The sequence below is a fragment of the Melopsittacus undulatus genome, chromosome 3 (assembly GCF_012275295.1).
Source record: "Melopsittacus undulatus isolate bMelUnd1 chromosome 3, bMelUnd1.mat.Z, whole genome shotgun sequence".
NCBI classification, from domain to species: Eukaryota; Metazoa; Chordata; class Aves; order Psittaciformes; family Psittaculidae; genus Melopsittacus; species Melopsittacus undulatus.
This window is the reverse complement of record NC_047529.1, coordinates 6,260,968-6,405,146: the sequence shown is the minus strand read 5'-3', so window position 1 is coordinate 6,405,146 and position 144,179 is coordinate 6,260,968. Positions and strand designations below refer to the sequence as shown.

The following is a 144,179-nucleotide window of genomic DNA, read 5'->3' as shown; positions in this document are numbered from 1 at the left end:
CTCAGTTTGTCCAGAATTACACCTAAAACAGCACCAAATGTATTTTAGAGGGTGGCTAATTTTGAGAAGCAAAACTACTTTTATGAGACTATGAAGAAACAAAGGGCTCTTCTAGCCTCTTTCTTTGCTGTGAAATGAGGTCATTGAGCTTTATGAATTCTTTATGACTCCAGATTCCACATTTCAACGGATTCTTTTCAGGTAGCTCTTTCCACTGGTTTATCAAAGGCTGATGCAGGAACAGGCCCCACAATTACACAATCCTCTTGATCTGCATTATAGCGGTAAACAAAAGTTTAGTTACTGACTTGAAAATGAGATGGATCAGGTCCCTGAACGAGGAAATTTTCCAGGGGCGCCATTCCAAGCTTACCTTCAGCTATCACAAATCTAAGGAAATCCTGTGGGATTGTTCACAGCCATGATTCAATGAGTCACCGAGCTTTAAAAGGAAATTACAACTTTCCTAACACAAAGAATTGACTTCGTGACACCTGACCCTCGTAAGCCAGGCGCTCCCTCTAAAGGCTGTGATCCTCATCCCACCGAAGTCCTGGGCATTCTCCCAGTGGCTCCAATGAAGCAGGATCCAACTCTAAATTAGGAACTGATTCAGGCTTCAAGCGCTGTCGGTAAGGCCGGACCTTGGCACACTAGATGTTTATAACGGCTTCAAATGTGGATGCAATCTAATTATGTCAGCATAGGAAGATTAGCAGGAAGTAACTTTACGCAATGTAAAAAGCTGAGTGCCAGACACTGAAAAGCTCTTCACTGGCCTCAAAGGAAGATGCATTGGCTCCCCACGTCATGATACATTGAGATGTACAAGCAGAGCACTGCAGCAGGAATTTCACATGTACTGGTTTCAGGCTACTCAAAGTAGCTACAATACAGGCTCCTTATACACCTGCAGCAATTTATTTGTATGTTGCTGTGTATGTAGTGAAAAAGGCATCCTGAAAAGACCCACAGGCTGCGCAATGCACCATGCTCACCATGCTGTGCAATGGGCAAAGATGTGGCCTCAAGAGCTCAATGTACAAAAGCAGGAGACAAGACCTCAAGGATGAAATTCTGGTCTTAATAAATTAAAGGGATTTTACTCTTGACTTTTACTAGGTCAAAATTTCTTTCAGGGCCGTGAGAGAAAGGGTTTGCAATGCGCTTCTGCACATGACTCACGCGCTGCCTTGGTTTACCTATCAGTAACACTTCTCATCTCAAGGCATTGGGAAGCCTAATTCATTGGTGCTTGCAATGCATTTTAAGCTGTTGGACGAGTAATTCTGTTTAAGGGCAGCTACTCTGCTGAGTCACAAGGACTGTGGGAACCAGAGCTCTGGATTTCCTAAGCACTGGAGTCAAACAGGTGGAGTAACCTTTTGCAGGAAGGCCAACTCCAGGCCTGCCCTAAAGGTATGGAGCCTACCAGCAAGCAGCAGGGTATTTAAAGGCCCAGAGGAACACATGTGTGGCACTTGTGAATGAGTAACACGTAAACAGGCTGAGGAAGCTAACCAACACCCACTGGAAAGTAAGAAGAGAGGTTCTTGTATCACCAAACTGCAGCCACTTTGTGGATTAAACACAATGAAGGTTCACCAGCCTAAGAGAAGCTAATGACAACTGATAAGGTTAGAATTGGGCTGAATGAGGCTGGAAGGAGCATTCGGCAGCAGCTCACCTCACTGGTGTGCCAGAATTGCTGCTGTGTAATCTGAGTTTTGAACTCATACATGTGAAGTGATCCACAGGAGTGTGAGCATGGTTTTAGGGTTAGGAGCATGAATACCGCCAGCTTCACAGCCTTATGTACTCCATGACAGGCCAGACGTCATCACAGCCAAGAACTTGCGTGTATTTCTCTTTTGCCATAGGAAATGAAAACAAAGGATATAAAACCAGGTCAGAAATCTTGTTTTCCTCTACACAACTGAGTGTGATGCACAAAACAGGCATTCACACATCTGTTGCGTTAGATCAGAGTGAATTAGGAGACAGGGACACAAGAATAGCTGTTGTGGGTCAGACCAAACGTCATGGGTGCCAGGTTCCTGTCTCCAGTGCCTCAGGAAGAAAGGGGCAGTGATGCACTGGCAGTTCCCAGCACTCACCCGACCTCCACATCAGCGGCTCAGGGACTTCCCGAACCAAAGTTAGGGGTGGGTTTTCTGTTGCTGGGGTCTTTTTCTCTTTCTTCTCTCTTTCCAATGCCCTTTGATGTGTGGCTTTGCGAGCTACTGTGCAAACCCGTGTTTCTCAGCATCCTGCGGCCATAAGCCCCACAGGTAACCACTCGTTCACTCACCCCCAGACCCTGCTCCTCACTAACGCAGCTGACAAACACCAGAGCTCACTGGGCAGCCGGTGGTGCATCTCCAGCACCTCTGGAAACGCTGTCATCCCGGACTAAACAGCCTGGAGCTGTAACTGAGGGATGTGCTCCTTAATCACGGGGGATTCCCGGCTGCACGGCCTCCCGTTAAGAAGGGAATGACCGAGGGCGACTGCCACCTCCGCTTCCCTCAGGGGAGCCGCTGGCAATAGACGGCTCTGTCCGTCTGTCCGTCCTCTCCCCTCAGGGGAACCAGGGACGGCTCTGTCCGTCTGTCCCTCCTCTCCCCTCAGGGAGCGAACACCCGCTCCGGGCACCGCCATCACCTCAGCGGTCCCGCCAAGCGCGCCCCCCCCCCCCCCGCTCTGTAACGGCCGCGCTGCCTCAGGTACCACAGGAGGGACGGGGGCCGCCGGCGGGCGAGGCTTCCCCCGCTGCAGCGAGCCCGAAGGCTCCGCTCCCCTTCACCCACACGAGGAGGAGAGGAAAGGGGAGCTGCGGAAGGGAAGAGCGAGGCTGAGCTCTCTTTGGAGCGGCGAAGCAGAACGAAGGCGTCCGCCCGCTCGCCGGCTCCTCAGCCACCTCAACTCCAGGTAGCACCTGCGGAGCGGGGCTTCATGAAGGAGGCGGAGCGGAGCGGCCGGCTTAGGGACCCGCCGCCCGCGGCTCGGCTCCCGGCCCCTTCTCCGCCTTTCTCCTCCTCCTCCTCTCCTACCGGTACCTGCCATTCCCCTCCTTCCTTCCCTCCTCCTTCCCCCCTCATGCATATGGATAGGCGCATGCGCGGGCGGGCGGCCTCCCCGCCTGCCGCCGTGGGCTAGATGAAGCCGATCGGCGGCGGGGCTCCCAGACGGGCGGCCGGCTCCCGGGCGGTGTGTGTGCTGCATGTGTGTGCGTGTGTGTGTGTGTGGGTCTCGGGGGGGCGGGGGGCTCGCCGCGCCTCCGGCCACCTGAAAGAAATAAAAGGATCGGGATAATAACCGCAATAATAAAAAAGGAGAGGAAAAAAAAAGCCAACTAAAAAAAAACAACAAAACACCGGAGAAAAGAAAAGGGAAAGAAAAGAGGGAGGCGAGAGAATAAGGAGAATAAAAGGAGGCCGGGCTGCTTTGCATTGAAGACCGGGGCGCTATTGAAAGCGCTTGAAAAGCGGCGTTGTTCGGCGCGGGTGCGCGCCGCAGCCGGCGCGGTATATTAGAGCGGGGCGGCGGCGGCGGCGGGCAGCAGCGGCGGCGGCACCTCCTCCTCTTCCTCCTCCTCCTCCTCCCCTCCTGGCCCTCCCCGGCCCAGCCCGGAGCTGAGCGGCGGCGGCCTGCAGGCGGGCGGGCGGGCAGCGCGGCGGCGGCGGCGGCATGCGTGCGCCCCGGCGGGCAGCCGCGGCGGCGTGCTCCATCGTCCTCGTCCTAGCCCTGCTGGGGCTGCGGGCAAAGGTATGTACCTGGGCACTGCGTGTCCTGCGGACGGGCAGGGAGGAGGGGAGAGGGGAGCTCCGGAGAGCCCGAATGGGGTTCCCCGAGCCCGCAGTGCCGCTTGTCCGCGATACGGTGGTTGCGGTGGATGGGGTTGGGGAAACCCGAAGCGCAGGGCGCTCTCTTGCAGGGCTCCTCCAGCCGGAGTGGAGTTACTGCTCCGCTGCGAACTTTGCTGTGCAGCGATAGCAAACGCAGAAGTTCTTGCAGCAAGGCTTGTTTCCTTGGGAATAAAACATGCAATTGCTGCAAAACGCTTTTTTATTTGTTTTTTCCCCTAACTTTTTCCCTTTTCCCCCCCTTTTGTTTTCTTTTTACATCGGGGCTCATTGCAGGTCTCCTAGAGTGACTAACGAGCAGGGTCTAACTCAGCTGGGCAGCCTTGAGCGGGGAGGTGATTTTTCCCCGTCTCAGCTGCACCCCGGCTTAAGCAGAGGGATTGCATTTCCAGGCTCTGCTTTAGCTCCATCGTTCTCTTGGGTTTGCATTTGCTTATGAGCTCTTGGTTCGGTTTAGTTTTATTTCCTAACCATTTACAAGCCTTCCCAGTGTGTTTTTGGAGTTGGCATTTAAGGTTGTTTTATAGCATTAGTGGCATTGTTTGGGATGATACATGAGCTTTTCTCAGGGATGTCTTATAGGGAAAAGGTTGGAGTGGTTGCTGTATATGCATTTTAACACTGTGTGTGTGCTTCTTGAAAGCACGCTTAAAATGACTTTGTCCTGTTTGCAGAGTTGTTGTAGGTTGTGTTTGGGAATAAAGTGAGGTAACCGTCTGTTTCTTGTTTCTTGTTCTTTTTGTTTTCCTTCTCCGGTTCTTTCTTGGGATTAACAGGTGACTTTAGCGTCAGGACAGTTCGAGCTGGAGATCTTATCCATGCAAAATGCCAACGGTGAATTGCAAAATGGAAATTGCTGTGATGGCACCCGAAACCCAGGAGATAAAAAATGCACCAGAGACGAGTGTGATACCTATTTTAAAGTTTGCCTGAAGGAGTATCAATCGCGGGTCACTGCTGGCGGTCCTTGCAGCTTCGGATCCAAATCCACTCCTGTCATCGGAGGAAATACCTTCAATTTAAAGTACAACCGGAATAATGAAAAGAACCGGATTGTTATCCCTTTCAGCTTCGCCTGGCCGGTGAGTTGTGTGGCCTGATCAGGCTCTGCTTCTGTTGGACGGTGCTGTTTGACATGGCCATAGCGAGCAGAGCGCTAACCTCTTGTGCAGGGGGAGAGGGACCAGGACTGGGGAGGGAGCATCTTGGCAAGAGCATCGGGAATCCGCAGCACAGAAATGAGTAAAATGTGGTGGTGTTTTTGTTTTTGTTCCCTGGGGCTCACAATGCGCAGCCTGTTAAATTTGAAAGTCAGATGTGCAGTGAGGGGGATCTAAATGGGTCAGGGAAGCAAACCCAGTATCTCTGCACTTTACGGCATGAATAAGTCCCTTGAGACTTAGAAGGTCAGAAGTTCATTTATTTTTTTCTTTTTTCCTTTTTTTTCCCCCCTCCCTAACCAGTGAAGTCTTGGGTTTAAGCCAGAAGAGCAGTGGGTTAGGGGCTGTAGAGGGATCCCGTGTGAAAAGTGTGTGTCATAGCTGGCCTCCTTCCCTGGAGCGTGTTTGGGAAGGCTTCCTGCTTCTCCCAAGGGGAAATTGCACTGCGCTGCTTGGTGTTGATGGGAGCTGCTGTTGGTGAGCTAGTTGCCAGCTTCCCTGGGAAGCTTGCTGTGTTTTGAGGTACTTGCAAACTCTAGAAGTTAAAGACTGAGAAAAGCTTGGCCTTATCTTTTGGTCCATTTTACCCCCTCCTGACAGCACACCTTTTCCTGGCTGCTTGCCTCTGTGGTCCACAGATCCTGGCTTCCCCAAGCTGTGTGCAAAACTCAAGGAGGTGGGGCTCTTTGCCAGGCACTTTCCCAGTGTTGTCTACTCTAGCAAAACACTGGTCAGCTTTGTAGGGTGGTGAAGTAGAGGACAGGTGACCCCTTCATTAGCTCAAACTGCTTTGTTGTTGGTCACATAAAGAACACCTGCTTCGGCTTCAGTGCTGCTTGTTTCTTCTTGGGGGGTGTTTAGGAAGATTGAAGCTTTGATACCATCAGCTCTGCAGAGCAGTCCTTTCTTCACTGTATGGAAACTGGGGACCATCTTTCCATCACCCAGGACAGACCCACAGATACAGACACAAGGGCCATAGGGTTTATGGACATGGAAGGCTGCCACAGCCTTGGATGGCAGGAGACGCATTGTTCTATGCCCACCAGCGCTGCGTGCAGGCAGGCAGAAACTGAGGATGACTGATCTGGGGGGGCTCTATGCACACATGACAGTTTGTTTTTCGAAGTGACTCCTTGGGATGCTGTGGTTTGACAGCTGAAAACTCCCAAATTTACACTCCTAAAACTTGTATTTAGAGGTCACCTAGGAAACAAAACTGTTTTCTCCCCCTCCCCTTCTCCAAAGGCGCTGAGCAGACAGTTTCCCACCAACTGCCTTGGGATATGTTGATGCTCAGCAGTTTTGAAAATCCAGTCATCCTAACCTAGATGCCTAAGGTCATTTTTGTGAGGGGAGGAGGGCTCTTACGTGCACGCAGGGGAGGGGTGAGTCTTGTTTCCTATCCTGTCACTATCACTGCTGGCAAGGTGGAAGCATGCGTAGACTTTCCGCTCGCTCCAAAGCTTGGCCTTTCCTAGTCAGATAAGGAATGGTTGCTGGCAGTGCCTGGATGGTTTTAGAGGGGGGGAAAGCCCGCCCCATAAGCATTCCTCCTCCAGTTGTAGTGTAGACACCCCCTTCGTAGTCCTGCCGCCAAGTGCTGCAGGCAGCCATGTGTTCTTGAAACGTCCTGTGCTGCCTCCTGCCTGCCTCTGTCAGTTGTGTCTTCTGGAGTATTGGGCTGGAGAGGCGCAAGGGTGAAATCAAGCCTGCGCTTTGAATGAGGTAGTATTACAAAGTACAATAGCAGAGCTAACAAAAGTATTCTCTGTTGGAAATACAAGTCCTTCCTTTCTTTCTTTGTCTTTTTTTCCTCTTCCCCTTACATGAAATGAGATAAAACTGTTATCAAATATGCCATCAAAGGGATAAAGGGCTTTGTAAAAATCTGAGGTATTTGAAGCTCTGCCAATGGCTGCAGTGCTTGTGTTGCAGAATTTGACTTTTTATTTCCAGAAAAGTCAGGTTCATCAAGGGTTTCTTTTCTCCTTTTTTAACTGTCCCCTTACCTGGCTCCAGTAATTGGAGCACCCTGAATCTGAAGATATGTATATAAGAAGATAGCTGAAGATATGTGTATGTCCCTTTTAACAGCCCTTCTCTTCATAGGGTTGGGAAGGGAAATCTGTGTGTAGAGGGTGGGTTTGGGGGGCTGGGGACCCTGGGAGAAGTTTCTTAAGCTTGCATCTTAGTAAAAGAAATGCTTCTATTGTCCTCCTGAATCTAATTGAGCGCTGGAATCCAGGAGCAGCAGCAAAACTCCAGTGCTGCCTTTGAAATGTGTAAAACTCAACAACTTGAGACACTCTGGTTCCCAAGACTGGAATTTTTGGAATAAACTTGCATATTCCTATGCAGACATGCACTTTTTGAGATCGTGATGCTAGTCTGTTTGCAATTACCAAGCCTACCTCCCAGCTCTAACTTCCATGGGACACAGCTTTTATGCTAGCCATTGTGACTTTCAAATGGCACTTGAACAAAAGAATATCTAATGTGGCAAAGCCCTTATTTGTACTAAAATTGTGTACACAAATCCTTTTAGGCATTTTGAAAGTTCCACAAAGTAGTAACATAGCTCAAATCTGATGCTGAAATTTTAGATCTTAAAAGAATTTTAGATGGATGAATACTCTTGACTTTGGTAAAGGCAAAGCCAGTCTCAACTTTATACTAGTGTGGTTTATCATGGGAGCTGGCTTTGAATACATGCAACTGAAAACTGCAGTGAAGGTAATAGAAGCTAGACCGAATGTAAACCACATTGCACTTGAAAATTCATGCTCATCTCTGAATATATAATTGTTTGTGTCCTGCTGTCTGAGGGAATCTTTTCTTGGATGTTCCAGCTTGAGTCAGGGACATTAAGAAGTCTTGTTGCCTTGACTTCTTTTAAAAATACAGCAAAAAACCCTCTTCTGATGTCAACCTGCCCCCTTATGCTGTTCATGAAAAATAGTTATTGCTTTAGATTCCTTTATTCATCATGCAGGAGAGGAAGAGAAAGAGAACGAGAATGGTGTGCTTGAAATGTGTTGTTAGATTTGGCTTGCAGTTGTAATGTGGGTTCGAAGTGTTGGAGTCTTACTAATAACTTGCATGGTTTGCTCTTGTCAGTTTTGATATGTACCCCTGTGAGTAATGGGTGTGGAGGTGGTGGGCCATAAATTAATTGAAGTGATGGGAGGTTTGAGTAAGTTGCTAGGAAACAGGGCAGCAGACCAGCAGAAAGGAACTGGAGTGCATCAGGAAGCTGCCCCTGCAGTAGCTAGCAATTCTTCAGTAACTTGAAACAACAGTGATGATGATTTGAAAGAAGAAATATGCATGAGCTTGCTTCTTGCATTCATTTTGGGACTTCAGTAACTTTCTTGATGGGCAAACTTCCCTTATGGAGCCATAGAAAAGTGTGGAACAAAAGAATTTCCATGTTCCACTTGTCAAAGTCTGTCTCAGCAAGTTTTGTTTCATGGTAGGCACATGCTTTTCTCTGACATAAATCAACTCTTGCCTTTCTTAAAGCATCCCAAGTGTGATGTGTGCTATTCCTTAAGGGAGCTGTGCATGAATTAACTTCAGCAAAGCTTATCACTAAACTTTGCTTTTATATAAAGAAAGATCTTTTGGGGGTTTGGCGAGACTCTGAGTAAGAAGGAGGTCAAACTTGGCAATCCCTTTGGTATGCATAGCTCCAGTTTCAAACAGCTTGTTTATCCTGAAATTATGATCCTTGTAATTATTTAATATTGGGGCCAATTGCCCCAACACACCAGGAAACTACAGAGGTGGAAAAAAGCCCTCAAGCATCTAAATGACTTTAGTGTGAAATACAATTAAAAAGAGGTTTGAACATCTTTAGTTCAGCCTTGCTCTAGAAAATAGAATAGTCAGCCTTTTCCCTCTTTTAATGCCAAATCTTAGTGCTACTGGTTCCTGCAGACGTAAAATGTGTTTTCTGGGTAGGCATTGTTTTTTCTGGCTAGGAAGAGATAATGAAAGAGCTTAGTGTTTTTTAAGCTTTGTGAACTTTTTCACCCTGTTTTGACACAAGAGGTTTCCAAAATACTTATCTACAGCTGACATTAAAGTAACAGCCTTCTGGATCCAAGAGGAAAATGTCACTTCATTCAACTACCTTTAAAAAGAAAACAAAACCCAAACAACCCCCAAATCACAGTCATAAGACTAAAGCTTTTGTTTTGGTTTTTGTTTTTCCCTCCTTCCAGTTAGCATTTGCTTGTACAAGCTTTCAGAAGGTCAGCTATTGTGCAAGCTTTTCTTAAGGAAGCCTGATAAGTCATCTTGAAGCATGGGCAGATCAGAAGAAATTTTTACAATAACAAAACACATATTAACCAAATCCACACTGAGTCAGCTATTGTTGATTAATAACTGAAGAACAAGTCTTCAGCACTCAAAGTGCAATGTTTTTCCTAGGATTACTGTCCAAAATGGAGCTGAGAGTATTAAGTGACATCTGAAGCATAATTAGCATCCACAAGGCTGCTTTTTCCCAGGACTGCAGAGAAGTGATGCATCCATTTGGAGGTTTTGGACTTCTTATATGTTCTTAAGAGTTAGTTATGTTCCAGTGAGTCCAGAACTTCATCTTCCTGGTAAATCCATTTGACTATATTACCCTGCTACATCTAAAAATAAATCCTCATCCTGCCTGCTCCCAGAATTTCTGTTCTTGTTATAATAAAGGGCTGCTCCAGTTTCACGTCAGCGGCAGCTGGATTGGACCTGGCACTGAAGCTTTCTCAGGCTACCTACATCCAGCACTGTCAGCTTGTTTATGCAGCTGGAAGTCTGCATGGCTGAAAATGAATTGCATAAAATTGATGCTTTATGCTTAAAGTTGTAGTGAACTCAAGGAAACTTACCACTTCATTGTGGACTGAAGGCTGCGGTAGAAGTAAACTAGTTCTGAAGCTAGTAAAGTTGGCCCTTAGCTACTTGAGAGAGGTGATGTGCCATGCAAGAGGCTTGCACACTTATACATGACACTTACTCCAACTTTAGTTCTTGTGTCTGGTGCCCTGCAGCACATGCAGAAACCTTAAGCTACAGTTCTTAAAAGTATTTCTGCATAGATAATACTAACAACAGGATTGCTTTTGAAAATTCAAACCAACTTGCCTTTGCGTTTCTGCTGATGAATAGAAGTTTTATATGTTAATTGACTCAGTTCTAATAATTTTAGCTAGTAACCAATATGTCTTAACACGGGGAAAGATGTCAAAACTAGAAGCTGTTGCATTCATTTCTCATTAGTCTGTGGAGCTCATGGTTCTGTGGCCACAATTCTGCAGCGCAAATTACACTCATTATTCTTGTAGTATTCAGGAGAAACTGTAAAATGTGGATAGAAGTGGTTAAAGTGGTTTGTAAATAGTCAAACATCCAGGGTCCTTTACCAGCTCAACCCAGTTCTTATGCACTTAGGTAAATAAGTAGAAAGGCTTCTTGTTCAGGCTTGCTCTATGTGAACCTGACTGTTTTGCTTGGCTGGCTGCTAGGTATTCTCTCTATTAACCTTGCCACCCTTTTGTAACTGGTGCATTTAATTATCAGTGGGATGCTTTAAACAGGTAGGGGGACTGATAAGAGCAGGTAATCTGCTTGTTGGGGAAGGCTGAAAGCAGCCATTGACATTTTGGCCTACCTGCTAGTCTTTGACAAGTAGGGCTCCGTGAGAAAATAACTCTGTAACTAGATAGGGTGCTGATTAAAATGCTGTTGTATGAAGCACCCCGGTAACTGAGATTGCTTGAAATCATTCGTTTCAATAGAAAGAAAAAATGGGGGAGAACTAAAAGATGCTATACTTTATTTTTTCTTTTCCCTTTTTGTTTTAAAGGAGGGGAGGAGGGAGAACCCCAAGTTTTCCCCCTTTACCCCAGTACATTGTTTGGTTAATGCATGCTAGTTTTATGATTGGAACACATTGTAGTCCGGCCACCCAGACAGAGGCATTGACTGCTAATATTAACCAAGAACAATAGTGTGGCCATACTGACTGCAGTGAGGATTACAGAACATAATGGGGCCTATCCAAAAATAATGCTAATACAGGACAAGCAACAGGAAGCAGCAGTAGACTCAGCATTGCTCGGCTCCCAGACAAACCATGGACTTACTTCACACAATGGCAACTTCAGCACATTATGTATTCACAGGATACTCATTATTCCAGCAGGCTTGCCAGATCAGAGATCAGCCTGGTTTGCTGGATGCTTAAGCGTATGCATAGTTTGGATAGCGGTGCGTTTCTGTCCTTCATCATTTGGCAGGAGGGTGGCAGTTGTATTGCAGAGACAGTCTTGTCTTTGGTTACTGGTTTGGCTTGTGCCAAGGCAGCATTAGGGGGAACATCTCTCCTGGAAGCTGCTAATAGAGTGAAGTTTGTTTTCATGTCTTCTCCTTTATGTGGCAGTGAAGCGTTTGCTTCACTAAGAGCAATTGAAGGAACTACTCAAAATGAAGACTAAAGGAACAGTGTGCTCTGTTTTCATGTGGGCATGTTCTGATTGAGGCTCTTGGCTGGGCTGCCTGCTAGAGGCTCAGCCTATCTCTTGGCTGTGAGATTGTTCAGCTTGGATTTGTTTATATATGTGGGGCTGAGCAAGTAGCAGCTGTCACCTTAGGATAAGGTGTTGCCTTATCCTTATGTGGGCTGGCCCAAAGAGGTGTTTCCTGATGATGTTCCATTCCACAAAGTGTTAAGAGAGTCAGGTTGTTTTCCTTCTTTTCCCAAATACGTCTGTATCTCCTGGATGAGGAACCAGTTGTATTCATCTCCTTTAAAGGAACGTTTTGCTGTCAAAGTTGACTGACTGACCATGGCATGACGTTGTGACGCATCTTATAGCATCATCGTAACTTGTCATGGGGTACCCAAGTGAGAGTCCTGCTGACGTTTAGAGGAAGTGGTTTTGTGACTAGCTGTAACTGTGCTCAGAGACACCCTCCTCCCTGGCCCATGGGTGCTTTGAAATATGCCTTAGCTTCCCTCTTCCCTATCTCACCCCCTTCCAGCTGAAAGGAAGAGGGATTGCTGTAGCTCTTGGCAATTTGCTGTGGCCTGCTGTGACAGTGTGCCACTCTCCTAACCTTCTTCGCTAGGACACAAGGCAGGGTGCAAGCACCAGCTGGTCTTCACAGCTATGTATGGCTGGCAGAGTGTGAGGAGAGCAGTGCTGAGCTTAACCTGCTCTCCTTGTTTGGCAGAGGAGGAGCAGCCACAGCATTCCGAATGCAAACTTCGCACTGCATTTGTCTAGTCATGGTTTCACATGCTCAGCAAAGCTCTTGAATGGTTTAACCACAAGGATAGGAGGGAAAGAAGTTGGACTAGTTGCAACCTCTTCCAAAAAGGAGGCAGTCCTTTCCCTAATGAGCCTGTTTTAATCTTCTTCTGTCCCACTGATCCGCAGATTGCCTTTAGAAGCCAGAGTACAAAAACGCCTCTTTTGGGTGGATGTCTGGATGAAGGGAAGAAAGTAAACAACCAGAGAGCTTTAAACACCTTCTGTTGATCTGGAGCTGTTAATATTACATCTAAATAACCAGAAAAGAGGTTGCATTGCCTCTTCAGACCCTTTATAGGGACAGTTTCTGATAGATTTCAGTGATTTCACAATCTGTCTTGACATGTATCAAGACTAAGTCCTGGTGTCTTCTCCTTGAGGAAAACAGTTGTTGCACATTGGTGCTTTATTATTTTGTGGAGTATGAATTTAACCATCTCCATCCTCTCACAGCTCAACTCATAGAAGCTTTGCTTAAGTTTGGCCATGCTGCCTTTCAGTCCTCTGGGCTGATCATACAGTGGATATTCTGAACAGCGTGCTGCCTTGCTGTTATTCTCAAGCTGCCTTTCCTCTCAAGCCAGAATCCCTGCCTTCTGGTCAAGCTCAGGTTTACAGTGGCTAATTGGGTGTGACTCTGGAAAATTCACTGCTGCCTTGTTGCCTAGGACATTGCTTTGATGGAATAAGGTGCATGATGTGGAATTCTTGTGTCTGGATATATATATTTATTCAAAGATGGGCAGAGGTCATCTATGGGCATGGGAAAGCTTAAACCTCCACGCTGTAAGTAGTCATTCCTGAGATATCTGAATTGTTGATCTATAGAGTGGGGATGATATGCACTTAAAAAAAGCCTCAACAGTGCAGTCTTTGTACAGAACTGCTTTTTCCTCGGGGGGGAGGCTGGCTAGAGGTATGTGATGGTTGGATTCTTGAGAGGGACTTGCTACTGTTGTGGGGCTGTGAGTGTCTGTGTGTCTTTTGTTTAGAAGTGTCCTATCTTGAGCACAAAGTCTTGTCCTTTTCTTGCCCCGTGCTGAGAGGGACAGAGCCGTGAGATTAAACTGCCACTCTTTGTCTAATCCCTTTTCAGCACAGGGATTCCTCATTTAAAATATTCAGATGAGGTGAGAGGGTGCACATAGGAAACAGGGGAATTGCTGGGGTAGGTTTGTTCCCCCCGCATTGTGTTGACATCCAGTTAAGCAGAAGTGCCTGTTCTCTTTAAACCAAATCCTGTGTGGTGTTGGAAAGTGGTCACACAAGTATCTAGCAACAGTAGTGCTTAAAGCTAGGATTCAGCCTTCCCTTTCCTTAAGGGCTAGGTGTGTTGGTAAACAGTCCTGAGAACCAACCGGGAGCTGTTGCTATGAGTTTAGACAAAATATCTTCCAGAACAATTATGCAAGGCCCAAAGGAAAACATCCTTAACTTTATTGGAAGTAGTGCTACTTGCCATAATTTATTCTCTGTATCATAATGCGTTTTTCGAGCTTGCAGGAACATGTTGTGTTTGTGCTTCTCAATGTTGGTAATTAAAGCAGTGAGGAAGCACCCGAGATAGAATGATCTGTGTCTGTAATATGACTTGGGAGTTCTATTCTGGTTTGGGTTTGATTTTTTTATCTCTGACTTGTGCAAGGACTTCTTCAATCTGCTTTAGGCAGTGTTAAATGATCAGTAAAATGATAGCTTTTGGTTTGTTTTTAGGGTTTCTTTCAGTTTGAGAGACTTGGTCTAGAATAGTAATAATTAACATGTAACTTCTATGAAATTTTAACCGAAAATGGGCCAATGGAGCCTCTGGATGGGAGTTTGGGTGCATGTCTCAGCTTGCCCAGCTTTGCTTACTTTTGGAAGCATTTTCCCACAGTTATCAGTGAGTGAAATGGAATCCAAGTCTGCTTTGAATATGAAACATATTTAGGCTATATTGCGAGGCGGTGTCCGTCACAAAGTAGGTTTTCATTCAGAGGCTGCATGCTGTGTCCAGTCGTGAGAAAGAGAGCTGCTTCCACTCTCTTTTTTTCCTCTCCTCTTAAGGAATTTGAGGTCTGCTTCCACTTGCGTCTTGTAGTAGCTTCCTCTCGAAGCTCTGTTTTGGTTTCTGTTACAGAAAAGGTGTTAAGCACTGCAGACCACAAATGAGCACACTGTGACTGAAGGCAGATGCAATTAAGAGGAAATAAACCTTACGATACACAGCTTCTATGGCAACGCACCAAACCCTGTCATGAAGAGTTCTTATTTGTTCTATTAGTGTTCTGCACACCAGAAGCATGTTACATTTAGTGCTTCATTTGTAGTTTGCATTCTACTTTTCAAGTCATATTTTTCTTCAGCTTTCTGTAGGAGTGAAGGGGGTTGGTGGTGGTTGGTTTTGGTTTTAAATCATTCCATAAGTTTGGATAGGGTTGGCTAAATAGCAGTTTTGAAAGATAGGGCCTGGATAATAATATCTGAGTGGAGCTGGGGGAGGAGAAGATCTTTTAATGGCTCTTGTTCTCAAGTTAGGATTGAAGATAAAGGTGGCTTAGATGTAATAGCTGGCATCTTCCCAACCCATGGAGTCACTTCAGTTAGTTTATGCTTATGATTATTATTACTGGAGTGCTGGAGAGCTCATTGGCAGCTTAGTGTGTCTGTAAATGTGACATGGGGTGGATAGTGCCTCTTCCCTTTCCCTGCTCTTCCAAATAGCCTGATCTTAGCCTTTGTTTTACAATGCTTCTCTCTCACCCCACCCCCTTCCCATATCCATCAGTTCTTCCCTCAGTTACCTGATACTTGTGGGAGCTGCGATGGCCCTCATGCAGACAAAGCTTTCAAAGGGGGTGCTGAAAAGCAGAGTCCCTAGAGATTGTGCTGTCAAGGCAGAGCCCAGTAATCTTAGCAACACTTCTTGCTTTCAGGATGGCTGGGGGAAGGGACATCAAGATTACTTTTCTGTAACTAGAATTCTTTTGAAGCTGTTTGGGAGGGTGGGGGTTTGTTTTTGGCTTTCTGGGGTTTTTGATGCTGCTTTGCTAGCCTGGTGTTTCCTGTCTTCCATGTGCAATTCTTCCACACATGCTTTATTGTGGCTGCAGCGCGGTGTCAAAGGCTGGGCTTCCTGGTTAAGTACGTAAGATGCATTAATGATGACAAAGATGAGCTACCCAAGGTGAAAGGTCTTCTAAGTCAGACTGGATAAGGTGGCTTATGGGGATTCAAGATCATGTTTGTCTCAAGTATAATCTATTACCTATTTATGTTTTCAAGTATTCTAGTTTGGGGCAGAGACAAGGGTTTTTATTTTTAATTGAAATTTATGTTCTAGGTTTGGTTTTTGTTGCTTTTTTCTCCTTTTTTAATGTATAGCTTTGAAACTAACTCTCATTTCTCTTTTGCAGCGATCCTACACGTTGCTCGTTGAGGCATGGGATTACAATGATAACTCCACTAGTAAGTATTCATTCTGCTGGTTGACTTAGTTCAGGCACCTTGATCTCCTGTCTGTCGAAAGGCCTTTGGTAGTCTAACCAGCTCACTGTGAAGCAGAGCATGAGGAGAGGGAAAAGCTCTCCCCAAGACAATTTAGAGCACCTATCCAGGCTCTGCAGCAGCCTGTCTTCCTCATATTGCTTGTAGAGGGTGAGTAGCTTGCTCACCTAGGCACCAATGGGTTTTATGCCTAAAAATAGTTGCTGTTAATTCCTTCTTTTTCCTTAGATAGAATAAAAGCCAAGGGGTTTCTTTAGGGATTTTTGATTGGATTTTTTAATTAGGAGTGATATTCAGAAGCCTGAGTCTTGCTGACTTGGGACCTCCCTGTAAACTGTGTACTTCTCAACACTGAATGTGCTGCTTTAAAAAGAAAACCATCTCCTCAGACTTGCTGCAGATATCCATCTGATGACTGTAGATGAGAAACAGGAGTGACTACCAGCTCTTCCTTGGGAGCTGGATGTCTAGGAATTTATATTCAGGGGCTGAAGGGTATTTACCAGACACCACCTGGTAGAGCTGGCTGGAAATCAAGGGTGGGAATCTTCTGCCTGGAATGTCTTTGGTTGGTTTCAGAAATGTTCTGCTAAGCTAGAGGAAGTTGTACAGAGTCTCTTGGCATATGAGCCCTTCTGCTTATTGTCTAGTGTTACTGAAGTAGGTGGGCAAAATTAGCTCTATTTCCAACCTAAGGCTTTAATAGTGTGTGGTAAAAGCCACAGGGGAAAGTATGAATCTGAACTCCTAAACCTTTTGTTGACACAACAAGCCTGCTCCTTCAACAGAAAAGCACCAATACTGTGGCCCATCTTACACAAATCTTGTAGCTTCTTGTACCGCACTTTGGAATGCCAGGAGACAGCCTCACAGTAACAACATGGACTTCATGCTTCAGGAAAGAAAGGCCTTATAGAAATGGGCACAGTGCTGTGGTGTTGTGTTTTAATTGATGGAGGGGATATGTAGTGCTTGGGAATGGCGTCTGAGAACCTCTCTGCACAGATCTCTTCATGGGTTTTTAATATACATGGGATGTCCTATCAGTTCCAGACAAGAAGCTGTCTGGTGCAGGTGGTTCATATGACCTGTCAGTGATAGCCAGGGTTTGCTTTACAACAACTGATGTTCAATGCTGTTCAATGTTAAGTTCAATGTGGAACCTGTGATTTTGGGCCCTACCCCAGCTTTAGCCAGCACTGGGAGACTTTCTGGCTCTTGACTATGGGGTGTTTTATGGAGGAGCAGAAAATAGCTTGCTGTATTGAAAATCGAAGATGCCTGAGTTCAAAATGAAGATCTTGTTTGTAGTAGGATCTGAGAGGTTTTTCAGACTGGGTCTCTGTCACTTTTACTATTATTAGAGCTCATCTTTTTTCATGAAACAACTGCATTTCCAAAGCTGCACAATGAACCCTTTCTTTGCTTTCATGTGCTGGAAGTACAATTGTCTTCAGACAAAATTGCCTCATTTCTCAGCAGTGCATTTGACCAAGTGCAGACATGTTCTTACATATGTTCCTGATTTGCATTCCTACTCTGCCTTTGCTGTCACATATCCATCTCTAGGTCACTTCAGTCACAGTATTGCACAAAGCTTTGCCTTTGTACCACATCGCTTTACTTACAGTCAGCTTTCCCGTAGCTGAAGAGTAAGTCTTGAAGAGCTAGTTAAGGAAACCATTAGAACTAGGCATCATATGTAAAGCAATGAGGATTTATTTGATGTCCAGGATTTTCTTTTGCACTAATTGCCACTGCATTGTGAGGAGTCTGAGACAGCTCTCTCAGAAAAGTGGGTTTAGTAGGCTTTGTGTAACTTCTCAATAGCTCTAGCATCCTCCGATCAATGCAGTCCTTAGGAGATCCTAGAGTGGATGCTTCCTTCCCCCCCTCTACATTCCACTCCTCCTACGTTCCCTTTACCACATACTCTCTTGTCTTGCTTCCAAGAGTGGTTTGCAGTTAAATTCTGGCCCTGTTGAACTTGATGAGAATCACGCTTTGTTGGAGCCAAGATTCAACCTAAATGGTTTCCTTACTCTGCTTCTTGTCTAGATGCCATCTTGCTACTGTCGCTTCATACATAAAGCTAATGGGGCTGACATTGCATCTTAAACTGTATCAAAGAGCTATTGTAAATTGCTGGTATCAGTTGCATGTGAATTCCAGTTGGGCATAAGAGACTTCAGCACAATGTAAACTAAGCCATAGCTGGAAGTTGTCTGAAACAAAGACCTTCAAAAATAACTGTGGTGTCCTTGGCCACCCAAACTGCCTTGAGGAGTCTGGGCTTTTCTTGTTGTTGTTTGCTTTCTGATGCTGCATAGTTATAGTTTCCAGGTATTGGAGCACTGCAAAGTGAAGGTGGGCAGTCAGAACAGCTCATTTCCCTGTGCCTACAGCCTTTGATATGGTTGCCCACTGAATAAAGAGATTAATAGCTTTGAAGTGTAGCCATGAGAAGTGAATGAAACCAGCAAACTCTCTGACAGCAAAGTGCAGAGTGGAAGCTAAGGATGTACAGAAAGCCTCTCTCTCCCACTTCATTGATTTCGAATTGGTTAATGCTTCCTCTACCCTTTCTATCAAAGCACGGCTTCTGAGTCAGCTGGTGTCAGAGGGGTTAGGAAGATGGCTTTCTCTCAAGCCTGGTTGACTGCTGCTTGCTATTTACTTCACCAGTCTGCTGCTTTGGGGTTGCTTACTATAAAACTTAAAGCACTGTCAGTGCAGGCTAAGAATGGAAGAGTTGTTGCAACAAAGTCTGGGTCAGCACACTTGTGTAAGTGCATACTCACAGGTAGGAATAGGGAAGGGTGGAGGAATTTTAGTACAAGAAGGAACATGCCAATACTTCATTGTGAAAACTGTGGGTGACGGCTCATGGAAAGGGATCTTAAGCCTGTGAGACCTTACTTGAATTGAAATGTATGGTGGTAGCTTTGTAAGGCGTATCAAATGAAAGGCATTTTAGCCATGATCCAAAGAAAAATAGCAGCTGGTTTTCATCTGGGCCCTTAAAATAATAAAGTCCAGCGGTCTAATAAGGATGTTTCCATTTGAGTTCAGCCTGTGGTTAAGGGCTCAAAAGAGCCGGTGGTTGGAGTGAGATGTTGTAGACATACAGCAAGGACATGCTTCCTAATGAGCTGGCAGATAGGGGAGGAATGATAGAGCACAGGCAGGAGGAAAGATCTCTTTTCCAAGGCGACTGTTTTTCTGGTGCCAAGGACTGAAATAGCTGTCAGTGGTATGTTCCCAATGGGGAACAGGAAAAGGCTGGAAAAGCAAGAGTGAGTGAGTGTGTGTGTGTAGAGGGGGGTGGTTTACAAAACTAAATTGAATGTCATCCCCCTTTTCTTCTCCCACTTGCAGGAGAAAAGGATGGAGTTGTTTTATTACGAGAAACAGGATGTCTTTATGCACAGAGTCGGTATTTGGGGAAATGCATTTGCTTTCCAACTGTGCTGTAGATCAGGGTGTAATCTTGGCAAGTGCAGCAAAGCCATCCCCAGCACGCATGAGTAGAGCTCTAATCGCCTGACTAGCCCTATTCAAGACGAATAGATATGCATCTGCTTAAGCACCTCTGAGAATTAGTCAATAATCTCGTTGATGAGATCTAAGAGCCTTACACCTGCACAGTACAGGACATGATATTGCTCTGGATAGACCAGTATGGAAAAGTCCTTAGGCATCTACATGACTTGTGAATGGGGTTTAACTTAATAAAGGCCTGCACGCATTTGAAAGTCTTGCACATAGATGTGGGGTTGGGGGCTTTGTGCCAAGGAATAATAAAACCTGATTTAAATGGAAAATAGCATAGAACCAGAAATACCAGAAGGTGAATAAGAAGTTGCCCTTAATTTCACACTGTAAACACTTAATGAATGCTCTAGTCCCATGCCAAGGATACCCTAAAAACGGGTAAATGCTTAGTGTGTGTGTATTGACAGCGGTCTGTGGTGGTGCAACGAGTGCTTTGACTGAGCTTTATTTGGAGCTGCAGACAAGCAGGCAGAATGGGGAATTGATGATGGGGATCTGAGGCTTGAGAAGCCTGTTTTGGAAGTTCTTTTTGAAAGCTACAAATCAAAGGTCCTCAGCAAAGACATCTAAAAGTTTTTTAGATGAAGAACTGCCCATGTGGCATCTTAAGGTTTATGTAGGAACTTCATTAGTCTTCGGCTCTGCCTTATGTAAAATCCCCAACCTTTCCTTTGTAATTGTTGGAAGAGCACATTGGACATCAGTACATTTTAATTCTTAATGCTCAAACGTGCCAGTACTTCACACATCGCTTTCTAACGCATCGCTGGCAAACTGCCCTTCTACCTAAGCTGCCTCTGTCACTGGATTATGCTCCCATATACAGAACAGTGCAGCCTGGTACTTACTGTTGTTTTTGTACTATGTCTGCAAGGATATTTTGGCTGTTTTATGATAAACTTTCACTTGACAGTCAAGTGCTTGCTAGCAGCAGGTCGTAAGGCAGCATCAGTTCGTTTAAGTCATAGGACCTGGACTACGAAGTGAAATACCACAGATATATACAATGTTCTGAGCTAAGGTGAAGTATTATTATTTCAAGCCATAATTTAGACAGTTGCAGGGCTCTGAAAGCCAGAAGACTTGTGCTGCAGCTAAATGTCAGGTACAAATCTAAACCCTGAAATGCTCTATAGAGAGTAGCCAGCTCTACAGCACACATAAGCAGTAATTTGAGTGCTCTGCTTCAAGCTGTGGTAGGCCTGAATTTTTAGTGTCAGGTAACATCTGAGGAGAGAACTTCCATGGCATTTCTCAGCCAAAACCTGGTGAGGTCACCGATGTCATCTGAATGCCAGAGTTGCTGGTTCTGGCTTTAGGGTTTACACCGGAGTCCCAGAAGGCTGCAGACCTTTAGCGATGCTTATGTTCACTTTGCAGGCATTGCTTTATTAGGCCATTGTAGCATGATGTTTTCCTAAATATTCCCCTTAAAAACAAAACTAGTACCATTAAAGGAGAAGCAGGGAAAATCATGTTATGTACCCATCTGTTGCAGCTGGAAGTAAAAACAGCTGGATTTTCTTCAGTCATGAACTGTGTAATTCTTCCTGGATGCCCTTATGCTGCAAAAGGGATAAGTGATTGGCAGTAACGTAGCAGTCCCTTTTGATTTCAGGCTTTGCTCAGTTTGATAATGCTGCATATGTGTTCTAGTTAATGGCTTGTAGCTCCAGGGCAGCCTTATCTTGCTCTCTAAAACAGAAAATTAATAAACCCAACTAGGTGCCTTCAAGAGCCTTGCCTGTGAAGCTGGTGAGCTGTGATGTGGGAGGTAATGAAACCTAAACAGACTTTTAACTCTGACATCTCTTGTAACTTCTAGATCCCGATCGCATTATTGAGAAGGCATCCCACTCTGGCATGATCAACCCAAGCCGTCAGTGGCAGACCTTGAAACATAATGCAGGAGCTGCCCACTTCGAGTATCAGATCCGTGTGACCTGTGCAGAGCATTACTATGGCTTTGGCTGCAACAAATTTTGTCGACCGAGAGATGACTTCTTCACTCATCATACCTGTGACCAGAATGGCAACAAAACCTGCTTGGAAGGCTGGACGGGACCAGAGTGCAACAAAGGTTTGTGATGAATGCTTGAGCCCCAAATGATCAGCAGGCTTGGTTAGGATTGGAGTGTGTTGTGTCTGGGTTGCAATTCAGTGGTCAATTTGTGCAGGGATAATGGGACAGGAACTCACTCTTTACACAGAGCAGTAGGGGCAGGACTAGCTTCTGCCGTGTTTTAATATCTTGGAGAGGTCTGACAAGTACTGGGCACTTAGCAGATGTGTTCTTTCTCTGATTATCCGCATCTTTGCCCTTGGGAAGAAAACCCAGCCCATTGACTTCAATGGGAGTTCTGCCGGTGACTTCAAAAAGGATTTCCCCTTTGGTGCAGAACTTCAAGACAAGCAGGAAGGAGAGACTTGTTTTAGAGCTGACCTGGCAAGTGTAAAGCTTTGGTGTCTGAAAAGTCCCAGGCTGTTTGTTCTACTATGTTTGTTCTACATGTTTATTAGGGAATGGCAACTTCCTCACTAATTTCAGAAGGAGAAAGCAGGACTCTGAGCAGGAACAGACTATCAGCATGTCTTGCTGACTGAGTTTACCTGCAATTTGAATTGATGCCCATCTTAATATCTTGTGCAGAGATATGGCTCAAAAGTCATTCTAGAGTAGTTAAAAGTTGCTTTGAATTCAATGTAAAGGCAGGGAGAGTGGTGGGCCAGTCCACATGCAAAAGACAGAGGAAGGAAACCTGTAGACTCAGAGTGACTTGAGCTCTCTAAGGCGAGACACTTTCTCTTGAATAGAAGCAACATTGAACAGCATTAGGTATGATTCCTCTGTGATGCTAGCTGATGGATTTCCCATCACAGGGAGCCACCTACCTTGGTTTGCCTTCCAGTAGGCCTGATACAAGAAACTTATTAAAACCTTGGATTTAGTAGGATTACGGAGCTGGTTAGAGATTAAAACATTCCCACGAGTGGGAAGATGCAGGAAGCAGGCAGTGTGCTGATACTTCTCTTTCTTTGTCTTAACAGCCATTTGTCGTCAGGGATGTAGCCCCAAGCATGGTTCTTGCACAATTCCAGGAGAGTGCAGGTAAATGCCCCCTCTCCCTCCTTGTTTCCCTCCATCCCCCCCAAATAATTAAACAAGTGATGCTAAACGCAATAGGACTGGGGAGGGAATGTGGTTTTGGAGTCATGTTTTTGACCAAGGCACGTTATTCATGCTGACTTGCCCAGAATAAGGGGGGAGCAGGCTTCTAATGCACTGATAATTTTAAGAAGCTTTTGGTTTGTGAAATGGTGGCACTGGGAGAGGAGGGGGGTACGAGATAAATTGTGTGAATGCTGCCTAATGAGCACTAACTAATTGTTTCTGCATACATAGTGCGTATGTTTTGTGGGTACTTCCCCCCCCCCCCAAGCCTGATTAATAGGCTTTTTCAACTACAAGCTTGAAGTACAGGGTGGCTTTTCTCTCCCCTTCTCCCTTTCAGTCTTTCCCCCCCTTCCTCCTTCCCACCCCCTGGTTTCTTCCATCAGTAGGCAAAAGTCAAGCATTCTTTAGAATGGGATTAGTTAAATCTCTCGGTTCCTTTACCATTGTGAGCCAGGCTCCGAGTGCTGAGAGGTTAATAGCTGGGATGAAATCTTGTCAGTAGGCTCTGATGAATGCAGAATTCTGCTCCCATGCTTTGAAGTCCATTCTGTCCTGGCAAGGATACAATGAAAAGCAGAGTTTGTCCATAACCCAGCAATTAGATATTTGGAATACAACATATTTATACAGCACAGGGAAATGTGCCGTTCCCTCCCTTACAAACAGAGGGTTAATGGATATTAAATGTGACAATTCCTCATCAACAAACAGGTTGTAAGTTGCTGTGTGTAGCCTTTTATTGTACCTGTTTACAGGTGATAGGGAAGTGAGGGCTTCTGAGGTTATGAGATATTGATTCTGGGTAGGAAGGGTTAAAAATGAAACTTGGGAGTTCAGGGCTAAGATTCACAAATCCAAAGGAACAGAAATCAGTTTTCCTGCCTAACAAGCATATTGGTGCATTCTCTGTTGCTGGAGACTTTTGCTTGAAGGGGGCTGCTTTTCATTCTAGATAAGCTATAGTTCAAACAAGAGCCCAGTCTGCGGTGTCTGACACACTGTAAGAAATCAGCCTAAATAGACCTAGTGGTTCATTCCTTCTCTGTCCTTGTGTCCTATACTTCAAAACCTGAACACAGAGTCATGCAGGAATGTTCTGAAAGGAAGGTGGGAAGAGATGTTGCAAAGTGAAAGTCAAGCCACAGGATGGATGGGGCCGTTGGAGGTTGTGCAGTGATTTCAGTGTGTAGCAGTGCTGCTATAAGCTGCTTCACCCTCGGAAGGCCAAATCTAAAGCTTTTTTTAATTAGAAAAGGAAAAAAAGCCTCACAAGGAGTAGGAAGTATCGGGGCCAGATGGTGAGAGGATTGTATCAGTCAAGGCTACCAGTGATTTGTGCTTCTGTCATCAGAATAAACATGCCTTGTAGAGGTTGCTGTCTCCTAGTCAGAACAACAGGCTTTGTTTCCAGAGTTTTTTCTTCCCTTTCTCTTTCTAAGTCCCTTGCCTCCCACTCACTGCCCAGACATGCACTAGTGCTCTTATTTACTTAAGGTGCAACTTTCCCACACTTGATTTGCATAGTCTTGAAACAATGCTGTCCTTCTGGTGCTTTCAGATAACTTCTGCTTGCCAAGTTAGACCAATATCTGTAAAGTGAACACAGAAACGAGATTTTATTCTCTTTTAAGTTTTGATGAGTCATATAGCCTCTATGTTATAAATGCAGCAGAGGTTAAAAATAACATCCCAGCAGAAACTGCTCTGGGTTCTGGTACAATAGACAACTTGCAAACATTCCTAAAATATCCTTTTCCCTTTTGGTGCGAGTCACTTTCTTTAATGCAGGCCAGCCGACAAAACCATATTTACTCATGAATCACTACACAAGGAAAGTTAACTTTAAATTTCTCATGAGAAACTGCTGCATACATATTATTAAGTGAGAATTATTACCCTGAATCTTATTTCTGGAATGGATATCTAACTTTTTTTCTAATGCCCATAGCCTTATCCAGCTTTGTTTGTTACACTTTGAAGCTGATGTTTGAAGAAAGTCATATCTTTGGCTCTAAAGCTCATGGCTTTTTTCCTCTGTGTTTTATTTATATATATATAAATATACTTTTTAATTATATATGTAATATATATATATAATTTTTAATTGCTTGTTTCTCTTCACACTTGCTTTAAAGAAAACAAGCATTCCTTTGATTTGGCAGAAAGGAGTAAAAGCCTCAGCCTGGATACCTGTTTTTTGCAGGGGAGGTCCCTTAGTTTTGCTTGCATGCAAGCTCACAAGTGAGTTGCTTTGAATGCAACACAAATTCAAAGGGGATGTTCCTGAATTTTGATCTTTGTGCTTTCTTACTGTATTCCCTACACAGAAGGATTTTCCAAGAGCTACTAGAGGGAGGTTGTTTTGCCTGATCTGGGTTTCTTTCATGTTCTTTGCACACACAGACACATAAGTCAGCCTAGTGCTTCTTTTTAACACATGAGCTAATAAGATTTTCCTATTGAGTTTGAATAGGCTGCTATTGAAATAGCTATTAAAGAAAGCACTTAATTAGGATGCAGTTTGTCACCTGAGGTTTCAGAAGGGAAGTCGGACTTACCACTGGCTGTGTGTGATTACCCATTGGATAGATCCTTCCAGCTTTTTCCCATGAGAAGAAATCAGCAGTGGAATGGTGGGGGGTTTCACAAACAGAAAGCTTAGCTGACTTCTGTGCAGATGAGGTTTGTTTTCATAACTTAGTGACAGCTTAGTGCATAATTGCTGCTGATCAATTACTCTCAGGACCTGTTAATGAAATACAGGACCTCAACAAACCCTGGCTTTTCCCTTTCAGCTTGTTTTCCTTGTTTCTATCTTTAGATTCACTTTAATCTGAAGAATCCTTGGTCTGCTTGGCTTGTGAGAGCTAAATGAAAGCCAAAAAGAGCTCTCCCTTAAGGGGGCTTTACAAGAACATCTTTGTTTTAAGTAGAGAATTCAGGTAGCTCATTGGTAGCAGCAATACATGATTTCAATAATAATAATAATCAGTTCTTCTCCAGACATTATATGAAAAGCTTTTCAGCATTGGATGTGTGTTAGTTATTCCCTGACAAGAGGCCAGCATAAATCAAACTGAAATACACTGACAACTCTGAGTACATGTAAAATCCTGATGGCTGCTGTTCTCTTTCACCTCTTCCCGTGGCCCAGTCTGTATTTGCAGTGTACATCTTCCAGTTCAGAATAAGGTTATCTTCTGATAGAGCAAAGGGCTCCTGGTGCTTTGCTGCTGCCTTGCCAAGGGCTCGGGGTTGGTGTTTATGGTTTTGTTTGTCTTCCTGCAATCCCAGCCCGGCTGAAACGCCTGGAACCTTGTATTCATGGGGACCTCTGCATAACCATTGTTTCCACTGACTTTTTCTTCTCCCCCCCTCAGTTTATAAAGCACCCTGTCAAAGTCCAGAGATTGATTTGTAGTGCACACCCACCCTCTCTGCCACATTTGTATGAGGCTCCAAAGGAGTATTATTGTGCTGAATGGCCTCATGCTGGTTCTCTCAGAACAGTTATTCTTTTGTCAGGAGGCCGGCAAGAGAGACCTTGGCAAAGCTACCATAATGTTTGTTTACAAGAAACCATCAAACAAACCTCGAATGGCTTCTCCCCTCCCTTCCTCCTGCCCTTCTCCCCCACCACCCTGGTCTCTCTCCAAGCTTCGGAGTTTCACACTCACATCTACACAGGGTGATTCTAATGGGGTTTTGGGTTGTTTCCCTCTTCTGACATCCTTTTTCCGCTCTCTTTAAACGAAGGTGTCAGTATGGATGGCAAGGCCAGTACTGCGATAAGTGCATTCCACACCCAGGATGTGTCCATGGCACTTGCATTGAACCATGGCAATGCCTCTGTGAAACCAACTGGGGTGGTCAGCTCTGTGACAAAGGTATGCTAATCTTGCCCATAGCCCCATGTAACGCTTGTGTCTTAACATTGGCAAACTCAGCATGGAGGGAGCGTGCAGAGACTGAGTCCACTGGAACGTGGTGGGAGTTTGTGTCCTTCAGCTGCTCAGCACTGTTTCCTCTGCTGTTTGGCACTGTTAGCATGTGTCCTTAGCTTCTCCCTGTCCTGCCCTGTAGGATGTGTGTAGTTGTATTGTATAAAACATGCATGTGTTGATGTTTCTGTTGCTTTTCAGCCATGGTTTTAATGCTCCTCACCTCTTGCAGATCTGAACTACTGCGGAACCCACCCACCCTGTTTGAATGGGGGTACCTGCAGCAACACTGGCCCCGATAAATACCAATGTTCCTGCCCTGAGGGCTACTCGGGACAGAACTGTGAGATTGGTAAGTGTGTGGCACTGCCATTTGGTAGTTAATCCTCGCCAGCTTTTAGTGGCTGGGTTTGGATGTACTTTATGAAGTTGGGAAAAGCTCCTTTTCCGGTGTTAAGATGCCTGGGCTGGCTGCAAAGAGTCAGACTTGCTTGTTCATGCTTCATCATGAATTGGTATCTCTGAGCATCAGCCTTCTGCTTACCGGAGGGATCACTGCAAGTTCCTTGCCTGGCTCTGACTCAAACAGGTGCAAGTCAGTGTGGTGATGGGTTTAGCATGGAAGATGCTTCCTGCTAGCAAATAGCTTTTGATTTGAGGTTCTGCAGCAGCAATGATGGTGTGTCCAGAGGGAGGGAGCAGGAGGTGCCTTGTGGTCGCTGCTATGGACTCTAAATGCTGTGTTTCTGTCCCGCTGCAGCGGAGCACGCCTGCCTCTCTGACCCTTGTCATAACGGAGGAAGCTGCATAGAGACATCTCTGGGATTTGAATGTGTGTGTGCGCCTGGCTGGGCTGGACCAACTTGCACTGATAGTAAGTGCTTTGAAAATAGCATTAAAAATGTCCTGCTCTGCTGGTTTACACCAGTCCCTCTGATCCCTGATAACCTTTCCCAGCCTTAGCGTTGGTTCTTGGCATCCATTTATACCACTGTGCACTCTCTTCTCCTTTGCTTCTACCGAGGTTTTTGTTAAACACCAGGGGAAAGAATAGTCAGTGGCTTCTTGAAACAAGCAGAACACTGAATTTTTATAGCATTCTTGCAAGCTGCTTAAAATACTGTTTAGAGAGGTTTGCTGCACCAAAATATAACTACCACTTGCCAGAAGGCCACAGGTGTAGGCTTCTGCCCCTGTGCTTTGAATCCCCCTTCACACTGCTGTTAAGTAACAGGAGGCTCTTGCAGAAATCAGAGTAGATGTAGAAATCGGAGCAGACACAGAGTCTCAGCCTGTCTTTACTCTGCTTTACAGATATTGATGATTGTTCTCCAAATCCCTGTGGTCATGGAGGAACTTGCCAGGATCTAGTTGATGGATTTAAGTGTATTTGCCCACCTCAGTGGACTGGCAAAACGTGCCAGCTGGGTGAGAACTGCTCTTCTCTTCATCCAGCATTGCTCTGGGGCGGGTGGGGGGAGATAAATGCAAAAGGGATTATAGTTGGGCAGACAAAGGGTGGCTGTGCCCTTTGCATTAGGCAATGGTTTATGGTTTTGGAGCCTATGGATGTATTCTGGCACATGGAGAATATTGTCACTGTTTGCAGGACTGGAGTCTAGACCACTCTGACTGGTTTCCTTCTGTTGTCATTTTGATGTATGCTGGCAGTCAGAGGAAATGGTTAACTAAGGCAGAGAGGCATACTATAAACCACAAATGAACTGAAGTGGGGAGGGTGCATGTGTATGCCTTCCATTCCCACCCCCACATGGGTTTCTTCCTTTAGCCTGTGAGAAAGTTGCTGTATCTCTTCAGCCATGTCAACTCCTCCAGACCAAGGAGTTCACAGCTGGGTTCCAAAATGTGGATGATCTCATGAAGAATGAGCTGTCTGCATTCTTCACACAGCACACTAATCCCAGTGAGCAGGCTGCAGCACTCCTCCTTCGGAATGCTCGGTTGAGATGTGTGTATGGGGGCAGAAAGTTGCTCTTAATGAGTGGCTGGGTGTAATTATCAAATAATTAGCATAGCTGTATGTTCTAATTGCAGAGAAATTGAAAGAGGCTTCAGAGGCTGATGTATGACTGACTTCTGTTGGTTCAAGTCATGCTAATTCATGCTGTGTGTTAAAAGTCCCCCTTAGATCTGACCAGAGGGCTGATGACTGCTGTGAAAACCAGCTGTAGGTTGTTCTCCCTTCTCCCCTTGCCCTCCAACCCTGCATTTGACCATCCACCTTGTTTTTCCAGATGCGAATGAATGTGAGGGCAAACCCTGTGTCAATGCCAACTCCTGCAGGAACCTGATTGGCAGCTACTATTGCGACTGCATTACTGGCTGGTCTGGCCACAACTGTGATATCAGTAAGTGGCTGTATTCTTGGTTTATTAAAGGCCAGTTGTGTGTGTATGTGTTTAAGCCACTGAGTCCTAAGCTCAGATTTAAGCATCAGGCAGAGCCCCAGTGGTTGATGTTTTCAGAAAGGGAGTAGTTGGTGTGGAATGAAAATACACAACTTTATCAGACTTGTTAGTCCATAACATAGTTATATTCTGATAAAGTGACTAAAACAATGATGTGAAGTTTCACTGCCTTTAGTAGAAGAATCACGAAAGGTTCCCACCCATTATAATAACCTTATCTTGAGGAAGGCATGCAGGAAACTTGACAAAAGCTTTATCTAGCTGCAGTTTTAGAGAGACTTGAACTCTGTATCTAGAGTAAATATATTTTTTGCCTTCTAACCACAGTAGTTTTATTGCAGATATTAACGACTGTCGTGGACAATGTCAGAATGGAGGATCCTGTCGGGTAAAGCCACTTTGCTTTATTTTGCTTTCCCCAGGTCTTGTAGCAGTAACTAAAACATTTGAGACTAAACAGCCATAGTGTGGCAAATAGCAATTAGCTGGGATAAACTCACTTCTTTGAGTTGGGGGGAGGACCTGTGTCATGCTACAGCATGTCAGGGTACTTGCATAGAGCAGCAAGGGCAAAAAAGATATAACTGCAATAAATGACTCATTTTCAGTGCCAGGGTCACCAGTCAATGTGTCGGTTGTTGTGCAGATTACCTGCTGTAAATGTAGATACTCCACATTAAAATGTGGGTTAATTTATCCTGCCTGGAAATTAAGAATGTAAGCCAGTACTGGGGGGAAGCAGGGGGAGTGGGTGAGTATATGTGTGTGTGTGTGTATTATTTCCCACTTAAAGAAACCTCTTGCCTTGTTTGGGCATAGTAAAAGCATATTTGTTGGCTCATTATGGACTGTCAAGGGGGAGTTGTGGTTTGGGGGTTATTGTTTTCTTTAATAAGAATATATCAAGAGGGAGGAAAAAGCCTTAACTCTAAACTTTTGTGTTCCTTCTTCCCAGGACTTGGTTAATGGTTATCGGTGTATCTGTTCACCTGGCTATGCAGGAGATCACTGTGAGAAAGACATCAATGAATGTGCAAGTAACCCTTGCATGAATGGGGGTCACTGCCAGGATGAAATCAATGGATTCCAATGTCTGTGTCCCGCTGGTTTCTCAGGAAACCTCTGTCAGGTAAGAAGCATGGGTGAAAGGCAGGCCCTCCGCCAGCAGCGTTCCTACCGGCACTCTGCGTCTGTACATTGAATGCCTGGCACTCAGTGAACCATGGGATAAAGTTGTACTTGATATCGCTGTCAGTCTGCCAAGAACATGCTTGATTAATATATACTGGGGGGGGAAGAAACCCACAACCCCCCGATGGGTTGCTGAGGATTCCTTTTGAGAAGCAGAGTGCAAGTGTTTGCATGTCAGGTTTTGTTGCACGCTGTTAACTTTTGAGGGGCTGTTTAACATCAGGAGTGCTGCTGTCTGCTGAAATAGTTGCAAGTCAAACTAAACTGTGCATGATGAACAACTCATTGAGGCAGCAGATAAAAAGGTCAGATTCCACAATGTCTGCCTGTCCTAGTGAGGGAAGGCGATGATAAAACTTATTTCTCTCTTCCTTGTCCCCCTTTTTATTTCCCTTTCCTCTCTGTGCACTGCTTACAGCTGGACATAGATTATTGTGAGCCAAATCCTTGCCAGAACGGTGCCCAGTGCTTCAATCTTGCTATGGACTATTTCTGTAACTGCCCTGAAGATTACGAAGGGAAGAACTGCTCCCACCTAAAAGATCACTGCCGCACAACCCCTTGTGAAGGTTTGTGTTGCCTTGCAGGTGAATGGGAATGACTGGCATTAGCTTCCACCCTCCTCTGGCTGGAGCCATAATGAAGCTCCAGTGTGTACTTGCTGGAGTAGCTCTTGCATAAAGAGGCTGAATATTGCCCTGTGCCTTATGCCTCTCTTTGTGTGAGAAGATGAGTAATACTAGCTTTCACATAGCCAGTATGATCAATATGGGCTATTTGAAAGGCAATGTTACATCAGTGTGCACAGAAAACACATGTAGCAGATAGCCTGCTTTGCTGAATTTATTCCAGGCCACAGATGTGGTCCAGTAGTTGTCATATAAGATGCTGTGATTATTTTATGCAGAAACAGTTGGAGTGGTCATTTTAAAGCAGCAGGTGTATTTGGCAGTGTTAGGTTTATAGTTGGACACAGCGATCTTAAAGGTCTTTTCCAACATAAATGATTCCATGATACCAATGTCTCTTAAGCATCCATGAATGATGTTGCTCTGAGCTTAAGCAGTCAGGTAGAGTGGCCAGTCCTCACCCAGCTCTCTGTTTTCTACAGTGATTGACAGCTGCACGGTGGCAGTAGCTTCCAACAGCACACCAGAAGGGGTTCGTTACATCTCTTCAAACGTCTGTGGTCCTCATGGGAAGTGCAAGAGCCAAGCAGGTGGAAAATTCACCTGTGAATGCAACAAAGGATTCACCGGCACCTACTGTCATGAGAGTAAGAGCTGACAAGAGAATATATGTTGTGGGAAAGAGATTCCATCCTTTCCTCCCAGGCTGCTTGATGGTTTCTTGTAGCACCGTGAACCTTGGAACTGCTTTAAGTTTTCACATCCCGCTTGGGCGAGGCAGATTGGAATTTGCTGGGCCTTGGGGAAAGTTCACAGTAATGAACCTCCTGGCCTTGAATTGTGTGTTTTTAAAAGCCTTAGGTATACAAGGGCTGAGGTAGTTAATGGTGGGGTTTAACATCGATGGTGAGGACTCCTGGGTTTGCTTTTGGTTTTAGCAGTAATTATTGAGTGACAGGCTCATCACCTTGTGCAGCTTTTCACCTATTTCTCCCCTTGCTTATCACCCTTCCTCTCAAGGGTCTCATCCACGTAGTCTGCAAGAAGATGACGACTGCTGGTGGCTGCTCTTCTAATCTGATATGTCTTTTCTGTTTTGTTTTCTCCTCCAAACTGTTGCAGATATCAATGACTGCGAGAGCAACCCCTGTAAAAATGGTGGCACTTGTATCGATGGCATCAACTCCTACAAATGTATTTGTAGTGATGGATGGGAAGGAACGTATTGTGAAACAAGTAAGTTACCATTCTTCAGTACACAGAAAGATGTGGAAAAACATCAGGAAGGAACAGCTGGTACTGTCTTTAGGATGACAGTGACCAATACCAATTTGACATGATCTCTGCTTCAGAGGCCACAGAAAACAAGGTGTCCTCTTTTTCCACCAAATTCTAGGCTTCTGTATTGGAACTAAACCTGAGTTCTGGGAGCAGAACCTGTCTCTCTGTTTAATTTGTGTTGCTCTACCCTTTGCATAACTCGAGTAATAAGGGCTTAGCATTAGCACCTGCTGTTTTGGGAATGGTGTATCTGCACATACCATACTTGTACCCTGTCAGTCTCAGGAACAGAAGAGGAGTGAGCTCACAGCTCCTATCCTGTGACTGGTAGGATAGTTTATGTAATTGGCCTTTTCACTTCTCGTTCAGTGAAACAGGATGACAAACAAAATGCAAACAAACTGGAGGGTTGTGGCTGGAATATTCTTCATCTCTGTGACAGCACTTAAAGCTTTTAAAATACAGACTTAAGTGTTTAATCCGTGATTGAAACACAGGCCAACGTTAGGGATGGGGCAAGCATCAAGTGCTTGTCAATTCTGTAAACACGGCTTACCTCGTTTTCTCTTCTTAACATATCTAGATATTAATGACTGCAGTAAAAACCCTTGCCACAATGGAGGAACTTGCCGAGACTTGGTCAACGACTTCTTCTGTGAATGTAAAAATGGGTGGAAAGGAAAAACCTGCCACTCCCGTAAGTTCAGCATTTCCAAAACATAGCATGCGTGCTGTTGAGGCTGCTTCAACTTGTTGCATTGCCTTAAGAAAGCACCGGCATTAAGGGTAGGTCGGGTTCTCTACAGGTGACAGCCAGTGCGATGAGGCAACATGCAACAACGGAGGAACGTGTTACGACGAGGGGGACACCTTCAAGTGCATGTGTCCTGCAGGATGGGAAGGAGCCACTTGTAACATAGGTAAATACCCTGCGTAATCACCAGGAAGCAGATGCAGTGTGAAGTCTGTGACCTCAGTTCTTCCTCTTGGCTCGGTTTTGACGCCTTTCCAACAACTCAGAGGCCAATCTTGTTTCTGTTACAGCGAGGAACAGCAGCTGCCTGCCAAACCCCTGTCATAACGGTGGTACCTGCGTAGTCAGCGGGGATTCTTTCACTTGTGTCTGCAAGGAGGGCTGGGAAGGACCCACGTGTACTCAGAGTAAGTTGTCTCTGCTTGAACTCTTCCAGAGTGTTGTATGATGAGAACATTAGCTCATCCTGTCGCCCTTGGAGTCAAGATTGAAACCAGAAGGGAAAGCTTGTTTGATGTAGGCTTTAGCATCACCTGAATCTTTGTTTTAAATGACTTTATGTGATAGAGCCTTGACCTGGGCATGAGAAAGTTGCAAATGAGCTAAGTGGAGACAGATGTTGTCTTGTTTTCTCCTGCATTCTTCTTCTAAGAGCAGCTCTGTCTGCTTCCACTTTTTTCCTCCCCCTTCCCATTAGATTCTTTACAAGGATCTCTTCCTGTGTACATGTGTTCCACAATGTAGTTAACAAATTTTGTGGTAGAAGCCTGGAATCAATTTAGTAGAGAATTTCAGCATATTTTTGTTAAAGTTGAGCTAAGTGTAACTTGGGTATGAGGGGAAGTTTGATCATTCTTTACAGACAGTATGGTTGTTTTAGCCAAAGTCTGCATAGTTAAGTTGTCTGTCTTTGCTTTGCAGACACAAATGACTGCAGCCCTCACCCTTGGTAAGTTTCCTGTGTTTCTCTTTCATCCTTTGCCTTTATTTTGGTTTTGAATTTTAGGTTCTCTTTACCTGTAGCAGGTTTTTAACTTGCATCCTGGCTTTTCTTTACAGTTATAACAGTGGCACTTGTGTGGATGGAGACAACTGGTACCGCTGTGAATGTGCTCCAGGCTTCGCCGGTCCTGACTGCAGGATCAGTAAGTGTTTCAGTGGCATGCTGCCTTTGGGTTTGTCTCACTTCCATCTTGTTGCGAGACAATCATCTTAATTGAGTTAAGTGGTAGATCAGATTAAGGATAGGTGTCTCTTGCATCCATACCCAGAGCTGCAGCAGATGTGGGGAGGGCAGGAATGGCCCTGAAAATGAAGGATATCATCAAGTCTGTTCAGCTAGAGCTGAAACCCCTTGGTTCAGCTGAGTGGGCAAAATGCCCTTCAGCACACTCTTCCCAGTCAAGAGTGTGTTTGTGTGGTGTAGGTTTCTGCTTGAGGTGAAAGCGTGCCAGCCAAAAACCTTGTCAATTAATAATCCACCTACGAGCCCCGAGGTGATGTGTGCACTTCCCTGTAATTTAATAATAATTACAGGTAGGAGGACACTAACACTTTTCTTTAATAACAGCCATGGAAATGGAAGTTTCGTAGTAAAAATGCAACTGGAAAGGGGTCTGACGCTGTCTTCCCTTGGAGAATGTAGCAGGGGAGCAAAACTGGAGTTTGTCAGAGGAGAGGAAGTGTGTTTGTGTGAGAAGGAATGTGTCCTTGCCCTTGAAAAGCTTAAGTAGACATAGGGGTCAGGTTTTGATCTTTGATAGTCCCACACAGCAGGAACTTCAAAGAAGTTGCTCTGGGCTTATACTGGTGCTGAGAATAAGCATCGATCTCCAAGCAGACCTAGAAAATGAACACAAAGCTCCAGCAGGAAAACCTCTTGTATGGTTTTCTGACAAAATAAAGGGATATTGTAGAGTAACTTTTATTCCTCTCCTTCCTTCTGCAGATATCAATGAATGCCAGTCTTCCCCCTGTGCCTTTGGAGCTACGTGTATAGACGAAATCAATGGCTACCGTTGCATTTGCCCACCAGGTCGTAGCGGTGTGGGATGCCAAGAAGGTACTTGTGGTGTCATGTCTGGTCCTTGTAGTGAGGTCTCTGTAACTGTATGCTAACAGTCTGCGGTTGTATTGGGGGTTGTGAGGGGTGCTCTTTGTTGTTTTCAAGCAAATGTGTGTCTGTACTGAGTAGGTTAACTTAGTGATAAAATTAGATTAATTTAGAAAGGTGTTCTTCCACTTTCTTCCCTATTTTGAGTCTGTAATCCTGTGCCATCTCTCTTCAGTCACAGGAAGGCCTTGTCTTACCAGTGTTCGGGTGATGCCAGATGGGGCCAAATGGGATGATGACTGCAATACCTGTCAGTGTCTGAATGGAAAGGTCACGTGCTCCAAGGTACGTCTGTGCTCTGGTTTGGATTGTGAATCCTCTGAAACAGGATGACAGACACCATAAAGACAAAATTGAGGAATTGTGGTGGGATACTCTTCATGTCTGTCCTGTAACCAGTGATTATTTATCAGTGTTTATTCTCTTCCAGGTTTGGTGTGGTCCTCGACCTTGTGTCCTACACGCCAAAGGCCATAACGAATGCCCAGCTGGACACGCTTGTGTTCCTGTCCGAGAAGACCACTGCTTTACTCACCCCTGTGCTGCGGTGGGTGAATGCTGGCCTTCAAACCAACAACCAGTGAAGACCAAATGCAATTCTGATTCTTACTACCAAGACAACTGTGCCAACATCACCTTCACCTTTAATAAAGAAATGATGGCACCAGTAAGTAGCAGAACATAAAAGAACAGCAAAAGCTGGCTTGGAGGCAATTCTACCTCCTCTTCCCTTAAGAACTCTTACTTCAGGGCAGAAACAGAAATATAAGCCTCCTGTCTGTGTGTTCATGTGCATAAAAACCCCCAACACCTCTTTTGCATCCTCCAGGGACTTACCACAGAGCACATTTGCAGTGAATTGAGGAATCTGAATATTCTGAAGAATGTTTCTGTTGAATATTCCATCTATATTACCTGTGAGCCTTCGCACTTGGCAAATAATGAAATACATGTTGCTATTGTAAGTATTCCTGGAATATCTTTAAATGCCTTAGTATTTAATTGCTTGGCTATGTGTGCAACATGTGGATCTCGTAAAAATCCTAATTCCTGGCGTTGTCAGCACTTCTTGTGGTTTAGTTTCCATCCCAGTCCCCTGTAAGAACAGGGAAGAAATCCTGGTTACATGTGTATACCTGAAAGCTACATCTGGTGGCAACTGTAATAGGGGTAGAAAAACATGTTTCTGTTGCATTCCCTTGAGAGCTGCTTTTGGGAGTTTTTTTGTCCTTTTTTAAGGATGGGGACAGGAATTCTGCATTCTTAGTTCCTGCCCACAGATTTTGGTTTGTTTCTGGTGTGCTTTTGAAGTATTCAAAGTACCAAGAGCCGTAACTGTTTGTGAAAGTTTATAAATAGCAGATTGCCCATGCATCTGATCTGGCATTCGGTATTAATTGAATGGCTTCTTCTGTAGTCTGCAGAAGATATAGGGGAAGATGAAAACCCCATCAAAGACATCACAGATAAGATCATCGACCTTGTCAGTAAGCGCGATGGTAACAACACTCTCATCGCGGCAGTGGCGGAGGTCAGAGTACAGCGGCGACCAGTTAAAAACAAAACAGGTGAGCTTCTCCTCCAAACCCTCTGCATGTTCCACGGAGAGCAGCTTTCCACAGCAGGGGAAGCTTTCCTCACCTTTTGCATTTGTAAGTCTGAGACCCTCAGCCTCTAGCTCTGCTAAGGGGGAGCACAGTAAGGGAGCTTTGTGATAGTCTTACTACTTAAAAAACTAAGCTCTGAAGTTGCTTTAACCCAGTGGCCTGACCTGTAGAAAGGACTGCTACTCCTCTGTGCATGTCAGTAAGGCAGAAAGCAGCAGCTGGCTGGCTCTGGAAGCCCCCGTCACAGTTAGAAACTATTTCTAGCTTCCCACAGAGTGCCAGGCACATAACAGGCATCTTACCAATAGCCACCAGTGAGACAGGAATGGTTGTAGCAGGAGCTGTTCCGTGGATGCCCTGGCAGGCGATGTAGTGATGCCTGTGTTACTCCCACCAGCGATACCTGGCTCTGTGTGTATAAGGAGAACATTTTCCATGAGGGCTACCAGGCAGCACTCTGAGTTCCAGACTTGGTCTAAACACTGTGTGTTCTAAAGGAGATCCTCCTTAGGTCTGGACCCAGTGGAAAAATAAGGCTTAAACCCCAAGATGTGTTTTGTTGGCAGGAAGCCTGTCGGGGAGTGCTTGGTTCATGGTGGGGCTAACACTGTCCTGTCTCTTCCAGATTTCTTGGTGCCGTTGCTGAGCTCGGTGCTGACAGTAGCCTGGATCTGCTGCCTGGTGACTGTTTTCTATTGGTGCATTCGGAAGCGCCGAAAGCAGAGCAGCCACACTCACACGGCGTCTGACGACAACACTACCAACAACGTGAGGGAGCAGCTCAACCAGATCAAGAACCCCATTGAGAAACACGGAGCAAACACTGTCCCCATCAAAGACTACGAAAACAAAAACTCTAAAATCGCCAAAATAAGGACACACAACTCCGAGGTGGAGGAAGACGACATGGACAAACACCAGCAGAAGGCCCGCTTTGCCAAGCAGCCAGCGTACACTTTGGTAGACAGAGATGAAAAGCCCCCCAACAGCACCCCCACCAAACACCCGAACTGGACAAACAAACAGGACAACAGAGACTTGGAAAGTGCACAAAGCCTCAATCGGATGGAGTACATTGTATAGCAGACAGTGGGGTGCTGCCATGCAGGGCCTTTTAAGTATCACTAGAAAGGCACTCAAGAGCTTGTAGTTCTTAAACTGTTGTGTAATATTTGAGTCTGAGGCTATTATTTACTTAGAATCCCTGTGTTAATTTAAGTTTTGACAAGCTGGCTTACACTGGCAATGATAGTTGCTGTGGTTGGCTGGAATACCAAGTGCTGCATTTCACATCTATGCAAAACTAGTCAAAAGTGCCCTCGCGGAAATTCAGCTGCAGCTGATGCATCACGGAAACGTTTCCCAAGGTATCACAGAGCCTTAACTACTCCTCCTTCCTCTTCATTTGTTGTTTTCCTTTTTTTCCTGCCAGATTTATACAGTTCCTTTCGAATGAGAACATTTTATTTATATTTATTGAATTTGAGGTTTTTGTATATTGGTTTTATGGTTGACGTACAACTAGTTCTGTATTTGAAAGTGCCTTTGCAGCTCGGAACCACAGCAACTATCACAAATAAGTTTATTATTTATTTTTTTATTGTATTTTTGTTGGGGGCGGGGTGGGGGGAACTTGTCAGCAGTTGCTGGTAAATGAAGAATTTAAAGAGGAAAATGTGTCAAAAATAGAAGTTTGTATAGATCTGTAAATAATTCTTTTTTTATTAATCACTGTGTATATTTGATTTATTAACTTAATAATCAAGAGCCTTAAAATATCATTCCTTTTTATTTATATGTACGTGTTTAGAGTTGAAGGTTTTTGATAGCATTGTAAGCTTGTGGCTTCTCTATTTCGAATTTATTTCCTTGTTACATGTTGCCTATATGCCAAAACTGAGGTGTTCGAAAATAGGTTATTTTTAATAGAACGGGCTCCCAGGCCTTGACGCTGGTTTTTGTACAATGTCCAACGTTTGAAACACCTTCCATAGTATCACTTTAAGACTATTTGTAAGTACTGACTGAGGCAGTTTAGAGAATTAGACTAGAACATTCTTTCTTTTTGTTTTGCTGCTTTAGACTTGAAACCCGAGTGACAGGCAGATCATCTGCTAAGAAGCAGTTTAAGGGAACAAAACTGAGCTATTACTTTATGTAGAGGAAACGTGAGTGGTTGCATGTACTGAAAGTATCCGATTAGCGTGTGAAGTTGGGAACACAGCAATCTTCTTTTGTAAATTCTAATTCTTTGTTTTTTCTCACCATGAATATGTAATACTGAACCACTTGTAGATTTGACTTTTTTTGTAATCTACTGCATTTAGGGAGTATTCTAATAAGCTAGTTGTTGAATACTTGAACAGTAGAATGTCCAGTAAGATCACTGTGTAGGTTTGCCATAGATTACACTGCCCGCCTTAACAAGTGAGGAAATCAAAGTGCTATTACGATGTTTAAGATCAAAAGGCTTATAAACATAGTCATCTCAGTGGTTAACCATTGAGATCATGAAGATACCTTGTATTGTGATATTAGTGTTATATGAAAATGCATCTTTGATGTGTTGTTCCTGGCAATAAATCTTGAAAAGTAATATTTATTAAATTTTTTGTATGAAAACATAAAAGAGCGTGGAGATTATTGAGCAGGGAGGCGCTCCTGCCACACTGCTGAGGCAGGGGCAGCTTTGTGCTTCCAGGACCTGCCACCCGTTTCCATGCAATAGGGTTTTGTTAGCTGATTGTATGTTCCCTCTGGTTCCCAGTCAGATCAAATGGGTTGGAAAGCAGCATCTCCCTTGTTCTCCATGTCTTTTGGCTAGTGGCCCTCTGTGTACTTCTAAGAAGAAGAGGAGGAGGAGGATGTGACTGGAGTTGTGCAATCAGTTTACTTTGCATGAGCCAATGAGCTCCCAGCAGATAGTAACCAAATGTACATAGCTAGGCAGGATCCAAACTGCTGACCTGGATGGGAAAGGATCCACAGATGATACCGATTTCTAATGGGCAAGAAGTGCTTGTAAAGCATAAAATAAACTTTTAAACTATTCAACACAATGGCTTTTAGTGCTGAACCAGCGCTGCCCCTCCCACCTCAGAGGGGCCCTGTGTGCTGGTTTGGGTTTGCCCTCTGATGGTCTACTCCTATTTTAGCATATTCTCTTGATAAGGCTGCAGCCGTGTTTTACAGGAAGGTGCTAGTACAGAGCTGGAGGAACAATTTGCTGTGGGTAAGAAACTCAGGTGAAACCCAAGTAGGGTTGGGTTGCTGTCTGTACTTGAGTTTAAACCAGCCACTGCAAGGTTATGCTGCTTCATATGTATCTAGTAACATATCTCTGTTTATGTACTGCACTAGGTATACAATGAACACTAAACAAGATGACAGCAAGGCATCTCTGCCTTGTAGTTTCTTTACAGCTGCCTTAAAACATCTGTTAAAATCTCTAGTGTTACTTCTTATTTCACACTCACTTTAACAGGAGATGTCAAACGCGCCACTATGCTGCCGTGACAGGGGACAGCTCTCTCCTCACAGTCACATGCCTCAGAACTGAAGTACTGGAGAATCATCAGTTGGCTGCCTGCTGAATGGGAAGTCAACATTAGCTTCATCTGACCACTTCCATAATTCCTCGAACAAATCCCAGGAGTATTTGTTTTCCTCTTTTTCCTTGACATGTTGTGTCCAAAAATGTAATTTAAAAGATAATAGAACCTTCCACCTGCCTCGGAAGTACAGAGTGAATTGATTAACTAGATGCTTTCCTGTACTCAGTGTTGAATTACCCATCCTTCTGATGTCTACTGTGCACGTAGGTTCACAATGATGCAGAAACCAACTACCTCTTCTAAATGACAGAAACATTTATACCTGAATTTATAGGATAAATCTAAGTCTGTCTTCTATAAGGCTAATTGAAAAGAATAGGGCTTTTGCTAGTTCTGGGAGCTGGGTTTGACAGGCTACAGTGGAAACCTATGGAGGTGAATTCTAAAAACAGACTTCATCATTTAACATAGTGCTAAATCTGTTTAGGTCTCTGGAGGCTCCATGTAGAGCAAAACCTGGGCTCCTGCAGACTTGTCAAACCCTCAGTGCAGGATTCATGTATGTATTTCCAGCCTTTCCTGTGCTGTAAAGCACTGCACTGACTGTGCAGAGGTTTTGTTAAGAGTTTCTCCATACAACTCATTTCCATTGCCACCTCCCAGTGTTATAAACCCACAACCACACAAGGGAAGGGAAGAGATTGCTGTGAAATTGCTGTAATATCTTTAAATTACATCCTCATATGTCAGTGGTAACTTCAAATTTTACACTGGTGAATGAATGTAACCCCAAACCAGGCTTCCAAAACCTGGAACCACCACCAAGCTGGGCACTGGTGTATGAACTGTTTTCCACTATCATGGAAATAGACACATGAAGCTGAAGGCCTTCCTGTTACAATACTAACTTTGTGGAACTTAAACTTTGCCAGTTCACATCTTACTGCTCTGGGAAGATACATTCTGTTTAGTCAGGAGAAGTTTCCTGCTGTTAGTGTGTATTCCTTGGATACTTATTCATCTAAGAACTGGGAAAATGTGTGCTTCCTGAGCTGCCATTTAAACATGGGAGCTTTACAAAACAGGAATGATGAAATTGCTCCCCTGAGCACCCTCAGCTTTGCTGTAGCTACAGCTAATGGCGCCTGTTGAATCTGGGTTTGGTTCAACTGGAGCTGAACACAGCCACATCAAAGCCTCTGCACCCCCGCACCGAGAGGGCCCATCTTAAGCACAGGTAACTTGCAAAAGGTGCTGATGGTGCACCTTACATCAGCCTTGATGCCAATACACCCTTGTCACTCAGGGAAGAGCCTTGGGAACAGCTATTTCTGCATTGCTAATAGGAGCAAAGGACAGCCAGCAAGTGCTTGTGCACCTGAAGCCTAGCAAGTGAGAAACATAAACCAGTTAAGAGCCTAAACACAAGACTAGATTCTTCAAGCAGTTCTGCTGCTGAAGCTATTTGCCTTTTCACTGAAGACACACTTACAGCAGCAAACACACCTGCATAGTAATGATTATTATCAATCAGCCCTTCACCAAGCCCATGAATGCAGGTCACACTCTCTGTATGCTATCTGGCTAAGGGGGCTCAGATCTCCAGGGGCATCCACCACCACCCCTGCCCTTGGCAGAGACCCTCTGGAACAAGTCACAGGGCAGAGGCTCAACGCTTTTATTAGTGTATGCAAAGATGAGAAGTTCTGACAAGGGAAGTACCAGATTCAGCCTTTTCCTCCCCAGAAGATGGAAGTGATTGCATAAGCTCTCCCTCCCCTTTGAAATGGAGCAAGAATAGTTAAAGACAAGATTTTTTCAGCTTCCTCTTTTTCAGTATTGACACCAGTGGCTAATTCCAACTTCTGGGGGTGAGGAGGAAGGCACTGAAGGTTCTGTCTGTCCTGTTGGGCCCTGGCTGGAGGTTCAGGTTAGCATTGGAGCAATGTGGTATCAAGACAGGGCATCAGACCCAAGCTCCAGCTCCAGCCCAGCTCTTCCAGCAAGCACCTTCTCTGTGATGTGCAAATTGTCCCTACTGGCTTCTCTAAAGGGTGGAGAAATACATCTCTACTTGTTTCATTCTAGCCCCATGAAATCATATTAATATTAAAAAGGGGAATGCCCATCTCTAGAATTACAGCTCAAGACACTTTTCTTTAAAGATCTGATGCACAAATTAAAAAGATAATTATTGTGGCAGCAAATGAAGCAGTTATGGAGCTGCATTAGCCATTCCTGCTGCTGGGGTTCTCTGTCTCCGCTACACTAAAGGATTTAACTGACAGAATGGGAGCAAATCAGTGAAATTCTCATTCAAAAAAGGTGCAGCACCAGCTCTCACAGGAACCAATTCCCAGCTCTGGAATTATTTATGTGGGCAGTAAAGGAGATGGGATGGTGGAGAGTAATTCCCTGGGTAATTTCCAGGTTTTATCTGGAATGCCCCATGACACTACATCATCTTCACATCTCTTCTATCATTTCTCAGCACCAGCCAACACCAAACAAACAAGAAGTCCCCATCTAAAAATGTCACATTATGGCTACCGTGGAAAGGGCAAGGTCATGTGCTGACAGATTCCATTTTAATTATATGGGAAAAAAAAGGGGAACAAGATGGGAGAACCATGTTCAAAAACACTCGAGTGAGTTGATGAAAGATTTGCAGCACAAGTTCCTTACCCAGCTTACCTGGAAGGAATTGCTTACCCTCAGTGCTGCACAACTGTCAAAATAAGCATATTCATATCCCTCCCAGGTTCAGCTGCAGAATGCTTTGATATCCTTTTGATGAAAGGCTCCATGTGCTGCTGTTTCCCCAGCCAGCATCTTCTTCACATCGGGGTTGGGATGCTATTTAATGCTTATTAGAGGAGAAAAAAGCAGAAAGCAAAGAAGCGAGGAGTGCCTTTTATGAAAGCTAATTTCTGAGGCCAACCCACATGTCCCACTGCTGGCTAAAAGCCTCTTGATACTAATAACTCTGTCTGCTCAAGCTTGCAATAGAGAGTTTTAATACAGCATGAAACCTTCTATTCGATACTGGTAGAGGCAAGGAGATAACTACTCCTAACATGCAATCTGGGACAGTCTAACTATGTTTTACATCCTTCAAATTCCAAATGCAAACAAGCCATCTTTTTCCTTTGAAAGTATGCATTTTCCAGTCAAAAGCCAATGAGATGGTAATATAAAAAGTCAGACCCAGGCAATGTGGCCCACATGCAGAATAGTGGGAAGGAAGGAAGTTCACACTGACAAACACCTTCAGAAGACCTCACTCATCACAACTTTGGGTTCTGAATGTTCTCCTTTTTGATTAGAGACAGGTGCTTGTGAAGTCCTTCAAGTCAAGTATAACCCAGAAATGGTGCTGTGCAATTGTACTAACACGCTAACAGACACTTTGGACCCTGGTGAGCAGAACTGATAACATCAGAGAGAGAGCAAAGCTTTTTACTCACAATTAACTCCTGTGACAGTTAAAACCTTCTGACCGATCAACACTGTCCAAGGGAGATTTTACATCGGCCTGCCTCCTCTTTAGAAATAAATAGGTAAAGGCTGGTGCAGCTTTTGATGTGTGTTTGAAGACAGAATTCCTCTGCACAAGTATTTTAACTACTCAGATGTACAGAATAATGGGTAGTCTGCACATATTAGAAAGTGTCTCGCTAGGAAAGGACTGCTGTACTATCAGCAAACAGCACAGACCAAATTAACCAGATGATTCATTAAAAACTCCAAACCAACAACAAAGCTGGCTTGGAATAGACAGTTACTTCTCTTCAAGACAAACGTGTTTTTCAATGGTAGCTTCAGCCAGTGTCAGATCTTCACATATTGCAGAGCAAAAAGAAGCTCTGAAATGAAAAAACACAGCATTTTGAACACAAGATTAAAAAAAAAAGAACCAAATAAATGGTTTCTGTGATTCAGTATCAGTTTCAGAACAGAACAGAGCCTTAAATATCTTCTACTTTTAAGAGAAAGGTACATGAATGCTTCTCAGAAGCAAACTGGTAATAGAAAGCCACAGCCAAGACCTGCAAACTAATTTCACTCCTGATCAGTTTCCAGTTTCCTTCCTCCTCCTCTCTCAGCCTGACACCAGAACACCAGGTTTGTGGTTCAAAAGCACGAGACCACGCTCTGTCAGTCACCTGAGTGCAAGTGAACTGTGGACAATGTAAAGGGTGAGAAGACAACCTCAGGCTTCAAGTACAGAGAGAACACAGATATATGGTAACAACCCAGCCTGGATGTCACACATCATATAAAGCACCCATAAGGATTGCAAACAGGAAACTTTTATAGTCCTGCTGCAGAGACAAAAGAACAGTTTCGAGCAGTGACACCATATAAAATCCAGAAATGATCATGAATTCACAGCTTTTTCCCTGAGTAATAGCATTACTGAGGACTCAAGAGGCAACCTTAACCATATAACTAAGCTCTAAATACACAAAGAGCCTAGGAACCTAACAGGTCAGTAATTACAGCAAGAATGGGGCAACTATGAACCTCTTGAGAAGTCCCCTTGTATTTGTTCTGACTCTCTAGGCTCTTAACACCTTTAATACATCTAGCCTAATGTTTCTAACTGTTGCACCACAACTTGGACCCTTCATAAGGGACTGTAGCAATAGGTAATCGGTTCAAACTTAAACAGGGGAAGTTTAGGTTAGATATAAGGAGGAAATTCTTTACTGTAAGGGTGGTGAGACACTGGAATGGGTTGCCCAAGGAAGCTGTGAATGCACCATCCCTGGTGGTGTTCAAGGCCAGGTTGGACAGAGCCTTGGGTGCCATGGTTTAGTGTGAGGTGTCCCTGCTCATGGCACTGGGGTTGGAACTGGATGACCTTAAGGTCCTTTCCAACTCAAACCATTCTACGATTAAAAGGAGGATGGTAAAAGGAGGATGGTCCCACACTATCAGCAAGTTGATTAAGTATCTAGTAACAGTATGTGATGGCACCAAACTCTATGGGGTTGCCCTTTGGTTTCTAATACTTGACTTAAATGGACTAGGAGGAGAGGAAGAAGAAAGGAAGCATCAGAATCCCAAACTCTTTGCAATAATTTGGGGTGTACTTGCTCAAGACCATCTACAGTGTTCACAGATACAATCAGTGCATTCATCAGCTTGCAAAATCAAGCGTAAGGTCTTCTTAACCACAACAAAATAAAAAGAAGTAACTGAAGTGATTTTACAAACTCAACTTGTGTCTGTTACTGCATAATCATTGAAACCTCTCCTGTAGGTATCTGTTACAACCAAGAGTATCCAAGTAAAAGCAAAGAAGTAATGGTAATTTAAAATTGCAGTCTGGAATATGTGCTTGTAGCAGTTTTTATCAGTTACTTTACTGTAAGAACTTAAAGAAGGCCCCCAGAAAAATCTATGCTAAGACTTTATTAGTGTATGCAAAGATGAGAATCAAGTTATTCTATTTTAAACAGAATCATAGAATGGTTAAGCTTACTCTTATTTTTCTGAATTCTTAATTAAATGTCCTTATATCTCAAAATTTTAAGTCCATCAAAAAGGTGCTTTTTACTCTCTTCCTGGCCCAGGATCTGAAGCCCCTGGAAGAGATGACAGTAAACATACCTCAGACTATACTTCCTCCAAACTCAGGTTCATTTGCAGCCTTGGTTTTGCTGTTACTAAGAAAGCCCTTTCTGCAGAGCCTGAAGACTAGTAAGCAGGAGCAAGCTGACTGCAAAGCCCTGTGAGACAAATCATGCAAACAGGCTGAAATAAAAAAGAAAATGTCTTTTGGAAGGTATGCAGAACCTTTTTTCACTTACAGCAAAAGAAGAAAGTATTTACAGCAGAGAGATGCTGTTCCATTAGCAGTGTCTTGCTGTCAACTGCCAAGCTGCTAACTCTCTTAAGGACATGCATTGCAGTATCAACTTGAATGCCTGTGGATGTGAATATCCTTCTGAAACTAAATGAGGATATGTCAGTAGGATTGTTCAAAATTGCTTCACATAAAGTATCTGTGGTCACAATGATTTGAAGAAAACTGCTTATAATTTTATTCTAAGCATATAAAAAGATAAGCATGAAATAAAAAGTTACATTTCCTTAGGTAATTCACATGTTACAAAAGCAGTATGAATTGCACTGTGCAATTAAAAATTACCTCTATCTTAAAATAACAAGTAAATCTGTTCTCATATAAAGATCTCTTCCCAACAGCAAGGTCTGCACATCCAGGTGACTGCAGATATAAAACAATGTTCATTTCTCCAAAGGCTGAATGCACCATCACTTGTCTCCACAGGCTGGGCTAGGAATAAACGTTCACATCAAAACTGCACAAGCAGAAACTGCAGTTAATTAACAACAGAAAATTACCAGCAACATTAAATCCTGGTTACAAGTTTTATCTGAAATGAGCTCAGTTTGTCTTACTTGTAAAGATCATGTGAATAAACCACAACCTAATGCAGAGAGAAAGGAAGAATTAATTTTTACTAAAACAGTGTCCTGAAAGAAGCAAAACACTGAATCACTGCAGCTGCTAAGAGATCACAGAAGTGGGTTTAGCTTTGGCTGTCATCAGCTGATACGACTTTTTAACAGTACTGAAACATACATCTAAAATTTTGCTTGGTAAATATTACTGTGAAAGAGATTTTTCTTTCTATAAATACTACCCTCGTTCGTACAATATTAATGTCTAATCCCTGAAGAATTACCTTCATTAGAATTATGACTAAGATATTCAGTTACTTAAATTTACTTTAACAGTTTTATCTCATTTTTACTGTGTATTTTGATTATTTTTGTTTTGAATTGCTTCCTACTTTTTGCATATCCTTTCCAAACACAAGTTTGGCTGTCCACCCACGTTGTCAAGGTAGTATTTCAGACTTTAGACCTTTTAAGCCGTCGGAGTTTTAACTTCCTGAGACCATTTTCAACTTCTTTTTTCCTTTTCTGGCTAAGTTTCTCTGAAGGCACAGGCTGCAGCTCTATACATGATGGTGGCATCACATCTTCAGGGGTTGTGCTTGGCTCATTTTGGCTTGTCTGTGCTATACTGTTCCTCACAGAAAGAGGCTGGGAGAGGTTTTTCTTTAGTGACTCCTCATCAGATGTAGCCTTTGTCATATCTTGCTTAGAAAACAACCCAGAATTAAGTGGGGTCTCCTCCTCCAAGAATGGACCTAAACAACCATCATCACACTTACTCATCTCTGTATTGCTAGGAATTAAAAGAGTCCCTTCAGAGGATAAGTTTTCAAAATGCTCTACCTTTTCTTCTGGAGCACAGGTCTTTTGTTGAGCCTGTGTTTTGGTCACTTTTTGACTTCGCTTTGGACCTAGCAGTGCTGATTCAGAGCTACAAGGAGAGTTCTCACTCAGAAGACTTGACTTCAACCATTCCACAGAGCGAGGTTTTTGCTGGCTGCTAACACCATCTGGCTGTCTCTGATTATTTTCCAGCTCTAAAACAGGAAGCTCCAAGTTGCTCTCAATTGTATTTGTGCAGTCCTTTAGCAGTCCTGGACTCCTCCTGCACGTCACTTCAGATTGAGGGCTGAGAGAAGTCTGAAGGTCGTTCTCTCTGTTCCCTGTCTGCGAGTCCACTGAGCCAAGGGACACCTTCTTGGAGTCCTTGCTGATCTGAGGTTTGCTTGTGTTACTTTTCTTTAGTTTCGTCCTTTTCACACTGCAATAAAAAGGAATTTTGTTCTTAAATTAATTTTCAGTCTTCCCTTCTTACAGCCTCTGAAGCACCGCTAGGCCAATCCTCTTTCCAAATATGGAAAAATCTCCTGTATATCACCTTGACAAGCAGTAATGTTTGTCTAGTGTGGATAATATCAAGTGTTATCCATCTGATTTTCCACTGCACTAGGGGAATCCTATTTATCAATGACTAAGATATGAAGGAGTTCGCATTCTATTCCAAGAGGCAGAACTAGATTCATTACAGATGTTAAAGGTCAACACAGCATAAGTATATTGAATTCCTTCCCAAACTGGCTAGATAAAATAGCATTTCATAAGTGCCTGAATGATTTCAAACCATTCCCATATATTCAGATGCATAATGTGTATCTAAAGAATACAGGGGGGCAGGCAGGGAGAGGCAGCATGTGCCTCTCTCTGTGAGAGTTTCTAATCCCTATTTTAGAATGCTCCTCCGGAATTTTTCCCAGGCTATTTCAAAGCATTACTTTAAAGTTAACCACTACTCATCTAGTATCAAGCCCATTCATCTGCAAGGACTTAGGTAATGCAAGTAGATGATATTCTAAAAGGAATTATATAGGAAAATGGGATTACAAGGGACCTGATGGAGTGTGAGCACATAAACACTCCTCAGCAGCGTGTTACCTGTGTATCTACATTTCACATAGGCTGTAAGATTAATTTTATACACAAGTCCTGAAGCTGTATTTTCAGTCTACAGGTATTACTGCAGATTATCCCAGGCTGCTATCCCACTCTCTGCTGCTCTGATGCTGAACAGCATATCTAACTCTTCAGAAAGAGGGCTCTTGTGAACCAGGCAGAGCTGGCATATCTCCAAATCTAATCTCATTTCTAAAGACAACACAGATGAGACAACATGGGTAAAAAGAAAAGCTACCAGGGTTCACAGCAAATCCCTGATTCTGTAGTTGATTTGGGGCTACTGGCAACTTGCACAAAAACAGCATCCTGGTACAGCAGAGGACCAGTGTAATGTTCAGCTGATCAATTAACCCTCCCCATCCACTACACCAGGGACACCCTTTAACTGTGAGCAAAGATCCAGACTAGTATCATGGTACAGTGCAGACTCTCACAATGAGCAAAAAAGTGTATCTGCAGTGTTTTCCATCAGATTCAAACATCACATATTTATTTTGGCTCAGGGCTTCATTCAAGGAAAAAAACACCCTGTTTTGATTCTGCCTAGCACTATGTGAGATATCTACGTGGGTTGTAATAGCTTTTTTCATGCCATACAAAACAACAATGATCATTTTATGTGCTCATCCACACTGGAGTAAGTAGTCTGCTAGTAATCTGAAATAATATTTTGTAAAGGAGATCGTATTATCTGAAATTTTATTACATGGGCTAGATCCTATTTATCCAGATTTCACCAGACTATAAATTTAACACCTTAAAAGAAGAGTGACATACATTTCTTTCAAGATGCCTTGCTTTATTTGTTCATTCAGACTAATCTCCACCTTCTTGTTCTCAGCAGATTCAGTAAAATATTCAGACGTCCTATTGGAAAGTTCTTCTTTCTGCTCCAAAAGAAAACACAGGTTTAAAACATGACACACCAAGCTATGATTATTCAACATAAAGCTCCATTTCTAATACTAAGACTTACAGATGTTCTTTATTATTTTGATCTGAGCAGTCTAAGAGAAAGAGAATTATTTTTCATCTTTTAATATTGGGGCGTCTAGGAAAAGTTCCCTCCCCTGTCAGACTCCCAACAAACGTATTTCATATGCTAAATTATCCCGCAAACAAACAAGACTGTAATGTAAAGGATGTAGCTTTCCAAACCCTCTGAGGAAACTGTTGGCAAATATTTGACATCTTTGTGGCTCAAACTGTGACAAATGCCAGGAATCTCTCTTGCAGACAGGAGCATGTTTGTCAGCTTTTTTTCTGAAGAGACTGACTGGCGCAGTGGTCATACACTTATTCTCAGAAGAATTCCCATGATTTTCCATACTTACAAAACATAGACGGAGTTTATTTACACATTTCAGGAGGCAAGGGTTAAAACTTTTAATACTAACTTTCAAACGCTCACAGCTTGGAGTGGTTGGCTACTACAGGACAACAAGGGAATTCTTTCTGGTCTCAGCTAACAGCAGCACCATGGTTTTATATAATATGAGATCGGGGCAAGAGGGAGGGAAGGAAAATGCTCTTTTTCTTCAAGCTGTGAGCGTTTCCTTTCACGATGAAACAATCTCAGTCAGAGCAGGGCCAGTTTCTGACTTCACTATTAAAAACTATATACTCAAAAAAAAGTACTACTTCAGAGGCTATGGAGAGAAAAAATGTGGCAACATTAGAGAAGGGGCTTTGTGCATCTCCTTTTCTTGATATCGCTTTTCTCCATCAGCCTGCATGATGCAACTTCTGACTGGAGCTCATCAAATGGAGGCAGTGCTTATTTATACCCTTGCTCCACACTGTGAAGCTGGCACATGAACCAGATGGCACAAAAGAAGCGAAGGAAGTAGAGAAAGACTGCGGAGGCGCAAGACCAAAGCATGTACACGACCACTGCCTGACACAGCTCTAAACCTGTCACTTAAAGGCACTGAAGCCCTGCCCATTTGTGTCTGTATTTCTGTTTAAAAGGAGAGGGGATAAACCTCACTGCTCTTTCCAGAAGACTAAGCCAGTCAAAACAACTTCCTGTTTTCTAAGCAGAAAAAGGGTAGTCAGGCAATGAAATCAAGCTATTTTGACAGTTTCAGAAAGACTTTACAGCTGTTCTGAGCCATCCTTTCAGAGGCAAATTATGCAAACTTCTTTGTGTATACTGATAGATGCAAGTTCTGTCCACTAATGGTGCAACGTGCATTTACAGCAGGCAGAAAACACATGGGACATACATGCAGTGTGATTTCAACCTCAGAAATCAAGCCTAACTAGTTTATTCTGAGGGATTAATTGCTGCTTCTATTCTAGTTAGAGGTATGGGCTCCCCTAATTTGACTAAACACGTTTTCATCATATTTTGTAAACTATTCAAGAAGGGAGCATCATTAAGTACTTGAGAGCTCTGCCAATTTTCAGAGAAGACACTCTTAACCGTAACAAGTATAGAAACTATTTGAATTTCCAGTAACATTCGCACAACTCAGCCTGAAGGATCTTGCACAATCCCTCTGCTGCAAAGCAGCTGGAGAGCACTCTTACTTAGCCAGAGAACAGGAGAAGCATTTGAGTTTCTGCTTTATGGTAACTGTAAGGATAATTCTATTCAATCTTCTTCAAGTCTCCACACAGTGCATCAAGATAGGATTGCCACTCCATTAAAGCAACTCTGGTATATGTGGTAAGCAATGTGATGTACAGAATCCAGAGGGCTGGGGACAGTTCCTGTCCACAAGTACTCACTACTGCAGATAAAGAAGAAACCTCAGTTCTGACTTGCATCTGATTATGACTGTTGCCTGGAGTGTACCATCACAGCAGGGTGTCAAGGACAGACCCTGGAGAGAGGCAAAGATGACGAAGCTCTGTCACTTGTGAGTTGAGTCAGACTGGAGTTAATGGTCCAGAGTTGTAGGGTAACACATTCCCTCACTACGCCATCATCAACCTTTTATTTTGGTTTCAAGTAACTTATCACATAAAGCAGTGACAGAAAAGGGTTAAGGCATTAAAAAAATTAAAAATCAAAATGATTTATATGTGAAACACTTCTGAACATGCCCTCTAAGTACAGTAGATTTTCCCCTCGGAACCACACCCTGTAAGTGCTGTATTTTGAGAGCTGAACAATTAACATAAGGCATATGAGTCAGTCTTTGAAAGACTCTGTGGGAACCAGAGAGCCTTTTGCTATTAGGAGTGATGTAAACTCCCTAAGGCTGGAATAAGTCCACAATAGAAGGCAGAGAGAGTCATAAATAACAACAATGGGCACCCCATATACTACTAAGACACTCAGCCATTATTGGTGATACTTCCTTTATTTTCTTTATTAGACTTAATAATTTTAGTTAATTAAAAAAAATAAAACAACACTGCCTGTTTTGGGAATACTATTTATTTCCTATGGGAACTTTGGGACTTGTCAAAGAAAGAAAAAAAGCTAATCTGCTCTCATCCTGTCTAGTAATCCCAAATTCCTTTTAGGCAGTGAAATAATTAAAGAAAAATATTCCAGGCATAAAAAGGAGGACAGCAGAAGCAGACATCACATAAACAATGACACCATGACAGAGAAAAACGTCAAAGCCCCGCCAGGCTTGTGACTTGACTCTGAAAGAGCTGCGGGGAGGTGGGATCGCTGCTAACAAATTAAAACCACATTTCTTGGCAAATTGTTAAAGACAGACATATTTACATTTGTATAGAGACTGGGTGGGCACAAAAGATTAAAATGCTTCTTTAGCCCTTGAACTGCCAAGTTCTATTAGAAATATGTGCTCTTAAAATCCTAGGGTAAGCTCACTCCTTTTTGTCACACAAACTCAGCAAAGAAGCGTCTCCAGAAACTGAGCTTGTTACAAAATCTGACTGCTCTACCTGCTCATAACACTGGCCTCTCAAAACCTGCTTTTAAGATCCTTAGTACTTATCCAAAGAGTTGTCTGGGAGAAAAGTAAAAACCTTTATTACGACCTAGAGAAAAACTTTAATCTTTTACGATCTTACTCAATTTACTACCTCATTCAAAATGAAGAAGAAACCCTCAAAACATTAAAAGCAGTGACTGCCATCTGCAGCTCTCTCCAAGACAGCTGAATTCAGCAATACAGCATTAAATATCTGGAAAAGAATTACTCATGGATGTGGCAATTGGGAAGAATCCTTACAACTCCTTATCATGAAGGATCATAGAATGGTGAGGAGAGGGAAGGAGTTGGCTTTACACTAATACTCATGAGATATTGGTTTCAATGTCTTTTTCAGTCTGATGTTTGGGATGCTGGGTTGAAAGAAAACTTTCCAAAGTGACTAATGCTGCCACCTTTAACACCTTCCATTAAATTCCACACTTTCTAGCTGTCTCTTGCTCTTCTCAGGGTAACAGTTGCACATGCTTCTGTACCAATAAAGTAACACTAAGGGATAATTAAATCTCGTGTCTGGTTAACACAAAAAAACCCAACAAAACACAATAAAACACACATTGTTTCTGAATTGCATTTACCAATGTGGCCCAACTTGCTCATCAAAAACACTTAATAGGAAACATCAGTGGGTCCAATAAATCAAATATAGTGTTGGAGTGGCATGTGGGAGGGAACTCTGAATATAATACTGTAGACAAAGCAAAGAAATAAATTATTATCTCAGCACACACAAGTGAATAAAATTAGCACAATGAATCAGAGAGAAACACTTATTTAGAGGAACTTTATGTAAGCTTATAATTGCATGGTTTCTTTTAACGTCACTGAGCAGTACCATGAGCTCTCCCATCTAAGATAGTCTTTAGGTTTCAGAATAGCTCTAAGAGATGACTGGCAGATCAGAGAGGTCAGACAGGACTCTTTCCAATCTGATAAACAGAAAACAGCTCCTAAAGCAAGTGAGCTTGGCAGGGAAGGACAAATCAGATACCATAAATCCAACTGATACAAAATTGACAGAGGCAGGACTTTGGGTTTAGTCTTCTGCCCTCTCCCATCCCACATGAAGGAAAAGCTTCATGATGCAAATTTTTCTGTGTTTCCAGTGTAGTGATGCATCTGTCCTAGCAATTCTACTTATGAACTGCTACCACATCATAAAACCTTCATAGATGTTTTCCAAGAACAAAAATACTGGATACTATTCTCACTCTGAAACACAGTTCTTTGATTGGACTTGCAGAATATTGCTCTACAGTTTAAAGTGGACTGTTTTGCTCTGTATATCAGTAAGTTCCAGTAAAAAGCATTAAGGATCATTCCATGTTACACATGGGAGTACTGATTTTTCATTTGAAATAGGTAATTTCAAGAAATGCTGGTTGTTTAAAAATACCTTTCTTTTCAAGACTGAAATTTACGAAATAACCAGAGAAAAATGCATATTTCTGGCATGGGGCAAAACTGTACAACCTACCCATGGCCTAGCACAGAAAGGAAAATCTCCTGGATCTTCATTATCTAGTACCAAAATTCATTTTGATTTAACACCATGGATCTTAACTATTAAGTTTTTGCTTGTCAAGAGTCTCTATGATGTGTACTATTTAGTCCAAGAGCTGGCCCAATCTGTTCAAGCCTCTGAAATACACATTCCACTTTCTCCTTTCTCAAACTACGAGGTGTGAACCCGGGTTTCTCACTCAATACGTAAGTCTTGGCAATTCCAAACATTCCAAAGGTCCCTCAAGCATCATCAAATTAGCTTAAAGCATCTGACTTCCATGAAGAAAATGCTTGCTTTAGAAGTGTTTTGTTTGGAATTTAATTGGGAAATTCAAGTTTTCTGGGTTTGCCTGCATTTGAACACTTGATAGAGGACAGAAAATGGGAAAATAAGCTGTAAATGGCATAAACCAAACAAACTGTGGTACTGCACAGAAAAACTAAAGTTTCAGGAAGACCATTGTAAATATTGATACACATCTGAAACACAGATAGCAAGAACATCCATAACACTTTCTATAGCCACAGAAGGTGCTTCTGAAACAAATTACTATTTACATACTGAGAAGCACGTGATACATGCTCTGTGTATGTGCTTGAAGGCAAAAAGCCTTAAAATTAATGTTAAGTAATTAAGCTATTAATCATTCTGATTTTATATGCTGATCCTACAAGACTCAGATTCTATCTTCAGAGAAAGTGTCCACTGATAAGAAACAGAAGCAGAAGCAATAGCTTTGCAACCAAAATGACTTCTCTCAATGACACTGAAGAAAAACGTAAAGCATATTAATGATGAATCTTTAGGTTTTTAAGAAAAACAAGGTCTAGCCTTTTCCATCAATTTTAAGGTTCCATTTCTAGCAGTTATAAAAGAGGACATGTGAGATACTCATGTGTCATAGTTTAAAAGACTACTTTATAAAATAAGAACATAGCAATTTTATGTGGAGCTCAATCCCTTTATCTGACTTACAAACAATGAAGGAAGGAATCTACTACTTGGTTGTCCCAAGTAGCCAAAAAAACAAGGCACTCCTGTACCCTGTACTACAGCTCTTAACAGTCTGACATGAGGATTCTCTATCTACCTACCAAATCTAAAGGGTATCAGAGCCAACCAGCAGAGATATCAAAATACCTATCAGTAACAGTGGAATACAATTTGTATTTATCCTTCCAGATGGATTATACAACATACCAGAATACTACTTAGAGTACATAATGCATACAACCAACATGATTCATATACTTAAAATTCAACTGTTACAGAGAAATGTGAAAAAAGAGCACATCAATTTTAAAACCAACTGTTCTCTTTATACAATCACAGTAGTGTTTCACATCTGTAGGAGATCTTGGAAAGAATAACTAATACTCTTGATCATGTTGGGTATACGGAAGCAAAATACATAAAATAGGCAGAACAGCACAGCCCAGGAGACAATCACTGTTCAACAATTTAGTCAATGTTTTAGCTTTGTTTCCAAACCAAACACCACCACCCTAAAAATCCCCAACATTTTTGGGCTCACACTGGGGATCTGTCCCTCCAAATAATTTCAGATCATGACAAATTGTTCAGAAATTCTTCTGGTGAACTTTATCATCCCATATTTCAGCTTACTGTCCAGTCAAGTTATGAAATTCCTATTAGTTGTAACAGATTTCTGTAGTAGGTTAAAGTAGAGATTGCTCTTTCAAGCAATTAAAAACATCCCTCAAATACTCTTTCCCAACACGAACATAGAGAATTATTAATCAAAAAATGAAGCAATGGATATGTTTTAGGTCCCAGAGTCATCAAAATCTCACAGATGCACAGCAGCTAAATCAAACCTTTAGCTTGCTGCAGGGCAAACCATTATTGCTGCCAGCTTTCTACCATGCCTCTTTGCTGGAAGTGCTCGTCCTCTCAGAGTCTGCAGTAAGAACATCATTCAGTGCAAAGTCTGGAATCTCAGCTCACATCCGCATTAACCACCAGCATAAAATGTGACAGCAAGAGAGTGAGAGAGAAGAAAATAAGGAGGTGAAAGGATGATGACAGATGATAATATCTTAAATTACCACAAGCCTTTGACAAATGAGATCTTGTGAATGCTGCTAAGTAGTTACATTTAAATCAACTGAAGCACTCCTATAAGAAGCAACTACCAAAATCAGTAAAAGACTACCCAATTTGTCCTTACTTTTTGAAGATTGCTTCATATGGAAATAATTTTACGTGCTTAATCATTTATAGTGCAGTTCCAGGACTTTCTGTATTTCTGCTATCCTTCATCTAGATTTTGCACAATGAAAGGTATATAATCTTCTATTGAAGAGGTATTCAACTTACTTACTGGCTAAGACAATTTAGGTATTACTTTAAATTTCATTCTCTATATACTCTAATATTCTGTCTGCTTTTCAGATAAACAATGCTATGGAGCACAGATTTCTCAAAGCACTCATAGCAATATCTTGGCCTTTTCCCAGAGAGCACACAGTTAATGCACTCAGTGCTGTGCATGAGCACTGGAATTGCTCTTTTCAGTAAAAATACTGTGCATTTCTCAACAGATTATTTTCATTTACAGTCCTAATGCCACTATACCCAGCTCTGTGAGGTTTCTCTGAAATTCTCCATAGCTTTCTTCAGTCTTGACTAATTGAGGTAATTATGTCAGATTTCATTTCATCATTTGTCCACCTCTCGGGATCATTAATGTAACAAACAGCAGACAGCTATTAGACTTTTGCCATGCAGAAAATAAATCAGTCAGTTTGCAGGCTATAAGAAGAAACTAAGGCAAGTTCAGACAAATTTCACTGAGGCAATTCACAGCATTACTGCTCTCAGGTATCCTCCCTCTCCTTTCGCGGGAGGTTCCTACCCCCACTGCTGTTGGCAGAAGGGAGCACACACACACCCCAGCTGCTCCCACCTGCAATTCAATGCACCAGCTTAAAACCCAGGGAAGTTTGGTTTGCATGAATCCACAAGACTCTGATATGCAGCAAGATGAGATGCAGGCACGCAGCCCTTTTGGCAAACTGCTATAGGAGGGGTAATCTCCAAGGAGAAGAGGCAGACAGCTGGGACAAGAGGCAATACTGTAAAACTGCCATAGCTTTCTTCTTTATGACCAAGTCAAAGATGTTAGTATCATTAATTTGTGATGTAGTTTCTCAGCGAGTGCAGGCTCATGATTCAACCTAATCGAAAGCTAGCCTAACATTGAAAGGGAAGTCTCAGCCTTACCCAACACATAGTCCTACCAAGCCTCTGTAGCAACACTAGCAGCCGCACAGTGAGAGCCTGACCAAAGTGATCCACCTGAAAGCTAACCATGAAAAACAACAAAGTAACCCCAAACAACAAAAAACCTCACCTTGTTTTCAGAGGGGTCAAGGAATTAACCCAGCTCCCCACACATGCCAGCACTGACAGACACAAGAATGCTTGGGTAAGAGAAGGCAGGAGGGCCTGCATGTTTCAGCATCATGAGTCTTGCAACAGCTTGACCAGAAACATGAAAGATGAATGGAAAAACATGACAGAAGCATGTCAAAAGTGAAAACTCACCAAAGAGAAAAGCAGTTCTTTACCTGTTTCACTATGTGGTATTTAAATAGAGCTCCCAACTACCTCTTTTCCAGGAAGCAGTGAACCCTGTTCTTAGAGTTAACAAACTACAGCTTAATATTGTCTTCTTTAGCTAAGCTTCCTATAAAGATGGAGAAGAATTAAGCATGAATTATCTGAAAACACATGAACACATGATTAAATGAAATTTAGAAGGATCGTGAAAACAAAACCATCAGCAGGACAAGAACTACAACAAATGTTAACATTAATGTGTGTTTTGGATGTGACTTCCAAACCAGGGTAACTATCAGCTGCTAACTAAAGGGGTGGCTCCTGCTCTCTTCATTCAAGTCCTGGCTATGTGCTCCTGCAACATTTTTTGTGTCACACTTGGCAACTGTGCGGGTACAGGATGAGTTGGTTCAGTGAACTGACATGCCGGAAAACTAATCCTCCAGTGAAAAACAGAGAAACCTCACAAATAAATGGTTTTCTGCTGGATCAAGTCAATGAACTAATTCATTCTTCACTGAAGAATCACTTGGCCCATTGTAACTAGAAAGGAAAGGAATATGTAGCTGGAACTAGAGGGGATGCAGACTGACCTTTTCAGTAGTAGCCTACCATTACAGCAGTTTAACTGTGTTATTATATATGTATATACACACAGAGAGTTCCATGCCAAGATTAGCACTTACATAGTGTGAATTGTGCAATTGTATTTCCCAGCATTTCCTTCTTCCCCTACCCAATCTGATATTACTTAACAATAAAATAGTCTTTAAAGTATTTCAGATAACTAAGTTCCACATAAAGTCTTCTACTAATCTTTACAAATTGCTGCTAACCGAAAAAAGCTTTCATTCTGCCTTCTCAGACAGACACTATTCCAGCAGCACATACTCTAATGTTAAAGTCTCTTCTTAATTACAGCTAAATATATGTTTCAATCAAAAAAACAAAAACTCTTCCCAGCATAAGCAAAATCCAATCAAATCATGCCATTTATGCTCTTAGAAGTTTTAGGGAAGAGAATTCTCTAATGTATTGAAGTATGCTACAATGACACAGATTATGAAGTCAGACACTTACGAAGATGAAATAGTCTGCTTTTATTTCTCTGTTGGGGATTTAAACAGCACTGGGCATAATGCTAGCACTTTTTTCCTTGTGCAACTATGTGGGGTTTTTTGTTTGGTTGCTTTTTTAAGAATAACATTCTGTTTGGAAAATAATCTTTATTTTTTGTATAGTATTTTGCATAATAGCAAGGCTCAGTGGAAACCCTGAGATCTTTTTAATCAAGACAGGAGCTCCTACTCCCCACTCTTTTTCCTGATCTCACATGAACAGTAATTTCAAATTTTCACTTTAATACCATCATTAGCTTAACCTCCTTCGTGCTTTCCCTACAACTGCTTCCTCTCATAAATTCCTGCATAAAGCGATGTGGTTATCAATGAATACTCCATTGTTAGCACATTTTCAAATGCTCACAAGCCTCCAATAAGCCTTCCACCCATTTCCATTTCCACTGTTTCTTCAGATAACCCATTTCCAATTTTCCATTTTAGCTCTTTACATAATGATCTTCAAGAAAATGTCGTCATTGACAAAGATGACTAATCTCTCCAGAGCTCTTATATATTTCCCTGGGTTTCCTCTTTTGCCATGTTCCCAAAACGGTCTTCTTTTTCAAGATAAAACTATTCAAGATTACAAACAGAGCTTGGCAAAACAGGAAACAATGGGTTTATGTTCAAACTTGTCATTAATCAGCCAGGCTATTCTTCCATCTTTTCCTTGAGACTTACAATTTGCCTATGTATTTTCAATACACTGCTGTATTGTTTTTTTTAAGGGAGATTTCCCTTCCTTCAAAATTACTGCCTGCAGGAATATTATTACAACCCAATTTTTAGATATGACCATAGAAACAACCTAATCTATTTCTAAATAGATTCTAGAAAGTAGAAAACTACAAATTGATATTTTCTTCTATTTTATTTCAGCTCTACTCCCTAGAATTTATTAGTTCATGCTTAATGCTAGTTTGACAGCCTGCCTAATCTTACCTTTTCTGTGGTCTTACAAGATGCATCACACAAGGCTTCAAATTGTTTCAGCAATTGATGCTAAGAGCTGTGCTTGTGAATATCTCAAAAGCAATCTCATTATGACCTTTGCTAAGATGCAGGGCATAAGAATTTCATTTACTATCTGGTTAGATCCCTTGAAACTCTTGGTTTAAGCAGAGTCTATTTCAGAGATACAGAGAACAGCCTAAAAGGCACTGAAACTGCAAAGAATAAAGTGCTGAAGATAAGTGAAGGAAGAGAGTTTCAGTGAGTGAAAGAAATATGTATCAGGCTGACATAAAACTGATTCCAAGTAATGGGAAAGCATGGCATTGAGCCTGACTCGTCTTGACAGAGCTCAGGAATGAAAGCTTGACCCAAACCATAAACCAGCATAAAAGCAGCTTAAAAAAAAGGGGGGAAAAAAGATTGTTAAGTCTTGACCAAGTCAATCACAGTGACATTCAGCAACACTGAAAACTGGCTAAGTCTCCATTAACACATATAGTCAACTACTTTTATAAAACACAGGCCCTCAAAACCAAGGGTGTGAGCTGATTAAACGCTTAAAAGAGCTTGCATGTAACATTAAGAAATTATTCAAACCCAAACAACATACAGAGGAAAACAAAACATATGCCTCATTTTTAGCCCATGACAGAATACACTGGAGTATATCAACAGAAAGGTCTTCTGGGTGGTCTTTTGTGGTCTAGTTTAGAGTTCAAGCATACTCACTGCTAAACTGCACAGAGAAAAGTCCACACGCAAAGTGCAGGCCCTTAGCCTTTGCTTGTGGAGCGCCAAAAACTTGAAATGACCTCTCAGTAGCAATTAAACACTCCCCCAGTTTGGCAAGGTACTCAACTGGAGTATATGACAAATCCAGTACTAATGTGCCGTAGAAATACTGGATCAACAAAACAGTCCGAAGTGAGCCCTCTAAGTTGGAGTAGTAGGAATTAAAAAGATACTCCAAAACATTTGTGGAGGGGCCATTCACATCTCCTTATCCTTCACATAAGAGAAGATGGCTCAGGGATAACTTTATCTTATTTTCTCCTACCAGTTACTATACCAACTGTTCCAGCAGTTCTATGCGCACATATTGCACTTGTAAGTAAAACAAATTCCCAAGATTTCATTGTTGTTGAAGTTACAATCCCACTAATATTTTTTTCTTAACATAAGAGTGTTTAAAGTCCCTTTTTAAACAACAGGGGGTTCCCATAGATCAAGCTCATTTTTTGAAATAGCCAAGCTAAAGTTTATAACATTGTCTTTTTCATTTACCTTCTCTTTACTGTCTTAGCATCATGTGAAAGAAGCTAAAGAAAACATCACCTCTTTTATTTGATGGAAAGATTAAAACCACCAAATGGGGAAACCGGATATCTCATAAGAGATATTAGGCAAGAAAATATAAGATAATTATTTCTCAGTCAAAAAGCAGAAGCAGGATTTTCTACTTAAAGCATCTAAGTAGTTTTCAAGACAATACTGAGAGAGTAATAACTTCCAAAATGGCAAAGTACTTCTAAAGCAGATAGATATGTTCTGAGAGAGAAAAAACATTTGCTGGGTCCTCTGACATTTAAGGATACTTACTAATCTAGGAATCAAGATCATAAAATCTGCATTTAGTATAACAAATAAAACCACCCTGCTTGATATTAAAAAATACTAAGTTGAAGGGCAGAGGAAAAACTTTTATTTTCAAGGGTCAAATATATTTTAATACATTTAAGATAAACTATTAAAATACACATAGCCTTCAGCATGTAATTCTGACTCTTGCTGTGAGCACAGCAGAGACTGCCTGCCCTACAGCCGGCCACCTGGGTCAGTGTGAGCACTCCTGAGACAATCAACAGTTAACTGCTGCATAAAAATCATAAGCCTTTGACCTTGATCAAGCCTTCAGGATGAAATATTCAAGTAGAATTATTTATGGTATTTAAGTACACACCAGTGCCTTTTTCTCAATAAACGTTTAGGGATTTTTCTTCCCCAGCCAGGCTAGCTTTAATCAGTTTGAGTTGTTTTGCAGAACAAGTGCTAAGAGAACACGTAATAGACCCCTGATCATTAAAATCTGCCCCATTATAATTTTGGAAAGCAAAAAATCACAAGAACAAAATACAAAGATAAAACAGAGTCTTAAATCAAGGAGCTAAAACCATACCTAGCTTTCTAAATACATGGTCTTTTTCTCTGAGCCTTATCTGGCTCAGAAAGTGCTGAACTTCCAAAAAATTCCCATTTTTATCTGCTTCAAGCTCACTTCAGGATGTCCTGTGAATACTTCAGCCTAACTGCTAATGTGACTCTCTGGTTCCAAGATGACAGTTACAAATATATGAGTACCAACATCTATCTATAAAAGTTCATCTTACTACTATAAACCAGAAAAGTTATAGAAGAGATTTGTACATACCAATACATCATTGTCACATGTCCAATCACTTGGATCAAAGTCAAGTTTAGTGACACACACTATAAATCTGTCTGGAAACACACGCAGGTCTATACAAAAAGAATTGAAAAGAAGATTACAGAAGTTATAGCTATATTCAAAACCATACATAACATCAACATATACCTATTTTAGCGAACAGAATAATTGAGGTTTTAAAGTGCACACTAACCCACTTTATGCACTCTAGTAGTTTCTTACCTATTCTCTTCAGCATCTCATCCCTCCTTTTGTTTTTTTAAACCATTACAAATGAAATATAGAAATCAGTAAGTCAGAGTAAGTTTAGTTCCCAAGAGGACAGTCATGGCTGCAAATTACTCCACCTGCACCCCTGGACAAATACACCAGACAGAACCAACAGACAAAGCACTTAACGGTGATTTCTTTTGTGCTCTTCTGATGAGTGTTTCATCACAAAAGCTGTAAATTATGTTTGGTTACAGCACAACATATCCAGCCAGGATCTGGCATAAAACCTCAGTGTAAGGCTAAGTGCTTCAAACTCTGACTCCAGTGAGTTTTGAGCTCATTAAACAAATTGGTTAACTGCTACTGAATTATGGATTTTACTCAAGATCACATGGTTTGTTTTGAACACAACAAAGGTTCCAGTTACAAAGGATCGAAAATTGAAAGGTTCTCAGAACAGACCAGACAAAACTTTATTCAGTATCTAGCAATGCTATGAAGAGAGCATAGCTGGGTATTTTATTTTACAATTTAGATTATTTCCAGATTAATATCTTCATATTTTCAGCTCTTTTTTTTGCTGTTGGCTCTTGGTTTGATTTTACAAAAAGAGAGCTAATAGTTTTTGAAGTTTGTTGTATTTCAAAACCAAGCCATAACACCCTATTTTCTGGGACAAGAAAGAGATGAGGCATACAGAAAAAAACCTAAGGTTGACCTAATTTTTTGATGGAATACCTCCTCACAATGAATTGAGTATAGGCTTGATGTGCCAGTGATGATCACGTCATCCATACAGGTGCCTGCCTCTCTGCAAGGTACTGCTTCTCCACCAACAGCCTATCTCAATTAGTATCTGACAAACCCTTCTGAGTGTGTACTAGCAGTAACTTTCCTTGAGTCATTACAATGAAAGATGGGGATGCTGAAACAGATTTGCCACTGACTGAAAAAGCTTACACAGAGACCTGAGATGCATCTGTATGGCACAACAGCTTGTTAAGCTACTATAACTCGATGATGAACATGAGCCTTTCGTAATCCTTTCAGGAATATCAACTCTGTTAGCAAAACTGTGTCCAAGACTACTGTATCTCTGCTTGTATCCTCAAGACCTGAAAAGCCACCTGAAGAGGTCTAGTACAATGGCTTTCAAACTGCAAGTATTCTAGGGACACCCTCCAAATGGGCTACAAAAGAAAAGCTGGAAACTGTTGCAAGGACTGAACCTATTACATGTGATTCCACTAACAGCCCCATAGGTAAGTTAAGTTTACTTTAGATACTGAGTGAGCATCACCAATTAAAGTATGCAGGATTCTTCCACTGGGCTCAACATCTGGGTTTTGTTTGTGAAGGAGTAGGTGTTATCTTACAGAAAGGAAACACTGGTGCCAATTTATTTATTTATAGGATAAGTGCTTATTTTTCTATGTACTGGGAGTGAAACCCAGCACAACAAAGTTCTTTTCCTGTTAGGAACTTCATATGGAAGCAAAGTTTTGATTGCAGCATCAGAGCGTCCCTTTTTGGCAGCACTTGTAGGGCAAGCTCATTCCTGTTTGGCATTTTTATTGTTACATTTTATAACAATTTCACTTGCTGGCTAAGAAAATGCAGTGTCTTTGGGCATGCATTAGATTTGATTCACAGGTTTGGAGAAGAAATTTGAGGAAATACTTTAAAACCAAATTCCAATCACTTCAGTCAATAGGACTTAGAAAACAACTTGTTGGCAACTGAAGAGAGTTTTGAACATTTATGAATATAATGAGCTCCTACCTAGATAAATCAGAAATTCTTTTAAAATATCTATTCAAGTATTCATTATTTTTAAGGGCACCTGATTTATTTTGCTTTTTTTTAATCAAAAGGTCAGCACACAGGGCAGTGATTGTTACAGGTCCTTTTTATTGCTGGTGGCGGGACAGGATATCACTTCCTTAAGGAGCATCCTGGCTTGAGAAAACATGAAGGAAAGGCCTGGTCCAATGACATCACCTGTGTAAAGGTTTTATAGCACTGAGGTGAATGAAAGCCTTTTCTTGCATACACTTGTATGGTACAGTTGATGTCACAAGACACTCGAGCAATAATGAAGTGATTCATACTGCAACCTCTGGTTGATTCACCCTGCAGAGACTCAGTAAAGTGCTGAGTCTCTTCATACTTACAGAATTTGGTGTGGCTTAGCTGATCACCCTGGGGCAAGGCATACACAAATTTAAAATTAAGCTTAAAAAAAAAAAGAAAGCTATCATATGTTAAAAAACTTCTTTTTTTTTGTAGGAAACATCCCCTGAAAAAAGCCCAATCAAAACCAAGCTCTGAAACATATTTTGATTCAGAAGACCAAATTCTGACAAAGTATTAGTTATGTTCCTTTTTTCTCTCAGAAATGCAGAATTCTAAGTAGCACTATAAGAAACTGATTTCTTACCACGATAACGTTTCCCTACAGCACAACGGAGATTAACCCATCTCTTCATAAAGTAGGCAGTAATGTGCAAACTGTTGGCTGCAACATAAAACACAGGGATAATAATAAGTGTAAGGGCATCTTGGGCATTCTGGTCTCAAAGTGTTGCACATCTGCAAAGGGAGGATTGAGAGAAAGCAGCAGCTCAAGGATACAAAAGTCAATGTAAGTTTAAAAGATAATTTTTAAAAGAAACTGCTCATCCTGAAGTATCAAGAAATTAGTATCTGAAACAAGGGAAACACTTAAAAACATTACTAACCACCAAGGTTCTGGTATCCAACCACAGAAATAAATTATCATCAATTAATTGATCAGTGTAGCCATCTCCTTAACAGACTCATGTCATGGTCACTAGTCCAATAGAGTCCTATTCACTATGAGGTTTTCATACATATTCTACACGAACACTATAGATGATTATTTACTAACTGCCTTCTAGAGAATGGTGACATATTCAAACCTGATAGACAAAGTCCCCCCAAAATATGAAATATCTTAATTATATACAATTCCACTGAATTGAGAGATGCATACATTTAAACTCCTCAGTATCTAGAACTAGACAGAGCTAGCCTGGCTGATGCAGCAGAGACCTGAAACATAGAGGCTTCTTCAGTTTCTGTTCCTGAGAACGATATGTGTACCATAAGAAAAGATCAGAAAGGGTTATATTACAGCAAAGAGACTATTAGGCTACGGCTAAAGGAAATCAGGTTTTACTTTTGTTCTACTTAAATTCCCAAATGATCCTAAGTAAATCAGTTAGGACTTAATTCATAAAGGTATTTAGCAACCTAACTCCCACTGAAACTCAAAGAAGTCAGCATCTCTGACTCCTCCTCCACAATCTTTCTGGATGCCTCACTAAAAAGAATGTGCAGAAGAGGGTTAGTGGTATTTTCCCTAACTCTGATAGGTTTTGCAAGACTTAAATTATTTCTGCTTCCAAGACAATCAGATTGCAATTGTGTGCAATTACCACAGAAAAGTTAGAAAATTAAGTGCTACTGCTGTTCTTCTGATTTGACCATTTAAAAAGAAGCCTGTTTGTCCCAGACTCAATTTCTACTTAGCTAGTGCCAATGCATGCCTTATTTCTAAGTATAAGCCCCAAAATTCATGTCCTCTACTGCACAGGCTACAACACTCCTATAAAACCTCCTGGAGCTCACCATCAAGTGCTGTTCAGCATCACCCCTCATTAAGAACTACAGTTATTGATCACAAGAATCCCTTTGAAATTTATCAGGCATCTTTTTTCTTTCCCCTCAGGAAGACAGCTAAACTTTGACTTCCCTTTTGAGATCAAGTCAAGATGTGACAAGTTGAACCATCCTTTAAAAATGATGAGCACTGGAGAAAAATTTGGATGTAATCCACAAGCTTTATTAACTGTATATTTACGAGCACAATTAAAGAAAATGACTTTTAGCTATTTCCTGTTTGGCATCCACGATTCTTTAACATTGTGAGTAGGGTGAGCCAAAGCAAAGAATACATAAATAAATTATTAGTGTGATAATAGCATCTTCCACCGTGACCCTCAGCAATGCTGAAAAAGTAACATTGCTAAAAGTACAACTTTGCAAACAAATCTTCAAACATTATATATAAAGAGTAAATAGTTGAAGTCTTTCAGCCTCCATTTGTCTAGGATATTCTAAATGTTTTTTCCTTGCAAGGAACTTAAAATGAAAAAGTGAATCTTTTGCTTTTCAAGGAGAAAGCATCATAATTCATTCCTGAAATTCTTGTGTGAATCGGTGACAGGTATATCTATTTATTTTTCTTGCTACCTTGGTATTCTGAGAGGTTGAGTGTTTAATCATATCTGATTGACTAACAACCTGAACAAAGTTTCAGATTCCTCTTAAAGCCCTTGACTCAGCTGGCTACTGTTCTCTGGAAAAGAACATCAACCTCAAATCTAACCAAATTCCTACTTATGTAAGAGATTGAGACACCTCTACATTGGTTTTGCAGCGTCAGCTCAAGTCTGAAGTCTTACAAAGCCTTCCCAGGGAGCTGCACCTGAGCCAATAAGCTTGGCCCAGAGGGACCAACACTAGAAAATTATTTTAGTTTCCATGGCTATTTATTACTTGACTTAGCTGGAAAAGCCTGAACAGATGATGTGCTGTTACTTACTGCTGTGAGAAAGTTTTAAGATGCATTCAAGATACCAGTATCTTGAAAGTATCACACAGCTATGTTCATTGAATGTTATGAAAGCCTCTTGTATGTGACATCTGATCTAATCCATAGTCAGCTGGAGCTTGCAGAACTTCCCTAGTTTAAAAACTGCCAGAGTTACTGCAGAACTATAAAAACCATGATATCCTCTTTCTGCTTCCTTCAAGAGAAATATATGATCTGATTAACCATTCTGCTTCATGAAATAAGAAACCCCACGAGAAAAGCTTCTTATCTGACAACCTCATGCAACTTGCAGCTTTTTGAACTTTCTACACAGTTACTCAGCATGAGTCTAAGTCTGTTCTCAGTTCCAGACTTGTCCACCATCAATGCTGTTTATATACCAGCATGTACTAATGTTGGCTTTGGGCAAGCTGTGGATTATGTTCCAGGGAAGACAGGCACTGTATACTCAGCAAGGAGCAAAAGCTTCTGTTCACGATACCTGGAAGAAGAGACCAGCTGATACGCACTAAATGATCCATCACTAACTCCTTTTAAGCACAACATAGAATTTTTAACCTTAAGCTACATACAGTGTTTTGCAGTCAGTAATGTAGTAAGAAAGTTCACAGATCACAGGCTCAGCAAACCCAGATAGCCCAATCTTCAGTTTTCATCATTCAATGTAGATTGCCAATACAGAAACAGAAATGAAAGTGGTGTTAGTGATTTGGAGTTCTGTTTTTCTTACTTCAAAACTGCGCACCTAGATCACCAGATCCAGGTGCAAAAAAACAAATAAAACAGAACACCAACACAACAAAAAAAACCTCCAAACCCAACAAAATAGTACTCGAAACCAAGTATGTGACTGACTAAATGTGGTTCTAGAAAAGCCAGATTTCAGTTTCCATGAGTGATGCCTTTTAAGGGAATGGTAATTTGCCCTGCCTGTTATATTTCATAGTCCCACGACACCGAGAGGAAGTATCAGACACTGACTCTTTACTGTAAGACTATCCAGCAACACTTGTTTTCCAAAGCAGTCACAAGCCAAGCTGACTTGTGCTTCCAGAAGGCTGCCAAGAAGAGGCTGTGGTACAGTGTGGAGCAATGGGAAGCCCTCTCCCACGGCTATTAGGGACCATTCATCTGGGAGCCTGGGAAAATGCCTCTGAGGTGCTGAGTTATCTGGAGCAGCCTGGCAGGTGTTCCCTTCCCAGCACAATCTGGCACCTGCGTGGCTCTGCAACTGAATTCAGGCTTCTCCAAAGCCACAGTATGAGCTTAAGAAGACCGACTGTCCCACAGACATTTCCATATCTGACAGGTACCTATTTCTCATCACTCAGTATTTTTAGATGATCTTTTAAAAAACACCTATTTTTTCCCTCCCAGCCCAGACATTTCACATTTAGGACAGGTTGTTCTGGATTAGGCCTGTCTGTATGCTTGGAAACTAACAACAAAGTAAATCATTACAACATACAGATATTAAAAAAATATAGGAGGATGAATTCCTTAGGTTACAATGTGAAACTAAATATATAGGTGCATTAGACTTCTGAAACACTGGATTGTACATTAAAAAAAATCTACATTTTAGTTATGCTAGATTAATTATTCCACACAGATTAAGCTGCACTAGTAATAATGTTTACAGTATATAGAGCTTTTCATCTTCAAAGTGCTCTACAGACATATTATTACACTGCTTTTTACCAGTCATATTTCTCCACTTAGAATTATTCACACTAAATCCAAATTCCTAATCATTTGTAAACAAGACTCAAAAGGAACATTTTATTCCAAACCTCCTGCTAGTGGTGCAGCTTTCCTTTCCCAAAACAAATGTTCATGTGCTCCAGAGTAGGCTGCCATTGCTAACATAGGGGAGATTCAATCCAAATGCTGACATGAAAGTTTAAGTCCAAGTCTAGGACACACCAGCAGGGACAGCAGGTACAAAAAGTTGTCAATACTCCCTGAGCTTTTTCAGTGTTCAGAATGGGTATTGAATTTCTGTGTCAACTCAGAATATCCCTCCCCCCCTGAAAGTAAACTTTGTGGTTAATGGTAACAAGAATCTTCATCCAGTACAATTGTTATACCCCAAAGAGTGGGATTTGGAACAACTTCACCAGCTCAGGATGACATCCATTCTTTTCCATTCTTTCCATCCCTTCTGCCTTCAGTTCAAAGAACTGTTAAATTATTTTTTAACATTTTCATTATTTCAAGTGCTAATCACAAGTACACAGGAAAACATAAAATAAAGCCTATAAAAAAACAACAACAAAAGTTTAATAACTAAGATAAACAGTCAGACCACTAAATTTATATACATCAAGTACGGACTGAACAAGAAAAGGGTCTAGTATTGAGTGAGTGAGTATTGCTGCAGGGGCTGATCTTGCAAACTCTTATACCTGCAATAAATTCAGTGATGTAATTTGCCTCTGTCTTTTTCCAGGTGCCTTTCAGTCAGCTTAAACCAAGTGTAGACAAAACAGATTACCAACTTTTTTCACCACCTTCTTTCACAATTTTATTAGTACTAGTGCTATTTTTCTACCTGCTAAATGTTCTGAACACAGAACAGTTGCCAACACAAATAGGTGAGAGATCTGTCCCATCAAGGACCTGGGGACAAGATTTAGTTCCTCTCAGGAAGCAGGGGCTCTGACTGGAAAAAAAACATTACCCTTTTAATGAATCTGATCAAGACAAGGATGAGATACACCTAGCAGAATCCTCTATGCTATGAGAAACCTAATAATTACTGGCTGTTGCACACTGTCTAAACCCTTTACAATACAAGCTGTTAACAGTGAAACTGAACTGAGCCATTCTATGAAATCCAAGAGTAGGGTTGTAAGGGCTCTCCTCTAGCAGGAGAGGTGCAGACTTCAATCTGAAATCAGACCTATACTGGTCAAACTGGATCTAGTATAAGACTCTTCTTAGCCTGTTTGCCATGTGTATTTTGGAGGAAAGAACAGAGAAGTAAAAGCATGTACAAGACCATCTAGCTGCAAGAGGGTAAGAAGACAGGCTGAGAAAGTTTGGGCTGTTCAGCCTGGAGAAGAGAAGGCTGCGTGGAAACCTCATAGCAGTTTCCAGTATCTAAAGAGGGCCTACAAGGATGCTGGAGAAGGACTCTTCACCAGGGACTGTAGCAACAGGACAAGGGGCAATGTGTTTAAACTTAAACAGGGGAGATTTAGTTTGGATATAAGGAAGAAATTCTTTACTGTGAGGGTGGTGAGGCACTGGAACAGATTGCCCAAGGAATTCGTGACTGCCCCATCCCTGGCAGTGTTCAAGGCCAGGTTAGACAGGGCCTTGGGCTACATGGTCTAGTGTGAGGTGTCCCCCCTGCCCATTGCAGGGGGGGGGAGGTTTGAACTAGATGATCTTTAAGGTCTTTTCCAACCCAAACCATTCTATGATAAATGCATCTGATGGTCCTGAGAACACACCAGCTCTAAAAGAGAAAGACCATCTTCCCCTCACTAATACTTGAGACGGAAAGGTAGGCTGATCCAGGCCTGAAAAACAGCTCTTAAGTTACAGTCTCTCAATACTCATTCATAATGAATAAGCAGTAATAGCTAACAACACCTGCTAATGCTAGAGCTAGAGCAATATACTTGATGGTCATTAGTATACCATTATTACAGACAACTGTTTTCTAACAGGAGACAAGATTTGATTTCATTCTTTTGCTCATCTCAGACTCAGTGACCATATTATTAATTGCACATGATGTGCTTTAACAAATGAACTGAAAGCTATTTATACAGCCCCACTGGTTTGAACACCTAAACTGTGTTCCAGACAAAGCCATGTGCCTGGACTTCTTTAACCACTGGAACGAGCACAACAACTGAGAAAGGCATCTGCTGCTACCAGCCAAAAAGCAGAGAGAACTGGGAAACAAACCCTGTGGTAAATGCTGACAAATGAGCAGCAGAGAAGAATCTGAAGTCTCTTCAAAGTGCCTGCATCGCCATGAAGGAGCAGCTTAGTTAAAAACTGTCTGCTGCTACATTTGCATACTGAGCTTGGCATCTCCTCCAAAGTGGCCAGACACAGCTGTATCCAAATGGAGCAATTTCACTTACATCACTGAATCTGCTGCAGTGACAAAAGTAAGGTAGATTCTAGCTGAAATAAAACACAGACACTGTGATGGTGACAAGTTTGATTTCCAGGGCACCAGCGAATGCACGGTCACTTTTAAAGCACATGCCTCTTTCAAAATATGTCCTTTCAGCCTGTCTTTGGGTTTTTTATTCCTTGAGGATATCCATGAGCTTCATAAACTTTTTAATGCCAAGAAATACTTGAAAGGGAGGATTTTGAATTTTACAATACAAAGCAATCTCTTTCAGCACAAAAACCTAATCAAAATGTGGAAATGAGCTTTTAGAATGGAACAGACATGACTGGTTCCTCTCACTGTTCATTAGAACAACGTAATTGTGGGTGCCAATACTATGATGCTGAAAGATTTTAAAATAAAGTCAAATCCTTCACAGGTCTCCAGGCTCTACTTTTTTTTCCCCTGGCAATAGGAAATAACTTCTGCAGAACTTCTTCCCTGAGAGGAAATGGTTTTAACCCTATAGCTCCTACAGCTGACAAGACTTTAATCTTCGACCGAGACCAAGGTCTCTAGGCAAGGGTAGCTTAAAAAAGCCAGGACTCTATTGCATCACATGGCTACAAATCATCTTGGTTTGGTAAAAAAAGCCCAGCAGTCTGTCACTAGAGACATGATGTGAGACAATGAGAGGGGTAAAATAAGCTCATAGAAGCAGGTATCTTCATCAGAACTTCAGCTGGCATGAACATGAAAAGGTTAGATGTTCCTGTCCAAGGCAAGGAGGCTGGAACTAGAGTCTGTTTCAACAGCAACTATTCCATGAGTTTATGATTCAAAGCTGATCTTGACATATGGCACCAACAGATGTTGTCTCCTGCTAGGATAGCCTGGTGCAGCCAAGAGGTGGATGTTCATGGCCATGAGTCTTCTTTTCTTCTACCCTATCATCTAGAGGACACTTCAAAAGAAAGTGAGTTCTAGGAGACACGTGTGGACTTGAACCAGCATGTGTTTCTCACTGAACAAAGCAAGCTGTGCCAGAGGTTCACAGATTTTTGTCTTTTCACACAACAGACTCTTGTTAGGTTTTGTAACAGCTCAGAATATAAGGAAATGCTGGAGAATAACAAATAGGTGGAAAGTCACCACAATGGAGTCTTCTGTATTTTCTCTTTTTAAATGCTGGCAAATAGCCTGTAATTAAGTCAGTTGCTGAAAGGCTCTATTGCCAAATAAGTCTCAATCTCCTTCTGCTCTCATAAGCTCTGATGCAAAGAGGACACCAAAAAGACAAAGAACAACCCATGACTGTCATCAGATCAGCTCTAACAATAAAGCAGGTGCCAGATGGTGCAAAGAGCTAGAGACTGACCGCAAAATCATACATCACAGAATGATTTGGGTTTGAAGGGATCTTAAAGATCATCTAGTACCAACCTCCTTGATACGGGCTGCTACAAATCACTTGTAACTACTCATTTTAGCTTACTCAAGAGTGCAGTACTATAACGGACCACCAGCATTATGCAGCTCAGTATCTTGCAGTTTCTGGCATCACTGTGACAGATCCTAAGTCCAAAAAAGTACACAGAACATCCTCTTTCTCAATATTAAATAACAAATTTGAGGTCTTTTATATAAAAGGCCAAAACCCATGAGTCTGTCTTCTGTCACGGGAAGACAACTGAAAAGAGCAGACAGGCTCTGCCCATATCCTGTGATCCACACGCATGCAAAAACAAGAGAGAAAACTGCTCTCCCTGAACTACTTACACAGGGAAAGTAATTCCTCAAGAATTGGCCTCCATCTCTCTCTAGACAGATTTCTGTAAAGCCTTATACAAATTTTCCAAATATAAATAAACCCACAAAAATGTTTGTCATTTAAAAAGTGAATTTTCTCTCTACCTTTGTCATATGATAATGAAACTCCAGAACAAAAGAACAAAGGAAAGCATTATTGTGTAATATGGTAAGATGGAAAGTTTAAAAGACATTCCTATTCATATTTAACCGTGAAATTACACTCACAATTGCTTCCAGTTAAAAAGAAAACAGAACTTCAGTGTTCAACACGTATCTACTATGATTTTGTTCTTCCTTAAGTCATAATGACAATTCTTGTTTTTCTTGGACTGCTGGGGACTTTAACACTGAGACTTTCAGGGAAGGCAAGGGTTAAAGATGTGCAAAGCAGATTTTCTCACAGTTTAAAGAGAGCAAAACAACACATTTAGGAAACCAGACAGCTAAAAGGTCAAAACGTTACACTTCCAGGTCACACTTCTGGTTGCAATTAAGTAAATTCCTTTAAGCATTTCTAGGGAAATCATATTTCTTTCAGGTTTTCTTTCAAATCCCTATTCTTTCTTGCTTAGGTTGTAACCAAAACAATATTGCTCTCTTTAGAAACATTTAATATAGAGTACTTGCTTTTCTTTTACAAGAATTTGATCTTTTAGCTCAAAATAAAATTCAAATTCCTATCTTTTCCATTTTATTTACTATACAGTTGAGCTAATTAAACAGGCAAAAGGAGCTATCAAACCTGGTTAATTTTAAATATATAGTCTTTCTTTTCCCCCAGGGAAATAATATTTCCCTTTCCATCCATGTTCATGATCTGTATTTAATAGGGTTTTGTTCGGATTTTCTGGGATTTTTTTTTTATTAAATCAAGCTATTTTTCCCCTCCCATGCACTTATATGAAAATGCCCCAAACCTATGATGCTGACAATAGTCCTGATGCAAAACGCTTACATGCCGGCTAAAACATACCATAGAATCATAGAATGGTTTGGGTTGGAAAGGACCTTAAGATCATCCAGTTCCAGCCCCTCTGCTATGGGCAGGGACACCTCACACTAGCTCATGTTCCCGAAGGCTCTGTCCAACCTGACCTGAACACTGCCAGGCATGGAGCATTTACCATGTCTTTGGACAACCTGTTACAGTGCCTCACCACCCTCATGACTCCTATCATTGCCCAGCAAGACCACTCAACTCTAAAAACACAGAATTTCTGTCCCAGATTTTCAGAGATCTTTCTTCAGAAGTCCCAAACACAGAGGCACCACAGCTGCACACAAACACAGCATGTTCTGCACATGGACAATAAGCACTACAGGAGTGCAGTGTGTGTGTTTTGTAATGTACAACCCGGTATGCATCTGAACAAGCACAACCCACTATGTATGTCAGCAAGTAAGGTATGCAATCATAGGTACCCCAGCTGAAAAAATTGAATCTTAAAGGTATACCATACCTTATAAAAGATATAACTAAACCCAAAAAAATACAACCAGATTCAGACACTATTTGCAAACACTTTACTTCAGCAGAATGCATGAATTATGTTAAGCTACTGTCCTGGGTTCAGCAGTAGCAGTCATTTTTCTCCTTCTTAGCAGCTGGTGCAGCACTGTGTTTTTGACTTTCGGCCTGGGAACAGTGCTGCTAACACCGATGTTTTTAGTTGCTGCCCAGTAATGCTTACTTTGACCAAGGATTTTCTGAGTCTCATGCTCTGCCAGGGAGGAGGGGAAGCCAGGAGAAAGCATAAACAGGACACCTGATCCAAACTGACCAAAGAGGTATCCCATACCACAGCACATCATGCCCACTACATAAACCGGGGGCAGTTACTCAGAAGGGCTAGATCACTGCTCGGGTTGGGCTGGGTATCGGTTGGTGGGTGGTGAGTGGTTGTATTCTCCTCTCTTGTTATTTCCCTTATCATTATTATTATTGGTGGTAGCAGCAGTGGTTTGTGTTATACCTTAGTTACTGGACTGTTCTTACCTCAACCCATGGGAGTTACATTCTTTTCGATTCCCCTCCCCATCCCTCCAGGAGCGGGGGGAGGAAGGTGGGGGCAGAGTGAGAGAGCGGCTGCATGGTTCTGAGTTACCGGCTGGGCTTAAACCACAACAGCTGCCCTCACTATCCTGGTCTAGAGGAACTGTCCCTGCCCATGGCAGAGGGGTTGGAACTAGATGATCTTTAGGGTCCCTTCCAAGCCAAAACCATCTACTATCTGTAGCACACTTCAGGCAGCACAGCCTTTGAGTTATCCCACACATGCATTTGTAAAGGTCAGACTGCTAAGGCAAGTCAGGTTCATCATACTGACCGAATAATTTCTTCTCTGGTATTTTAGACTTTCCAGCACAAGGAATCTGAGCATTAAACAGACCACAGAATCTATAAAATGCTTCTGGTAGAAATGATATTTGCCATGTTTACAAAGGATGGGAGAAGATAGTTCAAAGTCAAGCTTACCCTTCAGAAGATCTCAACTGAAACAGTGAGCACACAATCCCCCCCTCTAAATCTATCTGCTACCTATTCTAGCTGTGCCTAGTGCTACTGGTCCATAGAAGCTGTACACTGACACTCTGTCCTTTGCATTCCTGCTTCCAAGAGACTACGGAAGCTTTACAAAGCTCTGTAGAGCACACAATAAAGCGTTCTTCAAGAGGAACACATGTTACAAAGAAGAATCAGACAGTCAAATAAGAATGGTAAGTGCTTAGGTACAAATTTTCAAAATCACTCCATGTGGATTCCAAAAATGCTGAATTTCCAGTTGGGACAAACAGATGCTCAGGGCTCTTTGGCTCTTTCAAAAGGTAGCTGTGTTTCACTGGCCTAGATGAGAGTCACTTTGATATTCTCAAGTGAGTATCAAGTCAGAAATGAAAGGTGGGGTTCATCTTGCCTAACTTGCATCAAATTAATATCCCAAACCTCATTTTTACCTGCTGGAGGTTACTTGACTCTTAGCTTCTAGCCAGCTTTGATAAACTGAAAGATGAGGCATAATTCCACTCTGTAAATACACACAATTAATGGATACTGACTTTTTTGCCTAACTATATAATGAAAAGTCCAAAGATCATAGAATCATAGAATAGTTAGGATTGGAAAGGACCTCAAGATCATCTAGTTCCAACCCCAAGATAAATTTTAAATATGCCTAACAAAAAAATTACTATGTAAAAGCACCTGGATGCTATAGGACCTTTATAGCTTATATAGGTGTGTAAGACAGTAGCCATCAACCTTTGTGCATGTGTAAAAGAACATCTTTTTTGTACATACACACACTTAAAGAGTAATTTTCATAGTGGGTTTTTTTTTCTATTCATCAAATAAAATATGGAAACAAGAGACAAATGATGGAAACAAGATGGAAGCAAGAGAAAGAACCAGAATGAATGAAGGCAGGTGATAATTAAGGGTTAAGAGGTCAAGGCCTTTCAAAACCAACACCAAATTCTTTCTTCTCACAAAAATACACCATGTTAAACAACTCTCTTATGGCTTTAAATAAATGATACTTCTTTCCAAAACAATACTAACTATCAAATCACTTTATTAAGTGCATCTTTAATATAAATACACTATTTCATTTCCTATCCAAGAGAATAAATAACTTCACATGGGAGCTGCAGCTAGGAAATAAGTGAAGTGAGGAGAATGCATTTGACCCACCTGGTGCTGCAGCTGCAAAAGGCTCATCTAAGATAGGGGTAGCAATTGCTAAAGTCTCTGCAAATATTAGTGTAATAACAGGAAAAGTAGATCCTTCAACCTAGAAAGCGCAGAACTTCCTCTGACAATGTGTAAAACACACCAACTCTCTCTGACATACGGAGTTTTCCATTTATAGTGCAGGTTTTCTTCCACAAAAGCACAATGACAAGCAAGGCCATACTGGGTAAAATTAAAGGCCCATACAGCAAAAGGCCTTGCATTTAAAAGTCACTATAAATGGCTACAAGGGAGACTAAATACAAAGCACATGTGTTTATTTCCCCAGTATTCTCCCAGACTCCAAGCACTCTCAACTCAGGCCTTTTTTGAACCAAAGGAGATTTGTGAATCCTGTACCCTCCTTGGATTACTCTCCCATGTTTCTCATGGACTCGGTGTAAGTTTTTAGCATACCCATTATTTTTTGGCAAAGAGTTCCACAGTTTTGCTAACTACCACGGTGCTTCCAGTACATTCACCTGATGCCCTCTCGCTCTCAAACTGGAAGAGAGAATAAGTTATTTCATAGATCTCTGCTGCTTTCCCCTCAATTCACCTATTTTCCAGGCTAAGAATCCTAGCACACTTAACTGTTTCCCTGTATTTCATAAGTTCCCTGTATTGCACTTCCTCATGTTGCATCATCTTTGCTTCCCTTCTTGGGAACTTTTCCCAATACTATAGTATTGTAATCTAAGGTACGAAAAAAAATCACTAAAAAAACTTTCCCAAACTGTGCATAATTAGGTGGGATTTTGCTTTTGTCAAATATCCTCTACCCTGAGAAAAGGACAACCAACCAAACAAAAATTCAGATACAAAACCTGGAATTTCTGGAAGAAAATGCTTTGGTGAAAAAAGAGATGCTTTTATTCCCCACTAGCTGGCTTTAAAAAAATGGGGGGGGGAGAAAAGTAATCTAAAGCAAATATGGAAAATATTAAGTACAAGACACTAATAAAAATGTTTTTCATAACTTATTGCATAAGTTACTGCATACTTCAGGGAGCTGTGAGACTCTGTTTGTCACTGACAGATGAATGCAAGTTGAAAGTTCACAAAGATCTGCAGGACTTGGCCACAAATCCAAAGTCAGCCCATTGTAAAGAAGGTGCATTGTAATTCTTCTGAGAGACAGAAATTACAGTGTGTAACTACAAACATCAAAGTTCATTTAAAAGACTTCTGTCCTCCTCAGTCCCCTCTGGTAGCTAATGTGCCATAGTTTACTTCTCCCTCCAGTTTGCTCTTTAAACAATGTAAGTGAAATTATCCTAGTTAAAGAAAACTTGGTTTCACAGTAGAGAAGAAAGAGTTAACAGCTGAGAGGGTGGGAATAAATCAGTTTTGCTGCTACAGGATTGTAACATGGAATATACCCCACAAACATTTTACACAATTCTCCTTCTACGGTAATAGTGAACACTCCCTAAAGCAAACTAGGGCAGTCTGAAAAGGGTGTTCTCCTTAAAAACATCATAATGTTCAAATTAGAATGCAAGGCCAAAACAGTTTGGAATATTTACCATCATGATTTATGGTATGGTTTTTGTGTGCTTACAGGAGCCAAGCACAGTTTCATAAGCAAGAGAAATTATTTTCTTATGAAATTATATGTTACACATTTACGCATGAACTTTAACTCCAGATCTTTGTAAGGCTGAACTGTTCATAACAGTACTTACACTTCTTCCAGTTTCTCATTTTAGGTAGCTTATCAGAAGTTAATGTCTGAAAATGTAGTGACTTAAGAGTTCTACCTGTTAATAAAGTTCAATCATTTTATCAGAAAGCAGCTGGGGAAAAAGATGGACAAACACACACACACAGAGGGAAAACATGATCACAGTAAGCCCCATTTCCTTAGAAAACTTGGTTAAAAGTATAAAAACAATATACATAATCCCAGAGACAGGAGATAACATCAAGCTGGGAGCTCACTGTGCCATGTGACAGCATGCTCTCCATTATTTTCACTGTAGAAGAGACTGTACAATAAAAATATCTGAAATGAGAGCAAAAATGTTCTACCTTCAAGCCAAGAAAAACAACATGGATGCTAGGGAAGGCATAAGAAAAGATCTGAAAATTACTCGTAGGATGAACAGTTAACTTCTTTCTCTCTCAAGAGGAGGAAGAAGTGTGTTTACAAGATACCTCCTTCTTTCCTTCCTTCAGTTTCTAATGTGGACATTTCTCCCAGCCATATTTTCTCTCTGTGTCCATGTTAATTTTCTACAGTCCTCCCTTTGTCATTCTCCTGTACTTAGTACCTCAACTCAGTCCTCAAGCCTCTTGTTATTTAATTCTCATTGTTCTTAATCAAAACCAACCACCTTCTGCAGAACATTAAAGAAATAGGCTCTGCTTTTAGCTAAAGTCTACAGTAGGTGATCATTATGACATGCTAACATGCTTAACATCATCACTTAAAACCAGTATCTGTTACTGAGTAGCACAAGTGATGCCAAGTGAAAATGCACGGCACATATATGTTAGAAATATTTAAAGATTATGTATTTGTAGAGTGAAGCAGTGGGGTTTTTAAATGCAAGAAATTCACTAATATGTGGGGGTTGGTTTTGGATGGCTTACATTGAACTTCAAATAATGCAAGTGAACCATACCTGATCGATGCCTTTCTTGCATGATTTTGGCCTTGCAAGTTGGATGCAGGCAAAATGAAATCTTAAAAAATCTACCCCATTTTACTTTTCTCTTAAAAAAATAAAACAAATCAAAATCAAACACGTTTGGACATTAATTAAACACAGGAAACAGAGAGTTTATACCAAAGCCTATGTCCAAAGACTAAATTAAAGCTTACTTTGGCAAATTGTTCATACTGGCCATTTGGGAGGGGTGGGGAAATTGTTCAGACAGAAGGAAGAATAGGAAGAACTTGCTTGTCTTGGCTACTTTCTCTCATTTTTCCATTCTTTCTTTCTTTCTTTCTTCTCCTGTGTGTAACACCCACAGATTTCCTAATGAGATGGTATGCGACCCACCACACACTGCTCTGTGGGTGTAACTTAAATGAAAAAGAAATGTAAATTGACACCTAACTTGCAAGGTTATTTATATTATGTGCCACAAAACTGAAAGGTGCTATTAAATAATATTGATATTAAACATAAAGTTAATACTAAAAAGAAATTGATAGGTGGAAATTTTCTCTTCAAAATAGGTATGGTAGAAAGCCAGCTTGACAACAGTCTTCTCTGCTCAGCAGATCTAGACAGCAGGATGAGATCTGCTCATCAAAGTAAAGTAGCTTGGCTTCTACTTCTGAATAAAATCCTAACACATCATGTTTTGATATTGGAGGGAATCTAAAATCTTACTAATACTGGTCTAATGATTCTGATTCTAATAAATTTTGAATACATCCTGCAATGTGGAAAGCAAACTAATGATAACTGACCTGATACAAGTTCAAATAGGGGTGGAATGCTGACCTAGGATACTTTAAGTAGTAAATAACCAGCTAATAAGCATCTTAATGTTCCTTCTGTAGATACACTCTTCCTTACAATAGTGGGGGTTTTACAGCAGTGAAACTCTACATACAGACTTGCATAACTCTGAGCAAAAGAAACCACAGTCAGGTTGAAGAGCTCAAAAACTTTCAATAACCTTCAAATGCAACAATAGCTGCAAGCTTACACATTTCACCAGCAGCACCTACAATATGTGCACAGAGTTAGCCACATATCAAGCTTGGGCATTTCTTTGTATACTACAAAACAGTGTCAGCCAAACGCCGGCCAGCTATCTTGCACTTCATCTGTTTGTCAGAAAACACAAAAGCATCTCATCATACTCCACAAACAGACCCTGTTATTCTAGTGAGGAAGGCAAAACACAAGAGGTTTTGGAGCCATGTTTGAATGGCTTCAAAAACAATTCATTTGACTGATTATAACTACTAGAGATTGTTGGGCTCGTGGCTCACCTGAAAGGGTCAGTCGCTTAGAGGTAGGTCCCAGTTGCTCCAGTGAACACCTACCTATTCTGTTATTTCCTTCTCAGGTAAGAACAGACTTGAATGTAACTTGAATAAACTTGATTCTTGGACACGAACAAAGCACTCCTTTCTTATAAATTACAGCCCTGAGCAAAACAGGCTGAGAGAAGAGGAAAGACTTGGATTTGGAAGTTAAGTTCAACATGAATGTTCGTTATCGCAGTTTTCCTCCTTTATTTCTTTAGTGTTAATTAATGACGGTGGGATTAACTGCAGGTAACTGATGGAACAGGAATTCTGCCTCATCCAAAGTAAATATTCTTTAATCTAAAACTGTCACAGATATTACTGTTGATCTCCTCGAGTGCTTAATGTTGATCTCTCATGTCCTTAAGTTTTTCATTTTCAGGAAACAAGGGGGAAGAGCCAAGCAGAAGATCAGTTCACAACCTTGGGACAGACTACCAGTGCTTTTACTGAAAACATCATGCTACAAAGAGAATCTGAGGCCCTCCCAAATTACTGTTTTATCTGTCTGCATATATAAAAAGAATTATTATGTCTGTCAGTTTTATCAAACAAAATCATTGTTTTTGCTTTTATTGAGGTAGAAAAAGAAAATGCAGAAAAACCTCATCAAATCACAGAAATTCTGATTCTACCTTGTGTAATGTTCCTCTGCTTTCACCGTAAGAAAGTTCAAACTCTTCACTCAAAATCAGAAAAGTACAGGGATCTGAAATCTCATGCATTTTATAAACATTAATAATGCTTTAAAGGGATAAAATGTAGTTACAACTTGCACGAAAAAAAAGGGCTTGGAAAGCCTTTAGTGTCCTGAAGCACTTTTTGCTTATGCGGCATTGTGCTCCTGTGGGTGGGAAAAAACCCTCCTGTCATGCCATAACAATCTGGCTCCTGTCTATGCCTCAAATTTTGCAATAAGCAGCCAAGCATACAGTATTTAACCTGTGTTTATTAAAAACATTAATTAGTATCAATGCTAGTATTTAAAGCTTCAACCATCAACTAGAATTCTATAGGAATATACCTTCTCAATAACCAAAAACCTTAAGAGGCAAAGAATTTTTCAGAATTTAATATAATATTCACTGAATTCAAAACTTTCTATCAGTATTGTACACTGTAAGTATGTAACTGCTTTCACTGTGGAATTCATATTTCAGTAGAGATCTATTTCTGTATATTTAAGGAAACATTAGAAACCGTAGCCAACACAGGGCTTTACTATCGCAGCCCTCCTTTTCTGTGATAAGTTTATAACATGCTCCAGGCTGGTAATAAAAGAAAGAAAAGCCATTATTTCCTAAGAACTATTTAAAAATCAATTGCTTGAGTGATAGAACACCAACAGATAAGCCTATCAAAGTATAAAACTTACCATGATCAGCCCCAAAGTTGATCTAACATTACAGCAAAAGCTACACTTATTATCTTTAGTTTAAAACATGCATGTACTGAAATTGCACCTATTAGTCTCACCACCTTCACATACAAACAACATCAAAAAAATTAGGTAAATGCTCTTACTACTGTTCTCCTTTGCACAGTGACTACTCCAAGGTCAGCAATGTTACTGCCAAGCCTGCAGCAACACCAGCAAAATGACAAATGCTGTTTGTCACATCTTAGCATCTTATTAAGAGATTGTTAGAAGAGGGAGAAGTAAAGATATTATTTCTCAATTAAGAACTTCTAAATGTTCAAGTGAAAAGAAGAATTAATAAGCCAGCAAGATTTCCATGTATTTTGGAGGAGATAGGATTATACCATTTATTCTTTTTAATTCCAATGATAGGCTCTTATACTACAGCCTTAAATTCATTTTTCAGTAACACAGAAAACTGAAACCCACTTGGTTTTTTCAGCAACATATCTGAAGTAACTTCAGACCCAAACACCAGCTATTTCAGGCTTCTTGGCTTTTATGATGCCAAATTCCTCACAGAAAAAAAATAAAGAAGAACAGTTTCCACCTATACTGTATGTTATTTTACTTCACAATAATTTAAGTAATTTATTTTACCAGTAAGAAACAGAGGACCAGATGGTGCATGTTCCATTGACTTCCACTGACCACGTTGTTTAGGTGCCTCCAAGTACTGTTTGACCCTTGAAGCAACCACTTCCTCTAGCAGCATGCAGACGTTCTGAAAGAGTAACCATCGGCCTATTTAGATCTATATATACATATGCCCACAGACACACAGCAGAAATCAATACAAAATCACTCTCACATACAAAGGAAAAACAACTTCTGCAATTAAGTACTAAGGTATTACACAAAAGTGAGAAACACAATTTAGGAAATCTATCATGACATCAGGTATTTAAGCAAAGCATTAGTAAAAATCCTTGTAGAAACTGTCAACACGCTATTTGTCTGCAAGAATCCTTATAAACCACAGCAGATGCCTTGTTTCAGTTCAGGGTAATTCTAGGGCAAAGACTTGGAGCTGATTAGATCACTGCAACTTAATTTCTCTAGTTCCTTTTGATTTTTCTGCTCCTAAATATAACTGTTCATATCTTTTTATACTTCCTTCAGCAAAGCATAAGGAAAACCACATAAGAACAAACCCTTCAGTCAGAATAACCATAGAAAAAATAAAAACTTGGAGGAAACACAAAAAATTAATCTCTTGAATACCAGAGTAAATTTTCGAATTAATACATCCACACATATTTGAGATTTTTCCCTCAGTATTCTCATTTTTCACTGTGCACAATAACGTGATCACAAAAATGATAATTTGTGGCACACAAAAATACCATTTTACCTTTTTACAGTGTTTGAACAAGAGACAAAACTGTTTTAGTAAAATCTGAACTAAAATATCTTGGCTTAGAAAGTATGTAGAGCAACAAATCTTTAACATATTGCTCTGAATGAAAACAATGCACATACACTGGTCAATCACAAACAGTATTTTCTCTCCTTACACTTAAGAAATACATTTTCCTTTCTGCTTGAAAAGTAGAATTACAAAACACTATATTTACTTATTCTTCTGTTTAACTCATTAAAGTGATCTCATTACACATTCCTTTACAGGATTATACGTTCAAGTTAGAATGAAAAGCGTTAGAGAGCAATGGAAATACAACGCACATTTAATTCCTTCTGCAACAATAAGGATGAGCATGCCCTTCCTTAATTTAGGCGTAAAAGAATTTACTTGTTATGATTATGAAAGTATTATTTAAAGTCAAGAGCTATACTTAAGAAATATAAACAAGAGCAGGCTTTGAGATAATAGTCTATACATTCTTTCAATCACCAAAAGAATTTTTAGGTGAGAGCTTCTACATAGATGGAGAGGGATCATAGCAGTGACATGAAACTGAAATCAGTTCTTGAAATACAAAGATAAAACCTTGACTTCATTATTTCAGGGGAAAAGAGACAAACACCATGGCCAGGAAAATCTGAAGGGCAGAGAGAGGGGAAAGTTCCCAATGTCTCAACCTGCACCTCCCAGCAACCCTGAGATGGATCTATGTACAACACATGTGACACCAGTGTGCAAACCATGGTTGTTACAACACCCAGTTAGACACTGTGAACTCTTTATTTCCTCACACCAGCCTCCTGCTTATGGGCACTCATTTAGTTCCCAGACTGCTCTATGTGCCCCATGTTCCAAGCAGGAACTGGCTGCTCCCTGTTGCTGCCTGGGACCGCAGTGTTTGCTATGTAGGGCCTCTGACTTTCCTCCCGGGTGAGCAGGCAACCAGCAGAAATTGTGTTTGTGTTACAGGAGAGGTAAGAGGCATCTGCTTTTCCCCAGAGACAAGCAAGAGAGCTGCACCACCATTGTTATTTTCCAGAAACTGGAAAAAAAGCCCCAAAAATGTAGCAAACTGCTTGTGATGAGTATGTATTAGCTCCCCTAAAAAACACGTAGGCATAATCTGCCTCTAAGACCTTTTTCTTCCCACTTTAACAAAGATTCTGCATAGGACTTTCAGGAAGAGAATTATAAAGCTATTGGAATCACACTTCTGGGTTGTTGAAAATATGCAACCTTTGTACTTCACTCAAGATCTGCGGTCACAGAAATGCAATGAATGCTGCCCTGTCATGCCTCTTTATTAAGTCAATCATGAGCTAATTTCCTGAAATTCATATCTTTTGTTTTGGCAGTCTTACAAAATACATTTGGAAAACATTTAAAAGTCAGATAACCAGGACAGTAAACCCGGTTATAAATAGAAAGGGGTAAGGAGTATTCATTTAGTAAAAAAAAAAAGAAGTTGAAAAGATTTCCCCTATTTTCCTCCTTCTCAGCTTAATAAAGCACAAATTGGATGAACCACACACTTAAATATTCAGCTTTCTCTCCCTCAGGATATTCATTTACTGTTTCTTTTAATTCTGTGGAAGTGTATTACTTTGAGATGTTTGGGGACGCTCTGCAGTGACAAGTTAATTCTGCCATGATTAGGAAAACTATCTGCTGAAAATTGCCGTAACGGAGACTTGCGGGAAAGTCCACAGGCATCTCAAACACGTCCTGCACTCGTTTTCAACAGGGAACTTCTCAAGTTCCCACCCAGGCTGAAAGAGGGGAAAACTCCCACCAGTAACTCATCACAAGCTCGTAGCAGAAATCACAGAGAGGCTGATGAAAGTTACAGTCCTAATTTTGCTGCTCACTGATGCACTGATTTTCCCATTTTTCGGCTGCTGTCAGGATATATACCTCAGAATAAAGCTGGGGAGTTTCTTTTCCTAAGATGCAATGGTTCTGCTGTAGTTTGTCATTATATTTTCCTGCACTCTCTAAATGCAACATCATTCACACTTCTCAGAACAAGAAACAATTAATAGAAGGATATTCCACCAACGAACTCTGTAAAAACCATACCTGTCACAATCTGTTTCATATCACCGAGGGTAATTTACAAACATTCATAAGAAGTATGTTTTTAAAATTAAAAGTCAAGGCAGAAGAATGAGAACAGCATGCACACACGCATATATGCACACACACAGAGCTTAAAAATTAAAAGACAAATTGAAAGTGGTCATTAGTGACTCAAAAAGCACATATGGCTGACTTTGGGGTCCCACAGCAACCCTTGATGGGTAGGTATAACTAACAATGTTCTCATAACACTGAAAAATCCTGAACAGTTCAAGGCAATCCAACTTTTTCCCTGCAGCCACAAGCTTTTGAAGTAGGATTGATATTTGTTGTACCTCTTTCTCATGATCTGAAAACCAGCTGGTGTCTTTACTGGAGCCTTGAGGCAAAATATGAACATCCACCAAAACAGCAAAGTTCCCACACTGGAAAAGAAAAAAAAGAAAGGAGAAAAAAAATGTTCAACTGTAGCTGCTGGGAAGCACATGTCAAGCAGACAGGAGAAAACAATCAGGTAAGCACATGCATCTGATTCAGAGATACAGCTGGCACAACTTAAACCTGTGAAAAATTATGAAGTATGGAGTTACAAATTTACCATTGTTTGTGGGCTTAATGAGAAACAAGAGCACCAGACCTATGTCTTGGATTGCTCACTGAAAAGCTGAAACAATAACAGCAAACACATGGAGTTTTCTTCTGCTATATGCCACTTTTAAATCTGAGTTCTAGCAAATGTTAGTATGTGAAGAATTAGCCATACCTACACCATCTCACATCATTCTGTTTTCTGAAAATGTAGTACCATACTAATGGTCTAGTCTGCATTTTAAATTTACTAACTCCTTAAAAACTCAGCTTCTTTAGATGTCTCTCCAAACTACTTAATGTAAAAACAGTATGTTTAAAGAACTTGTGGTGACTACCTAATATTCATTTGTCACTTAGCAAATAGGTTTGAATGCTTTGAATGGTTAAATGATAATAAGGCTGACCTATTAACAAAAACTGTATCATAGAATCTTAGAGTGGTTTGGTTTGGAGAGGACCTTAAGATCATCCAGTTCCAGCCTCCTGCCATGGGCAGGGGGACACCTCACACTAGCCCATGTCACCCAAGGCTCTGTCAAACCTGGCCTTGAACACTGCCAGGCATGGAGCATTTACCACTTCTTTGGGCAGCTTGTTCCAGTGCCTCACCACCCTTCACAGTAAAGAACTTCTTCCTTGTATCTAACCTGAACTTCCCCTGTCTTAGCTTAAACCCATCACCCCTTGTCCTATTGCTACAGTCGCTGATGAAGAGTCCTTCTCCGGCATCCTTTCAGGCCTCCTTCAGATATCGGAAGGCTGCTATGGATGATACCAGGTACAGCCCAAGACACACTATTTCTGAAATTCCTTCATAGACATTAATTGAGGAGAACTTTACATGGGAGGCTTAATTACTTTCTTTCATCAGTACCTCAGTCATTACAATGAGCTTCTAAAAGGAAGAGTGAGTGGCACAAACACCTGTCTTTAGCTCCACTCTGCACCAACTTACCCCTTTTTCATCCCAGTGAAAAAAGATAATATTCCCCTTTTTCAGACTCAGCAGCGTGGGGCATTACAAGGTAATGCTTTCCCTTTCCTTTACTGTAACACAGCACCACATCTCACTCAGACACCCTTTATCTGAACAACTTGAAAGGTAAAAAGCCAATTTCATCACTGTTTTGGCTGCTTGTGCTGCACTTGTGATGCAATAAACTCACTCTTTGAGAAGACTGAACATGTGCGGTCATGGCAGTTGCACATCCGGAATGTCTGATGGAATAGAAACAACATCCTGACTCCAGACAAATCTCAACTGTGTGTGTACAAACCAGCATTAGACCGCTCTGGTTTCAAGTGGACGCTGCAGTGCATACTTCCTGTCCTAACTCTCCCTCTCTCCATATTTGCTCTTCACTGCCAAACATATGCAAACCCCACACCAGAATTCCAGTTGCTAACAGAATTAGTTATAGAAAAAATATGATACATATTTTTACACTATGGTTGTACATCACCTACAGTCTAAGAGAGTACATCTATATCTTTATATGGTACGGTATAGCGCAAGTAGTGACTTTGACAGTACCCTCACCTGCACAGATAATACAAAGAACAACGATTTTTAGCATCAATTTTCTTAATGATGACAACCTATTTGGTAAAGTAGAAACCTTTGGTTTTTACAAAACACTTAGATCTGTAAATTACCCGTGAACAGAACTATTTAAATAATGATTTAAATATAATTTAAGATATATTTCACCACCAGTGTTTTATTGAAGCTAGAATGCAGAAGTTTGGCACATGAGTCAGGCATTGTGAAATCATTTTGAGAAACTTCTAAGTTACTTATAGGTATCAGTCATTGAAAGAGCAGAATGCTTTGATGTGTTTTATCAAAAGGCTTCTCTTTCCTCTAGAGAACCAAGAATTACCAGATGGCTGCAACAACAAACCTCTCTGAGCTTTAAATTGATGACAAAATATCTCTCAAAAATCTCTGGTGAATCATTAGTCAGCTCCAGCAAACTTTTGAGTTGACTACTTAACTTCAAAGTTAGCAGACACTGCCTATTATGAAGTGAAAGCCACTAAATTATTCATGGTTCAGCACTTACAACAACGAACAAGTATTTGGTACATCAAGAAAATTCAAATTACCAAATGCTACATGTTAGCTTGCATAATTTTCTACTGACTACAGAAACTTGACATATAGATACAGATGCAAAGTATAGACCTGCTTTTCAAGGAGAGATAAGGTTTGTAATTATTTTCTTCTGAATGGCAATATTTGTCTCAGTTGCCTTGAAAACAGGTAGGAAAAAAAGAAAATAACAAGCCATATTTGAAACCAGATAATGGAAAAGTTCAAAATAGTCTTCAAAATATTACAAACAGACCAAACATTTGTATTACTTCAAAGAAAAACAAATATATATGAATAATATGTAAATCCTTGTAACAAACAAGCTTTCCCAATGGAAGGTTTCTTTCCCTCTAAGTTTTGGAGCAGTCTTCTTGTGGATGGCATACCTGGAACTATTTTAACATCCACAAGCCACTAGCTTTGCCATTCAATTAGAATAGCTTTGGGACAGGACACAAGGAAGCAGAACTGTCACAGACAAAGAGGAACATGGGGAGTAAGATAATGTAAGCATAGATTTTTCTAGGTCTTGCTACCTTTTACTTTAAGTCCTGAGCACAATCTAAGCAACAGCTCCCACACAGGATCCTTTGCACTCTCAAATTATGCAATACATGGTATACATTACACTGTATTTATACTCTATATGCCTTCACATGGTAAAGCTTTCTGTATGGTACTTAAACTACAAAGCGCAATAAAGCTTTGGCCACTCCAGCAGCAAAGGAAAAGTTCTCTGTACAGACTAAAGTCTAATACAAGTAACTGTGAGGAATAGAGGGAATTGGAAGCAAAATGTATACTGCTTATATTAACATTTGATGACCTTCTACATGTTTCCAAATAATTTTAATTTGTATTCTGGAGACATGCAATTCTGTGAAAATACTAGAATCATACCATTGAGTGATTTGTGTTAGAAGGGCCCTTAAAGCTCATGCAGTTTCAATCCTCTGCCATAAGCAGGGACACATCCCACTAGACCAGGCTGTTCCAAGGCCCGTCCAACCTGGCCTGGAAAGCTACCAGGGACAGGACAGCCACAGCTTTTCTGGACAAACTGTGCCAGTGTCTCACCACCTTCAGAGAAGAATTTCCTTCCCAATTTCTAATCTAAATGTACGTTCTTTCATCTCAGAGCCATTCCCCCTTGACCTATCACTACACATCCTTGTAAAAATTCCCCCTCCAGACTTCTTGTAGCTCCCTGTTAGATACTTTTATTTTAGATGAAAAGTAGTTCCAGTAGTTGTGGCTTCAAGAAGCAACCTGTGACTCCTCAGTACTGTAAGTGAAAGGCAAACCAAAAGTAGAGACATTTTTAATTCTATGTTTTTACAGCATCTCAATCTAAAAATTATTTTTAAAGGCACGATTATCAAAACTGAAACCCAAAAGCCTGATTTAATGGGAAGCACTTTTGTCAAGAATCAGTAGAAAAACATTTCACCAGAAAACTCAAGACAGAAACAGATGCTCCAATTTGATATCCTCCATAATTTCAGAACTCAAACCTCTTCAATTTTACAAGTTGTTTTTTAATGTTAACTGGACACACTGTAACAGTCTAGCATAATTCACTGTGTTATTAAACAAAGGGCTTGAAAAGAGCTCAGAATGTTGTTAGTGTATTGTACTACAGCAATGGCATCTAATTCAGAACATATTTTCTGGAATCAAACTGTTTATACAAATACATCAAACACTTCATAGATTCAGCAAATGGAAAAGATAACCAGAAGCGTAATATAAACAGAATGAATAGCAGTGCATAGTGGTAGGTCAGTCAAGGCAAGTCATCTGCTCAAAACCTGTTAAAACCTTGGCCCAGGAGAAGCACATACTAGACAGTGGACTATTATCTCAAATCTTCCAATGAGCAGATAAACACAAATACTTTTTATTCCTGTACTCAAGAATACATGGCTACTCTCATTTCTTCAAACCTCATGACTTCAAATATCATAAACCCAATTATTATAAACAAAAAGACTTGGGATGCTGAGGATCAGCATGGTGAGTTTGTATTCAGTTATATAATTTCCAATGTGCTGCATCATTAAACCTGACAGGACTGGAGAGCCAGCCTCCCAAGACACATATTAGCATTTCCCATTGCTGTAATTATTCTACAGATGCAGGATGTAGGGTCAGTGGAAAAGGAAACACATGTGATGGTGGTAAGACACTGGAACAGGTCACCCAAGCAAGTGGCAAATGCTCCATCCTTGGCAGTGTTCATGGCCAGGCTGGACAGAGTCTTGGGCAACATGGTCTAGTGTGAGGTGTCCCTGCCTATGGCAGGGAGTTGGAACTGGATGATCTTAAGGTCCTTTCCAGACCAAACCATTCTGTGATAGGTTGGGAGGGGAGAGGGGGGGAAGAGAGGGGAAGGAGGAGATAAATAAATAAGAGAAGCTTGTGAAATACCTTGTCTTATAATAAAAAAGGAAAATTTTAAAATATTCTAGCCTAAATTCTTTCTGCGTTCAGTTCTGCAAGTTCAAACATCTACAACATTAAGTACAATTATGTAGTCACTGGCCTATACACTCTGCCAACTATATTATGTGTATATCCACTTTTTCCAGGCTTTTCAGAAGCAAAACTGTGCTCTCCTCCTTTACTTTTTTGACCCCAAAATGTTAGGTCTTCCTTTGGTTCCTATGGTTAGCACCAAACATCTTCAGTACTTTTACTTTTTTTTTTTTTTACTTTTTTTTACTTTTTTACTTCAATATTTTTACTTTATTTTACTTTACTTTTTACTTTCTCCAACAACAGGCAAAAATCATTATTTTAGCATGTGCACACACAGCACAGGAGACACATTTGTCATTACAAGAAATTAATTTACCTTTCATTTACAAACATGCCCAGGAACAATACAGTCAGAGGTAATACACACAGTTTCCCAAACTGCAGGACACACTTTTCCAGCAGTCTCAACCTAGCATAAAAAATATGTGGGCGAAGGAGGTCTGGTGGCACTGATCATCGTACATTTTTCATCCTTTTAAGTAGATAAAGTTATGATTTGATACGTGCCCAGATTTTTCACGTATTTTTTTCATTGGGGATTTGGTTTTTGGGGGCTTTCCTCCTTAGGGAAAAAAAGGGAGGAAAGAGGACAACGTAGTTGAGGGTTTTTTTTCACTACATAGTCAAACTGCACAGAACTGGTGCCTTTCTAGTTGCTGCTCAAAGCAAGGCGCTTTTTCAACTTCAGATTTCAGGAGAGTAGAAACGAACAGGTCACCAGTGATTTGGTTTAACATCATGACATTAAACAGAAGGTCACCTAACAGAAGGAACTGATTTACCCTTGTTTCAGCTGAGACAGAGTTAATCTTCTCCCTTGAGGCTTGTGCAATGCTGTGTTTTGGCTTAAGTTTAAGAATAATGTTGGTAACACACCAATGGTTTGGTTGTTGCTCAGTAGCACTTACCCTAAAATCACGGATTTTTCAGTACCCCATGCTCTGCCAGTGAGGGGTATTCCATACCATAGAACCTCTTCCCCCCACCTTTTCTCCCTTCTATTATCATTATTGTATTATTATATTTTACTTTTATTTCAATTATTAAATTGTTCTTATCTCAACCCATGGGGTTTTTACCTTTTTTCCCAAATGTCTTTCCCATCCCACAGAACGGTGTGAGTGTGCACAAGCAGCTGTGTGGTACTGAGCTGCCAGCTGGGCTTAAACCACAAAGTGATTATAGCAGGATTTCTCACCAGCTGATTCAGAAAGAGAGCAGAAGAGACCATAGAGAAACCTCCAGAAAAAGCCACAAGCAGGAACCCTCAAGGAGTTTATGATACAAGGCCATTCTTCAGAATGTTCAAGAAGACAGAATTAAATTTCGGGGGGGGGTATATTCCACTTTTGACCTTTTCTCTTTTCTGGATAACAGTTTGGTTCTGGAAATTCTGCAGAGCTTTTAGTTCATTATAAATATTGCATGGCTCTGAGATGAGTTGTAACCCAAAACCAATGCTGAGCCATTCACTCTGTCACTGGGGAAATCACAGCTGCTCGTACTAGATGCAAAGTGGGACTGCAGGATCTCAAATCAGAAAAAGGAGAAAAGCCAGAAGATGAGCACAACTGGAAGAGCAGCATTCACAGCAACAGCCCGAGCTCTGCTACGACTCACAAAACTTTTACAGTATCTGGGCTCTACGGTGTAGTTTCATGAGTGTACAGGGAACAACCAGGCTGCCCTTTGAAAATCTCAAATGGATTCTATTTTATTTACTAGAGTTGTAGAACAGTTTTAACAGATAACTGGTTTTGTTAAAGAAGGCTCATAGCCATTAGCTAACATCACTTAGCTCTCTTCAGTCCCCCATGAAATCACCCTACAACAGTAAAGCAGCAAATCATCAGCAATGGCATAAAAGTCTAACTTGCAGATCTCTCCTCAAAGATGGCTATACTAAACCATACACAGATTCAGCAGGAACTGAATGACCTAAAATGCATTCAGACTTCCCAAAAGCAGGGAGGAAATTCCCCCTTTTATAACCTGAATACAAGTTTTATCTAAGTAATCTTTTGCAAGTGGTTTGCTTGCTTTTTCAGGAGTATAGTTTAAGTATGAAAATTCCTGAACGGAGGAGGGTTTATTTTTCTGGTAGTTTAGAGGAAGAAAAGAAGTAGTTAACTGAAAAGTCAATCAATGAGCTACAGGAGTATTAAGATCACATTCAGAGGTTCCCATGTCAAGTAACGAGGTGCAAGCAGAGAACAAGCCAACTTTAGAGCAATGTAGTCTGAAAACACAAGAAACTAGGACACACTATCAAGGCAGTATTTTAGACTCTCGAACAATGCAGAAGGTAGTAAACAAAAATAGCTGTGAATGATTCAACTCCTAGGGAAATATAAAGAAATAAAGTAGTTTCAAATCTGATGGAGCTGTATATGATACTGGAGAATTTCCAAGCAAGGACTAGTATGCTGTTGTTACAGGATGTAATTGTATGAGATCCACCCAAATCAACACAGCAAAATGAATTAATCAAGACAACTCCTTCAAGAACACCCTAAGTATCTGCTGAGTTAAAGGATCTTCATGTTTTTAGCAACATAAGAATGCTTCAGTGCAAACAGAGCCCTTCAGTTCATCACCACAGTCAGGCTAAGCAGTAATTACTTAATCTAAAATCTGAACTTGTCTTGGAGAACTGCTCTATCAGGTACAATGTTGAAAAAGAGGCCTAAATTGCAGGAGAGAATTAAGCCTAATTTAGGTTGTCAATCTGTGCTGGTCTGATCCCAGTTCCGTAGGAGGTTTTTGTAGCCTACATATCGAAAGGAGCCATGTAGCTGGAGCTCAAACAATTGCAAAAAGCAAATTTTTCCTCAGGGCAAAGTCTCCAAGTAACAGTGCAATCTCCACATTGTTTTGAAAGGATATATACCATGTCCTTGCCTGTGTCAGAACTGATCCAGAAAAACAGAAATAGCAGCACAGTATTTGTTTAAGATAATAAAAAGATAATTTGAGATTCCAACAAGGTGCTTTCACCATTTTGTTGTAAAATGTTCTTATAAAAACTATGATATTTTTTAAATCATAGCTAGCAGGCAATGAATACTCATCTATGCAGCAACCTGCATTTATGACACTGGCCTGGAGGGGGTGAGAGGCCATATTAAATGGATAGCTGAACATATTCACCATCTACATAAATGCAAATTCATTCTAAATTGTACATTTTAAGGACATTTCCTAGGGCTCGGACACACCAAAATACATTATGTATCACCTGACCTTTGGTAAGTGGGTGCAGATGAAGATTAGAAGTACCTTACCCAGCTCTCACCCGAAGCTCTCAACAAAAAATTTGGTATTATGAAAGTGATTCATAAGGAGAAGAATGGCCTTGTCACTGCTGTACTAAACTGGAATTTGAGGTTCCAGAAAGCCAATGCTGGGATTAGTTTGTTACCCACATGGAAAGATAAAGGAACCATTACTCTCCCTGTACAAAAACCCCTGCAAGTCTGAATCATTCATTTAGTAATGATCAGATACTACAGTATAATAGGTATAATCACATAAAATATTGAGAAATGGCAACTCTAAAATGATTGTTACTTCCTTTGATTTTTGCCCTATAGGAACAGAAGTACCACGGGTTCACTATCAGCTTCTTCAATACTTTCTCACAGTAACCAAACTGAATTTCAAATTTAGCTATTACTAACTATAACAGGTCAAGCAATTGGTTAAAGCAGTAGAATGACTGGAGGTTCATAACACTTAAAAGGGCTTGCTTAAAGTCCTGCTAGTAAACAGCAGAGAGGACTAAAGCTTCCAGAAAACTTAATAAACACAAACAGCAAAGTGACAATATAATTTTCTGAAGAAATTACAGCCAGTAATAAAAAGGGCTTTTTCAGACCTTTTACATGTTAAAGAGTTTTCACACATATATTCTACATGCTGTATTTTAATATTAATAAACCAAACTTTAAAGTATAAACACAGGACCCCAAGTAAGTATTGGCAAGTGACTGATGTATTTGTAAGGCATACGAAAAGAACCACCATACAGGACTGCTAAGAGGCTTAGTAATGTACCACCTGATTTTATGTGTTTCTGCAGATGCTCATCATGACTAGCTAATTAAGTGAAATAAAAATAAAGGTAAAAAGCCACCACCCTCAGTATCTTTTGATGTAAGCTCTGCCAGAGGAAACAAATCCAACCATTGGATAGCAGGGAAAACACAATTTACGATATTTTCGTAAGGTGAAGAAGAGATAAAACCACAATGTTTGTTTGGGAAGGTAATTTGCCCATTGCTAAGATGAAGGGAGCAGCAGTTCTCAAGCATATGATGCATCCAGTAACATATTTCTTGAGTTTATGGTACACCAGCTGCAGGGATGGGCTGACTTCCCTCTCACAAAAACAGAACTGGGAAGTGAGGGCAGATCCCACACAGGAAATTGTTCCACGTCCCCCAACTTCACAATTGTTTCACAAAGCCTCTTATTCCTTTTTATACTAAGAGACAAGGTCTCACCTGCCCTGAAATATGCTTCCTTCCCTCTCTCTCATGAAGATGTTACCTACCGCAGCATACAGCTACTGAAGTGGGAAGGGGGAGGCAACAGAAAAACCAAACCCAACATCTGCAGTCCATGTTTCGTTATAAAATATTTGCAGATGTGAAATCCTTATGCCAAAATGATTTAGCAGATTAAAGATACATTGATTACACATGCTCAGGCTTTAAGACAAATACATAAAGCAGAAATATTTTTTTTATTTGCAAAGAAGTACGAGCAAGCCAAATTTCTTAATATTGTTCTATTTGCTTTAGTTGCTGAAATGTTACATTTTCCAAGTGCGTAAAAGCAGTACTTTTTAACTCTGTGTTTTAACTAATTTGTCTAACTTAAGCCCAGAACATTTCAGAACTGCATGAAGGCTTTTTCAGAAATAACGTAAGAATAATGTGATTCACTTCTGAAAAAAAGCATATTAAAAAGTCACACCCTTTGGACAAAATCCGTCTAGTAAGTGGTAGCATATTTAGTAAGCATAAAGCAAAAGCAAGTTCAACAAAATCATCACTATTCTATGATCAATGCATTATCTACAAAAGTACAAGGGAAGAAATAGATGAACCTTTCAAGTGAACAAGTGATGCTCTAAATCTTACTGCTGAAAAAGTAGAATCATATGGATGGAGCACACATTGTATTTCAAAACAGAAACAGATCAGCAACAATCTCAAGGAATTACCTACTGGAGAGCAAAGGAATAGCTTTCTCTTTTTTATATATTCAAGGGAAAAAATGCTTTTATCTGGCATTGCAGAGAGTATATAATAAACAGACTTCATGCATTAAAAGCAAATATGGACACAAAAGGAACAGCAGCAAATAATCTATGAAAAATACGTAAAATATTAACATAGTTGAATACTGAAGAGTTAGCAACAAGCGAGGACAAGTTGTAAAAGATGCTGCTGATTCCTGGTGGAGGTGTTTGCCACCAGAAAGGCTGCTTAGACTAAAAGCTTAAACTGAGGAAGCTATTTCCCCATTTGTCTACCCTTGTCCCTTCTGCTTTCATCTTACTTCTTGAGGTTACCACTTTCAGAGTTGAACAGGTACAACTGTCCCCTACTAAACCAGTTCTGATACAACACGTGTCCTAAGATACTAAAAAAACTATTCAGTTGTGTAGAAATAAATAGGGAGTGACTATTCATCTCTCTCTCTTAAGAAATTTAGTAAGTGGCAACCTCTGGTAGGAGAAGAGGGCAATGAAAAGCAGGTGGTGGACAACTTGGCCTTAACTTAAATCATATGCAGCTGAAAAGTACACCTGACTCTGTTCTAACATCAGGCCTTCAGGAGGCACCAGTAACACATCTCCTGCCTGTAAGGAAGGCAGGCGTGTACAGCATTAGATTATACACATGTTAATCAGCATTTTCATGCACCTATCAGACACATTAAAAATTTGTAACAAAACCCAAAAGTGAATCCTCTTTCTACAACTCAGTTTCCCAGGCTGGGGGGGTTAAGTGCCTATTATTTTTCTTATAAAGATCCATAAAAAATTAACTCAAGTCTCTTCCAACAGTGGAAAAGATTATCGTTTTTAACATGAAAGCAAACACTGAATGGACATTGAAAGAAATCAACTCAGTACTTTACACAAGCATAGTGCATTTGATAACTGGCTTTGTCAGTTTATGCAACTCTTTTTCACACTACGTGCATTGATAGATATTACATTCACATGTGGTCAATCAAGTCATGAAAGCCCAAGGGAAAACACTTGTTTTTAATATCCAGTACAGACAGCATGGTAACACATTGCTCATTTTCACCTATTATGAAGTATAATAGAAACAACATGCTCCCAAGATTTCAGAGAAAGCCTATTTAAAGCCAAAGGAGGAGTAGCAAGAAAACAAAAAAAGTAATCTATTATCAAAAATTATGTATCTGTTTCACTGAGATCAGCAAAGCCATTGTCCCAGAGAAGAAAGGACATCATTTTAGTAATGTTAAAGACGACTATCAGTACCTAGGATTTCAAGTGACGTTTGGGAATGCACTTTTAAAAAGTTGAAGTTTTACGTTTCAAAGCCAATTCTTCCAAATTTCCCCATGGATTATGTTACTAATTGGAATATGTGGGAAATATTTCCCACAATTATGTTTATAAAAGTTCCAGTGATAATTAGCAGCAATCCCAACACACATGGAGAACATTAAAATCCCTGAGAATGATAAATAGTGTTGATTTTATGTAACAAAATGTTCACTTTAAATACATTAAAAGTTTTATTGGGCCAGTCCAGTGGTCCACAAGAACCTGTATGTTCTGACAGTGACCAGTAGCTGTCTGCAGGAAATGGTTAAAAACAAATAAGCTAATAATGGTACTTTCCTTAGTAAATATATTAGACATTCAACATGAGATTCTGGTGCTTTATATCCCATAGGCTGTATCCATGCTTAGAAGTCATCAGCAGTCGTTTTCTCTCAGAATTTGTTAAATTGGTTTACAAAACTGCATGTATTTTGTATCCAGAATATCCTGTGGCAAGCAGTCCCCCAAACTGATCACATGATCATATGAAGAATCGTATCTCCTAGCTCATTCTAAATTATCATGTTGGTTTAATTGAATACCCTCAGTTGTTAAATCTGAACAAACAGTCATTTCTTATTTAGCTCTTCCTGCCATCCATGAGTTAATAGATCACTATTATTTCCCACCCACCCACCTCTGGCTTTCTCTCTTCCAGACTGAAGAGTGTTAAATCGTTCCTTACACTGGAGAATTTATACACCTCTCACTAATTCTTAGTTCTACTAAGGAGAACTGCAAGTACATGTAGCATTTAAAAGGTACACATGCCCAGTTTTCACCATCACACAGTGATGTTATTTCTTGTGCTTCACTCTGTTCCTTCTATTCCCCAAATTGGTTTTGCATTTTAAAATGCTGCTATGAATTGAGCTGAGTCATTCCTGTGCAGTGGTCCTGTGTTTATGACCCATCTTAGAGTCATAGAATAGTTCGGGTTGGAAAGGACCTTAAGATCATCCAGTTCCAACCACCCTGCCATGGGCAGGGACACCTCACACTAAACCATGATGCCCAAGGCTCTGTCCAACCTGGCCTTGAACACTGCCAGGGATTTGCACCCGTAAGCTTGAAGCTCTTCTCCCTCACCCCACATATATTACATTGAATTATTCATTCATCATTTAATTGTACAGGCACTCAATACTCTGAGTTTTTTTGCAATATTTCATTGTAAGCCTTTGTAACCTCCTTTCTCAGGTCATTTAAAAATATATATTTAATACATAAGTATATACATTTAATATATAAATATATATATATATTTATTTATAAACACCGGGTCAACCCCAGAGTTCCCTGTGCAATTCCAGTACTACCTCCATCCACTTTTATCCTTCAGCCGGGTAATCTACATGAGGACTTTCTTCTTTAGCTCACTGAAAGGCACTTTGGTGAGGCAAATCACTTTTGGAAACTCTAAATGGGTTATAGCAACCAGATTGCCCCATTCCTTACACTCACCAGTACCTGTAAAGAAGCCAGAAGGCTGTGATGTATGACTTCTCTTTACAATGGGTGTTTGGACTTCTTCTTAACATACTACACAAATCTGTATATCCATCCATTCTGCCTCAGTGGAATTTATGCTAATTTCCCTGCTACAGATGTAAGACATTGATCTGACAACTTGCTGGTCCTAGCATACAAGGCACTCTCAAATACATGGAACTACAGCAATTTAAAAAGAACAAGCTCTGCCAAAGTTTCTTATTCCCATATAAAATGCCCTAAAATCTGTCTTTCTGTGTTCTTATTCCAGTGCAGAGTACAAATTAACCAAACTAGACAACTATATTAACCCCCATTGTTTCTTTTGCAGCTAAGAACACTATGAAACTGGAAAATTAGTTTTCAAAGTTAATGCATCTGTTTCAAAAATTTTGGCTTTTTAACGACATCTCTAAGATGCATACAAATGCATCTTAGTACCCTCCCCTGCTGTGTGCAAATGCAGAGAGAGAATCATGCTCAAGCCAGTGCTTTCACCCTCAGGAGACCTAATTCTGCTTCACTTGTCTCCCACACTCCCCCCCACACTGAGCCAAACTGCTGAAAAACCCCCAAGAAATCAAAAATTATCTTCTGTACATTAGATGATAATCTTGTGTAAAACAGTCCCTCAACATTTTTATCACTTTCTAGCCAAAAATGCACCTATTTCCACCTTTATGAGACTCTTTTTCTCCTTGCTATATCAGTAAGCCTATTGTAGAAAATTGCCACAGGCCTAATGCTTCATGGTATTTTCCATGAGTTTAAGTTCATCATTCAAGACTTTCTCCATGCCTACCAAGGTCACAGCTGCTACTTAATGCATCTTCTAAACCGGTGAGTACTATAGTAAAACTGACAGAAGAAAGTAGCTCAGTAAAGTAAGGTACGCCACCTAGGAATGAGCATTTACCATGTCACCTAGCTGAATTAAATCTTGCTTAAATGTAATGTTTCTCTCTACCCAGCAATACGTTAAGATAGAAAACTAAAAGTGAATTACTTAACATGTCTGCAGTATACCTGATTTTTCATAACCTGAATGTACCTGCTTAGCTCTGTTAAGACAGTTTACATGCAACTGACATTTGATATTCAGGACGGCAACACTGTCTTGAAATGTAATGCCTATAATGGATAAAAACAAGACAACCATCACTGTCAACTGCTTTGTAGTTCACAAGGAATAAATAATTTTCATCACTTCCAATTTTGCTCCTCTGATAAATGAAAATGGGCCTGATACAGCATGGATAAAACCAGTACATTTTTCTTTAAAAAGTCAACAATCAGTTGCTAGAGCTGTAAAAACCAGGCCTGGTTTATGCTACATGCCAACAAAAACAACTGGTCCTTAGCTTGCTCCTCCTTTTAATTTATCACCCCAGCATAGGGGATATAACTCAAATTTGTAATCAACAAAATAATAATTACTGGTGCATCAGTGCACCAGAAGCACTTTTTTCCCTTCTTGCTGAAGTACAGTTCTGGTCTATATCACTCTCAGTTCCCAAGCCTCTTTCCACCTCTCCTTATCTCTGTCTTCATTTTCCCACTGTCAAAGCCTTTTTTTCCAGGAAGGAAAGTTATGGTAAAGATGAGGAATATTGTTCAGCACCTCTTTGCCCTTTGGCACTGCTATCAAACACTGGGATTTTATCTGCCACATTAGCAGAGATCTTACAAAAAACACATTCCTTTTTGTATAATGTACATGGTGGTCACTCAAACAATAACCACTAACAGATGTCTGACATGAGCAGAATGGACTATTTAAATAGAACTTTATAAATTCTGATGATACTTTCCCAGATTTGAAACCTTGACACTTAATTTATAACTATCAGTCCGGCCATATACTTTCTTTTGTGTGTTTCCAGTTCCAGCCTCGGTAAGTATACTTTGTCCATCATGCTTTAAGTTTCACTATGACCTTGCAGATAATCTTACCCTCAACTTGCATTCATTTAATAGTGCAAAGATAGTGGTTAGGGGGAAAAAAAATAAAAAAGAAGAAAAACCCTTTGCAAAGAATCCAATCCCCAAATAAGGAATTCTGACAGGGGCTATGAACTTAAATGCTTACATAAAATTCCTGGTCACATTCACTACCTTGAAATGACCATCTGGGAAAGTTTTTCTTTCAGAGGAAACACAAAAGCATGAAAGTAACCTGCCAGAGTCCTTCCCATTGAAGTTTTCATGTTACAAGGTTTGTATTTAGGTCTGCTTTCCAGGGATTTTTAAAAAGCACTTAACATTTATGAGAAATTAAATAATAACTGCTTTAAACAGTCTCACATCTCAGTATTACAAGAAAGCGTTGGAGGTTTTAGAAGAAAATTCTCCAGGAGTCTCTATATGTAGACCATATCTGTCAATAGCACTTTACTTGCATACAAACAGTAGAACTAAAGGTCTATTTGTCATTATACAGAAGCAGTTTAAGACTACAGTCTCTGTTAATGCTGCATGATGTACAATTCCCTTGTTTCCACAATCCCTTTTAATAAATAAAGATTCTCTATGTATTTCTGGTTACAGAGGCTTAAAAACAAAGTAATTTTTCTAAAATGCCATTAAAAAAATCCATCTCAGCTACAGAAACAAAAGGACACCAACAAGAGCAGCAGCAATGGAAGAGATTTTATAAGATAAGGTCAGATTCTGTCATTGTTGCATCTCTGCCCGGATGCAGAAAAAGTTCACAGTCACACATTTGGAGACAATTTGTTATATTTGAGGACCAAATGTATCTTCAAATATTCTGGTAGGCAAAACCAAGCAGATTCGGTAGAAGTTTCACATTCCTGATTGAATTTTTAAATCAACTGAATAAGATGAATAATAGTCCCAGAAAACATACAACTTGTAACATTGTAAGGCTTTGCAATCAGCTTCGTAGTGTAAATCCACTGCATTATGCTCAAGACATTCAGCTATAAATTTCAGGGTGATTATTTTGGGAATACACTTCCCCTTTCTTCTGTGGTGCAGTCACAGTACCCTGTGTGAAGGTTTTACTCTCTGTGGGTAGTAGATGACCAGATCCCTGAAGTGTTCTTCCAATAGACAGATCATATTATGGGTCAGGAAGTTTCTTTTCTTCCCGTTACAAACAAGATGACAAGATATCAAACCCAGGTTGACAAGATGGAAAGGCCTCTTTGTACACAGCAGTAACATCTGTAATAGAACTTAAGCAATGCCTACCAGCAGACACAAATTTTATATTAAAATACATGACAATGGATGCTACTGATAGAACATGATTTCACTGGTTCAAAAAAAAGTCAAGAGCTGTCATACAGTTTTAACTGTGAACATCACAGGAGCAAACCCAAAGGATAGACTGTCATATGCTGCAAAAATCACCTACCAAAGACAGATCAGACTATGCCAACTAAGGATCTTCAACAGGATCTGCAGAGCCAGACTGCTATGGCTGAGTTTGCACTTCCTACATGATGGAAAGAGTCCACCTTATACATTTAGGATAAAAAGATGTATTTCAACAGAAAAAGAAAAAACCTTACATTACAGATTGAGAGGGAATTACCCCTCAAAGCAGCAGCTCATTTTTTAATTAGAAAACTTGATAGCATGCTACTCTCACAACTGTCTTCACCGAAGGAAAGATGAAGCACAGAGATGACAGCACGTGACAAATTACAGTTCCTGGATGTCAGGAACACAATGCAACACAGAGACAGGAGCAAGCAAACACATTGCTCACTTTATCAGATTTACATCAGTAAAAGGAAGACAAAGAACTTTGCTTTAACGTGTCTGAGAATACGATTAAACTTCATTACATTTACATGTAACCATGTATTTATATCTTTACATTATTTTCTGCTTGAACTTAGTAACAAAGGTCCCCTCAGAGCTTTTTAAAAAGCAGAAAGACAAGCATTTGCATACAGCAAACACAGCAAAAATACATGTTATTAACTAATAAGACCAAGTCTGTTGCTAAGGAACACAGCTAAATGAAGAGGAAGTTATTTCCTCACTTGTCTGACACCAAGAATGAATTTATGTGATCTACTGTAATTAACATCAAAGAGAATACTGGGGTGTGCAAACATTTAAATTCATTAATATTAATATCACATGATAAAAATAGATACTCCAAATCTCTTAAGTTTACTTTATTTTCCAGCCTTATACAGATAATGTACATCCCTTCATAAGAAAAACACACGCAGTGAAGCAGCGATGTATTAAGACACAGTCACAATATATTACAGAAAGACTTTTAAAAAGGCCAAGGACATCACAAATGCTCCTAGATGAGTGCAGCTTAATCTTTTAAGTTAAACAGTGTCTGAATATGACCTTGCATGGGCAGGTGGAAAACCAACTAAGGAAAAATCTACCATATGGTGACACATTGACACCCAAAGGGAACTGGCAGGATTGAAAGCACCACAGAAGTCTCCTCCAACTGAACCAATACAATTAACCTGCAGTAACCATCATCCTTTTCTTTAATTACTATTGGAGAAAGATAAAACATTTGTAACTTTGTTTCACTTCAGGTGCTTCTCCTTCCAAGGTGCAAAAGAGAGCACAGACTATAAAGTAGACAATTGTGCCCATCACTCCTCAAAACTTTCCAGCATATGGATATTCCTAATCTCTTCCATATTTCAAGCTGTCAAAAGCAGTCTTTTGACCAATTTATCTTGCCACTCAAGATGTTTATCAGTTTGAATACTATTTACTATTCCTAATCCTCATCTCATTATTGAGCCATTACCAATTCCTGTTTTAATCTTCCTGCTCCACACTTTGGAAAAAGGGCAAGCAGGAGACTATTGCCCTGTTCCAAACCTTCTCTCCATTCAGCCTTTAATTTCAGGCTTCAGTTTGGCATTACATGCACATCCCTGCTCCAGGGCTGCCATCCATCCCTCATTTGCTTCTCATTCTCCAGTGCTCTCAGTCCGTCCCTGTTCCTTGCCCAAACTACTGAATTACTGCAGCCAATTCTCAAGTCAGCCACCCTCAGTCTCTGCCCCATAAATAAGGCTCTTCAGCAGTTTCTGGTTTGTTTGACTTTTGCTGTTGTTTTCTTTTAAGTCAGTCATCCCACACTTTCTCTTCTTTATTTTCAAATGGGAGAGACTCCAGCTTCATCTTCTCAATCTGCAGCCCAGGGTGGGGCCACTAAGATCACAGGACAGTCACTCTCAGCAGAGGGTTTTCTTAACTAAAAATTGAATCTACTCAATAAATGTAGATTGATTTTCCCAGATGCGTATAACTTGATGGAGACATTTCCAAACCAATGGCAAAGGGCCCATCACAAAACTCACACTTAAAGCCTGTGATCTGTTACCATGCAAAAGACTACAATACATTGCTGGCAGGTATGGGCAAAATCTACCATTTGCAGGCAAAAAACAAGTGAAAAAATAATACACATATTAAAACCATATACATATTAATACAGAAACATTATATAGACACTATACAGTATCTACATATGTTGAAGATGCCACATATGCAAGTGAAAAGAGGCTCCTTTACTACGCCATAACATTCAGTTCAAAGATGACCTACTGATTCTGGGTAAAATATTCTGTAGTAAATTTTTTTTTCACAAAATTCATAATTTCAGTGAAATATTTAAAACCTTGCAAAAAAAAAAAACCTGCTCTCAGGAACTGAGTTTTAACAGATAAAGATCATCTGTTGCCTCACTTCGTAATTTAAATTTACCTTTCTCCTATCAAAAGAAAAGAACCTGAGCCAGACAGCTGAATAGAGACAATGAAACACATTATTTCTCTCATGTTTGTGTGCTGTTTTGGAGAATGGTATGTTTGGATCTTACTGGGAAAAAGATTCATTCAGATTTTAGCACTTAAAAAACATCTGGACCGAGTGGTACCCAGTAATGGTAACAGAATTTAAGCAGCAAAGAGCACTTAAGTTTTAAAAATGGAAAGGCAGTAAGCTCCAAACGAAAAGCTTTACTAACCTCCTACAGTATTAGTGACACATTTATTATAGTAGTGATTTTAAAAACGGAGGTTTGCCTTTTAAGAGTTTCATATAATAGCTTATTCTATAAGCTAAAACAAATCCCTCCCCTCCCCCATAATTTAGCTCATCCATATAGTAATTCTGCATTTTGAGGTTTTTTAAGCCTTATGGAGTGATGTACATTCTATTCCGTGCTGTTATTTTTATCTTTCAAATAAAATACTAATAGAAAAACAAATCATTTAGAATTGCACAAACTTGTAAGAAAAGCTCAGGTGAACTGTTTTAGGTAAGATCACAGAATTAATTGCTGGCAACCTGCTCAGGAGCAGCGGTAAGTTTCAGTTAGTGATTACACAGCCTACTTCTAAGTAAGCAAAAATATCTTTAGCAAAGTTCTGTAAAGGAGTCTAGCAAGTTCCGAAGTTTGGGGGGGCAGGGAGTTTACCTGTAAAACCTCAAAAATACACTGAAACTAGATTGATAAATATATTAAAAAGACAACATTAAAGCATATAAAATATAAAGTCAATATATTAAGAAATATATTGAGATCAGAGACAAAAGACACTATGTAAAACCAGATATTATCTGAGTAGATACGACATCTGTAAAAATGCTTCTATGCCATCTTACTCTTATTAGCTCCATACGATGAACAAACGAAGAACAGTCTATCAGAAGTTGTAGCCTCTATAATTCTTTGTCATGAAGATGATATGGTGCTTAGATAATATTGCACATCCCTAGCAGTGTTCAAGGCCAGACTGGACAGAGGCTTGGGTGACACAGTCTAGTGCGAGGCATCCCTGCACATGGCAGAGGGTTGAAACTGGATGATATTAAGGTCCTTTCCAACCCAAACTATTCTGTGATTCTATGACCACTGCACTTGAGGCTCCCAATAGTAAGAAGAATGCTGAAAACATGCATTAATTACCAAAAAATAAACAAAAACTCCAGCTATGTTGAAGCCATGCCAGGCCTCACAACAGCTGAGGCATGAAAGAGATGTAGTTAAATCCACATCAAATAACAGCTACAGATTCTTGTTCAATGTATTTAATATACCTGTGCCTACTAACATCAAACAGGTATAAGAACAGTATTTATGAAACTTACTGCTCCAATGTTCCTTTAAAGAACTCAGAGCCAGCTGAAAAAAATTCCTTTGTTTTACAAAAAAACAGTGACGAAGCAAAATAATTCTTTGATCTATTATATATTTGAAAGTACTAAGCTAAATGCAGACAGTAATTGCTGACAAATCCCAGTAGTAAACAAACTGGTTTCACATTTTACATATTATCAAGAGGCTACAGAATTAATGGTTACAGCCAAAGAAATGTTGACACAGTTGCAGATTGAGCCTTAACATGCTGATCATGTTAAAATACTGCACAAGAAATATTTTTCCACTTTGTAAAAAGCCAGACTGTTTACACGCGTAAGTGGCTGGAGACCTTGTTGTCTGTGTGTGGTCTTAACATTTCAGTATCATAACCATGAATATAAAGAGAAGCAGCATAAAACAACCTATTATACTTACAATGAATGCCAGACCGCCAATATTGGAGGCACTGAGATTTAAGTGTCTTAAAATGAGCACTACAACATACATATACTTCTCTTTATATATATACCTATATATATACACACACACATCTTTACTCCTTTTACACAAGTAATTAATAAACAAACTGAAACAAAGCTTTTCTAAAAGTACACAGAGGAGTCCTGTTTCACAGAAGTGGATTTTTCTTCCCTTTACATTGTTTAGAAAGCAAAAGAATTTGGAAAAAAAAAAAATCAAGAAATTAAAAATAACAAACATCACCACTGTTAAAACCCAAGACATTCTTCAACTATGCAGACTTAACTCATGCTCTTAGCACATAAGATGTAATATAAATTAGAATAATTTGACACAACTAACTATTATATCACAGCTCCATTACAAGAATCGCTTAAATCTGTAATTTTCTAATGTTTAGCAACTTTTACTGTAAATTGCTGTTGTTAGTTTACTCATAAATCACTGGAAAGTCTTCTGCAAATACCAGGATTTCTTTCTTTTTTATTTTAATAAAAAACAAATGGCACTAATCTCATGATTGAGGAGAGCACTGTGAAACCATTAGGGAAAAGCAGATGCAAGCTATCTGCAGCAGAGGGAGATCAATTAGTAGCTTCACCATTCACACACTTATATCTAAAGACTGCCATGGCTAGAGCATATCAAACATTTCCATCTTTCCTGTCTATGTTTAGCAGTAAAACATATTACTTAAAAGGCAAGTGTGCAGAATAAATATTTTCTTCAATCACTCAATACAAGAATCTTCAGTATTCATTGCATTAATTGAGATTTCTTCCCACAGCCAGCAACTCTCCAGCATCCATCATTACCTCATTACCCACAGCTGAAATTTCTAGGATAAAAACAACCAAACCCAAACCAATAAACAAACAAACAAAAAAAATAAATCAAAAAACCCAAACCCCACAAGATTCAATGTGCAACGTTGTGGGGCTTTTTTTCCTGGTGTTCACATGTGGGAACGTGAAGGAAAAATTGCCTATTGAGTACTTCATATGCTTATACTGTATGGGCGTTTTTAATGTGTGCCTGGAAAGCAAGGTTCTTCAAAATAGTGTCTCATCTAAAATTACAGGGTTAAAGTTAGAAGAGAAAAATTCAGAAATGTAGAGAATGAACAGAACCAACACTGTGGGACTGCTCTAATTCCATTTGGGACACATATGCCTCATGAGGTTGGTGTTTCTGTTCTATCAGCATTTAAGAAAAATAAACATGTCACCAAAAGTCTTTAAAAGTATACTTCCCAGATTAGTGAAATGATCAAGAAGTCATTAGAAAAGAAATATGTATGAAGGGTAATTCACTACAAAAACAAACAGTAAATGACCCTTGAAAGGGGTTCTTCTGAGTTTCCTCAAAGGAAGCAGCATGGCTCTATAAGCGGGCAGAACTGAAAGGAGCTAACACTGCTTTCCATTTCGCTGACTTTGAAGAGAGGGCTAGTTTGCTGCACTGCACCAGGGAGAAAGCAAGCAAGCAGCATGACTCGATTCCCACACCTGTACCTGCTGGTGAGTCTGAACAACAGCTCGGTGTAGAGTGCAGCCCCCCCTTCCCAAGCCCAAAAGCCGCTGTCCGGGCCGGGCAGGGTGCTGAATTATTTGTAAATACTCAGTTTTTGCTTTATTCCAAAACCATGAATGGATTGGTTGAAGACAGCTGCAAACAACAGAGGGAGGCCTGAGAATGTATTTAGTGTAATGCCAGATTGCAGAAACTTCCTATGGTTTCTACAGCCACAGAGGGAAACTCCAGAATGCATATCTATTCAGTGACAGGTTTTCTTTCCCTTTAAGTGACAGCATAACCTTTCCAATCCCATTACCTGTTCAAGTGAAATCTGTTCCTTAGAACATTAAATGGTACATTATTGCATTTTCATGCTTATAGTCTGCAATTTTAAAATATTAGCATACCCCCTTCTATTCCACAGTAGTTACACAGGTGAAAGCTTATCCCAGAGTTGCTCCTCTACAGATGCTGACCTTCCACCACCTGTTCCACAACCCTGCAATTTTTCAGTTCATTCTTTCTTTCCCTAGCTCTGTCTGATTTGTAAGGCACTATAAGGTGCTCCTATAAACATGAAAATAGAAGCAAGGGAGCTCTTTGCTGCAAGAATGAGCTCTCACAGAACAGAATCTTCATAGTTATTTCACTTTGTGGAAAAGCCTGGAATCCTCACCACAATACAAAGGAACTTCCTTACACAGCATTCAACAAAACCACCATCTGAAAAAACCTTTCTATATAGTAGTATATAGCAAGATAGTAGATATCACCACATTTAAACTACATTGTATTTTGATAATTTGGATTAATGGCTGACTGCTAGAACATTTAAACAGGCATACTGACTATTTGAAGAGATACAAATTATAATTGAAAAGACAAGGGAACTAATCATCTAAAGGTCTTGAGGATCACTGAAATGATTTGCAGATGATCAGGTTAGAGAAACAAGCATGCCACTTTCTCATCAGGGTCTAACCACCAAATCTGCCTGGCAATCCAAACATTTAGAAAGAAGTAGTATTTCAAAAATCAAGTACCAGGTATGACGACAGCCGTCAGCAGCAGAGAAGATTTTGACTTGTGCATTACTGTAAAGTAGATGTTCGTGGTGAGCGAGCACCATTACCATTAAATACCATTTATGTTGCCTATTCTGAAACTACCATTTGCATCAATTTAATGTCACTAGTATCTATGTAGATTAAGCCTGGTGTTAAGAACACAATCACTTCCTACATGGAATAGAAATACACAGAAGGAAGACACAAGCAAACATTGTTCCAGGAACATCTGTACTCTCTGAAGAGTAGGCACACGTCTGTATTGCTATTGAGGCATCATTTCAAAATGGTTCATAGAAGAGCCAACAGCTACTGAGACTTAATGGTGATAGTGATGTTCTCCCACTTTATTTCTTAATAAGAAAAAACTGAAGTGCTTAACAATCTACTATTCCTGGTATCTTTGCGTAAAGGAGGAATACCAAATTGGCAGAGCAACAGAATGTGAGGCAATGCTCTGCTTACATGCAGGTCTCCAAGGAACATGCCCAGCAATGCTGCTGGTAATTACAAAAGTACATTCACCTTCTAAAGTAGTTTTGAATTTATAGTCCACTCTGAAGAACAAACTTTCTATTATGTTTTAACAGTCTATGATCATCAGTGGAATTTATAATATTTCATTACAGATTCAACGGCATATGAACCATCTCTACCAAACATACAGAAAATGGCTTCAAACAGTAATTTCTGAACCACATAGAATATGCTGGGCATCCATAATCAAATCTCTTTCCAGTTCACAACCAGCAAGCACCCCCAGCTGTATCCTCCAGATATTCTACAAATCAGTTCACAGTTCCTGAGAATCATCAGGATGAAAGGATATAGGTAAAGAGACATTTTCCATGCTTTTTTAGTCATCTTTAACCACCCCGTCATATAGTTTTCACCAAACAATAAAAGTAAAATAAAATATTCAATTATCTGAAATATGAAAAGAAAAAAGATGCATCAAGATTTAAAACTAATGACAAATTCTAACAATTTTCTGAAGAAATCAATAAACCAATGTTGTTCTTTTATTCTAGATATTCCTGTAAGATTTCTCTCCGATGGGACTCCCATGGCAGCCAGTGATAATTGAACCACCATTCACTGCTATTCAGTCTATTTCATATTACACTGCAAACACTCAATACTCACGTTTGTTTGAGGTGAGAATATGTTTGTATTTGATTGCTTTTTAAAGTCCTGAACTTCATTTTCAATTTTTGATGTGTCAGACTTACTCCTCTCATCTAAAATGTCTGCAAATTCCCCAAGACAATTATTGCAACTATGTGATAGTTCAACCCCCAACAAAATAAGACCCATAGGCTTACAGACAATACCACAAAGGGAATAATTCTTTCTAACCTTGTTTTAAACTACTGAAGATTACTTCATTATGGCAAAAAGCACACTACTTATATTATTCACCTTCCTATTTTTATACTACAGGAATGTCAAAATAAAAACAGAAAAGTTACATACTGCATGACCCTGCCAGCTGTCAAATCCTAGAATCTTGGCATTGAACAGATCTTCAGTAATGGTTCAAGATTTAGCTCTTTCCCAACCCTCTAGTTCAGCAAATATTTTACGTTCAGAGCTATACACTTCTATCAGCCTTTATCTGTGTGATACAAAGCAGGATAAACCACAACCATGTGTATTTGGTTAATTATGCAAGCTATTAAATCACTGTATAGTCAATGAATAAAGACGACCCTCTGAGTTTAAAATAGGAGAATATTGGCTTGAACTTGAAAGGCTGTATTTAACTGTATCTTATATAAACTATTGTTTCACCAGTTGAGTGATGTCAGATATGCCAGACACCTCACTACTTCCTGGAAACTAAGCAGGGCTTTGCAAAGAGGACCTTGCACACTGAACAGTGCTTAGCTTCGCTTATTTATTGTACAAGTTTTTGGAGTAACATGAGGATAGAGTTCTTGTACCTTTACAGATATGCTCAAACCTCAGTTATTAACAATATGAAGATGCTGAGAAAATGTTCTGTGGCTATGTCACATTTTCTCATGAGGAAACCACTTGCCATTCTTCCTTACTTCTGTTCTTTTCCTCACTCTACCTCAAGACTAACAACTATTCTTCAACAAGTATTTGATGCAATGCACTATTTCATGTGTATGTGACAAGTTACACAGAAAAAGGGATAAAATCTTTGTTTTACTGAAGCTTGTAGATTGAGGATTTCCTACAAGAGGATTTGTCTGCAAACTGTACAGGTAGCAGAAACAGCAAAGAAGCTACAAAGACAACACAGTACAAAACCAAGAAATAACACTTGCTCTTAAGGCTTCATAAAGGGACCATACTTCTCTAAAGTGTACACAGCCAGCAGGAAAAGATCATCCTGAATCACTCAAATCACTGAAGTTAGTATTTTGGTTGAAAAAATGTCTGCCCCTAATCAAGACCACTTTCCTAAGTGAAAATTTCTCAGCCAGAAATACAATTTTGCAGTAAAAAGGCAGAGCTGTCTTTTATGTAGGTCTTATTAAAAATACAGCATTGCATGGAGCAGGGAAGTAAAAGTAGGTTAGTTTGATGTGCAAAGGTACAGACACCACAGCTTGGGCCAGACCTACCTTCACTTCTCATTTCTTTGTATCAATAACTGAAACTATGGGCTTGTTCTTTTTTGTCAATTGAGATACCACCTCACTGTGTGTGTTGTAGCTTGTTTTCCAAATGTGTTTCTGACATTATGACTAAATTTCTTTACTAAATCTTACTTGCCTCTTCAATACCACTAGGTTCGCGTGACTAATATTATAGCATCTAAGAAATCTATCTTGTTTCTACCTTTTATTTCTTCCTCTCTTCATACCAGAATTAAAACTGATTTTATTATTTGGCTGTATCATTTTTCACTGTTTTTCCAACCTAACTTCTTGAGACATTGACATTACAGACAAACACGCTGCACTGAAAAAATAACAGATAAACTGAACTGAGAAAGGCTGTTTATGAAATAGATTAGTATGCCCTTAGTTAAGCTACAATGTGGTACCAATAAACTCCTACGGGCTCTGATCCAAATCCCATTGACTTCAGTGAGGTTTGGGTCAGATCCACTGTAAAATGAACTTAACTGAGGAGTGGTAAATGAAATCTAAAATGTCTAATTTGATTAGAAAACTCTTCAAGTAACACTGCAAATAATATTGGCGACTTCTTCATAGCTCAGACAGATTTTAGTTCCTCAAATTATTATTAATAAAGTCTTGAATTTATAGTTTTTGCCAACCACACTATCAGAGCTTAGTTGAGCAGCTGGCAACTGTTAGAAAATAACTGCATCATCATCCCTTTTAGACCTAGTGTGGGAAGTGAAACACACTGGATCTAAAGTTTCTGGAGTCATGGTAATGAATCTGTTTTCATCAGGTGACCATGAGTCATCATTTTATCAGCAGTTTAAAAGATTTTCACAATAGCTGAGCATCATCCATGCTCATGCTTAGCAATGACTGCAGCAGAATACCAAAATAGAGTGCCATGTCCTATGGTACCATCATTTACAGAAAAGTTTGGCTATTGAGTCAAAAAAGAGTGCAAAGTCATGGTTGACTAAGTGCTGCAGGGAACATAAATGTCCAGAAGTTAAGCTTTTATCTGAAAACTGAAGCTCAGCTATTATTTTGCTTTTAAAAATAGACGCCTTTTAGGGAAGTTGTGAACTACATCGATAGAACAAAGGAAAGAATAAAAATGCGTTGTCAGTCTCTCTTCTCCCTTTTACTCCACAGTCCCATCAGAACACACCCATATATCAGATACTCAGATAACTTCCACATTACAATCCACAATGCTTAGGGTGGGTGGAGGTGACATAAAACAATACTAAACTTTTGTATTAAATTTTCATGATACTAAGTTTATACACAGCACCACCAGGTACTGTATGAAATGTGGATCCCTTTACCTACCAACCTCCATCTGAACTCACTGGAAAGAGCTGAAGAATTTCACCTACACCGCCAGCTGAAACCTCCCCCAGGACCTAAAGACATCCAGTGATCCCAAGCAGCGTCTCTGCTAAGCCCTGATGTTTTACTGCAACCCAAGAGATTGAAGCCTGCTTCTAAGTTTCACACCCTTTCCCTCCTTCACTGCTGGACTCAGCGGTCAAACAGGCAGTGGCACCAAGATCACCGAGAAAAAGAACAGTGGAGATGTAAAAGACAGTGGTGCTGGTCAGAAATGAGGCATATGGCAAATATCATGCAGATGACTTCTTTGAATTAATTACATATTAAAACAATGTAACTTGGTTTGGTGTGTATTTAGAATGACATATCTCTGCCACAGTTGTATAATGCTCACACTTAGAAAAAAAACTAATTTTTTGGCACAACTGTTATTTTTAAAACTAATCAGATTTGTCTGAATTACCAAAAAAAATTAATGCAAGTTGAACCATCCTCTTATTCCTCATTTGAAGTGATCCCGATGAAAGCAGTGTTTCCACTATTGATGTTTATCCCCCTTGCTTCCTATTTCTCCTTTTGCTAACACTTTAATCTCTCAACTCTTCATCCACTCATCATTTCCCTAGGCTTGAAAATTAATTCTCTGAGGTCAGTGAGGAAACTTCCATTGGCTCCAGGAGGTTTTGAATTAGATCATGTACTTTATTTTCTTTCCCCCTCCCTTCATCTTTTCTTTCTTTTGGAACTTATTTACTCATCACTTTAATCATCCCATATCTGGTCGCATGGAATTGGGAATTAAATGCAGAGTTAAGAAACATAACTAAATAGATGTTCCTCCATCCATTACTACTGTTTTCTGCTCCCTATTTTAAATCATATTCCCCCTGCCCTACAGACTCTTTTCATCTTCTCCTTAAAACTTTTCAGTCCTTTCAGAGAAGTATCACATTTTATGCATTCAAATAGGAACAAACAACACAGCTGAGTGAAGTGTATGATGCTATTCGGTAATAACAATTTCAAACACCTGTATTTATAGCTGTTCTGAGCAATGCCATGTTAGGAGAACTTCATCTCAGAAAATGACTATTTAATGGTTAATATAGCTATTTCTTAACTTTCAAAGACCAAAAAAGCAAATATAAAAACACACAGTTCACATAAAATTCAATAACCTTTAATCAGCTTAGAGAACACCAGTATCTTACTTTTAAAATTTAAAATACTTATACAAATTCTACCTAACAACGTAACATCTAATATTAGCACATTTCTGCTGAAACATTTGTGAGTATTCCAACTACAGGAATTTCACAGAAGGGTTTGGGTTGGAAGGGACCTTAAAAATCATCTAGTTCCACCCCCCCTGCCATGGGCAGGGATACCTTCCACTAGACCACGTTGCTCCATTTCCCATACAAATATCTGTTTTTCAATGGGGAAAAGAAAGGGACACCAGGACTTGTAAGAAGCATAAGCACACCACTTTCTTGCATGGCAAAACATCTACAGAAATACTGATCAGCTAATTCAGTGCACGTATTTCACAGAAGTGTGAACTTTAATCTGTCTAACCCACTTAGATTCATGTAAGCACCATCCAAACAGACCTATCTGATACAGAAATAATTTCTGACATACTATTGCTATATTACATTGTAACTAGTACCTAAAAAAAATCAAGCATGGAAAAGCCAGAGAAATGGTGAAGCTTCAGCATTAGAAATCCATTAACATGATTAAACATGCATGGAAATAGCAAAAAAGGCCCCTTCAAAATAAAGTGCCCATTTTCTTGCTCCAGAGCGAACACAGTAACAGCTTCTACATATCTGTGAACAGAAACTAAAATTACCTATAGAGCACTGTAAGTACATATTAGCATACTTCTACTGACTGTTAGGGCATATAATCAATATTCTTTCTATGCACACTTTCTTGCATGAAGAATTCTAAGATATGTAAAGACAGATGTTAAATGTCTTTGGTTATAAATCAGTATCTCAACGATTACATTAACATACTTCAACATAAAAAACATCTAAGATACAAACACAAGGAAAATGAAGGGGAAAATTTGCCACATTACAGCCATACTGTCATTTTTCTGTTCGATCATTTCCAGTACTTCCATCTTAATTCCCAACATAAAACAGAAAAACACGCTTGCTGCTTCAGAGGACCTTACGATTTAAAGCAGAAAGTCTGAAGTAGAAAGGACCAAAATGTTTCAATTCACTTCCAGCATGCAATAATTTAAACTGGTAACAAGAAACTGCTGAACAACATTGCTGACAAATAGACTGCAGAGTGTGCTAGATGACAGAGGGAACATTGACACTGTAACTATCTTAATTGAAGATATGTGCTAGCAAATGCTTACAAACAGAAGAGAGCTCTTAATTTCTCAAAGTAGAAAACTACAAAGTAAAAAAAAAACATCTTCCCTTTGCATGGAGCTATTGAAATGCACTTACAGCTTAAAAGTCTTCAATATCTGGCAAATGAAAGAATTGCAGAAAACAGTAAATGAAGTTTTTCTATTACAGCCATAAAAAATACTATATTTAGTTCTTCAACTTGGCATGAATAAAGTCAATTTACACAATTCTGGAAAAGCAATTCTTTCTAGTTTGTCCAAAGTTTTAAACAAGACCCTAGTGATATTATTTTTCAAATCCATATAGACCTCATGATTTTGCTTTAAGCCTCACCAATTAAAGTTAAGATTTATTTCTCAAAACAGCAATAAAATATTTTAGCAACACACAGAAAAAGCTTAATTAAATTCATATGTCTTATTTTCCAGATTCGGGGGTATTTCACCATGCAGAGCTTTATGAAGTATCAATATCCCCCAAAATTGAAAATTGCTGATCAAATTAATTTGCATCAAATATTATCTATTGCATATCACAACACTATGGCATCCAACCACTTGGCAAGTGAGGGAAGTGTGCTTAGGACCTAGCTACAGTTTTCATATTAAGGTTTAAAGCTATTTTATTGCGTCAATTATTTTATTTCAATAGCTCTTAATTGCCCATAAAACCTAGCTTAGGCTCGCCTTTCAAAAATAGGTCAACTACTCCCTCTACTGACAATAACTGACCATTACACTGGAGGCAGAGCGATTCTATAAAATGTTCTGAAGCAGCAAAGCCACGAAACACGATAGATGTTTCTTTCAATGACATTCCCGTCAGTTAAGACTTGAAAGACCCATGAGCGTCACTTCTTGCTCCCTTACCAAACAGATTAACACAAGAGATGCTTCCAAAATCTAAAACCTTAAAAGTAGAGAATGCAAAATACAAGGCATGAATTAAACCTTTTCAAACTCTGTAAAATACCACTATCAATTTCAAACACAAGGAACCTTAAATTAGCAAGGTTTCTATATTCCCCCTGCAGATGGATGCAATTATTTTCTACTTTTTAATGAAGAAGCTTCTGAAAAGGGATCTTCCTTAAAAAATTTATGTGAACATTGAACAGTCTTGAAAAACAAAATATTCACATTGAACACAAATCCAGTGAATGTAAAGAAGCAAAATTTTACACACAAAATCCCCGATCTAACACGAAAAGTGCTACACACCTGTGCACAAAGTGAATTCCACCCAGCTTTTCACATATTTACATATTTGATATATTTTAGTTAAGGCAAAACTAATTTCCATCATGCAGTACATGCAAAAACTTACTCTCATTTTCAAATCTTACCAGAGAGGAAATAAATTTCTATCTCACTAGCACTCTCAAAAGTTTATCTGCAATACTGCCTCCCTACAAACACATGCTCAGTGAGAACCTATCCATTTGCTCAGTCAGTGATGTTAAATTACTCAGTGATTGCCAGGGAACATGCTGAACTCCAGTCAAGTGTTTATGCTGAACCAGCAAGCCGGTTCATTTATGCAGGTCATTAACCAAGTGTCTTCAGGCTTTTTATCTAGTGAAGATATTTCAACTCACACCACTTGTTTTCTTGGGCACTTACATTAATATTTATGATATCAAGAGTTCTCAGCTGAAAAAAAACAACACCTTCAGCTTCAGTTCCTGTTGTTACTGACATCAGTGGCATACAGACTCAGGGTATCTGCTAAAATATGCTCAAGATCAACAGTGTTTCTCCTAACTTCTTTTATCAATTCAGAAGCACTGAATAGTACAGACACGATATTGTCAATATAAGGTTGACAATCATGTTAATGTGTGAAAGAAATTAAAGCACTTGTCCCACTAAATGGCAGCAGTTTTCCTTGGAAAAGAGCACAGAGCACACAAAAATTGTTTGGTCTGCTTGCTGAACAGGTTGGTTACCCACAAAACCAAATTTCAACGGCTGATCAGTCAGGGTGGGTTTTGTAGCCACCCTCCAAAAACCCCAAGTTCTTCCACAGAGGAAAAGGTCTATTCTGTTAAACTCTTGTAAAAAAAAAACCAAACAAAAAACCAACACATTTCCAAGAGAATAATAAATTGTGCTAATCACTTTTGAAATGTACACATTACCTAAACTACCCTAGACATACAAGAACACGGAAACAAGAGAAAAGGTTCTAAAGAGAAAGTTCACAATTTTTACTGAATAATTAGTTTTGTTTATTGGTAAGCTGATATAGTTACACTACAAGAATTATGAAGTGCTAGCTCATTACAGAGTGTTTTCAAAAGCATTGCTCTTCAAATACATATCCAAAAGTCAGAGGCTGTTTGCAAACTAAATTGCAATGGCATTTTACTATATGTAATTTTACTGGATGCAAGACAGCTACTGCCTGAAAACAGGCTAAGAGGCAAAAAAGATGCAAATAAAGAGTTAAGTGCGATAAACAGCTGAAGAACATTACTGTGCCTTAGACCAGGAACTCTTAGATTATCTGGGACATACACAAATAATACTGTGAGATTACAGCAAGAGAAGAATCAACCCTAAATTTTATTTCAGGTAGCAAATAGTGTTTTACTAAAAATTCATGCAATTTCTAATTCAAACTACACAAGTGATCATTTTTAGTAACACGATTTTAATCTTCACCTGACTTCTGACACACTCTGCCACAATACAGCAGCAATCCACATAGTTTGCTTCCAGAATCAGAGAAAAGCTGATACAAAATATGCTACTATGGCCAAAGCCTGAAGGATGCTCCTCATAAACTTTTAAAATGAACATACACACATTCTAAGCAGTATAACAGATTATTTTTTTTGTAATGAAAGCTATGACACGCAGCTTACCTTAATGACAAACTTGTTGGATGCCATGATAGGTCAGGTTAGGCTTTTCCTGTAAAAACATCAATTAAAACTGATCAGCACTAGAGGAAAAATTCCACCCGGACTACAGGTTTTTGATTGCTTTTTTATTCCTCCTCTCTCCCCCCACAAACTGACACAAGCTGTGGTCACAGCACTGAAATGGCTGGGTTTTAGCTACCACAGTAAATGGTAGCTAAAGATTTGCTTGTCAAAAGGTAGAATTGTCGAAAGGTTAAATTGATGAAAGTCCTTCCTGCTAACCCCACAAGGCTGGGATTCAGAAAGACACGGAATGGGCCCTATGTTACCAAATTATACCTACAAAAACCCAGGAATAATAATTAAAAAAAATAACATTTTATTTTCACACAGGATAGGAACAGCAGCAACAGGCAAGGAAGAACCTTGGCTTCGAGAGAAAACCAGGTGAACAAGGGTCTCGGAATACTGGCAGATGTACCCACCCAAACATCACAGTTCAAGCTTCAAAAAATCAAGAAACAAGTGTCAGTAGCTGCTGCCTGCAACAGATAACATGCAACAGAAACTACACTTAGAGCTGCCTTTTACACTCCAAAGTTTCCTTTTCCTAAGGGATTAATCTCATGGTAAGGTAAACAAATCTTGTCAGTTTTGTAAGAGATGACATAGGAAAATATTAAGAATGCACACAGACATACAATTCCTCACTGCGTACTTCAACTTATTGTGAAGTACTAAGATAGAGCTGTCAGACTTTCATGTTACAAGTCAGGTTGGTGATACACGTCTCCAGCAGGCAATACACTTGAACATACTGAAATGCAGTCACTATCCTTACTTAACTTTTAAAAAGTGTGAAACAAGATAAAGATCCACTTTACAACTACACAGCTTAACTCTGGTATTAAGATTCAATAGTAATCATTCTGAACTAAAAAAAAACTTCTATGCAGTCCTTCACTTCCAAATATCCAAACACTGAGACCTCTGATTTCAAAAGAATTGTAAGAAAACATGAAAGTAACAAGGGCTCAATTCTATATACTGGGTCAAGGAAAACTTCCAACTACTTCAATGTTTTTTCTGTATATCATACCAATATCCAAACAGTAAGAAACAGAAATAGTAAAAAGATCATGAACAGTGAGAAAAGCATATTGGTTGTTACTGTAACTAGGTTAAAATAAATCTGACATAAGAACTATTCTGCAAGTAACCACTGAAAATGAAGTTTAATACAGTTAATAAAATGTTTCACCTGTGTTCTGAAAAAGTTCCCAGTTAGAGCTTTTATCAGCTGCACAATTAACAGCAAGCAGAAAGTTACAGAGAGGAAACCGATTTTCAAATAGAAGTCACAGAGAGAAGCTGTCATACCATGCCTTGTGCCACACAGCTATCATTCTCCCTTGCACAAAACAGCCCTGGAAACTATCTCAGAGCAAGTTCTGTCAACATTACCAACAGTAATTTCAAGATACACAATGTAAGGAACAGTGTTCTGGACCACTTGGGACACCGTATTTCAATTCTGTCAGGTACTAAGGTGCTTATCTATAGAAGCACCCCTATAGTCTAGCAACTGTAAGAGGAATCTTAAGTAGGAGATAAAACTCAAATTCTTGAAACAGCAGATCCTAGAATCAAGTCAGAAGAGATGCTAAAGGGAAATGACAGCCATCAGGTGAAAAGCAAGTGTGGTTCTGACTTCCTTATAACAGTGTACAAGATGCTCCGACCACACCATCCAAGTCTTGGAAGGCACACGCAGGGACTGTCAGAATGAAGACCCTAAGCCCACCGTAGGAGAGGGTCTGGTTTGAGACAATGTTAAGAACCTGAATGTACACAAGTCCATGGGACCTGATGAAATCCATCCGTGGGTCCTGAAGGAGCTGACAAATGAAGTTGTTAAGCCATTGGCCATAACTGAAAAATTGTGGCAGTCAGGTGAAGCTCCTGACAACTGGAAAAAGGGAAATATAACCCACATTTTCAAAAAGGGGAAAGTGGATGACCCAGGGAATTACAGACCAGTCAGTCTCACCTCCATGCCTAATAAAATCTTGGAGCAGATTCTCCTGGAAGGCATGCTAGGGCACATGAAAAACAACAAGGTGCTTGGTGACAGCCAGCATGGCTTCACTAAGGGGAAATCCTGCCTGACCAATCTGGTGGCCTTCTATGACAGGGCGATAGAACTGATGGACAGGGGTGGAGCAAATAGGAAGATCTATCACAGCCCTTTAGAAACACCACAAGACCTGGACATGTGCAACTCACCAGAATCTAAAAACAAAAGGTCTTGGCAGCATTTCAGGAATTTCTGGATTAGCTTTTTAATTTTAATAAAAGGCTGTATCCAGAACTTTACTAATTATCCCTACCTCCTCCTCCCAACAAAAAAAAGAAATAATAAAAAATAGAAAAATCAGTGGCAAGAAACATCAAAAAGCAGGAGAGTGTTAAATGCTCTAGTCTCTTCTCCCAGCAGCTAGAAACATAGTCTGAAGTTAGGAAATCTGTAATTACAAATACAGCTTGCTGTGGAGCACACCATCAACTAAGCGCTCCTATGACACCAATGATAACATTGAATAAACCTACCACTTTCACAGAATTACCCGTACTTTGGGATATGGTAGAACACAAAGTACTTTGCCTCATGCTTCCAGGAAAATAGTTTACTAGATCGCATGTAATTTTTGAGCTGCATATGGCATACAATTCACAATGGTGCTGCAGGCCCATGATCTAAGAGCAATATTTAGACTGCTAATGTTTTATCACTAATCCTTACATTAGCAATAGTAAGAACGGCAACAAAACATCCCAGAGTATCATCTCTTCTCCAAACATTCATGTCCTGCTTGAGAACAAACAAAGCACATGGGTGAATGAGCTGCACTTACCCTGGCATCACCAATATCTTTTTCATAACAATCTGCCATCCAGAATGCTACTGTTACAAGTCTGCTACTGCTGATGTAAGAAGGACTGTTGGCAGGCAGAAATCTGCTCCAAATCCAACTTACAAAATGAAAAAAGAAAAAAAGGGAAAAATACACACAAGAGAAGTTTCCTTGGGTTTAATTTGCTTTTCATGGAAGTAGTGACTTTGAGAACTTGCCAACTGCCCTATTCTTTGTATTGACCATAAAGATAAGACAAGGGAAATGCAGCAGACAGAACGAATGTAAGCAAATCCTTAGATGAACAAGAAGAATACACGTAACGTGTGAACCACCAGCAAAGTCACTGAACTATCACAAACGAAAAAATACCCAATATTTAGACATTAAAAAAAATAGGAAAAATTCCCTTTAATTGCATAAGGAGAAAAAAAAAGCAGCAAGACCCAAAATACTTTGCCATTTCCTGTGGTGAAAAAACAACAACAAAACCCACAGGAAATATAACTCTTACAATAGCTACTATTTGGTAACAAGACTCAGTTTCATGGAATAGTACATCTGTTGCAAACCTCTAAAGGAAACTGTACATAAGGAAATATGAAAAGAAGCAAATAAGGCAGAAAAACTCTTCTTAGAGCCTATATGTACTGATATATATAAAAAAAAATCTTGACATGGTGTTTGCAATATTTCAACATCTAAATTTTTGATAGAGATCCCATACAAGAAAATATGGTCTACAATTAAACACATAGGTTCCCTGTAGCTAGAGCAAGATGTGCTTCATAAATAATTTGGCAAAATATCTTTCTTTCCTAAATTTGACATGGAGTGGAACGGCAGACACTCAGAAGGAGCCAGGAAACACAGCCTCCCAGAGGGTGAGCTGAAGTGTTTTTTGCCAGCTGATGAACAGCATCTTACCTTAGCTAAGAAGTAGCTTCCTGTGGCGAGGGAATTTGGAACGCAGTGGGAATGAGGAACTGAAAACTCCTGCTGTTACTAACACAACAGCTGCAAACTATTCACATGCTGCGCAGCTCTGGGTGTCGTTACCACATGTGGGGTGAAGTGGGCACCTGAAAAAGGCAGAGACAAGAACACAAACGTCAATTTAGGAACCCTCTAAAATAAGTTAGTATTAAATATTTTTGTAGTTCAACACTAGTTATCACAACATAAAAGAGAATTTTCGGAACTTTTCAGTCCTTGGGTATTGGAGTCAAACACTGTCCAGCTCAGATGCAACACTCCTCAGTTTCTGACAGCTGATCCAAAGCTTGGGATAAGCAGTGCGGAATAAGTGGGATAAGTAACTCACCTACTCACACAGTTCATAAAGAGACATATCCAAATCTTCCCATTCTGCAGTTTCAGGATTTTTAGGCCCACTGTTTCCAACTCTTACACTCAACCTTTGGAAACTATTCTTCCAAGCAGTTAGTATATTTCTAGCTCATTGTTGTCTACACCCCTTCATTCATGAACTGCCAATTCACCTTTCAACAACCCACTTTCAAAAATGTTACCCATTCACCACACAACCGCATTGAACTAAAGGAATGAGAGATTCGGAGGAACACCAGAGGGCTTATTACAGGATATTATCTTTTTGCATTGCTGAATGCGTTTATTTTTCCTTTTAAGTTTCATAGAACAGCTCAGTGAACACTGCATTCAGCTGGTCCGTAAAATGTTAAAAATGTTATGCTAATTTCTGTATGGAAATTGGATATTAAATACTTGTCTTCTGACTACAGTTGTAAGCTCTGCAACTACACATAAAATTTAAAATAAACCATCCATTAACACATGGATGTAAGACACGATATTCTTGGCAGCGATTGCAGGAATAGGGGGGATAGAGAAGAAGAGTTCATACAGAAAAGATACAGAAGAGAACACCTAAAAGAAAAACTGAAGCCAGGTAACAGTCTTCCTGAATTTGTTTTGGTCAGGGCAACAGGGATGGGGCATTTACCTCTTCTCTGGTCAGCCTGTTCCTGTGCCTCACCACCCTCACAGTAAAGAACTTCTTCCTTATGTCGAACCTGAACTTCCCCTGTTTCAGTTTAAACCCATCACTACTTGTCCAATCACTACAATCCCTGATGAAGTGTCCCTCTCCGGAATCCCTGTAGGCTCCCTTCAGATACTGAAAGCTGCTCTAAAATCTCCACGCATCTTCTCTTATCCAGGCTGAACAACCCAAATTTTCTCAGCCTCTCTTCGTATGGGAAGTGCTCTACTCCCCCTTACCATCTTCCAACCCTAATCACTCTATAATTACGTGAGTTTTACGCCTGGACAGCGCTTTCGAGCTCTCTCCTCACCGGGCCGGGAGGGGGTGCTGGTGGGAGGGGCGGCGCCTCAAGAACCGCCACCACAGCATCAGCTCCCGCAGACCATCCCCTCACACAGGGAGGAAAGCGAAACTGAAGATAAAGGCTCGGTCGCCCCCCCAGAGCCTCCCAGCTGAGGGCCCGAGCCGGCCATTGTCAACGCTGGAGCCGCAATTCCGCCATACCTGTTCCACCGGCTTCTAACGGCTCCGCTGCCCTCACGCACGACCCCATCCAAAATGGCCGCCAGCTGTAGCCACCGCCCGCCCTACCCTGCCCGAACTCAAAATGGCCTCCGGCGCAGCCGCACAAGGGCGGCTGAGGTCTTCCAGGGAGAGTGCAGGCACGTAATGCACGGCTCGGCCAATGGCGGGCGAGAGCCGCGTTTCCGGGCTGCGCAGCGCCACTTCCGGCCGTTGGGAGGTTTGAAGGGGGGGTGTCTCTCCTGTGTCCGGCTCATTGAGGTGGTGGCGGTCGGGAAGTTGAGTCCTCCCCTCTCCTCCCCGGGGCCAGAGCCGAGGTGAGGGCGGGATTGCGGCCGGGCAGCCCCTTCCTCACCTGTAGCACCTTGCTGTGTGAGGGAGCCTCGGGTGAGCTGTTCCCTTCTCTCACCGCGAGCTGCCTCAGCTGTCTGAGGGCCTGAGGCACCCGCGCTGCAAGGTCGTTGGGGCTTGGTGTCCCTGCCGATGGCAGGGGGGTTGGAACTAGATGATCTTGAGGTCCTTTCCAATCCTAACTATTCTGTGATTCTATGATTCTATGACTGTGGGGTTCCTGCTGTCCGTCGCAGGACGGGCTGCCTGGGCCGGGCCGCAGTGCCTCGCTTCGCCTCTCAGCGGCTTCCAGCCGGAGCGCGGCTGCCTTACGCGTACCGGCCGGCTCCGTGACTTTGGAGTCTCCTTTGCCTTGCGTGACAAGTGGTGCCGAGCTGTGACATCCCCACGGCATGGTGGAGGGGTAGGACACGGTACTCCTGCAGGTGGATGAAGTTGGACGGGTGTAGAAACATTGACTCTTTGTAGCTTTTTAAAGACGTTATTTTGTTATAAAACCTGAGTATGCATACCCTTTTTCCCCTGTTGTAGGTATTTCTTAATGAAATCCTATGGGAAATAGAGTTTTATGCATCTTTTTTTATGTAAGGATGGGTTCGTTGTGTTTGTAACGGTACCGTTGCATCTCTGAAGAGCAGCAGTTAAGGTAGTTGGGTGTAACTGCTACTCCAGGCATCACAAAGTGATGTAGAAAGCAGTGCAGCTTTGGCCTGCAAGTTGGAAGTCCCACGTTCTGTTAGGAGCTCAGTCACTGGATGTTACTAACTATGGGAGGGAAAAGTAGGGTATTTTGAAACTGCTTTGGTTTAGACCTCATCTTTACCATCTGAGATAATAACACTTGTAATTAGAATATTTGTATCTGAAGCAGTAGCATTTGTAATTAGATACAACTTTGTTACACTTACAATTTAGCATGCCAAAGCTTGAAGTAAATGCAGCAATTAACACTTCAAGATATCTAAATGTATGTTATTTTATTGGCTTTTTTTATTTTTTAAAGTTCACAAAGTAAGACTTGTGTCTTCTTGTGTTTTAATCATCTGCTGCACTGTAATTAACAATATTAAGGTTCAGATTCATCTGTGCTATTATTATAGAATAAAAGAAGGATTTCTAGAATATATTTAAAATAATAAATTATCTTTACCTAGGTAGATGCCAGTTTGAAATGGGTCTTAAAACCATCTGGAAGGACTACAAAGTTCTGATTGTTATGGGAGTTGGCCTTGGGCTGGTGCACTGGGGCTGGTTTCATATCAAGTCCAGCCCTCTTTTCCAAGTGAAGACAGTGGAGGTTGTTCCAGAACCTGGGATTGTGGCATACGTGTTGCAAAACGAACGCAAAAATAAAGAGAAGTAGCATTAGAGCTATGTACTGTGGGTAAGTTGCCAAATTAGTTGTATCTGTATCTTTGAGGCAGGAAATGAGTGGATTGAGGATTTTCTAACATAGAGTGTTGCTGCTTCAACTTTAGTCTTCCAGAACTTCATGCTTTTTTTTTCCAACAGAGTTAATCTGGGAGTTGCGTGGACCAAAAAATTCATCATACCTTTTAAAAACTACCACTAAATCCCATGTGATAGGATGGGATAGTAGTTCAAGACCTAAAGCGATACTTTAGGTGTTAAAGATATTTCAAAACAAACTCTAAGGCAACAGGATCCTTTCAGGTTCAAAACTGCCCAGAAATAATTGTGACACAGTAACATATTCTGTGTTGTTAATAGGGATGGTAATTACAATAGAAAACTAAGTGTAAAAGAAGTCTGAATACTGTAGCTATTACATAGAAATGTAAATTAATATCTCTTTAAGTTCTGGAGGGTTTAAAATCTGGAAAACAGTATTGTTTGTTGTGCATCTTGAAGTAACAAACTGATCTTTCAGAGGCAGGGATTTGAGTTGTTTGAATGTTAAAAGCTTTTTGTTTCTGAAGTGGTTGCCTGTGAAGAAGTGCTGTTTAGTTCTTTTGTTCTTGAGTATAACCAGGTTAACATCACTATAGTTTTGGCACTTTCATACAGTTCAGTGTGATTTATAGTGGATTGTTACTTGCAGACCTACAGATAAAACAGTATAGAAACTGGTGGTCAGTATTGAAGTCATTAAAAGAGGTGTAAAATTAGCGTACTGTATGCTTTGTAATATTTTTTTTTTCATTAAAAAGCATTCTGTCATATATAGGTAATTGTATAAGGTTCAAGGCTTGGAACTGGGTCCTGCACTAGGGTCACAACAACTCCATGCAATGATACAGGTTTGGGGAAGAGTGGCTGGAAAGCTACTCAACAGAAAAGGACCTGGGAATGTTGGTTGACAGCAGTTTGCCCAGGCAGCCAAGAAGGCCAACAGCATCCTAGCCTGTATCAGCACCAGTGTGGCATCAGGGCCAGGGCAGTGATCATCCCCCTGTGCTGGGCACTGGTGAGGCCATATCTTGAATCCCGTGTTCAGTTCTGGGCCCTGCACAACAAGAGAGATACTGAAGAACTGCAGGAGGTCCAGAGGAGGGCAACAAAGCTGATAAAGGGTCCAGAGCACAACTGTGATGAGGAACGGCTGAAAGACCTGGGTTTGTTTAGCCTGGAAAAAAGGAAGTTTAAGGGAGGCCTCCTTTGTCTCTTCAGATGCCTGAAGGAGGTTGTAGCAAGGTGAGGACTGATTTCCCAAGTAGTAAGTGATAGAACAAGAGGAAATGGCCACAAGCTGCTCCAGGGTAGATTTATATTGGATATTAAGAAAAATTTCTTCCCCCAAAGGTTGGTCAAGCATTGGAATAAGCTGCCCAGGGAAGTGATGGAGTCACCATCCCTGGAGTATTTAAACGATGTGTAGATAAGGTCTTGGGGGTATGTTTTAGAGGTGGACTTGGCAGTGCTGGGTTAACGGTTGGACTTGATGATCTTAAAGATTTTTTCCAACCTAAATGATTCTGTGATTGTCCTTACTTGAGTTTTTTTTTTGTTAAACATAAAATAGCAGTTCGAGTTATGCAATATTGTCATAAGATTATCCTAATACCTTTTTGTGTTTTACTGTAGGTATGACTAGCTCTGAAGCTTTTCGTCTGTATTTTGCCAGAAGAAGAGATGAGAAAAGCTAACTGGAATAGAAAGAACTTTCTGCTTGTGGTGGGACTGTCAGTTATAGGTGTCCATTTTGGAAGCATGCTTGTAAACTTTGTTGCAAAAAAATCTGCTCACTCACATTCAGAAGCTAAAAAAGATCGTCATGAATGAAGTAGTTTGCTGCTATTGTGTATCAATTTCACAGTAGGATTTTAAACCTCATTTTAAGAGCTAGATCCTGAGTAGTCACATGGAATGTTACTGTACTGTATGCACTGTCTCACCTTTAAAATGATCCTTAGTTGCAAAGAATCCAGATGTTCTACTTTAAATTTTAAAAGTGCTATGAATGATAGATCTGAGGAAAAATGAGATCTGTTTTGTTGGCTAGAATTAAAATCTTACTTTGAAAATGTCTCGTCTTGAAGCTAAAAAGCCTTCGTTATTTATTACTGACCCTTTAACTAAAGATGGAGTTAGTCAGTCACTGTCCCTGCTGAATAGAATATTAAAATCTTGCTATGGTCCTGCTGGTCAGCTCAAACAGCTCCACAATGGTATGGGAGGCTATGTTTGTACAACTTCACAATCTTCAGCTATACTCAGTCGTCTTCCTGTCAGTCATCCTGTGTTAGGTGTTTTGATGGCCTCTGTACAGAACCATATATCCCGCTTCAGTGACTGTGGTTTATTTACTGCCATTCTCTGCTGTAGTTTGATTGAAAACTTTAAAAGCCTAAACATTGCATCTTGCACTGTCATTAAAATAAGCAAGCATCTTTTGAGTCTGTGTATGGACTACCTCAAATCTGAGACCTGTGGTTGCAGAGTGGCTGTTGATTTTAGCAGTGTTGAGACTCTTCTGTGTTTGGTGCGTAGCGTATTAAGAAGCAAACCTGCTTGCATGCTTAATAAAACAGAGGTTGATCATCTTGCCACACTGATTTTAAAGGCTTTTCTATTTACTGTTCCGTGTCATGCTGAGAGTAATGCTGTTTTAGGAAAGTGTGTAATAGTACCCATGAAAAGTAGAAGAGTTATGGATTCTGCAGTTCTTCCTGGGCTACTGATAGAAGTGCCAGAAATCCAATTGGCAAAACCACTTACTGTCAAAAGAACTTGTTCAAACATGATCAAGATAGCACTTTTCTGTCTGTCCATGTCAGGAGACAGCTTCAGCCCTAAAGAAGGAACTATAACTGTCCATCATGGAATTTCTCTAGAAATGTCAGAGCTGAATCAGTTGCTTAACGTAGGAAAGCAGCTGGTTAATGATGAGGTTGGCCTTGTAGTGTGCCAGAAAGTTATCCATCCATCCTTGAAGCAGTACCTGAAAGAGAACGGTGTCATCGCTGTGGACAGAGCTGGGCTGTCTCTCATGGAACCCCTGAGTCGGATGACAGGTAACAAGGGAGTTTTCTGTACTAAACAATTGTCTGTAATGTTGATCTCATTGAAAACCTATCTAGGTTGGTATCCTTGCAGAGTAAGGATTCTCTTATTTCTGCCTATATCCTGTCTGAACAGCTGAGCGAGGTTATTCTTTTCTAATTTGAAAACTATTTTTAAGGTGAGATTGATTTTTTGCAGGCCCTAATGAAACATTGCACATGTGAATACTGGTAGCTGCAGGAGGAATATCCAGTTATAGTTAATCTTTGCAAAATAGATAATTTACAAATTTAATGAGAACAAAACAATTACTTTTCTATCTTAAACTCGTTGGTTTCTGTATTTGATTTCTTCTTTAGATCAGAATGTTACTTATTGAAAAATGTCTATAATTTAAAAAGCCAAGCGCATGCTTTATGAAATGCAACAAAAACTGTTGTGATGACTGTAATACATGTTGTTTCTTTGGTTTTCTATGTTGGACAGGTTCAAAGCCAATAGCTTCCATACATGACTTGTCTCCTGGTTGTTATGGCAGTCTGAAAGACGTGTGTGTTGAGAGTTTTGCTTCCAAAAACTTTGTGCATCTAATTCCTAATGACACAGTTGTTTGCAGCTTGGTACTCTGTAACAGAAATGAAACAACATGGGATGAATTGAAGGTAGGCAAATTTCTTGAACGCTTTCTTGAAAAGTCATGTTTTTAATAGAAAAAACGACGAGAAATATAGATACGGTGAATTTAGAAAGTGAATTTTCAGTACGTAAATGGAATTTAGTTAGGTTTTTAGGTATACGATTTCAAGAAAGCAGTTCAGAAACATACTTGTTTCCAAAATTTCAAAGCCCTTGAAGAGTTCATGTTCATTTAATGCCTCTATTTTAATACAGAAAGCTGTTTAGAGGCAAACATTTTTCACCTGTTCTCAAGACCTGTGCAGGATATAAACATTTTCATTCTCATTTCTTGGTCTGTGAGAGCATAAAGAAAAGATTGCCCAGCAGAAGGCCAGCAGCAGTACCTGCAGTAGTAGTCAAGTGCTAGTTTTGCTTTGAATAGTTGCTTTAGAAATGTCATAGGGACTGATTGACTTTTTATATATAACCTTGTTTTGCAAAAGAAGGAGTAAAATACAGGGGGTTTATTTCTGCTTTTTCATACTGAATATGGACAAATAAAGACAGTTTCTCATTAAATGAACATGCTTTTGGAAATACAGTTTTATATCCACATGGTAATTCATGGTTATGAAGTCTGTACCAGAAAGTAATGAAACTTCTATTCCAGTAGTTTTTTCAATGGGGGAAAACCCTATTAATGATGGTATGTCTAATGTCAAATTAATATGGTTTTCAGCGTGCTTGTGAAACTGCAGAACATGTGTTGCAGTTAACACTGAAGGAACCTTTGGCATTACTAGGAGGTGGCTGTACAGAAACTCACCTGGCTTCTTATATAAGATATAAGGTATAAAAGACAAGTTTTTTTCTAAAGCTGAGTAATATGTTTAGGAAACAGGAATTTATGTGTAATCACTGCTGCAATTAAACACTTGCCTTTTCTAGGTTATTGTTGCATATTTGTTGTCTGCCTACCAATATAAAACAAGGAGTTCTATGTAAAACACTCAATTACATTTTTAGACTTGATAATACTGTATTTTTACTTGTTAATCTTTAGGTATCTATTATAGTAAGTACTTGTTCTAAGCATTAAAATAAAAACATGTAGTACTTTTATCTTGACACGTAATGGTGCAGAACTCAATTTTGACTCATTTAGAAACCTTCCCTATTGTGGAATAATCACATGAGAAACTTTATTAGTTAGGACTCAACCATCTGTTTAAAATAAGAAAGGCAATAGTATGATACATATTTGGTTAAAATTAGTTCTGCAAAGCAGTGTTCTGATTTTCTGTTTTCCTGTTTTGTTTTTTTTAGAGCTGCAGTCTGTCCACCAGCAGTTTTGAAGATATAGGTTGTTCTCAAACACAATACCAATTGGTTGCTGATGGGTTTTGCCGTTCCCTGGAGTCTGTAGCTCGCTCTCTGAATCATGATGAGGGAGAAATTCTTACAGACATGGTTTATGGACACTGTTGGTTTGTTCCACCAGGTTTTCCACCTGCCTCTAGTTGGTCAGACTTAGTTTCAAAATGCGGCTGTGGGGTTAATGGTAATGGTGAGAATCTCAAATGGAGGCTTTTGCAGGGCCAGTTTGGCTCTGTTGTTACACAGGACTGCCCTAAAGAGCCCCTAGTAAAGGCTGCTGACTTTCTGACATTGGACTGTTATGCTGCAAAGTGTAGTGGCCTGCAAGTAGCTCTGGAGACAGCCAATCTAATTTCGGATCTCTTGTACGTCATCAAAGATCAAAATTAGCTCTGATCTTATGTGAACCGTATTGCACAGCAAGATACTTAAATGAAAGCAGGTAATATATGATAAGTTAACATACTTTAAATGGTTAGAGTGAACAACAGACATAAAATGTAAATCAGTTGGACATTAAGTACTTTTCTGATTGCTCATCTACCATGCTCAAGCATTTTCAAGTGTTAAACATTTTGTTAGGAGCTGTTAAATGATTAGCCAAATGTACAATGAATCATAGTAACATGACTTACAAGCATTCAAATTAGCGTGTCCAAAAGAGTGAATGACACTTTGATATTCTTTCTGCATTAAGCAGAGTTTTGGATATTTGTTAGATCTGTGGCATCTTCAAAGGAATGGGCAAAATGGATTGACTTGCTGAATCCATTTTCACTTGCTGAGAAAACGTATGTTAAGGATTAGAATTTATGTAGTCTCAGCAAAAGCTCTACTCATTCCAGCTTGTATTGCAGCAGAACTTTATCACTGGTGTGTTTAATTTTGTAGGTAAAAGAAGGCTTTCCTTGGCAAATATCTTAAGCCACTTGTTTTCAAGTTTTCTGCAAGTTCTTGCCACCATGTACTATATGCAGTTTCTGTTTCAAAATGGCGGGGAGATTTGAATTAATATATCTAATTTATTTAGTGAGCTATAAGAGCTCAACATGGAGATCTTAAGGTAGCAGGTAGGTAATAGGTTTGAAAAGAAATGACAGGCTATGTGGAAAAAAACTTGTCAAGTGGACCGTGATTATCTTCTATGGATTGCAGGGCAGTCTATAAATAATGATGTTTCTACCATTTAAGCAGAGCTGCAAGAATGTCCCACTTACCATTCAATTAACTCTTTGACTGGGCATAGCCTCTTTTCTTATAATGAAGTAAGGCTTTAAGCTGCTCACACTTTTTTTGATCTTTAAATAAGGCTGTAGACTGAATGATCAAAACTTTTTCTCATTCTCGGCTTGCATGCGAGATCAAAAGGGGTGTTACAGTTTCTTGCTGAAACTCATTTTCTTTGCCCCTTCTTCCTCTTTGTTTTCAGTCACAAGGGACAAATTTCTGATGCCATGCTACTCCAGAAAACATCCGAGTTAGTTACAGACTAGACTACTTATTTGTTTCCTGGTCTCGTAAGTCTTTAATATATTTACTGAGTATAAGCAGTAGAATTATTTTGTGTAACTCAGTTTTGAAATATGTAATTAAAACAAGATCTTTCCAGACCTTTTGGTGCAAAGTCTATTTCATTTCAAGAGCATGAATAATAATTTTCTCACTAGAGAAAATGAAAAGTTATTTAAAGTTCTTTATCTTTTTATGACCTGAAGTGATTGTTTCTGTGCTATAAAGCATCCTTTGGGAATTTGTGGAAGAATGTTACAAGGGTTGAGATGGAGACTGTTCAAAGTTGGTTAATTAAAAGGCTGCTTTTATATCTTGATTTTCCCATATACCATGAACCACAGGAAAACATCTGGAATAATGAAGCCAAATGATTGCATAAATCTTAAGATTAAATCTTAAGAATCTTGGTATTACTTCATCTAATTGAGTCTCTAAGTTGGAGTTAGAGTATTTTACTTCCTATAATAGCAGCATGTTATGCAGTGCAGAAATGCTGAGTTTGGTGACTATAGCTGTGAAGTGAAAATTAATGCAATATTTAAGTAGACATCGTTGCTGGTGTTCCTGTATCTTGATAGCTGAAAGTCAATTCACAGCTCCTATAAAAGCAGTGTTAGCTCTATTATTCTCCCCCACCCTTATTTTTAAGTAAATCACATTAGAAAAATTCTGAAAAAAAGAAATTTAGTTTTGATAAGTAGATAAAAATTCATTTATACCTGAGCCAAAGATTGTTTCATATGTAAATAGTTTTAATAACAGTTGATTTTTATCTCCCAGTGTGACTGATGAAGAGAAATAAGCGGCTGCTTATGCAGCTTCGTAAGCATGGCTGCATATGTACACTTCAGTTCTCAGTCATGCTACAGTTTTCCCAAACCTTTTGTGGTATTACCCTATCTTTAATGGGTAACATAGGAGGAATAGAACTTTGGATACTGTTTAAAATACAACTAAGTAGAATTTTGACTCTTAGAGCAATATAGAAATAACTTTGGTGAACTCCCATGTTTCATGGTAAAACTTAGGTGCAAAGATGGTAGGTTTTCCCCTGTGTTTTGAAATTGGCAAAATGAAACACCCCAGGCATAAATCCTCTACAAAGCCATTATGGTTTTATTCCTGCTCCCTATGGAATTTCAAGTTTATTCAGTGGGAAAAATTAGCATTACAGAAGTATTATTAAGACAAGTGTTTTCTGAACATGGCCTCAGTCATGTCTGTTGACTTACGCAGATTGCTCAGAGGCTATTTAAATTTCAGTAGTTCTACTGGTAATACACAAGAAGTTAGAACATTAATCTCCAGCCTTCTGAACTATGTTAGTGCTCCAGGCCTAGTAGGAGATAAAAGAAGTGCTGATACTGTAATTGCTGAGGTCAGCTTATTTAAGCAAGGTGCCAGTTTAATATAGCTGCTCCTCATTTCAGTATTCATTTGGTAGTGCAGTTCCTATTTGGTATTTAAAACTTCAAAGTGAAGCAGACTTGAAAATGCTGATTAATTTAGGGATCTTTAGTATTTCTATTATTGCATCCTATTTAAAGTAGACATACAGTTAAACATTACTATTTTGGCATTGGCAAAGAATGCAGAATATCTGCTTTTCACTGATTCTGCTACTGACTTGTGAATTTATAGAGTCTGTCAGAAATACCTGAAGTTCTCTTCTGTCTGTTTTCCTATTTATAAAATGGGAATAGTTCACTCTTCTTAAGGCATGGAGATTTGTGGGTGAAGAGTTCCAAGGTCCAGATGAAAAGTGAAGAACTAGTTGCTGCACAGGAAAGAAGAGGCAGATAATTCAAAACTAGAATATAGTCATTTCAGTAAGGGATCTTTGGCCAGGATTCATGCAGACTCCTTAAACCAATCAGCTAGGTAAAACTCCCCTGTTTTTTCCTATATATTGGACCTAGATACATTTTCTTATTCTCTGAAATTTTGGCAACTGTTGCTAATAGTAGCCTAATTTATTGCCTTATGTCTTCAAGAGCACACACCCAGAGAAACATGACCTTAAAGCTCTGTTCAGAAATGATTGAATTTCAAGGTGAGCATTGTCAGACCTCAGCAATCCTTACTGTATCATGTATGTCCTCAGTGTTTTGCATGCATTTCAGACCATGATCTTAAGATCCTTTCCAACCCTAACTATTTTATGATTCTATGATGCTAATCCTCGAAGATGATAGAAACAGATTCATGAGTTTGGGAAACATAACATTCCTGTATTGGTAATGTTACACTTGTTAAATTTTTATTTCCTTTTCAGAAGGGTTGGACATCTTTAAGCTGTTACAGTTTTAGATCTGGCTTGGGAAGGGAAGAGAATATTTATTGTTATCAAAGCTTGTAAGGAAAAATACTGCCTGAAATATCATAAGCACAGTAGGGCATGTGCAAAACAGTTCACCCTACCCAAAACCTGATCTTCTAGATTTTACTTGTGCCCTTGTTTTGCTGTGCTGAGTAGCAAAATACACAATTTGTCACATTTTCAGCAGTGCCATGTGAACTGAGTCATACAAGTACTCAACTTCAGAAAAATCAATATCCATGAGTCAATGTCATAGGAAGAACTTCAACTGGATTTGGCTTTACTATGGTTCTGAAGATGCAGAAGCAGTCTTCTTGTTGCAAAGGCTGTCTCCAGCATGCTTATAATCTGTGCAGCCTTTCTCAGTAGCTGATTGCTAGTCACATTCTGATGTCTGCTTCAAGAATTTTAGTAGCTTTCATCCAGTAATTGAAATATAAGTTATGTCTGCCTGCTTGTCAGCAGAGACAAGTTGTACAGTACTAATAAATAACTTTTTGGCCAGTAACACTGTGCTCTTGAATTCTCATTAAAGAAATACTTTTACTTTCTGCCTCTATAAATTGAATTGGACAAATTAGTCATGCATATTATAAGCTCAAAAGTATACATGGAGTTATTCTTTATGCTGGAAGCAGCAAAGTAGTCACAGCATATGTAATAAAGCCACTGTGTTATTAGTCCAGACATAAATAAAATTAATTGCAGAATAGGTTCCATTGGGCAAGGTACTTTGTATCTTTAACTGTGCTGCCTTCCATTATTCTTGACCTAGATTTACATTAAGCATATGTAAATACCTTGTAGACATACCTCCTGCAGAACTTCATTTTCATACCTTACTTCAGTTTTCTTTATAAACTTGAACTTTCCAGTCTTCTTGCACATAAAAACATTTTATTCAGGCTTTCATCATGCAGCTTGAAAGGTCACAGCTGTGTACTGTCTGCCTTCTGTAAGCTAATTTCTGGTGTTGTTATTTTCTGTCCTGACAACATCAGCTCTCTTCAGGTACACATTAAATCCACATTAAATACTAACTGCTTCTTATTATAACACTGTTACATGTCAACAACTAAGCATTTGCATGGTAGCATAATGCAGCAGCTATTCCTTATCAATTGTTTTCTTTTTTTTAAACCTTCAACTCTTTTTTTGCAAGTAGAGAAGCTGAATTGCCTCCCTTTAATCTTTAAAAAGCATTCTTAGTATCATCCTTAGTATCTTCTCCCTTAAGGCTTATGATATTGTTTGTCTGATCTCTTGTACCTGGTAAGTATTGGGTAAAAAAATGGGAGGTTTGGGGAAAATGAGTTTTTATCTGTGGTGATGACTCGGAAAGACTTTGAGTCATCGCTTGTGTGAGGGCTATGCAGGATCCTCTGCTGATGGCTGGTGTACTCAAGGGTGATGACAGTGATTTTCAGGGAATTGTAGGGACTGTGGTGATTCCGGCTCTTGAAAGACTTTGTGACTTAGAATGGCAGAAGCAAAACTATTACACCCTCATTTGTTACTCCTTTTTCATGTGCCAGCAGGCTCTAAAAGTTGTAGTAGGGTTTGTTGTAGGCTTTCTGGTACATTTGATTGGAGTATAAGTGTGCTTTGCAGGTGAATCTCTGTGTGTTGTCTATGGCTGTGCCAGGCGCCTGCCCAGTTGCTTGCTTGCTGTTACAGCTGAACCCAGTACACTGCCTCAACAGGACCAAGGGAAAAATAGGATGAAAAACCTGGATCAAGATAAACTTCCTCTCTCTCCATGTTTCTCACATTTTCCCCTCTCATTCCTCACTGCTAAGTGGCTTTTTGCCCTTACATCTTTTTATGCAGAGATGCCCTGTGGTGCAGCTTCATATGCCAGTATGTCCCTATGGAGGCTGCCCAGCCCCTCCTGCTGACACCCCTGTGATACCTTGCAGGATGCTGTTCTGAAAAGTATGGGGAAATTGCTGATTTAAAACAAACCTGGTGTGGTGAAAGGGCCAAGGAAGAGCACTAGGAATGTTAGCAAAGCCTAATCCTGGAGGAGGAGCTGGGAAAAAGATTTTCCTTGTGTAGTGAGTGCCTCAGAAGGGAGACATGCAGATGAACCAGCTGCAAAGAAAAAGGCAGGGCAAAGAAACCCAACTTCTATTGGATGTGGATGGTATAAAGGTGTTGCTGATGGCTGTTACCTAAGGCAGGTGTGCAGGGTGGCATATTCCCCTAAGAGGGAGGAGCAAGGGCTTGAAGGTGTGCTTGAGGGCTGAGGAGCTTCCTGAAATGGGCACTTCTGGGGGAAGCTGAGATGCCTTCCCACTGTCTCTGAGAAGGGGAATGGCCCAAGAGCTGCTTCATGTGGGGCTCCCTGGCTGGAGTTTAGATGGGAAGGCCACCTACTTACACCCATAAAAGCCTCCTTAAGCACAGTCTGAGGATACAAGTGTATATGTGACACAGGCAGAGGATCGACCCATGGCCCTTCTGTCATCGTGGAAGTGTTGCAATCCATGAGATTACTCCAAAAAGTGAGTTTTTGTGTATTTTCTTTACACCAGTGTGATGCCTGCTAAACAGTGGAGTGTGTGGTGTGGCCTGTTGTCTATGCCAACCTCTTTGCCTTTTTTGGTTTCCATTGCTTCATTTTTAAGCAACCAAGTATTTCTTCTACAACTAACAAAGGTAGGACAAATTCTACCCTTGGTTTTACATGCCTTAACTCTGGTCTCCTGTTTTTACTTCTTTGTTGGGGTCAGCCAGGAGAGGTGAGAAAAGGAAGATTAGATTTGTGTTTTGTACTTAAATTCTTTTGAGGAATTTAAAATCATGATCCTAGAAAGCAACTTCGTTGAAGTGTCATGTAGTTCTGTGATCAGCATTGCACTGACTTCTATGCTTTGTGTTTGGCACAGGTATCTTTGCTGAATCAGGTCTTGCACTATCCTGTTGGAATGCTTTTCTTGTCAACATTAATTTATCTGTAAATTATGCTTTCCAGTATTCTGCACAGGCACTGAAGTGTTTGGTTTGGCCACTCAAATGTGTTAATGTTCTGCAGCTGGGAACATTCCTAATTGAAACTCAGCTGAAATGTGATTAATCAGGCAGTAGCTAAGACAGTTGTAGATGTCCCTGCTGTCTCTTACCTTGGAAATTAACTGGTTTATATGTGGTGGTAATAAGAAGAATATAATACAAAACACTAAGAAAGTGGAATACTTGAACCCTGTACTGGATAATTTAGTTTTCTCTGTTTTTTTAATTGGTATGGTGTGGGCCTTTCCAAATAAAGTACTCATCTCCAAACCAAAGCAGCAGAGAAATGAGCTTAAATATTTAATAATGAAAATTGCTGAGCAAAACACTTCCTTGACTACTGAAATATTGTCAGATAAGAGAAGTTGTATGTACTTGATGCCTCTGTGAATGTGAAATCGCTTCAAGGACTTCTCTATATCAGTGTTCAACTTACTAACAGCATTCTGAGAGGAGTGTGAGTGCACATGCCCTGGTTTTGGGTGTTAAGAAGATCCATTGCATCTGTTTAATCAAAATGGCTGCTAAATGAAAAAAAATCCTGTTCCTAAAGCTGCAAGCATAACAGCAGATGTCACTCCAGTCTTTTTCTATGTGGGCCAGAGAATTTGCTCCCGTACAAGAACGGTGTGTGTGTGACATGATTGCTGGTGTTTAGTATAGTGTATGCTAAGGAATAGATACAGTACAGAATTTCTGAGGTTGATTATGGATTTTACACACTACAAAAACACCGTTTCTGGACTGTCTCCATTTGGATCTGTGCATGAGGTGGAAACAAGTTATGAAGAGATATAGGCAACGAGTAACAACACGTACCTTCCTCTAATGCCTGGCTCATCCCCGGCGGTGTTCAAGGCCAGGTTGGACAGAGCCTTGGGTAGCATGGTTTAGTGTCCTGGTGTCCCTGCCCATGGCAGGGGGGATTGGAACTGGATGATCTTAAGGTCCTTTCCAACCCTAACTATTCTATGATTCTGTGTTTAAGATAGTGGGGTTATTTATTGAGAAAAATACTTAATGGCATGGCTCAATCATTCTTAGCAATTGCTTCAAGATTGCATTACAGTTCTGAAGTTCAAGATGAAGTTACCATTTTAAGCAACCTACAATAGTTTCAGTGTGCTGTTCAATTCAGTGTTCATAGTTTGGTCATAACAATGGCTAAAAAACTTGTATGTAGAGGAACCCAGAATGAAAGTCTTAAGTTTCTTGAAGTAGTGCAGATTTAAATACACCATCTTGTATGACATCGTGTTTAGTGTGTGCTGCAAAAAATAAGGCAAAAATCTCATGTCAAGGTGGCAAAAGTAGTTTCCTGCATCACAGAGAGAATCATCCACAAACTCTATAGTAGATGCTGTAACTACTCAGTGTACTCCTAAGAATGTGGTTTTCAGTGTGTTGGTGGTTTTGGTTGGTTTTGCACACTGGTAGGGATCTGAAGTCTACCTGCTACTGCCTGTAAAGACATTAGAGTAGAAAACAAGGTATTTCTTTCTTATAGGTTAACCTTAGTTGCTGAAAACAGTTACTGGCATAAAATCACTCAGGACTACATTTGTCTGAATCTCTAGTGCCTGTAGGAGGAGGAAAATTGAGTTGTTTTTACATTGGGGGAAGCAAAGAACAAAATTCTACAGTAGCAAAATGCACTTTACAGTAAAAGAACTGTGGTGGTTTGGTTTTTAATTTATATAACAATATATCTGCATGTCATTCTGTTCTAAGAAAATTAGATTTAATGAACCTGTGTTGTTACAGAACACAAAAGCTTAGGAATTGTTGATGGCTTTGGCACTGCACAGAAGTAAATTTGTTGTTTACCTCTAAGTTCAATCCTCAATTATTTGTTTCTCTCCTAAGAGTTGGATCTTAGTAATATTGAAAGTTCTGCTGTTACGTGATTGATAAGACCTGCATTTATAAGTTTTTAACTAGTAATTGTAAGAAAATTACTTTGGGGCTTTAGACATGATGTCTGGGGGGAGGAGGTGGGAAATTCCTTGAATGGTTCTTCGCAGTTCCCTAAAGTGCCCATTGGCAGCATGTGAAACTTTTGCTGATGTAATTGTTGGCTGTGAAATGTCTGGCCTCCAAGAGTGGTGTCTATGTGAACTGAACAGAAAACCAAGGCTTAACATTTAATCCTGCTTTGCTAGGAATAGTTTCACCTCTGAGATAAAGCAGAAGTGAGTTTACTTTTTTGCCTGAAGCTTTGCATAAGGAAAGATAATGCATATAGTTACCTTTTTTTACCAGGTTGGTATTGACCTCTCTTGAATATCCCTACCAGCCCAGTTGTAGTATTGGGAAATAGGAGTTTATTTACCATGATGCTTTGCTCATACATAGCAGTTGTTGTAATGTACCAAGCAAGTGATATGAAAAGATTTAAAATAAATGTGCAAATTTGCTTTGGCAATTCTGTATTTCTTTGTTCTGCTGTGAGGCCTTGTGGCAAGGCTGCCTGTTTTGTCATGAGTTTTGCCTTCAATTCATCACTGGTTTGCCATTGTTAGAATTGCAAGTCTTATCTGTATACATATTTTTAGCTCCAGATAGAGTACTTGACGTCCTAAATGATGACTAAGCCTAGTGAGTGGCAAACCCAGCAGTAGTTGTAAGGCACAAAATCAATTTCATAGCTGTAATGAATATGGTTTTAGAAACACTACAAAATGCAGAGGAGCAAGTGGATTTGGTGCCACAGGCCAAAAGATTATTTCTGTAGTGTGTGGGGAAGAAAATACTGCATTCTACCACAATTGTGTAGAAGGGCTCCCTGACTAAAGAATTAGTTATTTCCAGGTTATGAAAACATAGAGTAGTTTTGTGTGCTGAGTACGAGGGTCTTAACTGTGGTTTTAGTGGAAAGAGTACCTGAGCAAAAAAATCAGTGCATTGCATATATAACCTTGAACTTCATTTGCTAAAGATGAGCAAACTATGTCCAATATGCTCGACACCTGTGTTCAATAATATTCAATCAAGAATGGATCTGAATTCCTACACAGGAATAGCTGTCACAGGAAGGAGGATTGGTCCTACCAGGGATCTGGCTATCAGTAGAAGTCCAGTTGAACATGATGTTTATCTTTGTTGTAGGCAAGTCACTTAAGTAATGACTTTTTGCCGTAAAGAGACATCTAGAAGCACAAACATCATACTTCAGCCTTTTCCTGATGGAATTTTAGGGACAGGTTGATAATAAATCAAATTGAAGTGATTATCTCAACAGAAGGTTTGTTGTGTGGTGAATTTGAAGACAGCTGTTGGTCTGTGTGGTTCTGGTTATCAGCAGAGCATGGCAGGTTGTGTTCCATGTGTAGAACTTGATGGAGAACCTGGAGATGCTGTGTGAGAGGTGTCTACCAAAGAGATTCTCTGCTTCAGCCAGACAGATACCTTTCCAGAGCTTGCACAAATGCTTCCTAGTTTCTTTGGGCCTTAAACACTGTGTCAGAAGGACGTTATCATAGTTCTATGTGCTCAGCTTAGCTTGCCAGAATCTCATCAACTCCAGCTTTTACATTTTCAAGAACTAGCATGTTTATTTTGCTGATGTGTTAAGCTTCTTTTTCATTTTCTTTATGATTGTTTAATGGGGGAATCTCTATGACTTGTATAGTAAGAAAGTCTATAACTGTGATTTCATTCCAGTTTTTTAAAAGGGAAATATTCAAATCTAGGGCAGATCTTAGGAATGTCAAGAAGACTTTTGCCTCTTGTTTGTCCTATGAGGATGGAAAAATGTAATTTTCCCACCACCACTGTGAGAATTTCATGTTTTTTGACACTGAGTATAGAAGACACAAAGCAAGGTACAGACCAAAAAGATGGTCCCATCCTCCTAAGATAGGACTGATGATGAGACAAAGTCAGTACACTCTCAGATGGGGTGTGATTATCTTTATTGTCTACAGTGGCTCTTAAATGCTGAGGGAAGAACAGCAAGAGCCCCCCTGGACTGCTCTTTTAGCTTCTAACAATCATCAGGTTAAGGACTTTCTAGCTCAGGCTGCATCTGGATTGTCAGTTTTAACAGGCACTGCTAGGACTAGTACTCAGTTACACTAAATATGTGTTTCTGTAGGTACGTCTATATTCAGAGCAACTATTTAAAAATCAAAATAAGGGGACAAAGGAAGCAACTGCTCAGTTGACATTTCCGATCTGCAAAGGACTATGTCTAGGGCTGAGCCTTGCTGGAGCTAGTTCTGACTAAGACCACTACCTAAAAGCCATAGTGAAAATACTGAAATGGCAGGATGAGGTACAAAAGTTTATATGGAGTGTTTCTGAGGCTCTGGGTCAGGCTTAGTGTTGAGCTTAAGATCCAAACAGATTTAATATGTGAAAGCAGGCAAAGAAATAGGAAAGTTGTGCATGTCCTGTTCTTGAACTCTCCAGTGTCCCTGTTTTGCTCATTCATGCTGAATGCCATCTCTTCTAGAGCTCACAGAATCAGATTGTAATGGTCATAATGCAAAAGATTTCAATATATGATTTAGGGGTTAAGTCACCTGGGAAACTGGTTTCATAGTAAATGTACTCCAGGGTCATCAGCTATTTTGTAAGAACAAGTATTTGAAATGGCTTAGCTTCCTGATGTCCAAATGGTCACATTGCTTATAGTAAACCAATGCACTAAGTTGTTTTAAGAATGCAAAACAGAGATTAAAAACTACAACTGCAAAGCACAGTATAGGCTGGACAAACCACCCATGATGGAGTACTGTCCTCTGCAGCAGGAGCAGCCTTGAATTATTCATCATGTGAGTGCTAGCAGTAAGAGACCACAAGGTGAATTTAACAGGTCTTTTAATGTACATAGGAGACTTAACTTTGGACTTGTTTCCTGTTGTGATGATAAATACAGTGAAATAAACCCTATTTACTTTTCTTAAACAGGGATGAAGGAAGTTAAGAGAGACCCACTTGAGTAGTCAATATCCCACTGTATCAGTAGTCGATATCCCACTGATCAGAGCATTCATTTGAGCATGTAGTTAAAATCCTTGCACTGTGTGGCAGCATCCTGCCCTAACGGCCAGTCTTGAGTCTTCTGAGAAGAGAAAATGCATGTGTATTTCCTGGTTTTATTCTAAAAACAAGGTAAAAAAGTGAAATTATTGTTTTGTCAGAGCTGTCTGCATATAAAATAAAGGGCAGATTCAGTTTCACTCTATTACTCGTTATGATGGAGCACATGTAGAGAGATGCAGCTTCCAGCTAGATTGGGTGGCCTAAATTAAGATGCTGCAGTTCACATGTTAGGTGAGAAGAGGTGGTATTTGATCTTTTTTCTCATGAGCCCTAAACTCACAGCTTGTCTACAGAGGGCCTGAGATTTTCTACTTTACATCCACGTCCTTATGAATTAAAGAGTAAGTGTTCGTTTGATCTGGGCATTTGGGATTTTGCAGCTCTGTATCGCAGTTCTCCTATACCTGTGTGTGAAGCTAATACTGATGTCTGCATTGCATTAAAGGTTGAAGTAATTGAAATGCCCTTGATATCAAGGGTGGGAGTCCCATCTGGACATGTTCCTGTGTAACCTGCTCTAGGTGGCCCTGCCTTGGCAGGGTGGTTGGACTCAATGATCTCCAGAGGTCCCATCCCCTAACAATACAGTGATACTTTGAGAGAGTCCCTTCCTCTGAATTAACTCTATTGGGAAAAAGCCAATAGTACAGAACTTTGGGAATAATACAAAAGATGGGGAAACCATAAGAGAGAGAAAATCTGTGCCTGTTGCTGAATTTATGTCAGGAGTAACTATGCAAATCAAAGCAAAGCTCTGCTCCTCTGCTTTTGCTGCTTTTCTTCCCTCTGCTATTTGTATACTTTAACACTTCTGTCAGCTGCAGATGGGCAATAACTGAAGGACAGAGAAAGTGGCAGGTGTCCAATCCTTCCAAACCCAATCTCATTTTAGCAAAATAAATAAGAATTTGGTTGCTATGATAAGACTAAGTCACAATTACTCTGGCTTGCTGCAATGCTGTCATGGGACTGCAGTCAAGCTGCTGTGGTAAGGCAAGGCAAGCACCTTACTCCCAATCCTTTGGTTTAATGTGCACAAAATGCTTGTGAAATTTGATTTGATGATAAAGTTGGGTTGCAAATATACGTTTTGCATTCTTCATGGTATTGGACATATCTGTTTTCAGAGCAGCTCAGGCCTTAGCACTATTCCCTCCCCTGCTCCCAGTACAGCAGTAAAACACTGCAGTGTCTCTTATATTGGTTCACAAAACTGGCAAGTGAAATATGCAAAACTCATGGCAAATCCCTTACAGAGCAAGCTGCTTCTCTGTGTGTTTTGGTTCTGGCTGGTGGGTGGGAATAGGGAGACCCTTTTTGGGTCAAATTCCTCAGTGATATGGCCTGTCCCTGTCCTTTTGTTGCTGAACTCCAACAGTTTAATCAACTATCTTTTTAATGCAAGTCAGTAATTGAGACTATAAATTTCCTAGATGTTTCAGTCCATTTCAGTCCAGTTTTGGGTCAACCAGTTGGGGTGCCCACCTTAGCTTTCATGCCACGTCTGCTCATTGACCAGATCTCTCTAAGCCATTGTCCATGCCAGCAGTCAGTCTGTCTTTCCTCTTTCTCATTATCCCCTTTGGAATAAGCAAGGGTTTGGGTTCTCGGGTGGTTAGGTTTTGCTTTGCTTGGGTGTTTTTAAAGTGAAATGGATTAAGTTAGAGAAGAACAGTAAACACACTGAAAGTAACTTTGGGGTCATGATATAATGGCCAAAGACTGGAAAAGGGGAGCTAGAGCAGTCAGTAACAGGGGAAAGTAAAAAGCCAGTTTTAAGCAAACAAAAATGGTGCTCTGTATCAATCTGCATTAACATTAAGCCCTTAGCTATCTCTGGTATGCAGTGCTCTAAGGAAAAAGCTAGCATGGGTAAACAAAGGAGGCAAAGCTGGGGAGCTTTTCACACTTAAAGTTGTTTATTTGGATCTATATTTATAACTGTTTTCTTTAATAAATACCTCTGTTTAGGAGGTGCTGCTACACCA

General features: G+C 40.2%; 3 protein-coding genes across 8 annotated transcripts; 2 read left to right on the top strand and 1 right to left on the bottom strand.

Moving 5' to 3' along the window:
• The first annotated feature begins 3,676 nt into the window (after positions 1-3,676).
• On the top strand, positions 3,677-39,132 carry JAG1 (jagged canonical Notch ligand 1). The gene is made up of 26 exons (XM_031047523.2): positions 3,677-3,768; positions 4,643-4,948; positions 15,738-15,789; positions 21,209-21,463; positions 22,432-22,492; positions 26,315-26,445; positions 26,732-26,851; positions 27,260-27,373; positions 27,814-27,927; positions 28,755-28,868; positions 29,270-29,316; positions 29,884-30,057; positions 30,538-30,688; positions 31,231-31,395; positions 31,871-31,984; positions 32,613-32,726; positions 32,836-32,949; positions 33,074-33,190; positions 33,705-33,732; positions 33,843-33,928; positions 34,732-34,845; positions 35,072-35,181; positions 35,327-35,563; positions 35,726-35,857; positions 36,314-36,464; positions 37,129-39,132. The coding sequence occupies exons 1-26, from the start codon at positions 3,691-3,693 to the stop codon at positions 37,584-37,586; spliced, it is 3,657 nt and encodes a 1,218-aa protein (XP_030903383.2). The 5' UTR covers positions 3,677-3,690; the 3' UTR covers positions 37,587-39,132.
• Positions 39,133-46,086: 6,954 nt separating this feature from the next.
• Positions 46,087-123,526, bottom strand: SLX4IP (SLX4 interacting protein). Of its 2 annotated transcripts, XM_031047604.2 has the most exons (9): positions 123,468-123,526; positions 121,865-122,019; positions 118,023-118,071; positions 85,660-85,749; positions 82,480-82,603; positions 64,635-64,712; positions 61,964-62,052; positions 49,223-49,332; positions 46,087-47,753 (listed from the first exon to the last, which is right to left on the bottom strand). In XM_031047604.2, exons 3-9 carry the CDS (start codon positions 118,047-118,049, stop codon positions 46,946-46,948), a joined length of 1,326 nt encoding a protein of 441 aa, XP_030903464.2. In that variant the 5' UTR covers positions 118,050-118,071; positions 121,865-122,019; positions 123,468-123,526; the 3' UTR covers positions 46,087-46,945. The 2 variants fall into 2 exon arrangements, with proteins under 2 accessions (XP_030903464.2, XP_033917164.1); XM_034061273.1 differs by lacking the exon at positions 64,635-64,712.
• Positions 123,527-123,704: 178 nt separating this feature from the next.
• Positions 123,705-131,906, top strand: MKKS (MKKS centrosomal shuttling protein). 5 transcript variants are annotated; one of them, XM_013128639.3, is made up of 6 exons: positions 123,705-123,802; positions 124,995-125,220; positions 126,882-128,311; positions 128,787-128,962; positions 129,658-129,768; positions 130,245-131,906. In XM_013128639.3, the coding sequence occupies exons 3-6, from the start codon at positions 127,321-127,323 to the stop codon at positions 130,683-130,685; spliced, it is 1,719 nt and encodes a 572-aa protein (XP_012984093.2). In that variant the 5' UTR covers positions 123,705-123,802; positions 124,995-125,220; positions 126,882-127,320; the 3' UTR covers positions 130,686-131,906. The 5 variants fall into 5 exon arrangements, with proteins under 5 accessions (XP_012984093.2, XP_030903442.2, XP_030903443.2 ...); XM_031047582.2 differs by having other exon boundaries at positions 124,991-125,220; XM_034061131.1 differs by lacking the exon at positions 123,705-123,802 and adding an exon at positions 124,160-124,261.
• Positions 131,907-144,179: the final 12,273 nt, after the last annotated feature.

Bases quoted from the DNA above. Each gene is read 5' to 3' on its own strand.
- JAG1 (XM_031047523.2), top strand. From the start codon at position 3,691: ATGCGTGCGCCCCGGCGGGCAGCCGCGGCGGCGTGCTCCATCGTCCTC. The intron at 21,464-22,431 runs GTTTGTGATGAA...TTGTCTTAACAG, and splicing joins GGGACCAGAGTGCAACAAAG to CCATTTGTCGTCAGGGATGT. The intron at 32,727-32,835 runs GTAAGTTCAGCA...GGTTCTCTACAG, and splicing joins AGGAAAAACCTGCCACTCCC to GTGACAGCCAGTGCGATGAG.
- SLX4IP (XM_031047604.2), bottom strand. From the start codon at position 118,049: ATGGCATCCAACAAGTTTGTCATTAAG. The intron at 82,604-85,659 runs GTACAACAAATA...TTACTCTTTCAG, and splicing joins TTTCAGATCATGAGAAAGAG to AACGTCTGCATGCTGCTAGA. The intron at 49,333-61,963 runs GTATGTACAAAT...CTTTTGGAGCAG, and splicing joins CATGTGACAATGATGTATTG to AAAGAAGAACTTTCCAATAG.
- MKKS (XM_031047583.2), top strand. From the start codon at position 127,321: ATGTCTCGTCTTGAAGCTAAAAAGCCTTCGTTATTTATTACTGACCCT. The intron at 128,312-128,786 runs GTAACAAGGGAG...TATGTTGGACAG, and splicing joins ACCCCTGAGTCGGATGACAG to GTTCAAAGCCAATAGCTTCC. The intron at 128,963-129,657 runs GTAGGCAAATTT...TATGGTTTTCAG, and splicing joins CAACATGGGATGAATTGAAG to CGTGCTTGTGAAACTGCAGA.